This window comes from Dendrobates tinctorius, unplaced genomic scaffold (genome assembly GCF_039654945.1).
Source record: "Dendrobates tinctorius isolate UK_male_01 unplaced genomic scaffold, ASM3965494v1 ptg000127l, whole genome shotgun sequence".
Lineage (NCBI taxonomy): Eukaryota > Metazoa > Chordata > Amphibia > Anura > Dendrobatidae > Dendrobates > Dendrobates tinctorius.
The window spans coordinates 1,485,727-1,627,956 of record NW_027361795.1 but is presented as its reverse complement, the minus strand read 5'-3'; the positions used below and the strand labels follow the sequence as shown (position 1 = coordinate 1,627,956).

At 44.6% G+C, this 142,230-nt stretch overlaps 1 protein-coding gene across 1 annotated transcript; it reads right to left on the bottom strand.

Moving 5' to 3' along the window:
- Positions 1 to 35,481: 35,481 nt before the first annotated feature.
- Positions 35,482 to 121,081, bottom strand: LOC141047469 (uncharacterized). Its single transcript, XM_073542579.1, has 7 exons — positions 120,932 to 121,081; positions 120,323 to 120,417; positions 120,153 to 120,236; positions 54,347 to 54,404; positions 52,977 to 53,081; positions 39,364 to 39,394; positions 35,482 to 38,132 (listed from the first exon to the last, which is right to left on the bottom strand). Exons 1-7 carry the CDS (start codon positions 121,079 to 121,081, stop codon positions 35,482 to 35,484), a joined length of 3,174 nt encoding a protein of 1,057 aa, XP_073398680.1.
- Between the last annotated feature and the right edge of the window lie 21,149 nt (positions 121,082 to 142,230).

The window sequence follows — 142,230 nt, the reverse complement described above, 5'->3', positions numbered from 1 at the left end:
CCACATTCAAGAACTTTATTAACCCTTATTAACCCTTCAGGTGCTTCATGACAACTAAAGCAAAGTGGAAGGAAAAAATGAACATTTTACTTTTTTCACAAAAAATTTACTTTGCAACCAATTTTTTGGAAAGTGTCTGAGATATGTGGCCTCATCTTTACCTCTTGGGCATAATCTGGGCCAAAGGGATTGTGGCGATTTCACGCTCCTTTGGCAGCAGTTAGCGTTCACAGAGGCAATGTTTCTGGTCCAGGCAAGGGAAGTTTTTATTTTTTCATAAACTTCCAGATAAAGTCCAAACAAAACTACCTCATCTGAGAACAAAAGGTATATCAGAAAACAAAACAGTTCAGCAAGTCTATTATTGTCCTTGCTGATTAGTGTCCACACTTCTTTAGATTCTGGCTTCAGATGGAAGAAACACAGCAAGTCTTTCCACCACTACTCACAGACAGTAGAAGCCTTTTAAATGGGTTACAAAGCCTGGATAGGAGAATATGGGACCATCCAATAACACTCAGCTCTTTTAGAGTTCCTAAAACCCAGACCCAAAATCCGGGCCCATTAAAAGAACTCTGCACTATCTGAGCTGAAGCCTGCTTATCTGGGCTCAGATGCCCGAGACTAACCACCTCAGTGACACATATCTCCTCTATCCAGCTGCCACCTTTCAGGGTGTAAATTCTGGACATTGGGGAATTCATGAAATTTAGGCTCTGATTTAGTCACACAAATTAAATTTGTTAGAATTGAGCAAAATTTGATCCTAAAAAGCCAAGTCAGCTCCTAAATTTCCTGAATTATTTATACAGCTGAAAAGGTGATCTAATCATCAGTATGGCTCTGCTACTGGTGTTTGGGATGGACTGCTGGGAAAAACCTCAAAAGCCTTTAAGATGACCCGTGTGTACATAAATAATTTTATAGTCAGCACTTTCCCTGCTAAGCTAGTTATCTGCACTTCACTCCACTGATCCTCCCTAGTAGACACTGCAGGACTTTGAGGAGAATCCTCGTTTGAAGAGACCGCTGTGATGAGTAGAAAATTATTGGGCAAATAAGTTTGGGGCAATAAAAACGGCATTTAACACTGCATTCTCAACTAGAGCTGTCGTAGAAATGCTCCTAGAGTCTTGCTGGTGCTAAGTGGCTAGTCCCTGCATTGCATTATAAGTTGAAAACTATGATTTTTCTGATCAACTTCTTTATTTTTTCTTATCAAAAGAATAAGAAAACAGGACTAAGAAAGGAAAATAAAGCTGGTCATTGCAATTAGTTAGCTGTCAAATGAACATTGGCTTGGCAGTGTCTCTTTAAGACAATGTTATCGGCAGTCTGAAATTGGACATGTCCACAATCAGGAATAGCAGCATTTTGGACTCAGCGCATTTGCACATGCGCTCTTATGTTTTAGGCTCTGCCTGCTGTAGGGAAGAGGAAAAGTGCTCAGGTGTGAGCAGGCGATGTCTCTACGTAGGTGCAAGATTTTGCCCAGGTATCTGGATCACGCAGGAGGTGTCCTCCACATCAATCAGAGCAGGAGGACGGTGATCAGAAGCTTGGAGGAGGGATAGACGCCTATCGGACCAAACCGACAGGATTTACATGGGAGAGTATAAGAAGGTTTTGGAGAAACACAGGGGCTTATACACCCCTTTATGGAATGAAGTTCAGGCATTGATTAAGGTGTTAGTCTTAGTTCACACAAGAAAAAACTGGTAGCAGGTTTCCTTTAAAAGTGCAAGTGCCTCCTTAATGGATAACTATAGATAAAGCCACATTGAACTGTTCCTATCATTTGGTTTCTTGTTGGTGAGACCGCATATTCTTGGTACACACTGTAGAAAGCATAGTGTTTTGCGGTCTAACCCTAACACTAGGACAACTAAATAGAGAACAACGGTGAGGTGCAAAGTTGGATTTTGTACCTGTTTGATCCTTTGTAATCACCAACTGAAATTACAAGATGAATGTTGATTTTTGGAGAATGTGTAGATGTTGTTCAATCAATGGTGTTGCTTATCATAATTGTGTGCATGGCCTTATTTAGGGTTTATCTTGGTCCACTGAATGATATAAATAATTTTAAATCCTCTACATTTTTTAGATTTTTTTTATAATCAGCCATCTGCAGCTTCCATCTCAGTTATTCAGTGGGGTGAGGTCAAGGCTGAGCTGGCTTCACATTTAGTTAACTATTATGAGTCACATTATTTTGAAGTTTAGATCACAAAAAGTTTCCAAGTATTTTTAATTGAAATTTCCTAATACAATTTAGCGTGTAATCGTTTTAAAATGCTCAAAGCCCGCCCAGGCTCTGAGAAAACATAATACTCCCACACTATTATCCTCCCAGTTGAGACAAGTTTGGACTAATATTTCATCTGTTGAAAGAACATTGCTATTTTTGTGTTGTAAAAATTACTGATGGTCTTCAAAGAAGTATTCTCAGGTTATTAAAGCAAACCTGTCACCAGGTTTGACTGATATGAGATACTGCCACCATCTCTCAGGCCTGATATACAGCCATGGCCGGTTTTAGGCAAAGTGGGGCCCTATGCAAAGTTTAAAATGCGGCCCCAAATGCTAACATATACACATCACACAGAAGCATTTCGGTTGTAGTAACATGCCCTGAGTTCTGGCCGCGTGATCGACAATATTGAAGTTGTTCAACACTTGTTTCCTGGCCTCTTACCACCATCTGTGAAAGAATGATGGGGACAGAACAATCACTATTAGATCAATCTGTCCCCATACAAAATCATGTTATCAGCAGCACATCTACAGTTTACACCGGCGATGTGCTGCTGAGAACAATGATTTTTGTTCCGGCATAAACAATCCAATCACGCGATGAATATGCAGCATTTTGTCTGTTTAGTATAATACACCTCATAGTCCTCCATATATTATAATGTGCACCACAGTCCTCCATATTGTAAAATGCACACCCCATAGTCCTCCATATAATATAATATGCCCCATAGTCCTCCATATAGTATAATACACTCCTTATAGTACTCCATATATTAAAATACACTGCACAGTCCTCGACATAGTATAATACACTCCTCATAGTGCTCCATATAGTATAATGCAACACCATAGTCATCCATGTAGTCCAATTCAATTCCCATAGTATAATGCACCCCATAGTTATTCATATAGTATAATGTATTCCCCATAGTCCCTGATACAGTATAATGCAGCCCACATATAGTAACAGCCACCCCACAGAGTATAATGCAACCACCCCACAGAGTATAATGTGACCCCCCATAGAATATAATGCAGCCCCCCTCATATAGTAATGTAGCTCCTCATAGAGTATGATGCAATCACCCCTTATAGAATATAATAAATATAATACAGCCCCCATAGAATATAATGTTGCCCCGAATAGAATATATTGTATGGGGAGGTGGGCTGTATTATAATGAAGCCCCATAGTATATAACGCAGCCACATAGTATATAACACAGCCCACATAGTATATAGCACAGCCACATAGTATATAGCACAGCCCACACAGTATATAGCACAGCCCACATAGTATATAGCACAGCCCACATAGTATATAATATAGCCCATATAGTATATAGCACAGCCCACTTAGTATATAGCACAGCCATGTAGTATATAGCACAGCCCACATAATATGTAGCACAGCCACATAGTATATAGCACAGCCAAAGTAGTATATATCACAGCTGACATTGTATATAGCGCAGCCATATAGTATATAGCACAGCCAATGTAGTATATATCACAGCTCACATAGTAAATAGCACAGCCACGTAGTATATAGCACAGCCACGTAGTACATAACACAGCCCGCATAGTATATAGCACAGCCAATGTAGTATATAGCACAGCCCACGTAGTATATAGCACAGCCCACGTAGTATATAGCACAGCCACATAGTATATAGCATAGTCCACATAGTATATAGCACAGCCAATGTAGTATATAACACAGCCCACATCTACTATATAATCGTCTAATTCTGTCTGTTTGTAATGGAAATCCCGCGTCGTTGATTGGTTGCGGTCGGCCGGCCGCGACCAATCAGCGACAGGCGCAGTCCGGCCGCGAATTGGCACGGAATTCGAACGATGCACGCCACCCATGCTGTCAGGAGATCTGCGGCGCTAGCCGCTGATCTCCCGACGGTTGCCGCGGGTCACCTCCTGCCGCACGGGGGTCAGCGGCGACGCAGCCGGGAGATGACCGGCGCTAGCCTGATTGGTCGCGCCCGGCTGGGCACGACCAATCAGCGACAGGTGCAGTCCGCCCACGAATTGCCGCGGGATTTGAACCACGCTTTTCTGGTTGGTCACGCCCGGCAACCAATCAGCGATATTGGCGTGGAATTTAACCCTCAGATATTCATGTAATGGTTTATATATTTTGATAATCTGTTTAATAATTTTGGTCAGTTGTATTAAGTTCTATGAGCAATAACATTTAATGATAATGTATATATTTTACCTGGAAAAATCCTGTGTATTCATTGCATTATTCTTAAATCTTCATAAATAAACTACAATCATATTCTAGAATACCCGATGCATTAGAATCGGGTCACCATCTAGTAGTATATAGCACAGCCCTCATCTCTCCCCCCCCAGAATGGCCCCACAGTCTGTTACTCACTTATATTAAAAAAAAACACACAATCCTCGCCTCTCCAGTCTCAGCGGCTGCACTGCCGGCACAAAGTGAGTGCGCAATGACGTCATCGCGCACCAGCAGTGTCAGAGGCAGAGCGGGGAATGATGGGAGAGGGAGCATCAGCTGATGCTCTCTCCTCCATCATTGCTTTGAACTGAACCGGCAGATGCCGGTGTAGTTCAATGCGGTGGCGATGGGGGAGTCGGCGCTGGGGGCTGCCTGGTCTGCCCCTAACGCCGGCCCTGTATACAGCATTCTATAATGTTGTATATAAGCCCCCAACCCGACCTGCATGACAAGAAAAGACAGTCCTGCTTCTTTTTTTGTGTGGATGACGCATCCCTACGCCATCAACGCAGTCTCTCAGGCATCGCTCTCCTGCGCAGGCGTACTTCTCTGCCCTGACTTGGGCAGAGTAAAGTACTGCAATGTGCAGGCGCTGGGGAAGGTGACAGTCATCTGCATGACAATTCAGCAAGCATGGGCTCTGATCGGCAGTCATCACCGCCGGTCAGAAAGCTGCGGTTCTCATGCTGTCAGATGTGACCAGTGGGAAAAAGGTTATCTCCAGTCACTCGTGGCGGCTTATGAAAGTACTATACTTATCAGCCTACGCCTGCTGTCACTGATAGCAGCGAAAGCAGGCACTGCTGATGGGAATATTCATCAGCTGGGGCCTGTGCGCTATAAATAAATTTAAAAAAATTATGTGGGGTCTTTTCTATTTTTGATAGCGTTAACACAAACACTTTTAAATCACAAAATAAAATAACACATCAATCAAAATATATTCATATAGTGAATATCACAGGTGCTCTATGAAAGGGAGTGGGAACCAGTGAAATAGCAAAAGAACAGAGTAAAAAAAAACCTTGATGAAGGAATTCAGTACGAAATGCGTGTCGAGGTGTGCGCTGTGTTAGGACCGGCGGACCTTAAAGGTACAGGCCCCTTTTTATTGTTCCTACATCGCTACTTTTGCACATTAAGCACTTTATGAGCTGTATTGACCATATATATATTTTGCACGCATGCACTATAGATTGTTCCTGCACCTGCATATATTCACTTTTTCACATCTGTGATCATAAGTTATTTTTGACAGCTTTTTTAATTTTCACTACCACAGGGTTTTGTTTTGAGGCATATACTCCCTACTTTTGGATTTATTTATTTTAATGCAATGATTTGTGCATATTCCTTTTGGTTTTTACACATTCTTTTGATAATTTTTATATAATTCCCTTTTGAAGGAACTGTTTTGGGGCCTTTATGTGATCATAATTATTTATATTTCCCCTTCCCTTGGTCCACAGTTCATATTGTTGATTAATATTTTTTATTAACTTTTTTATATTTTTTTGAATAATTTTTTGTATTATTTTATGTATATTCCTAGTACGGGCACATGTTTTAATGTAGTACTACCGTTTGCCATTTTTTTGTTAAATAAAGGCAATTTTATTTGAATATCTATTGGTCTGGTATTTCCTTTAGTCCATTGATTTGGTTTTTTTTAACTCGGTTTTGTTTTAGATAGCGCAGGCAAAACTGACAGCTGCATGCTGCAACCCTCGGCTGTCAGCCTTATCATGACTGGTTATCAAAAATAGAGGAATACCACACCATTTTTTAAAATTATTTAAATAAAAACTTTTAAATAAAAGGAATGGGGTGCCCCCCATTTTTGACCACCAGCCAAGCTAAAGCAAACGACCATGGATATTGGCCGTCCCCAGCCTAAAAATAGCAGCCCGCAGCCACCCCAGAAAAGCACATCTATTAGATGTGCCAATTCTGGCACTTTGCCAAGCTCTTCCCACTTGCCCTGGTGCAGGGGCAAGTGGAATAATATTTGTGGGATTGATATCAGCTGTTTTATAGCCTCTGACATCAAGCCCACAGGTTAGTAATGGAGTGGCGCCCCCATTACTAACCCCATAGTTAGATTGTAAAAAAGCCACAAACAGAATAAAATCCTTTAATTGTAATAATGACAAACTCCTTTATTTTGAAATAAAAAGCACAGTTATACTCTCCTTTATGCCTAATCCATGGGCTTGATATTAGCTGCCTATACAAAGCTGACAATAACCCCACAGCTATTACCTCACTTGCCTCCACACCAGGGAAAGTGGAAAGAGCAAGGCTAAGCTCCAAATTTGGTGTATCTTATTGATGCACCATTTCTGGAGCGCTTGAGAGCAGATGTTTTACACACCCCATTACTAACCCTGAAATCAAAAGAAATAAACACAAACACAAAGAAAGTCAATTACTCCTTTTTACCCATTTATTGCCATAAAAAAATAACGAAGTAAGGAAATTGCATAACTCTTTGATGCTCAAGAAACAACTTGACAATAACCCTTTAAAAAAAATTTTTTCTTAAACTTTTCAAAAACTTTTCCTGAACTGTAATTCTTTTTAAATGTATTTCCTAGTTTACTGTCATAAAGATTAAAGTTGCTATTAAAAAAAACCAAAAAAAAAAACAGATCATTTTTTAGCTTTATTTTTTGGGGAGTTTCACCCATTTTTTGGCCTATGTGTCTGTATTTACCATCAATGTGGTATCCATTTTTCTGGTATTTAAAAAAAAAGATGAAGAATCACAGTGTGTGTGAGAAGGCCCATAGAATATAACTGGTACATGTTCTACCTGTGAAAAACACAGAACATGTATAATGACACTCTTCAACAATGAAATTGCAACACCTAGAAGGAAAAGTCCTATAATTATGGAAAAAATGGCTCTATAATGATGTTATTGAAATGCAAATGGTGAAAAGATGGGCACAACATTTTCTAAACCATTTGATTTATTCAGTATTGAGTATGAGCCCCATCTGCAGAAATGCAAGTATTGGCTGCTGTCAATGAGGTTAGTGGTCTGAGGGTGTGCCCTGCCACTCTGAAGGCACCTAAGTAAGCAAATCGTCAGTATCTGCTGCAGGCAGCTCCTTTTGCAATTACCGACCAATGACATCCAAGATGTGCTCAATGAGAGACAAGTCTGGAGATGCTGCAGGCTGCTCACAGTAGTTTGAGCAACATGTATCCTGGCTGTCACTGTTCCACCCCTTAGGGTGTCTGCGATGCAGTTACTGACAGCTCAGCCGTCCAATCCGTTACAGGAGCGTGCTGAAGCTGTCAGTACTTTGACTGACAGCATGGCCATTCATAGAATCATAGAATCGTAGAGTTGGAAGGGACCTCCTGGGCCATCTGGTCCAACCCCCTGCTCAAAGCAGGATTCGCTAAATCATCCCAGTCAGATGTCTGTCCAGCCTCTGTTTGAAGACTTCCATTGAAGGAGAACTCACCACTTCTCGTGGCAGCTTGTTCCACTCATTGATCACTCTGTCAAATAGTTTTTTCTAATATCTAATCTGTATCTCCTCCCATTCAATTTCATCCCATTGCTTCTAGTCTTTCCTTGTGCAAATGAGAATAAAGTTGATCCTTCTACAATGTGACAGCCCTTGAGATATTTGTAGACAGCTATTAAGTCTCCTCTCAGTCTTCTCTTTTGCAAAGTAAACATTCCCAAATCCTGCAACCTTTCCTCATAAGACAGGGTTTGCAGACCGGTCACCTTTCTGGTCGCTCATTCAATCTGGTTCAGGGGTGTGCTAAGCTGTCAGTGTGTTGATGGACAGCTCGACTAGCCAATCTGAGACTGGGAGGTGTCGGCGGTCTCCAAGTGTTGACTATCCCGGGTCATTGCCATGCCTATTTAACTGAGCAGCTTCTCACAGACCACTGCCAGACATACATTCAACAAGTGAGGTTTGTGCTCTCCTGTGCCTTGAGTTCTGTATGCTTGATCTGTTACCTGACCTTGGACTTCGTTCTGACCATCCGCCTGTTTAACCCCTTTTGATCCGATCCGTTATCCTCCCGGTACTCTGACCTCAGAACGTTACCTGACTACACTTTTGTCTCTTCCTTCTGTTTATGATGTACCCTCCTGGCTTCTGACCTTGGACTGCTTGATCACTCTGACTCATGACTTGACTGTGAGAAGTGACTAGCGTCATTGTTTTGAAAAACAGCTACTGGAACACTGATGAAATGGTTCAACTGGTTCCACGACAAATCAATGTAAAGGGCCTGTCACACTAAGAGATATCGCTAGCAATATCGCTATAACTAGTGACGTTATAGCGATATTGCTAGCGATATCGCTATGTCTGATACTTACCTACGACCGCTCCCCCGCTGGTTATCGCTGATCGCACGAGAACGTTCAGGACTGTTTCTCGTCGTCTGCTTCCTGCGGCGCTTCCTGTGGAGAGACGAGCGACGACGCGGGCGGGAGGACGCAGGATCGCCTAGTGTGACAAGTAAGTAGCGATCCCCATCCCCAGCGATGTCGCTGGTGAGATCTGCCTGAGTGGCAGCTCACTAGCGACCACTTAGCGATGTACCAGCGATCCTGACCGCGTCATATCGCTGGTCGGGATCACTGGTACATCGCTAAGTGTGACAGTACCTTTATGGTGTGCTGTTAGTTTAATTGAAAATAGACTGGAGGGGTCCAATTACCATACATTTTCCACACCACACCATAATTAAGGGAGAAGGAGTGGTCTGACCTTCACTTTTGAAGGCCTTTATATAGCATTGTCCACATGGTCTTCAGACCAGTCTCCATCTATAATTGCATCCAAGGCAAATATTGAACTTATTGCAGGAGAAGATAGACCTCCATTTCAACCTCCATTGCCTTCTTGCTTTGCTTCATGATATCCATTGCAACTGGAGGAAATATGAAAGGAACATCTATAGCTGGTCTTCTGGTTCACAGCCCAATGTTTTGCAGATGGCTTCTGATGTTTTGTGTAGACCCTGTTTGACACCTTATGCTTGGCATATAATGTCCATTGTCACTTGCAGTACAAAATGGATCAATAGTGGGACCAGTGGTATGGCCAATTCTCCAAAGTGTCCAAGGCAGCAGCCATTTTTTTCTTGTTCTACTGTGAGCACCCTGCGTGGACAAAATGTGCTACTATGTCCTGTAGCATCTCCGGGCTTTTTGCCCCGTTGAGCACATCTAGGATGTCATTGGTCTTCAATTGCAGAGGGAGCTGCCAGCAGCCAATCATCATGATTTTTATGCCCAAGTGCATAAAGTGTGACAGAACATTCCTAAGACTACCATTCCTAACCTCATTGATAGCTGCGAAGCTATGTAAGTGCATGTATTTCTTCACACATCGCTCATACTCAATATTGAATAAATCGGGATGTTCTCAAAATTTTGTTTCCATTTCTTCATTTGCATTTCATTATCATGCAATGATTCTGTGATTTTAATAATTACATGAGTTTTCATTTTTGGTGTTGTAATCACAGTGCAGCCGTGTACAGTGTTGTATCACCTGACCACTGAATACAGGAAATGTTGCTGGAATCCGAGAAAACAGAGAGAGATGCAGGAATGTTGCAGCCACCGTGCGAAGAGGATCAGGGAGGACGGAGGGGGAGGACCGGGGAGGAACAGAGGAGCCAAGGCAAGCCATGCATACAGGATCGGACCAGGGAGCCATGCATACAGGATGGGACCAGGGAGCCATATATACAGGAGGGGGAGCCACACTTACCAGGACAGGGATGGTGGGAACCACACATACCAGGACAGGGACGGGGGGAAGCCACACATACCAGGACATTGACAGGGGGAGCCACACATACCAGGACAGGGACGGAGGGAGCCACGCATACCAGGACAGGGACGGGGGGGGAGCCACACATACCAGGACAGGGACAGTGGGAGCCACACATACCAGGACAGGACGGGGGGAGCTGTTATGAAAGGGTCACCGAGGAGAAAAAAGCAAAACAAGCTAAGTCACAGAAAACCAGAGAGGTTGGTAACTATGCAGATTGCAGATCCCTGATCCTACCACACAACTAGCAGCAGTCGTGGAGCGTACCTACGATGTTCCTAGACGCTTCGTCACAGCCGGAGGATTAAATAAGCCTGAAGCATGAAAAGGGGAAAACTAACTGCCCCAGAGCAGACCCCAAAGGAAAGACAGCCCCCACACATGTATTGACGGTGAAACAAGATGAAAGCACTAACACAGGCAGGAAAATAGGCTGAGCAAACGATGGGGCCCAAACTAACTAGAAAGGAAAGGAAAGACACTGTCTGCAACCTGCAAAAAACCCTACAAAAATAATGTCCAACACTTCTGATAGCAAAATTAACCCTGAAGTCACTAGACTTCTCCCACTATATCAGCACTCTGAAATATTCTGAGACAGAGCAAAAAGAGGCCAAACTAGTAAGGGACAAAAAGCAAATTGGCAAATACAGATAAATAAGAGTGGAAATTCAGCGCAGCCCCAGCCGGGGCTGGCTGACCACACAAAAAACTGAATAGACCAACAAAATCAAGTGTGAACATTAGCAGAAAAACTTAGCTTTAGATGACTGGAACAGAGCTGAGAACCTAGACCTGACAAGCCAGATGGAATCACCAGCACCAGAATAGGGCGTCGGCTGTCTTAAATCCAGTCTGAGATTCCTGAGGTCCAATCGTCATCCTCATTATCAGGTGGCAGATCTCTACTGATTAAATCAGCCTCACTACCTCCGGTTACCACCAGAGGGAGTCTGGAAGGAGAACTCACAACTGGTGGACCAGAGAATGAACTCACAACTGGGAGCCACACATACCAGGACAGCACAGGGAGACAATGCATACCCGGCTTATACTCGAGTCATTAAGCTTACCCAGTTTTATGTGGCAAAATTAGGTGCCTCGGCTTATACTCGGGTCAGCTTATACTCGAGTATATACGGTGCACGTCTCCACTATTCCCACTCAGGCGCAGTAACAGCTGCGTCATTACTACACATGCGCGGGAATAGCGGTGACGTGTATGCCACTTGCGCAGACGCAGTTTGTGGCCGCAATTCCCATGCATGCGCATTAACAGCCATAACTGCGCGCTCTACCCACGCTGCTCCTGTCAGCACCACTAAGTGTAGACAGATGTTAATTTCACTGCACTCCCGATGTGATAGCTATATATATATATATATATATATATATATACACTGTATATATATATATATATATATATATATATATATATATATACATACACATTGTATTGGACCGGCAACACAACAAGTGTGGGGAAGGTGACTTGACGGACAGACGTGACTGGTAGAAGGAGGGGACGGTTTGTGCACTAGTGACAGAGATTGACAGGTTAGAAAGGTAACAGCAGGGAAAGACAGAAAAGGGAGTGCAGTACCGTGAAATGACCACAAGATGGCAGGGGAGAGTAGTACAGGACTTAACATCAGCTTAGGGCTTAGGAATCCGCTTAGTCATGGGGGTGGGGAGATAGGAGCCCGGGTGGGAAATTCCCCTGTGAGAGAGGGGATAAATAGAAGAAGGCGGGGCTCCTGGAGAGTTTAGTCCCGGGAGGAGCTCAGAAGAAGACGGAGAAAGTGAGAAGAGCTCGGCCAGGGGGACGGACAAAGGAAAGACAGTCAGGGGGGTGGCCCTGACCCGACGGACTGCAGGACAGGCAAGGAGAAGAGGCAGCCAGGGGGGAGACCCTGACTTAACGGACCACAGAACAGACGAGGCCCCGGGGGTACCGATTGGAAGACGACCTCGGGTGAAGCGCTGGGGTAGATTGGTCTAGGACAGCCCCCAGTGAAAGATCCGCGAGGTGCGATACTGCGACTGGAGCTGAAGAATAGGTACCCGGGCCTGGCGATACAGTGGTGTAAAGAAGCTGTGGTGCGTGTTTGGTGGTCGTCAGTAGGACGACAAATAAATCCGGAATTGTTACAAGTGGAAGCTGTCTCCGTCTCATCTTTGCCTCGTCTGGTAAGCAGTGGTCCACCCCCCTAGCCCGGCCCCCTACCACATTTGGCGTAGTCGGCAGGATCGCCGCCGCTAATACGACACCTTCCGCGGCAGGCCTGCGTATGAAGAAACTAGAAGGACTTGGACTGTTCCTCTGTGGATTTCAAGTGCCTGTGGATTACAAACACCTGTGGATTACAAATTGCTGACCTGTCAATTATAATTTGGAGACTGTGTTCCGTATCCTTGCTTGTCATCGGAGGATCCGGGGTGGTACGAAAGCCAGACAACGGGCGGAGAAGAGGAGTGACTGCGGGGCCGCGGGAGCGGCCGCTGAAGACATCGCCAGGGAGCCAACCCGCGGGATCCCCCAGCCTGGAGGCTAGCCCCGCCGGACGGCAGGGTGAAGAATGGAGGCTGCGGGAGGAGCCGTGGGATGACGTGTCAGAGGCCGCAGTGCTGGGGAAGGTGAGAGTTCCCCCGGCTCGGCCGGCGACTCCGCAAGCGGCCCCCACCACCCGGCCGCACCGCGCGGCCTCCTGTGCACCTGGAGGCTCAGCCGCGGAGGACTCGGCAGCCTCCGCCGGGCTGATCGATGCCCCTGCTCCCATCCCCGAACCACCCTGCCCGGCGGCACCATGTCCGGTGTCGCCGGTGCGGAACTGCCACGTCCCCGAACCACCCTGCCTGGCGGCGCCACGTCCGGTGTCGCCGGTGCGGAGCCAGCCCGCAGCCGACGCTGCTGCGTTCCCCCTTTCAGCAGCGGCCCCATCCATGAAGCCGGCCGCTACTCCGGCCCCGTCTGCAACTCCGGTTGCGGCCTGCTCCGTGGCCGTCCCTGGTTCGATTGCGGCACCGGCCGCGGCCTACCCGGCAGCACCCGCGGCCGCTTCTGCCTCACTTATGGTTCCAGCTGCGGCCTGCTCACCGGTACCCGGGGCCGCCTCTGCAGTCTTCCATACCGCAGCTGCGGCCTGCCCATCAAGGTCCGCGGCTGCTCCGGCCACGCTCTGGATTGCGGCTTCGGCCGGGTCATCGGGCTCCGCCGCCTCTGCGGAGCCGTCTGCTAACCACGCTAGCAGGCCCCAGCTTCACCGCTCCGCTTCTCATCGGTCCACGACCCCGGTCCCTCACCTGTGGTTGGAGCTGCAGGAGCTGGGGGCCAGACGGAGCGAAGCCACCACATCGACAGAGATGAGTGCGTCCACGCCACCAGCGGTGGTGGACTGCTGGTTCCCAAGCAGAGAACTGGCACGGAACGCGCGCCGTGGAACCACTTTCGGCCCCTTCTATCCCTTTTGACTCATCTCTCAGGAGGGAGATGGCCCCTGAGCCCTGGGCAAAAAGAACACTCAGGGCTCGGGAACAGTCAAGACATCCCGGGAACCTCACGGCTGTGGGGTTCCCCTGCTGGACTGGTGCAACATCCGCCGTCAGGAGATGGCCCAGACTGTTGGGATTTCGTTGCACCATTGTGCAGGCCTAAAGAGGACAGTTATGCATCCAAAGTTGAGGAAAAGGTTTATTGTTTTCTCCTGATACAGCGGGGATGTGGGAAAAAGTGCTAATGTTAAAGGGAGGGGGAGTCTTTCTTTTAAGAATGCTGTGCGGAAAATGCTGTGGAAAAATATGTTAATGTGTTTTGGGAAAAAAGAGAAAAAAAAAAAAAAAAAAAAAGAGAAAGGGGTACTCCGGTTGAGTAACTCCTATTGTTATTAGAATAGTGGTAATCATATATACGGTATGTTAAAGTAGATTTAATAAGTAGTGTGTTTAACAAAAAAAAAAATGTATGTTACAGGTTCTGGGTACGAGGTAGTTGTGACGAAGACGCCGACCATGACTCTTTTAATGAAGGATGAGGAGATGAGAGATATCGAACCAGACAGTGGTCCCAAGTCAGATCCCCGACACCACGGACACCCCAAAATGGAAGTAATGGTTGAAGGTAGTGGAAGGGGAGAGCAGTGGGAGGTACACGCCGTAGAGTAGTCTGGGTGGACCTCGCCAACCCGAAAGAATTTGTCACGTGGCGTGCGCGCTGGCGGGTAGCAGTAGGCTGCTCGGAGCATGGTGCTCCTGGTTTAGTTCGGTCCCCGTGGTGGGTGTGGCCCAACGACCGGTCTGGCAACAGACTGTGGATAAGATTCAGAACGACATAGGTAGGACGTACGATTGTCGGGACGACAATGGACAAAGGGTGGGGGAGTGTGGGGAAGGTGACTTGACGGACAGACGTGACTGGTAGAAGGAGGGGACGGTTTGTGCACTAGTGACAGAGATTGACAGGTTAGAAAGGTAACAGCAGGGAAAGACAGAAAAGGGAGTGCAGTACCGTGAAATGACCACAAGATGGCAGGGGAGAGTAGTACAGAACTTAACATCAGCTTAGGGCTTAGGAATCTGCTTAGTCATGGGGGGCGGGGAGAGAGGAGCCTGGGTGGGAAATTCCCCTGTGAGAGAGGGGATAAATAGAAGGAGGGGCTCCAGGAGAGTTTAGTCCCAGGAGGAGCTCAGAAGAAGACGGAGAAAGTGAGAAGAGCTTGGCCAGGGGGACGGACAAAGGAGAGATAGTCAGGGGGTGGCCCTGACCCGACGGACTGCAGGACAGGCAAGGAGAAGAGGCAGCCAGGGGGGAGACCCTGACTTAACGGACCGCAGAACAGACGAGGCCCCGGGGGGTACCGATTGGAAGACGACCTCGGGTGAAGCGCTGGGGGTAGATTGGTCTAGGACAGCCCCCAGTGAAAGATCCATGAGGTGCGTTACTGCAACTGGAGCTGAAGAATAGGTACCCGGACCTGGCGATACAGTGGTGTAAAGAAGCTGCGGTGCGTTTTTGGTGGTCGTCAGTAGGACGACAAATAAATCCGGAACTGTTACAAGTGGAAGCTGTCTCCGTCTCATCTTTGCCTCGTCTAGTAAGCAGTGGTCCACCCCCCTAGCCCGGCCCCCTACCACACAATCACAGCACATGCCTGCACCCTCTTCCATGCCTCTACCTCCTGCCTCCAGGCATCCTTATCCCCAAATGTATGCTCCTGTTTGGTTGCCTCCTGCCTGTTACTTCATCCATGATTACGGCCAAATGTCTGAGCCATCCTCAGTGCCTCATGCCCATGCCAGTAGCCAGCAATATGGGCAAATGTCTGAGCCATCCTCAGTGCCTCATGCCCGTGCCAGTAGCCAGCAATATGGGCAAATGTCTGATGCAGCCTCAGTGCCTCATGCCCGTGCCAGTAGCCAGCAATATGGGCAAATGTCTGATCCAGCCTCAGTGCCTCATGCCTGTGCCTGTAGCAAGCAATATTGGCAAATGTTTGATCCCAGCACCACCTACATCCAACATTCCGAATCAATCTCCTCCAGCATGTCTGTGGGGGATAGTAGTGGTTGTAATTTTGCTATGCCACAGCCCTACAATCTGCCATCTAGGCACCAGACCTGTGGTGAGCCAATTTGGTCAGCACAGCCGTATGCCAAGAGGTGACAACTATAGTGGTTTGCAGTCATGTCTGAGCCAGATTGTTGACTCACAACCTACTTTACTTCAGCCACAAAGTGTTTCCCAAACCTTTTTGGGTGAGTCTTTCAAAACACAACCTTATCCCCATCTACATCTGTTACACCATTAATTTTGCAAACTCAGCCTCATCAAACAACCACATGACAGCCCACAATGCCTACAGGACAAATGGCCACACAGTCCTCCAGCCCTGAACGTGGAAGCGCCGAAAATACCACAGACAAATCTTTCTCCAGTAATGGGGACTTTGTTGATTTATGAATAACCTAAATAAGTAGGATACCTTCATTATGTTGACAAACATTTTTCTTTTGTTTTGTTACACCCACGGATGAATACATGTGTTGTTCTAAAAATAAAACATTGGTTAAGTGTTAATATGTCTTGTTTATTTGAAAAACCATATGGAATTTTAAAAATATGTCCTTGATATGACCGAAAGAACAAACTTACACAACAAGTAAGCAATATACCATACCTGACCACCGTTATGTCCCACGAAGTCATCGATATCTGGCTCTGGCCCATACACACTTTACAACCAGGATGGTGCTAATATTTGTCATGATCTGCTTAGTTCATGGGATTAGGTAGTTCAGAGGTTAATCTGGACGGCCTCACTCTGAGATTCTGGGAGGCTTTTTATAGCCTCATTGTGGACTCATTCCTCGTTGCTTATACTCAGATCCTTGGCCGAGTGTTTGTGACTCTGGTGTGCTTTGTGACTGTGATACTTTATGCTTGTTTGGTTTTGACCCGGTTCTGTCCCTGTTACGAGTTCTGCCTGTTCCTTTTGTACTGCTCTGCTATTCCCGTGTATGACTCTTTTGCCTTGGACCTGACTACTCTCTGACTGCCTCCCTTGTACCGCGTTGCTATCTCTGTGTATGGCTCATTGCTTATGTTCTGACTATTCTCTGCTTGCTCCTCTGGTACCACTCTGCCCTCTCTGTGTATGACCCCCCCCCCCCACTTGTCTGACTTCAGTTCCCCTAATCTTCACTCCAGGATTCCTGTAATAGAATCCTACAGTCATCTACTGCAGCAGGACGCTAAGCCACGCCCCCTGTGGTCACATGATCGTAGGTCCTGGTACTCTATACTACCTTTAGTGTTGCATGTCCAGTGCTCAGAATTTTCCCTGCAGTTTCGGACCCCGGGCCCTCCCGTAGTCTGGGTGAGTGACCCTACTCAGCCGCGGCAGTCCGCCAGCGCTGACAGGATCCTGATAATATTAATCCGTCCCGGCTGAAAAGTAATGGGAAAGGAGGAGATGGTGGTGGCACATGCAGCTTCATTGACTAGCGGTGAGATCGCTGAAGCTGCGCCCCCTCACAGCCTGAACTGCTTATAACTATTGACCGTGGTAAAATGCCAGTGAAATTGGGCACTTCAAGGTCAGTATGTCCTAAAAAGATGATCGCAAGGTGACCCACTCTCCTTCAAGAACACAGACAATGAGTGAGGGTCTTAGGTATTGGGTGATAGTCTACAATTATCAGACAAAACACATACTTTAATACATGGCATATTTATCACACACACAGTAAACACATTATAATGATGTATTAGTTAGTATGGGGAACAATAAGGCTTTGAGACGGCCATGTATCAGTTACCCACATCAAATGTAAGCTCACAACCCACGTCAAGGGTCCTTGTTGCCTTGCGAGGCCCTAACCAAATTGTTATAAAAATTCCAAAAAATGGTATGAAAACAATAAAATTACACTTTTGGATAGAATACATATTTAAGTTTAGCATTAGTTGGGCTTCTCCATTTGCCATGGTACACTACCCTCTGGTGTCAAAAAATAATCAGCAAAAATAATCCTGACTAGAAGGGCAGAGTGAGCAACTCGGGGAGCAGGCTGTCTTTCTTCTGGTAATACCACATTAACCACTCTCCCATCATCAACATCATCCAAGGATGTTTCTTAATGTCGGCAGAAATTATGCAAAATAACAGCATCCTTTATGACTGCCTGGACACAAGATTCCAAAATCACGCTCAACTAATTGACGGGCTTTCATCAGTCGAGTGTTAAAAATTTGCCTCCGGTTGTCCAAACATCGACGTAGAAATGGTCGAACATGCCTTGAGAGCACAAAACCCTCATCAGCAACCATGATAAATGGTGCAAGTGGGCCTGACACTCCAGGAAGCACACATGGCTGGGACAGATTTAAATTAGTGTCAGCAAGTCACCGACCTAATCTTGAAGCTCTAAAGATGCGAGCATCAGAGGCACTCCTATATGCCCCAATGTCAGCAAAAATAAAACAGTAGTTGCTGTCAGCTACAGCCAGCAGCACTACGTAAAAAAAAATTTTTTGTAATTAAAATAACGAGACCCAGAGTTTGGCATCTTCTTGACATGAATGTGTTTACCATCCAGAGTACCAATGCAATTTGGGAACTCCGGTTTCTATGACACCCTGGGCAATACGCAACCAGTGTTGTGTGGTTGGCTGAGGCATGAAGCGGCTCTTCAGCTTGTGCCACATCAGATCACAGGTTGAGGGCACAATCCCAGATATGGTTGACGTGCCAAGGAGGAACTCCAAATGAAGTGAAGCATATGAGTGGCCAGTAGCCAGGAATTTGTTAACAAAACCATAGTTTGGATGTCTAAACATCACCATCAATTGTGGAATACAGTGATAAATCAAACAATTATTACATAGTGAAGGTCATACAGCACAGATCAACATCAAATATATGTATTGGATAATATAAACCACACCCATGAATGAAGCACACAGGCGTCACTTATAATGTACAGTTCACAAAGTGGGCATGTTACAAGTTTGTTTGTGGGGCCTACTATTTAATAGTTTGTAATAATACATTGGTTATCAAAGACATGTCTGGCAGTTATGATTATGGTCATTGTCGAACCTAGTGAACTGTAACATTACACAATAGAAAATTAACCACTTGACCCACAACGGTGGTTTGCATGTTAATGGGCAGAATATAATGTGTTGCGCAAAAAACTTACCTCAAGGTTACTAGCAAACGCTCCTCAGGAGAAATGTTTAGTCGCATGCAGGTGTCTTGTCTGAGAAGGAAAGGACGCAAAAACTGAAGTATGTTGTCAAATCCGGTAATGGATAGACGAGAAGAAGCAAAAAACTTCAACGGGTATCTGCGAAGTTCATTATACAAAATTAGAATGCTGTAGATAAGCCCCTGATGTCGGTGCTGGCAGCTCATATTCGAAAAAGGGGTGACAGATTCCCTTTAACAGAAATAAACACTTGAAATAGATCACTCTGTTTGTAATGACGCTATATAATAAATGAGTTTCACTTTTTGTATTGAAGAACTGAAATAAATTAACTTTTTGATGATATTCTAATTTAGTGAGAAGCACCTGTATGTCCTCCTTCCTAGTATATATACTGCAAGACAAGTGAAAATTCCAGCACCAAATCCCCTATTGTTTGGCATCACAATGTATGTTATTAGCCTGCATAAAACCACCGGTCAACAGCAGGAATGAGGGTGCACACCAGAAAAAGTTATCCTGAAAGTGAAAAAAAGTGGCACTCACCCTTCAAATAAAACGTTTGTTTATTTAATCTTGTAAAAAAGTTGCAGCGGCAGAATAGTGGAATACTTCTTGGGACCCTTCTATAAGTCCTGGAATATATGTTCCCCTTCCTGGATTCATCCAGGTATATTTGTCCCCCATCCTGGTATATATATCCCTTATCCCGGGCCCCATCCTGGTATATATATCTCCTTACTGGGCCCCATCCTGGTATATATATCCACATACTGGGCCTTATCCAGGCATATATATCCCCTATCCTGTTATATATGTCTTTCATCCTGTGCCCCATCCTGGTATATATATCCCCCATCCTGGTATATATCCACATACTTGGCCTTTTCCTTGAATGTATATCCCCCATCCTGGTTTGTATGTTCCCCATCCTGGTATATGTCTCCCATTCTGCCACTGTTTTTTAATGCACAGAAAAAAATAAACAATTATACTCATCTTTCATCCTGCTCGGCGTCCTCTTCTGAAGGTGGCAGCTACTTCAGCATGCAAACGACGGGAGCACATGACGTCACTGCCATGCGCCCTTAGTCACATGCACGCCATCAGTTGCTGGCCTCTAATTGGCCTTCAGCATGTATTGCCACACTGGGACTCTCCTGGTTTCTGCATCGCAATACGCTTCAGCTGAATGTGCATTCAAGGACACAGATCCAGTTGAATTTTGTGCTGGCGTCGGCGGGCCTCACACCTGAACAGGCCCAGCCGCCGTCTCTGCAACTACGGTCGATCGTTACACCCTGATCAGTTGTTTTCCAAGATGAATTCTTAAAGGCTTTGGTATTTGTGAATTGAAACCCATTCAGTGTAACGAATGGAAGCGGAGGCAGAGATGGTGAAGCTCACATTCGTTTTTATTTTTTAAGTGGAACCTCGGGACCACGGTCCGGGGGGCTCCGAAGGGGGCGTGACTAGTGAGCCCTGGGTTCCCGTAGTAAAGCTCCTCAGGCAGGGCCAGAATGGAATACCCGGAGGATACAGGTGCTACCTCCAGTTAGACCCCGAACACGTGGCAGCTGTCCCAGCGGGACCAAAAGGGATAACAAAACTTACAGCAGAGTCCGTAATGAGACGGGTCCTGGATCCAGGTAGTTGGTAAGGAGTCGGCTCCAGTGACCTTCACACAGTTCATGGACTCGGATGGCTGTTGGTGGAACAGGATGGCTTAGGCCCAGATGGTTGCAGATATAACCAGGTAACACAGGATACTGATATGCTGTGGAGACAGAGAGCATTAGACAAAGCACAGAGACTGTAGATGCAGTGCAGACAGGTTAGCATGAGAACCGGATGTAGCAATGATAGATACTCGTTGCTCCGGCGCTCTCCCTATGGAGGAGAGGCCAGAAATAGCAGCCAGTGCGCTGCTATTGGTTAATTGCACTTTTTGAATAATGCACGCCGCCCCTTTAAGAAGGCAAGAGAGCAGGCGGGCGTGCCCTAATAGCCTTAGCTACAGATCTCACAGGACGTCAGGAGGAGGAGGCAGGCCAGAACGCTGAGCAGCAGCATGAGAGGCTCGAGGTGAGTGCCCAGAACAGAGAGCAGCGGCAGGCCTGGACGCAGCGCCAGGACGGGGGCCAGGTGTAACAGTGGCAGACCTGGGCGCAGCGCCAGGACGGGGACCGGGTGTAACAGTATCCCCCTCTTTACACCCCTTCTTCTTCAAGCCTGCGTAGAACCGTTTAAGGAGAAGAGGAGCCTGGATGTTCTCCCTAGGCTCCCAAGATCTCTCCTCAGGATCAAAACCCTTCCAGTCCACCAGGTAGTAGGTCTTACCCCCTCCTTTTTTTCGGCCAGGATATGCTTTACCTCAATAACATCATCCTCCGAGACAGGGTCAGGAGTGGTACCAGGATCCTTAAAGAAGGGACTCAAAACTACTGGATTGAGGAGAGAAACATGAAAGGAGTTAGGCACACGTAGGGAAGTGGGCAACTTCAGCTTGTACGAGACTGGATTGATCTGTCTCAAGATCTGAAATGGTCCGATGAACCGGGGACCCAACTTGTAGGATGGCATCTTTAAACGGATGTACTTAGAAGAGAGCCATACCTTGTCTCCGGGGCGAAAGATAGGTGCATCCAAACGTCTCTTGTCCGCATGCCTTTTCATACACTGGGAGGCTTTCTCCAGAGCAGTTTTGGTATCCCTCCAGACCTTAGAAAAATCTTCGGAGAAAGTATCGGCAGCTGGAACGCCAGATGATCCGGAGATGGGAAGAGGTATTCCGGGTTGCAATCCGAAGACAATCTGAAAGGGAGGCTATCCAGAAGATTCACTTACTTGATTGTTGTAAGAAAATTCGGCCCAGGACAGTAAGTCTACCCAGTCGTCATGATGGGCGTTGACAAAATGACGCAGGAATCCAGCCAGGATTTGATTTGTCCTCTCCACTTGTCCATTGGACTGGGGATGGTATGCTGAGGAAAAATCCAGTTCAATCTTACCAGTTTACAAACTGCTCTCCCGAATCTTGAGGTAAACTGGACTCCTCTGTCGGACGCGATGTGGAGAGGGAAACCATGGAGATAGAAGATGTGCCAGATGAACAGATCCGCCTACTCAGGAGCAGTTGGAAGACCGGGTAGCGGAATGAAGTGAGCCATTTTAGAGAAGCGATCCACCACTACCCATACCACAGAACAGCCAGATGAGATCGGAAGATGTGTGATGAAGTCCATCTCGATATGTTGCCAGGGAGCAGACGGAATTGGAAGAGGCTGAAGCCTACCTGCGGGTAGGTGCTTGGCCGTCTTGTTACGAGCACGGGAAGGACAGGCTGTGACGTACTCCAGAATGTCCTTAGCCATGGCAGGCCACCAGTAGTACCGGGAGATGAGTTGCAGAGTCTTTCTCTGGCCGGCGTGACCAGCCAACTTGGACGAGTGACCCCACCAAAGGACACGAGTACGTTCAGAAGCTGACACGAAAGTCTTCCCGGGGGGAAGCCGGGCAAGATCAGAAGCGACCGCGACTAACCTTGAGGGTTCAATGGTGTGCTGCGGTTCATCTTCTTGATCAGGAGGTAGAAAGGCTCTGGAAAGTGCGTCTGCTTTGACATTTTTGTCAGCTGGGCGAAAATGAAGAACAAAATTAAATCGAGCAAAAAACAAAGCCCAGCGGGCTTGACGAGGGTAGTGGTGGATCGCTTCTCTAAAATGGCTCACTTCATTCCGCTACCCGGTCTTCCAACTGCTCCTGAGTTGGCGGATCTGTTCATCCGGCACATCTTCTATCTCCATGGTTTCTTCTAGAAGGAGCTCTTCATCAGGTAGTCGTATACACCGATCACAAAAACCTTGCTTACCTTTGCGCAGTTTGGAGGTAAGCAAGGTTTTTGTGATTGGTGTATACGATACCTGATGAAGAGCTCCTTCTAGAAGATGCCTCCAGTCCTGCAGAGCCAATTTGATAGCCAACAATTCCCGATCTCCAACAGAATATTTCCTCTCTGCGGAAGAAAAAACCTTGGAAAAAAAAAACACAGGAATGCATTCGCCCGGAGGACGATTTCTGGGTTAGTACAGCTCCCGCACCTACTGAAGAGGCATCGACCTCAAGAAAAAATTGTTCATTGGAGTTAGGACAATGAAGAACAGGTGCGACAGCAAAGGCCTTTTTGAGAGAAACAAAAGCCTTCTCAGCCTCAGGAGGCCAATCCTTCGGATTTGTACCTTTCCGGGTTAGAGCTGAGATGGGCGCCACTCGAGTGGAGAAGTTAGGAATGAATTGTCTGTAGTAGTTGGCAAAGCCCAGAAATCGCTGTATGGCCTTCAACCCAGACGGACGAGGTCACTTGAGTACAGCCGATAACTTCTCTGGATCCATTTTTAATCCTGTGGAGGAAACAATGTAACCGAGGAAAGGCAAAGAGGATTGTTCAAAGAGGCACTTTTCAAACTTGGCATACAGTCTGTTCTCCCTGAGCCTCTGTAAGACCAGGCGATGCGAGACCAAGTCAGTAGAAAAAATCAGAATGTCGTCTAGGTAGACAACACAGCTGTAAAACAGATACCCAACCTTTTACAAAAGGCCCTCCAAAACGTGGAATCAAACTGCACTCCCCTGTCTGAAACCATACTCACAGGCACACCATGCAGCCATACCACATGTTCAACAATTTATCTAACGTCTCTGCATTAGGCAGACCTGTCAAAGGTATAAAATGCACCTGCTTACTAAATCTGTCCACCACCACCCAAATGACCGATTTACCACTAGAAGGAGGAAGATCGGTGTTAAAATTCATGGACAGATGAGTCCATGGTCTATCTGGAATTGGCAAAGGCACCAATTCCCCGGCCGGCCGGTAATGGGAACTTTTAGCACGAGCACATACATCACAGGACGACATGAACTTAACCACATCTGAAGTCAATGAGGACCACCAAAACAACCTAGAAACAGCTTTACAGGTAGCCAAGATTCGAGGATGTCCACTCAGGGCAGAATCATGAAACTCCCGAAGTATCCTGAGATGAAATTGAATGGGCACAAAGAGCTTATTAATCGGCAATGACGGAGGGGCAAGAGACTGAGCCTCATGAATCTGCCGCTGCAACACCGAGGACACCCCAGCCACAACCACACCATGCTGAAGAATGGAGGAAGGAGGTCCAGGAGGTGTTATCGGGTCCAGACTACGGGATAAGGCATCAGCCTTGACATTTTTAGAACCGGGCTGAAAGGTAATAAAGAATTGAAACCTTGAGAAAAAAAGTAACCATCTCGCCTGTGTCGGTGTCAACCTCTTGGCAGACTCTATGTAAGCCAGATTCTTATGATCTGTAATAACAGTGATTCGATGGACCACCCCCTCCAAAAAATGCCTCCATTCTTCAAATTCCAGTTTAATGGCCAATAACTCTCTGTTACCTACATCATAATTCTTTTCTGCAGAAGAGAATTTCTTCGAGAAGAAGGCACAAGGTCTTAAACTGGTTAAAGTGTCAGGGCCCTGGGACAATACAGCCCCACCCCCACTTCCGAGGCATCCACTTCTACAATAAATGGTTCAAATTGATCCGGTTGAATCAATGCAGGGGCAGACATGAAACACTTCTTTAATGCCGAAAATGCCGCTGCGGCTGGAGCAGGCCAATTCTTGATATCAGACCCCTTTCGGGTCAAATTATTGAGTGGCTTAACAATTTGAGAAAAACCCCTTATAAATTTCCTATAATTATTAGCGAACCCCAAGAAATGCTGAAGACCTTTAAGATCCCTGCGTTGAACCCAGTCCACAATGGCCTGAACCTTTCTAGGGTCCATATGAAATCCCTCAGCCAACAAGACGAACCCCAGAAAGGACAACTCCTGGATCAAAAACAAACATTTCTCTGGTTTAGCAAAGAGAAGTCTCTGGAGAACTGCACACAGGTGACCTATGTGAGCCTGCTTCTCCACAGAGTACACCAGAATATCATCAAGATACACTACCATAAAGCACCCAATAAAGTCAGAAAAGACATCGTTGATAAAATTTTGGAAAACAGCCGGAGCATTAGTCAACCCAAAGGGCATAACCACATTTTTGAACAGTCCCTCAGAGGGGAGAAACGCAGTTTTTCACTCATTGCCCTCCCATATACGGATGAGATTGTATGCCCTCTGAAGATCCAGTTTAGAAAACCACTTACCCCTTCCCACTTATCCCTGATTTACACAACCAACTGTTTGGGGCTAAGTATTTCTCACAGTGATCTTATTCAACTCTCGAAATCGAGGCATGGGCGCAAACCGGGCCTTGGGAAATTTTTGCATCAGGAACAAGATCAATGGTACAATCAAATGGGCGGTGTGTTGGTAAAACCTCAGCCTCGTTTTCGGAGAACACATCCGTAAAGTCCTTCAGGTCCTCCGGAATACCCTCCAGACTGACGGATGACAAAGACATAGTAGTAAGACAACCTTCAGAACAGTTAGGTCCACACTTCACAATATCCCGGGACACCCAGTCAATAACTGGGTTATGAAATTGCAACCAAGGAAACCCCAACACCAGGCCAGCTGGGAGATTATGCAAGACAAAACATGAAAAACGCTCCTGGTGTTGGGCCCCCACCTTGAGGGTGAACTCTTTAGAGATGAAAAACCTGCCCTTGGTGAGGGGTGTAGAGTCAATGGCCACGATTTTAATGGGAGTTCCCAACTTAACTGTCCCTAACTTACAGCTGGCCACCAGTTTAGAGTCAATTAGGTTCATGGATGACCCACAGTCCACAAAGGCCAAAGTGGGAGTGAAGCAGTTCTCAACACTAAGTTTCACTTTTAACAGTGCTTAAAGGAATGAGGAAAAAGGTACCTGTGAGCCTGGGTAACCTCCTCGTAGGTACCCATATTTAAGAATTTTCCCGACAACTTGGGAGTAGGCTGTCAGAAGGGACAGTCCTTCTTCCAATGTCCTGGAGCACTGCAGTAAACACAAAGTTTGCCTTCCCGTCGATGTCTCCTCTGCTTTTCCTTGAAGGTGATGGCCCCTACTTCCATGGGCTCTGCAGGATGTGAAGGTTCCGGTTTAACCGGAAGGAAAGGGGATTCCCGTTGCATGACTCTTCTCTCCCATATCCTCCGAACCATGCGAACAGCATGAGTCATGGCCTCTTCCAGAGAGCTGGGAGGAGGATGAAGAGCCAGGGCATCCTTTAAATGATCAGACAGTCCCCTCCAGAACTGATATCTGAGTGCCGAGTGGTTCCAGGACACCTCTGGGGACCATCTCCGAAATTCCGAACAGTAGCATTCGGCAGAGAGCTTTCCTTGTGATGGATCCATAATAGTGTCCTCTGCCCATCTGACTCGGTCTGGTTCATCATAGATGAGGCCCAGAGCCTCAAAAAACTTATCGACAGACATTCTCTCAGGGGCGGTCGGGGGTAAGGAAAAAGCCCAAGACTGTGGACCCTCCCTCAGTAAAGATATAAATATCCCCACTCGCTGACTCTCATCCCCTGTAGATCTGGGTCTAAGGGAAAATAATAATTTGCAACCCTCCCTGAATGTGTGGAGCTTGTCCTTCTCGCCAGAAAAGGTGTCAGGGAGTTTCACCGAAGGTTCAGGAGAGTGCAAAGACACGTCAGTCACCTCATCAGACTTACTGACAGAGGAGGTCCCCCGGGTTAACTTAACTGTCTCAGCCATCTCCCTCTGCACCTGCTTCTGAGAAGTTACCAAGGTTCTGTGCTCCACAGATAACTCCTGCATCATCTGAGTAAGGTTGGCAACTTGGTCCGCCAAAGTACCGAGCAGATCCATACCAGAAGAGAAAAAAAAAGGACCAAAATCCCCTTTAAAATGTAGTGGGTCAGTGATAATGTAATGCAACGGTGAAGCAGTTGCGCACAGCCACCACCAGGGGGCGCTGTTATGGAAAAAGGGTTGCACTTATTGTGTAGCACCTCGGTGCAGAAGTGCAGGCTGCCACCAGGAGGAGGAAGAGTTGTCAGACAGGCCTGAGTCAGAAATAAACAGAAAGACGAAGTACCAGAGGTCACAGCAATGCACGATGTCAGGGACGAGCCAAAAGTCAGGGCCAGATGTGAGCGCGGTATAAGAAACGTGAGACGGAAAGAGGAGTCGAGGTACAAGCCAGTACTCTGCCTACTCCCCAATTGCTATGATCGGGTTCGATCGCAGAATTTAGGGGGTTAAAGTGCAAGAAGCTCCTGGCACTGAATGCCAGGTTTCAGCTGTCAGAATCAGCTGACACCTGGCGGCGATCACGCGCGCTCAGCCTCTGTGCATGCAAAATCGCCGGGACGTATCCATATGTCCAAGGCCATTAAGTACCAGGTCTTGGGGATGTATGGATACGTCTCGGGTGGTAAAGTTGTTAGGACACTCACTGGTTTATTATGGGTGCTGCATAAGCCAGTGCAGAGTTATAAGGGTTCAGCTTGCTTGTCAGGACAAATAGCACTGTAGCTCCACTCTTCAGGCCTACCGAACACTGAATATCTCAAAAGGCCGACTATTTAAATTCCAGACCACACCTTGGGTGGAGATAAGGGGGAAAACCTCCCACCCCCTCTATGGTTGTCCACAAAAAACAAGCCCTTAAAATGGTCAATTAACCCCTCTCAACGCATAGTTTGTTAAATTGTTAGAGCAAACTTCTGGGTTTCAAATTACTGAAGCTAATAGCCTCAGCGAAATATCCCCTGAAGCACTTTGCCATTTACTTTCTCACAATATCTATAATGCAATTTGCCTAAAACACAAAGGCAATGTGTCATCTTTAACTTTTAGGCCCTTTAAAGATCACTTCATCTTCACTTAACTGTTCACAACGACAGTAATTTTGATCAGGGTTGCCCAAACCCTGACATATCCCTGTAGATAAAATGGCTAGATTAAACGATACATAATCTTTTTTTTTCTTGCTATAAGGCTAGGGTCACATGACAGCTAGAGTTGAGCGATACCATCCGATACTTCAAAGTATCGTATCGGATGGTATCGGCCGATCTTTAAAAAAAGTATCGGTATCGCCGATTCCGATACCGGAAGTCCCATTCAAGTCTATGGGACTTCCGGTATCGGAATAAGAAAAACCCTTTCCTGCCCTTGTACAGCCTCTCTGGGGTCTGTACGGGCCTTTCGGGGGGCTGTGCCGGCCTGCCAGGGGGTCTGTGCAGGCTCCGGTGGTCTGTGCCGGCCTGCCGGTGGTCTGTGCAGGCTCCGGGGGGCTGTGCCGGCCTGCCGGGGGGCTGTGCCGGCCTGCCAGGGGGTCTGTGCAGGCTCCGGTGGTCTGTGCCGGCCTGCCGGTGGTCTGTGCAGGCTCCGGGGGGCTGTGCCGGCCTGCCGGGGGGCTGTGCCGGCCTGCCGGGGGGCTGTGCCGGCCTGCCGGTGGTCTGTGCAGGCTCCGGGGGTCTGTGCAGGCATCGTCCGATGGGACTACAAGTCCCATCTGGCGATGCCTGCTACCATGACAGTGATTGACACATTAGCCAATGATGGGACAGTAGTAGTCCCATCATCCGGCTAATGTGTTAAATGTAAAAAAAAAAAAAAAAAAAAATTACATGCTACATTCATACTACATACTACATACATGCTACATTCATACTACATACTACATACATGCTACATTCATACTACATGCAACATACATACTACATATATACTACATGCATGCTACATATATACTACATGCATGCTACATACATACTACATGATACATACTACATATATACTACATGCATGCTACATACATACTACATATATACTACATGCATGCTACATACATACTACATGCTACATGCATGCTACATACATACTACATGCATGCTACATACATACTACATACATGCTACATACATACTACATATATACTACATGCATGCTACATATATACTACATGCATGCTACATACATACTACATATATACTACATGCATGCTACATACATACTACATGCATGCTACATATATACTACATACATGCTACATATATACTACATACATACTACATATATACTACATGCATGCTACATACATACTACATATATACTACATGCATGCTACATACATACTACATGCTACATGCATGCTACATACATACTACATACATGCTACATATATACTACATACATACTACATATATACTACATACATACCACATACATACTACATGCATGCTACATATATACTACATGCATGCTACATACATACTACATATATACTACATGCATGCTACATACATACTACATGCTACATGCATGCTACATACATACTACATGCTACATACCACATATATACTACATACATACAATACATTCATACAATACATACATAGACATACAGTACATATAACATAGAGTAACATACTTACCAATACTTGTCACATTGTTCCCCGAAGCCATTGTCGTCTACGGAATAAATATTAACATAACAAACCACAAAAATACTCACCCACGATCCGAAGCAGTCCACGAGTGTGTCCCACGACGATCTTGGGTAGAGAACTGCAGCATCAGCTGATGCTGCCGTTCTCTACGGGCTGCAGGAATCCAATGACGGAAGGTAGGTATCCTTCCGCACTGTATTCCTCCGCCACTTAAAAAAAAAAAAAGTCCCTAGTCTCACTTTATGCCATTGCTGTGTGGGAATTTCCCACACAGCAATGGCATAAAGTGAGACTAGGGACTTTTTTTTTTTTTTAAGTGGCGGAGGAATACAGTGCGGAAGGATACCTACCTTCCGTCATTGGATTCCTGCAGCCCGTAGAGAACGGCAGCATCATCTGATGCTGCAGTTCTCTACCCAAGATCGTCGTGGGACACACTCGTGGACTGCTTCGGATCGTGGGTGAGTATTTTTGTGGTTTGTTATGTTAATATTTATTCCGGAAAGACAATGGCTTCGGGGAACAATGTGACAAGTATTGGTAAGTATGTTACTCTATGTTATATGTACTGTATGTCTATGTATGTATTGTATGAATGTATTGTATGTATGTAGTATATATGTGGTATGTATGTAGCATGTAGTATGTATGTAGCATGCATGTAGCATGTAGTATGTATGTAGCATGCATGTAGTATATATGTAGCATGTATGTAGTATGTATGTGGTATGTATGTAGCATGTAGTATATATGTAGCATGCATGTAGTATGTATGTAGTATGTATGTAGCATGTATGTAGTATATATGTAGTATGTATGTAGTATATATGTAGCATGTATGTAGTATATATGTAGTATGTATGTAGTATATATGTAGCATGCATGTAGTATATATGTAGTATGTATGTAGTATATATGTAGCATGCATGTAGTATATATGTAGTATGTATGTAGTATATATGTAGCATGTATGTAGTATGTATGTAGCATGCATGTAGCATGTAGTATGTATGTAGCATGCATGTAGTATATATGTAGTATGTATGTAGCATGCATGTAGTATATATGTAGCATGCATGTAGTATGTATGTGGTATGTATGTAGCATGTAGTATATATGTAGCATGCATGTAGTATGTATGTAGTATGTATGTAGTATGTATGTAGCATGCAGTATGTATGTAGTATGTATGTAGTATATATGTAGTATGTATGTAGCATGCATGTAGTATGTATGTAGTATGTATGTAGTATGTATGTAGTATATATGTAGTATGTATGTAGCATGTAGTATGTATGTAGTATTTTTTTTTTTTTTTTTTTTTTAACATTTAACACATTAGCCGGATGATGGGACTACTACTGTCCCATCATTGGCTAATGTGTCAATCACTGTCATGGTAGCAGGCATCGCCCGATGGGACTTGTAGTCCCATCGGACGATGCTTGCACAGACCCCCGGACATCAGCACAGCCCCCCGGCAGGCCGGCACAGCCCCCCGGCAGGCCGGTACAGACCCCCACAGGGTGCACAGCCCCCCGGCAGGCCGGCACAGCCCCCCGGCAGGCCGGCAGAGACCCCGGGCAGTCCACACAGCCCCCCGGCAGGCCGGCACAGCCCCCCGGCAGGCCGGCAGAGACCCCCGGAAGGCCCGAAATGACGGCGCATCATGATGCGCACACACCGCGCATCATGATGACGTCAGGCCGTCAATCAACTGAACTTCCGATTCCGATGCCGAATTCCGATATTGAAAAAATATCGGAAGTCGGTATCGGAATTCCGATACAGCAAGTATCGGCCGATACCCGATACTTGCGGTATCGGAATGCTCAACACTAATGACAGCATAAAAAGTTGTCCAATTGTCATCCAGAAAAGTGATACAATATTTCCTCACTTGTCATCTGTGTGTGCATTCCGTTTTTTTTACAGTAGCAGCTTTTAATCATTTACAGGACCATTTACAGTTTACATTGTACGGTGGTGTCTGATTTTTTTCTCGCACCCATAGAATTGAATGGGTGAGTCCCATCTGATTTACGAGTGAAATTGCAGCATGCAGATTCTGTAAGTGAAAAAATCAGTCACCTGCACCGCTCAAATAAATAACATGAGTTGGTGAGCTATCCATTAACAAATCGGATAGCGCTCACCCGATTTATACGCTTGTGTGCATGAGCCCTAAAGAAAGTAGCGGGGGGAGGGGGCTGCGAAAATAAAATTCTATCCACAGAGTGGCACCCTACCAAAGCCCAGCTCTCAAAATTATTTCCTATTGCTGATTCTATTAATGATTCACAAGAAAAAAATGTGGACAATCCCTGGATTGTAAACATGTTCTCTGGAATGTGTAGCTGTGACCATTCACAGTATAATGTGATGCCTCATAGCAGGAGCAAGTTTGCTGCATAACAGGTTTCCTATGCCACTGCTATTTTTTTGCATGCAAATATTTTTTTTCCGCTTTATTAACACTAAAAGTTTGTAATAGACTCCATGTTCCCCCGTCAGTCTTTATGCTATGAATGCATTGCCGGGTGCTGGCAGTGGCTGCGGGCTGTGGGACATACCTTACCATTTATGGTTCTTGGCGATGACAGACCAGATTTGGATCTCCCAGACTTTTACCTAATACAGGAAATCTCAGCTGCTCTCTTCAAATTCAGGGATTACATAATAACTGCTGCAAGCAGTGACAATATACTTACTAAGTGCTGGACGGAGATTATTCTACATACAGCTAGGCAGAAATAATCCTGCTTCATCTTACGGAGATGGGTCAACCCTTAAATTATAGGTTAGTCATCATTGTACACACAGATCCCTGTGTGCTTTGCACCGGGGTCTTAGTATCGATAATAAACATAATTATCATCTTATCATCATCATAATGAACAAATTAACCTCTTCCTGAATAGAGAAGTAGGCCTTTTGATAGCAAAAGGGCACCTGTCATGTTATTGATCCCTATTAAACTGCCCCGCGTGGCCACATAGATTAGGTGACTTTCATCACATACATGTCTTTCTAAAACTAAACATCCGAGTCTACAATTAAAAAACATTTTTAATGTTTACTTGCCTCTCCTGCTTCCAGTCATATGGGTGATGCTTCCAATCACAGTCCTCTGAACACTATTCACACCTTCCTCATTTTGATTGACAGGCTGGACAGCCCTTACGTCACAGTGATTTCCATGGAAATCCAGCGCCTGCGCACCGACAGCCAGCTGTCCGAGCATGTGCATTGAAGAAGGGTGTACATCCCCAGCTTCATTTGTCACCTGCACATGCTCCTGAAGCTGCTGGTCACCGCATGCTTCGTGCATGTAGGGAGCGCGCGTGGCAGGGACAAGAATGGCACGGTGTGAACGACACACGCTCACAGCATGCATAAAGACCATGACAACAAGCATCTTCGGGAGCATGTGCAGATGACATATGAAGCTGGAGACGTACACCCTTCTTCATTGTGCCAGGGAGCTGGCTGTTAGTGCGCAGGCTAGATTTCCACAGACATCGGTGTGACGTCTTGTCTGTCCAGCCATTAAAGTAGAACTCCCATCAACATTTTTACCCTCTTAATTTATTGCAATTATCCTGTTATATAGCACTCCATAGATGGACAGAAACCACTGTTTGAGGACAAGAAAGGGTTTGGAAGGGAAAGAGCACTATTTGACTTTTAGATTACAGTTATGGCTGTAATAGATTGCAGATGCCTTGTTGTTTTCTCAGTGTCCTCAAGATGACAAAACAATAAAAAACCCACAACTGACTACTTGTCACTGACGTGGTTAGTGAAACCACTGTGCCAAGGACTGTGGAGAGCCTGGGGGGCCTAACTAAGTGAGCACCAGACTGTTCACTAGAGCCTCTGATGGTGAGATTAGACTTGCCTCCCAATGACCACCAGGTGCCAATCCACGACAGACCAACGGTCGCACAGCAGCTGGACCCAGAAGGACAGACTGGATGGAGCAGCAGGCAGAGCTTTTATCAGAGTGCAGCTGACCAAGTTTGTAACTGAGTGCAGCAGGCAGGATTTGCATCCAGATTTGCTACTGAGTGCAGCAAACAGGATTGCACTATAGCATTGGAATTTTCAGGCATGGTACATTCGCCCATTTGTACTGTATTTTAGTATTGTTATTACATAAAAGCGCGGTGTGTAAGATTTCACTTATGATTATTATCTGAAATAAGAAAAGCTTATACTCAGCTCTAGCACTGGTGACTAGAGATGGGCGAACCCAAAAAGTAAAGTTCGGCGTCCATACCAAACACCTACTGTTCAGGTACGGACGCCAAACACGTGTTACTGTTCGGGTTCGGCTGCCCGAACACCGGGTGTTTGTCACACTGTCATGTGTATAAAGTAGATATGACAGGCTCAAACCCCAACTTAGGTGCTCTGGGAAAAAACAAGACTAAAGTATAGGAGTAACCCCGGCACACTAATAACATGAAAGTAAAGTCTTCTCAATGACAGTCTTTAATTGTTGTGATTTTATTGATTGTGAAAAAAAAGGGTGGTGTTACAATCCAAAAAAGGGTGGTGTTACAATCCAACGTTTCAGCTCTACATCTCGAGCTTTCATCAGGGATATGACTACAATATATACAATAAAAGAACAAAAATCAATAAATAAACTTTATAAAGTATTATAAAACCAAAAATCTAGTGATAGGTGATACATAAGGTGGGGACAGTGTCAAACATCCTTTGTGAAGGTGTGTATGGATCTATAATGATGTGAGGCCAGTGAGTATGTATTGTGGTGTGATACGGTGAACATGTGAGAGGTTGAAAAGAGGAATAGAGTGAAGGTGTAAGGAGTTGAAAAGCATGAATGTGTAGGTAGTGTTGAGAAAGGGCATTAGGGGACAGTGAAGTGGAGTGGGAATAAAGGTGAGGTCATCTAAGGAGGCAGTGTGTAAGGGGTGCTCTTGGAAATGTTAAGGCATAAGGGATAAATACCTAGATCCTTGGTTTTGAGGTGTGTGTATAAGTGGTATAGGTTTGCCTTTGTAATCCAGCTGCTGGAACGGTACCTATAGTAACCACTGAGAAAGGGTATAGGTTAAGGAATAGCGAGGTATATAGAAAGAAAAGATATAAAAGAAAGTTTTAGGGGTCACATACCGATGTGTAGGGTCAGCACGTGACTCCCGTCCTAAGGACAAAAAAGCAGGTCAATAAGCTGAGATGGAGAAAGGAAACCCAGTCTATGAAGACTGTAGGGCACCATTACCTTGTGTCCTAAATCTAGTCAGGTGTGGAGGAGGCCAGAAGTGCATGTGGCTTAGTGCAGTGATGTTAAATACTGTCAAGCACTTCCTGATTGGGTGGGGAAGGGGCGGGAATGGGGGGGAAGGGCCATCGCCATCTTAGTGAGGTCAAAAATGTCTGAATGAATGTACTGAGCATGTGCAGGGCAGGGATAGAGAATGAGCATGTTTTGACTTGACAGGAAGTGATGGTGGCAGTCGCCATCTTGGTGAGGTCAAAAAATGTCTGAATGAATGTACTGAGCATGTGCAGGGCGGGGATAGAGAATGAACATGTTTTGACTTGACAGGAAGTGATGTTGGCAGTCGCCATCTTGGTGAGGTCAAAATTGTCAGAATGAATGTACTGAGCAGGTGCGAGCCATCCAGGAAGTGAAGTAAAAAAGGGAGGGTTGTGAGGAAATGTCACATGCATACAGGCGGCCATTTTAACGGTGGGACTGTGCTGAATTCATGCACGGTGATAATTTCAGTGCTGGTTGTGCCTATCAGGTTTCAGAGAAACTTCCATTTCCTGCCTAAAAACAAAGAAAGGTAATTAGAGCAAGGTTTACATACAAAGAGTAAAATGGCGTTCATATTAACACACTTATGTCAGAAATATCTCCTATAAACCAAAAAACGTTGTGTAGGAAAAGAACTTATTTGGTAGTGATTTTAAACTCCTGATGAAAAACAAAACTAATTCACTATGAAGTGGAATTTAGAAGGGATTAATACATTTCAGATTCTCTATTGAGACCGTGTGGATGGAGGGTATTTAGGTGATATATCCAATACGCTTCACGCTCTTTGAGCGTTTGGATTCTATTACCCCCTCGTCTGGGTACAGGGATTTGTTCGATAACCTGAAATTTCAGTTGGCTTACAGAGTGTCTATTTTCCACAAAATGGGCAGGAATTGGTAAAAGTGTGTTCTCACACCGGATGGTTGATTTATGTTTGGAAATGCGGTCTTTCACATGCTGGGTGGTTTCCCCAACGTATCCTAGGCCGCATGGGCATTTGATTAAATAGACGACAAAATTTGAGTTGCATGTAAAATAGCCATTGATCTTGTACCGTTTGCCGGACCTCTGATGGGTGAATGAATCGCCTTTACTAACATTCGTGCATTGTGCGCAACCCAAACAAGGGAAGGTTCCGTTGCGCACCGTGCTAAATGTCTTCTGCCTGAATGTCTTGAATTGGGAGCCCACGTCGGCTCTAACCAAAGTGTTTTTTAGGTTCTGAGCCCGCTTATGGCAGATGAGAGGAGGATTTTGGAAATTTTCAATCCCCGGGTAAGCCTTTTCTAGTAGGGGCCAGTGTTCAAGGACTGCTTTTTTGATCAGCGGAGAGAACGGGTGATAGGTGTTGATGAACTTAACCCTATTCTCTACATCACAGTCACGTTGGGTAATTCTGGTTTGTTGTTCAGCGTTAATTTTGGGGTATCCTCTTGTTTGAAACTTTTCAGTCATCTCGTCATGTCTCATTTGCCTGATATCAGGTGTTGAGACTATGCGGTCAATTCTGTCATGTTGGGATTTAGGTAGAGCTATCTTCACGTGTCTTGGGTGACAACTGGACCAGTGTAGTAGACTATTACGGTCTGTAGGTTTGACGTAAAGGTCACTTGTAAGGGTGCCAGAGTCAGTTTTAGAGATCATGGTGTCAAGGAAACTGACAGACTGTGTGTTGGAATGTGAGGTAAAGGTTAGGTTCGGTATACTCTGGTTGAGGTCATGTACAAAATCTGTGAGGCTATTGGTGTCACCTGTCCATACACAAAAGATGTCGTCTATGTATCTGAGCCAGGTAAGAGCATGTTTTCTATATAGATGATGTGTGTAGACAAAGTCAGCCTCAAATTTACACATGAAGATGTTAGCGTACGGGGGGGCTACATTCGCCCCCATCGCGGTACCCCGTGCCTGAAGGTAGAATTGGTCCTCAAAGAGGAAATAGTTGTTGTTGAGGACCAATTTGAGTGTATCGGTACAGAACAATTTCTGGGGTTCGCTAAGAGAGGATTGTAAATCTAGGAACCATCTGACAGCCTCGATGCCAAGATCGTGATCTATACTAGTATATAGGCTGTTGACGTCTAGGCTGGCTAATAAACAAAAGGAAGGAATGTCATGGAGGGTTCTAACGTGGTTCAGAAAATCACCGGTGTCTTTGAGATAAGATGGAATTTTTGGTACTAGTGGAGTGAGGATCTTTTCCAAGGTTATTGACAGGGGTGAGAGGATAGAGTCGGTAGATGCCACTATGGGTCTACCGGGGGGCTTTTCCAAATTTTTATGTATTTTGGGGAGTATATAAATGACTGGAGTTATGGGACTTTGTTTGTGCAAATACTCTGCCAGTTTAGAATCAATTGTACCCAAATTTAAGTGGAAGTTGATCAAATTGTCTATCTTTCTCTCTATGGAGTAGATAGGATTCGTGGGGATGGTTCTGTATGTCGTGACGTCAGAGAGTTGTCTCTGGATTTCAGACAGATAGTATTTCTTATCCAGTACTACAATGGAGCCACCTTTATCAGCAGGCTTTATGACAATGTCCTTGTTGTTTTTAAGACTTTTCAGTGCTAATGATTCTTCTCTATTAAGGTTATGCTTAAGGTGGTATTTACCATGTTTGATTTCATCTATATACTTATCCACAGAAGCATTAACAAGTGAAATATACGTCTCGACAGGATGATAGAGGCGAGGTGGTTGAAACGTGCTCGGGATCTTGAGTCCGAGATCTTTGAGAATAAACGTCTCTTGGGTGCTGGTTCCCGAGGAGAAAGGTACCTGGTTGGTGTTTATGTCTCCGCCATCTTTGTCAAAATGTACCTTAAGTCTCAAAGAGCGGTAAAAACGATTTAACTCTTGGTGTACGAGGAACGGATCAAAGGAGGGAGTGGGACAGAATGAGAGGCCCCTCTGGAGAACTCGGATCTCGGCAGGTGAGAGACAATAGGTAGAGATGTTGAAGACAAGATTGTTCTTACCTGAGATCGAGTATTGGGACGTGTATCCCTCTGGGGGTCCTCGCCTGTTTTTTCTTCTTCCTCCTCGTCTGAAACTGTGTTTGGAGGTGCCGGGGGTTTCTTGCGCGGGTCGAAAAAAGACTTGGGCGGTTTCCCACCGCGTCCTCCTATGCCGCCTCGTCCAACTTGACCACCATCCGAACCTGAAGAACCTGATGAGCCATATCGGTTTCTGTAGGGGGGGACCATCTGGAAGTGTGGTATACCGCCATCTATAGACCTGGTTTTTGAGATAGTCGTCCTGGTCTCTCAGAAACTTGTTCTTTTTTCGTGTTTTCAGTTCATTGGTGTAGTCTTGTAGAGTTTTGTTGGCTCTTGCCTTAAGGCTAGCGAGATCTGTTGGAGAAAGGGTGTTAGTCAACTGATTTTCGATAGCAGCAACCTGATCTTTCACCTTCTGTATATTCTCCTGGAGAAATTTGATGGTCAACACCATTAAATCTATAGAGCACTTATTTAGAATATTTTCAAAAAGTTGACAATATTCCTCATTGTCACTGAAGAGGGTTGGTCGTAACGAGACCCTGAGTCCCCTCGGAATCCGCTGTGCCTTCGTGTATTGAGCTAAAGTATACTCATGCAATTCAAAAGATGAAAGTTTCTTCAATTCCTTTTCATAATCCCTCGATTTCACCTCACGGGTAGGGATATTCAGGAAATTGTCAGTTTCTATGACCGTAGAAAGAATACTAGATCTTTCTTCTTCGTTGAAGGAGAAGACACCGAAGGAGGCCATGAAAAATTGAGAAAATATGGTTTAGAGGGGGAGACAACTGTCTAAAATAGATCAAATATAAAGTAGATATGACAGGCTCAAACCCCAACTTAGGTGCTCTGGGAAAAAACAAGACTAAAGTATAGGAGTAACCCCGGCACACTAATAACATGAAAGTAAAGTCTTCTCAACGACAGTCTTTAATTGTTGTGATTTTATTGATTGTGAAAAAAAAAGGGTGGTGTTACAATCCAAAAAAGGGTGGTGTTACAATCCAACGTTTCAGCTCTACATCTCGAGCTTTCATCAGGGATATGACTACAATATATACAATAAAAGAACAAAAATCAATAAATAAACTTTATAAAGTATTATAAAACCAAAAATCTAGTGATAGGTGATACATAAGGTGGGGACAGTGTCAAACATCCTTTGTGAAGGTGTGTATGGATCTATAATGATGTGAGGCCAGTGAGTATGTATTGTGGTGTGATACGGTGAACATGTGAGAGGTTGAAAAGAGGAATAGAGTGAAGGTGTAAGGAGTTGAAAAGCATGAATGTGTAGGTAGTGTTGAGAAAGGGCATTAGGGGACAGTGAAGTGGAGTGGGAATAAAGGTGAGGTCATCTAAGGAGGCAGTGTGTAAGGGGTGCTCTTGGAAATGTTAAGGCATAAGGGATAAATACCTAGATCCTTGGTTTTGAGGTGTGTGTATAAGTGGTATAGGTTTGCCTTTGTAATCCAGCTGCTGGAACGGTACCTATAGTAACCACTGAGAAAGGGTATAGGTTAAGAAATAGCAAGGTATATAGAAAGAAAAGATATAAAAGAAAGTTTTAGGGGTCACATACCGATGTGTAGGGTCAGCACGTGACTCCCGTCCTAAGGACAAAAAAGCAGGTCAATAAGCTGAGATGGAGAAAGGAAACCCAGTCTATGAAGACTGTAGGGCACCATTACCTTGTGTCCTAAATCTAGTCAGGTGTGGAGGAGGCCAGAAGTGCATGTGGCTTAGTGCAGTGATGTTAAATACTGTCAAGCACTTCCTGATTGGGTGGGGAAGGGGCGGGAATGGGGGGAAGGGCCATCGCCATCTTAGTGAGGTCAAAAATGTCTGAATGAATGTACTGAGCATGTGCAGGGCAGGGATAGAGAATGAGCATGTTTTGACTTGACAGGAAGTGATGGTGGCAGTCGCCATCTTGGTGAGGTCAAAAAATGTCAGAATGAATGTACTGAGCATGTGCAGGGCGGGGATAGAGAATGAACATGTTTTGACTTGACAGGAAGTGATGTTGGCAGTCGCCATCTTGGTGAGGTCAAAATTGTCAGAATGAATGTACTGAGCAGGTGCGAGCCATCCAGGAAGTGAAGTAAAAAAGGGAGGGTTGTGAGGAAATGTCACATGCATACAGGCGGCCATTTTAACGGTGGGACTGTGCTGAATTCATGCACGGTGATAATTTCAGTGCTGGTTGTGCCTATCAGGTTTCAGAGAAACTTCCTTTTCCTGCCTAAAAACAAAGAAAGGTAATTAGAGCAAGGTTTTTTGGTTTATAGGAGATATTTCTGACATAAGTGTGTTAATATGAACGCCATTTTACTCTTTGTATGTAAACCTTGCTCTAATTACCTTTCTTTGTTTTTAGGCAGGAAAAGGAAGTTTCTCTGAAACCTGATAGGCACAACCAGCACTGAAATTATCACCGTGCATGAATTCAGCACAGTCCCACCGTTAAAATGGCCGCCTGTATGCATGTGACATTTCCTCACAACCCTCCCTTTTCCTCAACCTCTCACATGTTCACCGTATCACACCACAATACATACTCACTGGCCTCACATCATTATAGATCCATACACACCTTCACAAAGGATGTTTGACACTGTCCCCACCTTATGTATCACCTATCACTAGATTTTTGGTTTTATAATACTTTATAAAGTTTATTTATTGATTTTTGTTCTTTTATTGTATATATTGTAGTCATATCCCTGATGAAAGCTCGAGATGTAGAGCTGAAACGTTGGATTGTAACACCACCCTTTTTTGGATTGTAACACCACCCTTTTTTGGATTGTAACACCACCCTTTTTTTTCACAATCAATAAAATCACAACAATTAAAGACTGTCGTTGAGAAGACTTTACTTTCATGTTATTAGTGTGCCGGGGTTACTCCTATACTGTCATGTGTATGACAGCGCGGCAATCACTGCTTCTAATCAGTGGAGCCGCATTTCCCACGCTGTCCAATGACATTGTGAGCACGCAGCTTTGATTGCAGATATACAGTTCACCTCCGGTCAATGGTGTCAGCTGATGGGACTACAGCTCCCATCAGCCGACATCTGCTGCTGCTAATATTAATTAGAGAGTATTCTTCTTCCAGCCCCTGCCCTGTATATAAATAATTAAAAAAAACAACTTTGTGGGTTCTCCTGTAGTTTTGGTAACCAGCCAGCCAAAATTCACCGCTGGGGGCTGCAAACCTCAGCTGTCAGCTTCAGCAAGGCTGGTTATCAAGATTACAGGGGTCCCAATGCCATATTTTTTAATTATTTCAATAATTTGAAAAAACTGTGTTGGGTCCCTCCATTTTTGACAACCAGCTTAGTTAAAAAACCTTCAAGAAACTAAATAACAGATACAATATACTCCACCAACAAACCCACATGGTAACATAGCAAAATGAGTTACACATGAATATGTGAAGCTGTGCCACCTAGTGGGGGGACTATCATATTGGACACATCAATATATAGAAAGATAATTGCCGAAGGCATCAAAAAAGATGTACTAGTCCAAAGTATCAAAAATAGTGAACTTTATTAATTAAAATTAATCAAAAACAACACGGGGAAAGATAAATTAAGGAAACACAATTGGTGAAAAATCCATATGTGGTACACAACGCTGCTCTGAATAGGGCACACACACCCTGATAAACAGCTAAACATGGAGAAAATAATAAATATATCTCTAAATCTTCATTATAAAATGATGGGCACAATCATATAGGCAATTATCATAAGTAGATAAATCCGTTAACCCTACAGTGCTTAAAGTGCAAAGTGCGCTATTGTAAACATATTGTTGCATATTCAATTAGAATATAATGCATACATCCAGATAGGGTTACAGAGAAGATCATACTTATAATGTCATAGACATAATAATTAGGACAAAGTTATACCATAACATATAAATTCAGAGTGCACAGCTCCAGGAAAGCGGTCCAGAGAGGAGTGTGTGCCCACCCCGACTTGCACAGAAAATCCAAAGAAAAAAAATACACAAAAATTGAGCTTATTTAAAGTTGGTATACATGCAACATATTAACCAGACAGCTGGGGGCTGGTATTCTCAGGCTAGTAAGGGGCCATGGATATTGGCCCCCCCCAGACTAAAAACAGCAGCCCACAGCCTCCCAGAAAAGGCGCATTTATAAGATGCCTATCCATTACTAATCCTATAGTTATATGGTAAAAAAACACCCAGAATAAAGTCTTTTATTTGAAATAAAACCAAACACACTTTTACCTTTTTATTTAAAAATAACAAACTTAGTTATACTCACCTAATGCCCATTCCAACAAAGACAACGTCTCCTGTAATAAAACAAAAATAAAAAACTGCCATATCCCTCACTTGTCCATCGTTCTATCCCATGCCGTATTCCATGCCTGGAGGATTTTTTCATCTTGGATGGTGCAAAGATGCGACCGTCTCGGCTGAGAACCACTGGTGACTGAACAGCCTCAGTGACTAGTGGTGACATCATTGAGGTTACCACAGGTCACTGAGGCTGCATTCCCAGCTAGGTTGAACTGCGGTGCCCACGGTGAGATCCACGCTAGCACCATGAAAGACTCACTGATAGGGCTGGCTGATCGACCGTTCGGCCATGTCGCTGGGAGACTGAGAAGTGGATCCTGACTTGTCACCTGGAGCGTGGTTTTAGCTTGATAGCTAACAGGAGGCCTTCCACGTCAGTGCAGATACCTTGGGGGGAATCCAACATTAGTCATCCCCCCAAAGCTATTTTTTCCTTTAACAGGAGTCACAGGAACAGGAACATGTTTCATCAGTAATCTGTTCAGTTTCTCGCACAGAGCACACTCTGAACTTCAGGATGTCATTGGATTGTTCTAGTCCAGTCAGCTCCCTGCTCCCACTGAAAAAACACCATGAGGTCTGCAATAGAGTCTATTCAAGAGGCAACAGTGACTTCTTGTGGCCAGAGTCCGATACTATAGCATTGTCTATTCATTACCATCTCACGTCCATAAGATAGTTTTAATTGTGTAATAGCACCCAAATTAAAAGATATGAATGTGTCATTGCTGTAATCGTACTGACCCAAGGCATAAAGCTGCCTTATCAATTTTACCATTCACAGAATGTCATAAAAAACCCTCAAAACAAGTCCTGAATTGCTGGTTTTTGTTCATTCTTCCTCCCCAAAATTAAAATGTTACGCAATAAAAAAAAGTCATGTGCCCGGAAATGGTACCAATAAAAACATCAACTAATTCCGCAAAAAACAAGCCATTATATGACTGTCGGATGAAATATGGAAAAATTATAGCTCTCAAAATATGGTGATGCTTGCAATAAAAAACGTTTTTCAGTGTGTGACAGCAGCCAAATATAAAAAACTGATATAAATATGCTATTGCTGTATTTGCACCGACCCAAAGAATAAAGTCATCTAATCACTTATACCGCATGAAGAGCGGCATAAAAAATAAATAAAACCAATTCTTCATCTGCTGTTGATTTGTTCACTCTGCCTCCCAAAAGATCGCAGTAAGGCTCAGTGCATATTTATCCTGCACTCTATTTTGAGCACTTACATAGGGGTTTTCGTGTGAACATGTGAAAGACCTGATTCAGATGGAAGTTTCCCTGTAATGAGACAGATGGTGGCACTGTCGACGCCGTCTGGCCTATGATCCGGCATTGTCTGTCTTTTTAGGCATGCATAAAAGCACGGTCCGCCACAGTTTTGTGTATTTCTGAAAAGAAGAACACCACTGAGCAGAGGCCAGATGGAGTCCAGAGTAACTCATCTGCCTCATTATAGCGAATGGATCCCTCGGGGGTTTCATCTGAATCATGTCACTTGGAGATTTTGATGGAAACCCTGATGTAACTGCTTAGCGTAGAGCGCCGGATAAATGTGATCCCAAATGTTATGTAAAATGTTCCCAACAAAAGCTGCTAATCAATTCACAAAAAAAGCAAGTACCCACTCAGGTCCATCATCTGATAATGGAAATATAGGGGGCTTCCATGCTCCTGGAAGTACAAAGGGTCTGGAAAAGCAAAATGGCTCCTCACCCCCCCCAATTGAAATTCAGCAAATTCTGAACTCCGAAATCCAAATTCACCCCTTTCTGAGCCCCAGTGTCCCTAAACCAGTGTCCCTAAGAGTGCTGGAAAGGTGTACTTCATCTGCCTGGGAATTGACTGAGCCCCTCAACTGGAGGACGCAGCACCAAGCAGGTATCCGTGTACACAAGAACTGTGAGTAAAGCTTTGGAACTGCACCTCATGGTGTCCCTTGAATTCTTGCCTCAGCACTCACTCAGCACTGCTACATTCACCATCAGCAAATATAACATCTTGCAGAACAACTACTGCCCTGGGACAATAGCTCTGCCTGTAAAGAGCTATTCCAACTCTGCTGCATCACACCATCAGTCCCAGAGGATCTGCACTGCAGCACTGGTCACTTCTGACCAGAAACCACAGGTGGCTTCTCGAACACTTTACTGTAAACTCTTTACTTCCCCTGTAAATATCCCCTTTTATTGGACGCCCAGGGCCACGGACCAGTTCATCGCCGCTGTGACACTGCCCCTTTAAGAAGCGGCCTGTTACTGAGTACCCCACGGCCCTGGCAGGCACTCCATTAACCAAAATTGCACATGCGAGAATAGGACGCTCTAAGAAACAGGGTATGCAATGTATAGGTTAATTAAAAGATATAATGTAAGTTAACTCTTTACCCATATTGCACATTCCCAAATGGCCTCAAGAAAATTATATAGGCATCCTCTTTTGTGATATATATACTTATAGGATGCCTAATTATAATTTTGGAACGCACGCTATGATAACTTCCGGGTGTATAATCCGCATAGACACACTCATATTTCTATATACCAGTCAATAATCAGTAAATTATAATAAATAAACAGCAGTGAGCTTAAGTAATAAACATACTAACACTTCAAGTATAGCAAATGGAACCTGATCGTCATAAAAAGGCGCCTGAAACCTGTGGTCATTGGAAAGTAAAGAGGCCCATGACCGGAAATTCCGGTATTGTCACGCGGGGCTTAGGTCAACTAAGGCAGAAATACCCGGGGCCCCTGTGATGTCCCTTTAACTAGGGGAAACCCTGTCTGACCCTCAACCCAGGGTTTTTGCTGATGGTGCAAATGCCTGAGCCTCCACCCTTTCCTTATCTCCTGCTCAGCCCTAAGCTTAACCCTCCACCCTCCACCCAGTGAGGAGACAAACCACCAAAGCCCCAAACAATAAAGACAGACAGGGAGAACTTAAACTGCACCGCGCCGCATACACACAGGACTATACAGTAATGTGAACAGGGCACAACAAAACACAAATATGGGAAGGCGAGAAGGTAACAATGGATCATACGACACCAGATATGAATCTCTCTCTCTCTCTCCAACACCTCCACTCCAGACCGGAACCACTTGGTATGACACACAAGCTATAATCGGCGACGCCCATAGGCCAGCACGACTATTTAAAGACCGTGGGCGTGACCAAACATCCAACCTGATCTTCAGCTAGATTAACCCCCGATAGCCTGAGAAACTCAAGCCGGCGCCACTGAGGCTATAGTGGACGGAGGTGGAACTACCTCTGCCTGCCGGACGCTGTGGTGTGAATAGCGTCCGACATGACAGTACCCCGTCTTCTACGAGGGACCCCAGGGCCCTCAAGACTCATAGGACCCGGCTTGTCCGGATGACGACGGTGAAAAGAACTGACCAGCTGATCTGCATGTATGTCCGAGGCTGGTACCCAAGACCTCTCCTCCGGACCATACCCCCGCCAGTGTACCAAATACTGAAGAGTACGGCGCACTACTCGAGAGTCCACTACCTTGGAGACCTCAAACTCTAAATCGCCATCCACCATGACTGGAGGTGGCATCGGCGTCGTGTCCACAGAGCCTACCACCTTTTTCAATAAAGCCCTGTGAAACACGTTGTGTATCTTGTATACTGCAGGGAGTTCCAACCGATAAGCAACTGGGTTAATGATGGCAGCAATCTTAAAAGGCCCAATAAACCTTGGACCCAATTTTAAAGATGGAATTTTGAGTTTTATATTTTTAGTCGCTAACCACACCCATTCACCCACACACAGGTCCGGACCTGGCACGCGTCTACTGTCAGCCACCCGTTTGTACCTCGCACTCATGCTCAACAATCGCTGTCTCACCCTCCTCCAGACCGATGATAATTGAGCTCCTAGCTGGTCCTCCTCCGGGACGCCCCCCGAGTCACCCTGACGTAAGGTACAAAATTGAGGATGTTGACCATAAACACAAAAGAACGGAGACTCTCCCGATGACTCTTGACGGTGATTATTTAACGCGAACTCGGCCAGAGGAAGGAAAGTAGACCACTCCTCTTGGTTGTCGGACACAAAGCATCGTAAATACTGCTCCAGATTTTGGTTCATGCGCTCAGTTTGACCATTTGACTGTGGATGAAACGCCGATGAATGTGACAACTTGATCCCCAAACGTGAGCAAAAAGCTTTCCAAAACCTCGCAACAAATTGAGTTCCCCTATCAGATACTATGTCCGACGGAACTCCGTGGAGTCTGACCACCTCCTGCACAAACACCTGAGCCAACGTCTTCGCATTGGGCAAGGAGGGCAATGAGACAAAATGTGCCATCTTTGAAAATCGGTCAACCACCACCAGGATGACCGTGTTCCCCGCCGAGACTGGCAAGTCAGTGATAAAATCCATGGAGATTTCTGTCCATGGCCTATTAGGTACCCCCAGAGGCTGTAGCGTGCCAGCAGGACGGGCTCGGGGCGACTTGGCCCTGGCACACGTGATGCAAGCTGCCACGTACGAGACCACGTCCTGCCGGATTTTGGGCCACCAGAAATGACGCGATACCAGCTCCAAGGTGCCCTTAACCCCTGGATGACCAGCCAGTACTGAGTCATGATGTTCCCTCAACACCTTAAGACGAAGATGAAGGGGTACAAATGATTTGCTGGCGGGAAGTCCTGGCGGTACCTCCTCTTGGGCCTCGGCAATCTCCGCCTCTACCTCAGTCGTGAGAGCCGAAACCACTACACCTTCCTGGAGGATGGGTACCGGCTCTTCCCGAGGTTCTCCCCCCGGAAAACACCTGGACATAGCATCCGCCTTGGTGTTTTTAGCCCCGGGACGGTAAGTCACCAGAAAATTGAAACGTGTAAAAAACAATGCCCAGCGAGCCTGCCTAGGAGACAGACGCTTGGCCGACTCCAGATAGAGCAGGTTCTTATGGTCGGTGATAACTGTGACCTGGTGAGCCGCCCCCTCCAAGAAGTGTCGCCATTCCTCAAAAGCCAATTTGATGGCCAACAACTCCCTGTTGCCGATATCATAATTCCGTTCGGCCGGCGACAGCTTCTTGGAGAAGTAGGCGCATGGATGCATATCGCTCAAAGATGAGCCCTGTGACAGTACTGCCCCCACTCCCACCTCAGACGCATCAACCTCCACCACAAAAGGTTTAGACACGTCCGGTTGCACCAGAATGGGGGCTGAAGCAAAACTGTTCTTCAGACGCTCAAATGCACGTATCGCCACCTCAGACCAGCTAGTCAGATCTGTACCTTTTTTTGTCATGTCCGTGAGCGGTTTGGCTATAGTAGAAAAGTGTTTTATAAATTTCCTATAATAATTAGCAAACCCAAGGAACCGCTGGAGCGCTTTCAGATTATCAGGCCTTTCCCATTGTAGCACCGCTTGCACCTTAGCGGTGTCCATTTTAAACCCTGCGGCGGACACAATATATCCCAAAAAAGGCAACTCCTGAACAAAAAATAAGCATTTTTCCAGCTTAGCATAGAGCTTATTCTCACGGAGCAACTGTAACACCTGCCTGACATGCTCTAAATGAATGTCCCGGTCGCTCGAATAAATGAGGATATCATCCAGGTATACAATCACAAATTTCCCCAGGACATGAGCAAACACGTCATTAATAAAATGTTGGAAAACAGCAGGCGCGGTTGTCAACCCAAATGGCATAACCAGGCTCTCAAAATGACCCTCAGGAGTGTTAAAGGCCGTCTTCCACTCATCCCCCTGATGGGCCCTTATGAGGTTATACGCCCCCCTGAGGTCAAGCTTGGAAAACCACTTTGCCCCGCCACCTGGTTGAACAAATCAGGGATCAAAGGCATCGGGTATGGATCACGGATCGTAATCTGGTTTAACTCCCGGAAATCCAGACACGGCCGTAACCCCCCATCTTTCTTCTTAATGAAGAAAAACCCCGCTGCTACAGGCGAGGACGAAGGCCGGATGTGTCCTATGCTCAGACTCTCCGCGATGTAGTCTTTCAAAGCTTGTCTCTCTGGACCAGAAATGTTAAACATCCTGGCCTTAGGTAATTTGGCCCCGGGTTTTAACTTAATCGCACAGTCATAGGCTCTATGTGGAGGCAGTTCTGAGCAACCCTTCTCAGAGAAAACATCCGCGAAATCCTGCAAAGCCTCCGGAAGGCTGGGCATCACGGCGGACACACATGTGGCCAAGCAATTGTCCTGGCAAAAACCACTCCATTGGACTATGTCCTGAGTTTTCCAATCAATCACCGGGTTGTGCCTGGACAACCATGGAAAACCCAAGACCATTTGTGCTGGGAGATTACGGAGGATCCTACATGTAACCCACTCCGAATGTAGGACCCCAATGTGGAGTTTCACCTCAGCCACAAACTCCGTAATCTCCCCCTGAGGGAGGGGAGCGGCATTAATGGTAACCACCTGAATAGGATGAGGGAGTTTTTCGATCTTAAACCCGGCAGTGCGTGCAAACTCCTCATCTATGAGATTGGTGGCGGAACCGCTATCCACAAACACTGATATTGGTAGCTCTCTGCCCGCGATAATAACCTTGGCAGGGAGCATACATTGAGATACCATCATGGAGGATATGCATACGCTCAGTTGGGTCTCCTCCATACCCACTGAGCTTAGTAGTTTTCCGCCGGTGTGACCTTCTTCGGTAGCACAGGACAAGCGTTAACATAATGATTCCTTTTACCACAGTAAAAACATGCTCCGGGCTTCGTGAACCCAGGGACGCGACGCTTAACCTGTGACACCCCCGCAACTTGCATAGGCTCAGTGGGCTCACCTGCAACAACCACACTTGCACCCCTGCTTTCCCCCAGGGGTAGCGTCTCCTGTGCCCCCTGACGCAAACGGCGATCAATGCGTATAACCAAACTCATGGCAGACTCCAACGATGCAGGAGTCTCATACATCAGGAGGGCCTGTTTAACTCTTCCTGAAACCCCCTGAATAAACTGACTCCGCAGCGCTGGGTCGTTCCACTGTGTGTCTACTGCCCAACGGCGAAATTCGGAGCAATAGTCTTCCGCCATACGTTCCCCCTGACGGAGGGTGCGGATTTTAGATTCTGCTAGAGCTAATCTGTCGGGATCATCATAAATGAGCCCGAGTGCAGAAAAAACATTATCGACAGAATGAAATGTAGCAGAGTCAGCTGGTAAGGAAAATGCCCATGCTTGGGGGTCCCCACTCAGTAATGATAACACCAGGCCCACCCGCTGAGCCTCATTACCTGAGGAGACCGGGCGCATGCGGAAGTATAACTTGCAGGCCTCCCGAAATATGACAAATTTGCTGCTTTCCCCTGAGAATCGTTCTGGCAGCGGGATCTTCGGCTCTGCACCGACACCTGCCGATGCCGTTTGCACCTTCGCTACTACCAGGCCCTGCTGCTGAACTGCCCCTTTCAACTCGGAGACCTGTAAGGACAGCGCCGCCAACTGGCGGGTTATGGAATCCATGGGATCCATGGACTCCTGAAAAATGTGGGCCGATTATAATGTCATGCGGGGCTTAGGTCAACTAAGGCAGAAATACCCGGGGCCCCTGTGATGTCCCTTTAACTAGGGGAAACCCTGTCTGACCCTCAACCCAGGGTTTTTGCTGATGGTGCAAATACCTGAGCCTCCACCCTTTCCTTATCTCCTGCTCAGCCCTAAGCTTAACCCTCCACCCTCCACCCAGTGAGGAGACAAACCACCAAAGCCCCAAACAATAAAGACAGACAGGGAGAACTTAAACTGCACCGCGCCGCATACACACAGGACTATACAGTAATGTGAACATGGCACAAAAAACACAAATATGGGAAGGCGAGAAGGTAACAATGGATCATATGACACCAGATATGAATCTCTCTCTCTCTCTCCAACACCTCCACTCCAGACCGGAACCACTTGGTATGACACACAAGCTATAATCGGCGACGCCCATAGGCCAGCACGACTATTTAAAGACCGTGGGCGTGACCAAACATCCAACCTGATCTTCAGCTAGATTAACCCCCGATAGCCTGAGAAACTCAAGCCGGCGCCACTGAGGCTATAGTGGACGGAGGTGGAACTACATCTGCCTGCCGGACGCTGTGGTGTGAATAGCGTCCGACATGACAGGTATTTGGAACGCAAACCGGAAGAATGAAGAAATGAAAACAGCGGCGCATATCCGGAGTGTGGAATGCAGTAAATGAGGGTGAATTACATTACAACCACATGTAAAATTATGAATTAAATAAATGCATACAAGTAATGTAGAGCTATTCAACATGCAAAAAAGGGGGGAGGAGTAAAAAGAAAAATTATATATGAAAAATAATCCTATGCAAAGGTGACACAACAAATAGGATTTATGGGTAAGAGTTAATAGGCTTAGTCTGGTGGGAACAGTTTATAAGGAAAAGATTCAAATGAAACAACCATAATTAATTGGGTCATTGAGACCATGAGGTGTCACAGTATTCAGATGGAATATCCGCTTAGCTTCCTTCTGAAATAGCAAACAATCCCAATTGTCCCCTCTCACTGGTCTGGACACACTTTCTCTACTGCCATGAATTTAAGGTTGTTGGATTGAACATTATGATGGTTATTAATGTGATGGGAGACCGAAGTGTCTCTATTGTGTTCAACATCCCCAATGTGTTCACCAATTCTCGGATAGTCTTACCGACATATTTTAAACCGCAAGAGCAAGTGATTGTGACGCTTCGGGGGTTTTGGCAGCGTCCGAGAGTGGACCCTCTGGGTCGCGGAACTGAGGCCCCCGGGGCGAGCGCACCAGGTGGAACCGACCCCTATACAGGGACCGTTTGGGGCAGGCCCGTGGGGGATCAGGCACCGCGACAGCTGAAACCAAGAGGAGCAGCTCAAAGGACCGGAGTGACCACCGGCAGGACTGGGAGACCGCACCGAGACCAAGGTGCGAGACGAGGAGACGTACAAAGCAACAGTAACCGAGAAGATAGGGAAGACAGGAGGACAACAGGCTAGGAAACTGGACAGGAAGGGAACCAGACACAGGGAGTGGGTCAGAACTGATGACTAGGAGAAACGGACCAACAGGGCGGTGGGCGGGCAGGGCAACCAGGAGAGGCAGAGACGAAAAGGCTAGGAAGAGTATAAGACAGGAGGAAAACCTATAGGAACCCTATGGGCGGCCAAATCAAAGTATGGACTTCACACAATAACCAGGCGTCATCCCCTTATGGGAGACGCCTGATATATCCCCTGCTGGCAGGTGATTGGCTAACCGCTAATCAGCCGCCACCCACCGCAGGGTTAACCATCACTTCGGCGCGGGCCCGCGGCCTAGTGTGCATGTGAAGGTGGGGAGCTGCCCGGCGGCCAGGAAGAGGAGAAGCACGTGAGCAGGAGGAAGGAGGGAGCGCGCGCGCCGCCGGGTGAGTGAGAGCTGCGGGGGGAGCCGGTGCCCATGGGACGGCGGCGGCCACGCCCGCCGTTGTCACAGTACCCCCCTCCTTACATCTCCCCCTTCTGAAGTCAGCCAAAAACTTTTTCAGAATTTGCGGGGCATTTATATTCTCCCGGGGCTCCCAGGACCTCTCCTCGGGACCAAATCCCTTCCAATCGATAAGAAAGAGGGTCCTTCCTCTGACCTTATTCATGGCCAAAATGTCCTTAACTTCAAAGACGTTATCATCCCCAATTGGCTGAGGGGACGAGATACGAGCAGGACAGAACCGGTTAAGGATGACAGGTTTAAGGAGCGAGACATGGAAGTCGTTAGGAACTCGGAGTGAAGCCGGCAATCTTAATTTGTAAGCAGCATTGTTAATGCGTCCAAGTACCTCAAAAGGCCCAATATAACGGGGACTCAACTTGTATGAGGGAACTTTTAGACGGATGTGTTTAGTCGAAAGCCAGACTTTGTCACCAGGATGCTATGGTGGAAGATCCCTTCGTCTTTTGTCCGCATGTTTTTTCATCCGGGTACAGGACTTCACGAGGGCTTCTTTGGTCTCCTTCCAAATTTGCACGAAGTCAGCGGCGAGAGCATCTGCCGCGGGCACCCCCGAAGACGTGGAGATGGGCAGCGGGATGCCAGGGTTTTGGCCTGAGACCACAAAAAATGGTGACTTGGAGGAGGACTCATTAGGATGATTATTGTGGGCAAATTCCGCCCAAGGGAGGAGCGAGACCCAGTTGTCCTGGTGGGTGTTGGAAAAGTGGCGCAGGAAGGTCTTCAGAACTTGATTGACTCGTTCCACTTGCCCGTTGGTCTGTGGGTGGTAGGCGGAGGAGAAATCCAAAGACGTACCCATGTGCTAAAAGAGAGATCTCCAGAATCGGGAGGTAAATTGAACTCCCCGATCAGACACGATCTGTTGAGGGAGTCCATGCAGCTTGAAGATCTGATGGATAAAGATTTCGGCCAACTTAGGAGCCGAAGACAAGCCGGGTAACGGGATGAAATGGGCCATTTTGGAGAAGCGATCTATTACCACTAGGATAGTAGTGTACCCAGAAGAGGAAGGCAGGTCTGTCACAAAATCCATGGCAATTTGCTGCCAAGGGGCCTCTGAAACAGGTAGCGGATGAAGGAGGCCGGAGGGCAGATCCCTAGGCACCTTGTTCTGTGCACAGGTAGTACAGGATGCTACATAATCCAACACGTCCTGGCGAAGAGAGGGCCACCAATAGTAGCGGGAGAGAAGCAAGCAGGTCTCCTTGGTCCCGACGTGTCCTGCGATTTTGGACGAGTGCCCCCAGCGTAGCACCCCCAGTCTTTTGCCCTGTGGAACGAAGGTCCTGCCTGGTGGTAGGGTAGAGAGGCTCACGGGACACACGGTAATAACTTACCGCAGGCTCGATGATATAAGATGGAACCTCCTCCGTTTCTGGTGTCTGCAACGACCTAGAGAGCGCATCCGCCTTGGCGTTCTTGTTCCCGGGTCGAAAATGGAGCTTAAAATCAAAGCGCGAGAAGTATAGGGACCAACAGGCTTGCCAGGCGTTGAGTCTTTGGGCAGACTGAAGATAGGCTAAGTTTTTGTGGTCAGTGAATATAGTAAAGGGGTGAACTGCCCCCTCAAGCAGGTACCGCCATTCCTCCAGAGCCATCTTTATAGCGAGCAACTCCCGGTCTCCAATAGAGTAGTTGCATTCGGCAAAAAAAAAAAAACCCACAGGGAACCAGATGTCCGGATGAGGCCCACTGGGAAAGTACTGCCCCAGCCCCTGTGGAGGAGGCATCGACCTCAAGAATGAAGGGCCTACTGGCTACAGGGCGATGTAAGATTGGTGCTGAAGAAAAGGAGTGCTTCAGGGCAAGAAAGGCCTCCTCAGCCTCGGGAGGCCAGGTGTTTGATTTGGTTCCTTTTCGGGTCAAGAGCGTGAGGGGCTTAGTCACCGAGGAGAAATGAGGAACGAACTGTCGGTAATAATTCGCAAATCCCAGGAAGCGCTGAATTTCCTTCAAGCCAGCAGGACGAGGCCATTTGAGGACAGCAGAGAGTTTCTCGGGATCCATCTTCAGCCCAGAATCCGTGATGATGTAAAGGAAAGGCAACGAGGTTTGTTCAAACAGGCATTTCTCCAATTTTGCATAGAGCCGGTTCTCCCGAAGACGTTGCAGGACCAGGCGAACGCTTCTTCTATGCGAGGAAAGATCGGGTGAAAAGACGAGAATGTCATCCAAGTATACCACCACGCAGGAGTATAATAAATCCTGAAAAACCTCGTTGACGAATTCCTGGAACACTGCCGGGGAGTTGCAGAGTCCAAACGGCATGACCAAATTTTCATAATGGCCATCCCGAGTATTGAAAGCCGTCTTCCACTCGTTCCCAGCGCGGATTCGGATCAAATTATAGGCTCCTCGTAGGTCCAGTTTGGTAAAGACCCGGGCTCCTCTCAGCCGGTCAAAGAGCTCTGGGATCAGCGGAAGAGGATACCGATTTTTAACGGTAATATTATTCAGGCCTCAATAGTCAATGCATGGCCTGAGGGATCCGTCTTTCTTCCGAACAAAGAAAAAACCCACGCTTGCAGGAGATGAAGATTTCCGAATAAAACCCTTGGCCAAGTTTTCATGTATATACTCTGACATGGCCGAGGTTTCTGCTGGAGACAAAGGGTACGTTCTCCCCCTGGGGGGGTGGCTCCTGGAATCAACTCGATGGGACAGTCAAAGAACCGGTGTGGTGGCAAAGAATCCGCCTCCTTCTTACTGAAGACGTCGGCATACGGGTGATATGGTGCCGGGAGTCCCGGAAGATCGGCTGGTTCCTGTGGCAGATGAGAACGGGCCACTGACAACAGACAGCGTTCCTGGCAATTATGGCCCCAGCGCAAAATCTCCCCAGAGCGCCAATCCAGGACCGGTTCATGCAATCTGAGCCAGGGTAATCCAAGGAGGACAGCGTGGGACAAATTGGGCAGCACGTAGAAAACTATCTTCTCCAGATGAAGAGCTCCCACTTGAAACTCAACTTCGGCAGTAACCATGGTGATGAGCTCAGGAAGTGGTCTGCCATCCACAGACGCAATCGCACGTGGGTTCTCCAAGGTAACCACAGGAATCTGGAACTTGTTAACCTCCTCAAGCCGAATGAAATTGCCAGCCGCACCCGAGTCCACATACGCCTCCACAGATCTACGCTCCCGACCTAGAATAATTAAAGCCGAAATGGTAAGGGGCAGAGAGGAATTAGAGTCACCTAGGGAAGCCTCTCTTACCTGGCCAAGGTGGAGGCGTTTCCCGGTCTCACAGGACAGGTGCGCAAAAAATGATTGGCACCGCCAATAGCTTTGGATCTCCGCTATACCTGGGGGGCTTTCCCTGGCGATGTGGCGGTTGATATGCCGGATCCTGGGGTTGGACAGAGGCAGCCGCCGAGGACTGTAGAGAAAGTAAACAGTCAACGACAGACGCCATGTAATTTAGGATGTGGGACTGGGCGTCGCGCTGCTGCGCGAGCTCCTGCTGGATGCCGGCTAACATGGGAGCGTGCCCTGGATCGGTGGTTTGAAGGGCGGATAGCTGGGTGTCCATGGACTTCATAAAGGACATTATCCGGGTCTGGTTCTCCCGCAGGAAAAGTAACTCTTTTTGCGTAGCGGCCGTGGCTCCAACGGGGTCCAGCGCCTGGTTATACTGTGACGCTTCGGGGGTTTTGGCAGCGTCCGAGAGTGGACCCTCTGGGTCGCGGAACTGAGGCCCCCGGGGCGAGCGCACCAGGTGGAACCGACCCCTATACAGGGACCGTTTGGGGCAGGCCTGTGGGGGATCAGACACCGCGACAGCTGAAACCAAGAGGGGCAGCTCAAAGGACCAGAGTGACCACCGGCAGGACTGGGAGACCGCACCGAGACCAAGGTGCGAGACGAGGAGACGTACAAAGCAACAGTAACCGAGAAGATAGGGAAGACAGGAGGACAACAGGCTAGAAAACTGGACAGGAAGGGAACCAGACACAGGGAGTGGGTCAGAACTGATGACTAGGAGAAACGGACCAGCAGGGCAGTGGGCGGGCAGGGCAACCAGGAGAGGCAGAGACGACAAGGCTAGGAAGAGTATAAGACAGGAGGAAAACCTATAGGAACCCTATGGGCGGCCAAATCAAAGTATGGACTTCACACAATAACCAGTAGCACTAAGGGCGTCATCCCCTTATGAGAGACGCCTGATATATCCCCTGCTGGCAGGTGATTGGCTAACCGCTAATCGACCGCCACCCACCGCAGGGTTAACCATCACGACGGGTGCGCGCCCGCGCCCTAGTGTGCATGTGAAGGCGGGGAGCTGCCCGGCGGCCAGGAAGAGGAGAAGCACGTGAGCAGGAGGAAGGAGGGAGCGCGCGTGCCGCCGGGTGAGTGAGTGCTGCGGGGGGAGCCGGTGCCCGTGGGACGGTGGCGGCCACGGCCGCCGTTGTCACAGTGATCTTATAAATGACGCCCTTAGTGCTACAATTGGTAAAATGATTGATCCAATATCTTTTGCCAGTCACATTACTCACAAAGCTGTTGCCTATATCAATATGTGAACACACTGTACAGTGACCACATCTGTAACAGCCTTTTATGTTACTGTTAAGCCAAGTCTTTGCAATGGGCCTGCTAAAGTGACTGTGTACCAGTCTGTCATTCAAAGACCTTGCTTTTTTGTTTGTGATCTTTGGCTCATCACTGAGGTTAAGAGCCAGAGAGAACCAGCACCGCCCCCCTATGCACACAGCCAGGAAGTATGCAGCAAGCAGGCAGAAGGCAAGAGGCATACAGCATGGAGCCAGTGGCAGACAGAACTCACAGCATGGCCCGGAGTAGTGAGTTAGGCTGGTGGGGGATGGAAGGCCATGCAGTGATGCCGGCAGGGTTGTTACAGTACCCCCTCCTTTACGGCCCCTCTTCTTCAAACCTGCCAGAATGACCTGCCGAAGGAGTATGGGACCACACACAGTCCAGGCCATCACAACATCCTTCTGGTAAAGTGAAGTAGGCATGCAATCAGGAATCACAGAATGCCAAGTCTCTTGGTGCCCGGCGAGGTTAACCTCCACAATGACCTGGGCCTCTTCCTCCAGATTGGTGGAAAGCAGAAATGAGCAAATTTCTGTCTTAGTATCTTCAACAACCGGCCATATGGAAGATGAAGGCATACATTCAGGAAGCATCTTCAGCCCATTACCCTGGAAAAACTAGACCATCTCTTCCAGGTTAGAGGATGAGTAAACCTATGTTTTGGTAACTTCAGCCACTGGCCACATGGAAGCTGAAGGCATACATTCAGGAAGCATCTTCAGCCCATTACCCTGAAAAAATCGGACCACCTCTTCCTGGTTAGAGGATGAGTAAACCTCTGTCTTGGTAACTTCACTCACTGGCCACATGGAAGCTAAAGGCATACATTCAGGAAGCATCTTCAGCCTGTTACCCTGAAAAAAACAGACCACCTCTTCCAGGTTAGAGCATGAGTAAACCTCTGTCTTGGTATCTTCACCCACTGGCCACATAGAAGCTGAAGGCATACACTCAGGATCTATCTTCAGCCCGTTACCCAGAGGAAGACAATCAAGAGGCAGGGATGCTCCTGGGAACAGAACACTGGTATTGTTGGAGCTGTGTAGAGAGCCATGTACAATGTACTCATTGTTTGCATTAATTTTTTGCACTTATATCATTTTTTGCAGGATGCAGTCGGGCCTCTTTTTGTTTGCTTGGTCTATTGGGGCGTCTGTCACTGTGTGTTGCATATTTTAGTGCTGTAGCAGCCCGCCTGATAATACTATGGGCATTTCACACAAAACTCCAAAAATGGGCCGGACAAAAGTATTTGCACCCTCAGCCTAATACTTGGTTGCACAACCTTTAGCCAAAATAACTGCGACCAACCGCTTCCGGTAACCATCAATGAGTTTCTTACAATGCTCTGCTGGAATTTTAGACCATTCTTCTTTGGCAAACTACTCCAGGTCCCTGATATTTGAAGGGTGCCTTCTCCAAAGTGCCATTTTTAGATCTCTCCACAGGTGTTCTATGGGATTCAGGTCTGGACTCATTGCTGGCCACCTTAGAAGTCTCCAGTGCTTTCTCTCAAACCATTTTCTAGTGCTTTTTGAAGTGTGTTTTGGGTTATTGTCCTGCTGGAAGACCCATGACCTCTGAGGTAGACCCAGCTTTCTCACACTGGGCCCTAAATTATGCTGCAAAATTTGTTGGTAGTCTTCTGACTTCATAATGCCATGCACACGGTCAAGCAGTCCAGTGCCAGAGGCAGCAAAGCAACCCCAAAACATCAGGGAACCTCCGCCATGTTTGACTGTAGGGACCGTGTACTTTTCTTTGAATGCCTCTTTTTTCTCCTGTAAACTCTATGTTGATGCTTTTGCCCTAAAAGCTCTACTTTTGTCTCATCTGACCAAAGAACATTCTTCCAAAATGTTTTAGGCTTTTTCAGGTAAGTTTTGGCAAACTCCAGCCTGGCTTTTTTATGTCTCGGGGTAAGAAGTGGAGTCTTCCTGGGTCTCCTACCATACAGTCCCTTTTCATTCAGATGCCGACGGATAGTACGGGTTGACACCGTTGTACCCTCGGACTGCAGGGCAGCTTGAACTTGTTTGGATGTTAGTGGAGGTTCTTTATCCAACATCCGCACAATCTTGCGTTGAAATCTCTTGTCAATTTTTCTTTTCCGTCCACATCTAGGGAGGTTAGCCACAGTGCCATGGGCTTTAAACTTCTTGATGACACTGCGCACGGTAGACACAGGAACATTCAGGTCTTTGGAGATGGACTTGTAGCCTTGAGATTGCTCATGCTTCCTCACAATTTGGTTTCTCAAGTCCTCAGACAGTTCTTTGGTCTTCTTTCTTTTCTCCATGCTCAATGTGGTACACACAAGGACACAGGACAGAGGTTGAGTCAACTTTAATCCATGTCAACTGGCTGCAAGTGTGATTTAGTTATTGCCAACACCTGTTAGGTGCCACAGGTAAGTAACAGGTGCTGTTAATTACACAAATTAGAGAAGCATCACATGATTTTTCGCACAGTGCCAATACTTTTGTCCACCCTCTTTTTTATGTTTGGTGTGGAATTATATCCAATTTGGCTTTAGGACAATTCTTTTTGTGTTTCTTCATTTAAGACAAATTAAATGAAGATAATAATACCAAAGAATTTGTGTTTGCAATCATTTTCAGGAAGAAACTGAGTATTATCTGACAGAATTGCAGGGGTGTCAATACTTTTGGCCATGACTGTATATGTGTGACTGACGTCCTCTGCAATCCCTATCAGGATCAGGAGAACGACCTGAGCACGTGACTCCCGACCTCCAATGGGAGATCGTCTCGTGAGCATGCTCAGAGGAGCGGCAGAGGGACTTAGCCTCAGGAGTAACTTGCTGCGAAGCAGTATGTGAGGCTTTGGACTCCTGCTGTGTAGCCGCAGGAATCCGACGCCTAACGTTACCCCCCCTCCTAGGCCCCCCTCCTGGCAAGATTTTTTGCCACGTACCACCTTATGACCCACAAAGGCGTAGGCCTCAGGCTCGTCCGCAGACCAGCCTGATGCCCCGGCAGATGACTTGAAAAACCGGGACATGTGAATTGGTCTGAGAGAAGGCACGTGGAAGGCGTCGGGAATGGCTAAGTCGCCAGAAGCCGAAGTTTGAGTGGGGCGCCGAAGTGTGTTGGCAGGCGTCTTCATTCTCATTACAGAGATTTGAGTGACATGCGAGGTGCGACCCAAACTGTCGCCGACCTCTATTGCCCGGTCTGCTACCGGCAAGGGACACCGTAACCCAGCCGACCTCTGTTTAGAGGATCTACGTCGAGCACAGGAGGCGCATGCCTGAATATATTTTTTAGTGTCCTGAGCCCTGTGCGGCTACCAATAAGAGCTAGCCAGGAGTTTTGTGGTATGTTTGTAACCAAAGTGACCACCCACTCTGGACGCGTGTGCCCACGCGAGAACCTTGGACCGCAGGTGAGGTGGAACAAAGGTTTTGCTCGGCGGTAGTGGTTCAAGGACGACAGGAGCCATGAACTTCAGATTCCCAGTGAGGGGTGCGGAATGATCCGCGGGCACCTCCACAGAGGCTACTTGAACACTGCCCCCCATGCACCTTCCCACACAGTCCTTGCTCCTACCCAATATACTCCCCGAGGACCACTCAATATGGGGAGAATGGCAACGTAACCAGGGGAGTCCGAGAAGCACCTGGTCAATGCCCTTAGGCATGATGAGCAGGGACAACGTCTCGCGATGAGACTGGGAGATTGAGAACCCCAGGGGTGCTGTCTGGTGGGTAATCTCAGACGGTAAGGTAGATCCGTTAACCAACCTAACGGTCACGGGGTGAGGAAGTGGCACCAGTGGAATGGCGTGCTTTTGGGCAAATGCTGAGGACATAAAGTTTCCCTCTGCCCCAGAGTCCACTGTGACCTCTACCTCCCAGGAGGAAGCCCCGCTATCTAACGTCCCTCGGATACTGGTTTGGAGAACGGTTTCATATTAGGTAGATCTCCACCAACTGCCACCGGAGGTGAACGTTTTTTCGACCGCTGCGGACACCTATTAGCCAGGTGGTCCGACTGTCGACACAGGTAGCAGCAAGTGGGAACCTGTGCCGGATGTGGTTTCGGACCGGTACGGGACATGTCCATGGGTTCAGGAGGTAAAACCTCCAGATCAGGAGGCTCCAGCAATTCGGAGAAGCCAGGAGTCGACCTAAACTTCTGTCTGGATTGAGTACGCTCCAGCCCGCGCTCCGTAAAATGGAGGTCTATACGGGTGGAGATCGCTATCAACTCTTCCAGGCTGATGGGAACCTCCCTGGTGGATAAGACATCTTTGACATGCTCAGCCAGCCCTCTCCAGAACACAGGGATGAGTGCTCTATCAGGCCACTTGAGCTCGGAAGCCAGTGTTCGGAAACGAACGGCATACTGACTGACCGACTGAGTTCCCTGCGTAAGCGCAAGTAACTGGAGAGAGGTATCGTGAGTGACCCGTGCGCCCAAAAAGACCTGCTTTAGAGATGTTAAGAACTGAGCAGCGGTCCGAACTTCTGGGTCACCACGTTCCCACAGTGGCGTGGCCCACTCCAATGCCCTGCCCGACAGAAGGGAAGCGAGGAACCCCACCTTAGCCCGTTCTGTAGGGAAACTTGCAGCCAGTAACTCAAGCTGAATAGAGCACTGGCTCACGAAACCCCTACAAGAGGCGCTATCACCAGAAAATTTATTGGGCAACGGGAGGCGGGTAACTGTCGGCCCAGGCGTGGACGTGGACACACGTGAGACAACCTCTGCGACTGCCTGAGCAGCAGCCTCAGTAAACTTCACAGCGGAGGCAGCACTCTCAACAGTAGCCAACCTGCACCCCTGCTGCTGAATGTATCGCTGAAGCTGCTGCATGTCTGCCATTATTAGCCAGACCCTTGCACTAGTATAATCTTAGGAATGGCAGAACGCACTAAAATAAATAATAAAGTGCGTTCGCCGCTCGGGGTCCACCGTGCAGTAGGTGTTAAAACCGCTGCTAAACAATGGCAGGCGCGCTATATGGCGGTATAATGCGCTTGGGTTCAACGTCACCTGATGAGTGCGGAGCAGACTCTGATCCTTGGGGGTTCTAGTTTCCAAAATGGGGTCACTTGTGGGGAGTGTCCACTGTGTTGGCACATCAAAGGATCTCCAAACGTGACATGTCGTCCGATCTGAATTCCAGCCAATTTTGCATTGAAAAAGTCAATCGGCGCTCCTTCCCTTCTGAGCTCTGCCATGCGCCGAAACAGTGGTTCCCCTCCACATATCAGGTATCAGTGAACTCAGGAAAAATTGCACAATAACTTTTGCAGTCCAATTTCTCCCGTTACCCTTGGTAGAAAAGAAAAATTGGACCTGAAGTAATTTTTTTATGAAAATTTTTTTTATGAAAAATTTAAATGTTCAATTTTTTTTTTTAAACATTCAAAAAATTCCTATGAAGCACCTGAAGGGTTAGTAAGCGTCTTGAAAGTGGTTTTGAGTACCGTAAAGGGTGCAGTTTTTAGAATGGTATCACTTTTGGGTATTTCCTGTCATATAGACCCCTCATAGTGACTTCAAATGTGATGTGGTCCCTAAAAAAAATGGTGTTGCAAAAAATGAGAAATCACAGGTCTACTTTTAACCCATATAACTTCCTAACAAAAAAATTTTGGTTCCAAAATTGTGCTGATGTAAAGTGAACATGTGGGAAATGTTACTTATTAAGTTTTTTCTGTGCCATATCTCTGTGATTAAAGGGCATAAAAATACAAAGTTTTAAAATTGCAAAATTTTCAAAATTTTCACCAAATTTCCGCATTTTTCACAAATAAACACAAGTTATATGAATGAAATTTTACCACTAACATGAAGTACAATATGTCACAAGAAAACAGTCTCAGAATCACCGGGATCCATGGAAGCATTCCACAGTTATTACCTCATAAAGGGACAGTGTACAGAATTGTAAAAATTAGCCTAGTCATTAACGTGCAAACCATCCTTGGAGGTAAAGGGGTTAATTTTCAACAGGTTTATTGAAACAAGCTTCATAAACCAGTCCAAACAAAAGAAATAAACATATTCAGTTTTTTTTACATAAGCCAAACAGCGCTCACTAGATTTGGGCCTTTTATGGCTGATTAATCCCTCAGCACATAACATTCTGAAGCAAAACTTCAAGGTTTATATTACTAAAGCTAATAACATCAGTGAAACATATCTCCCCTCCAGCACATTTCCAGTGACCCTCTTACACTGGGTGTTGATATGTAGACTGTTATATGGAGTAATCCAATTCTAATTTCTTTAAAATAATCAATGGACAGATAGCGATATGTCTTTAGACTTATATAAATACAGTATATATGAGATTTAAATATTCATGGCTGAGGTACAGTAGCATAGCTACCAGGAGGTCAGAGGGTGCAGTCGCCCCGGGTCCCATGCTCAGAGGGGCCCACCAGGAGCTAAGCTACCCTTAACTATATCGGCCTGCTGTGCACCTCGATATATTTAAGCTCTGCGGCAGAGCAGGGACACAATTTCCCTGCCCTACCACAGTCTGTTCTGTAGAGGAGCATGTGCCCTCTAGGACGCTGGATGCCAGCATTGTACCTGTATGGTGCCTCCGGCATACTTCAGACACACCCACATTGCACGCTGTGTGGATGTGTCTGCTGAAAAGATGTCAGGACTCAAATTCTTCTCTTGCTAGACTATCTTCAAAAAGATACCCGTATTCTTAAGGTTAAAAATAGTGTTGACTACTGGGTTGCCACTCTGGTAGATACAGGGTATAAGATTAAATTTAGCAAGATGCTTTACCCTTGGAAAAGGATGCGCGCATGCTGGAGTATCAAAACATAGACAGTCTTAAGAATGATTTTTCCCAAGACAGCAGTAAGGCACACAGTGTGCATCACAGTTCTAGACTTCCAACCCCGAGAACGTCAAGGTGTCATCACCGAAACATCAGTAACAACAGTGTAAGTGACAAAACAATTTCTGTGTAATTTCACACTTTAGACAAGCCCATGTACCAGGAGAACAGAGTGCAAGTCTGAATCTGACACGTTGTGAACAACTGGAGAGGATGGTGCAGGAGTATCTTGAGCACAATATAAATGTCATCAGGGAGAATACTGACCCTTTTGCATTTTGGTTTTCAAAAATGGAAGAGTGGCCTAAGCTCACCTGTCACACCTTGGAGGTTTTGTCATGCTCGGCAGCAAGGGTTCTCTCAGAACATGTCTTCAGAGCTGCTGGTGGTGTCCTGATGGATAAGCGAATCCGGTTGTCCCCTCAAAGTATAGACTGCCTAACAAGTCATGGATCTTCAATGACTTTTGCACCCCAGTTTCAGACTGGGCAGACTAGGAGATGGTGTTTTTTGTGTCATGCATTGATTTTGCGTTATTGCAGTCTGTGCCACCTTTGCCATGGCTTCTGTGCCTGCTGTTTCTACAGCTGCTAATATTACAAACAATATTTGGAAATGCGGAGACTCCAAGTTGTGTCTCCATCTGGTGGGTTGCCTGTAGTGGAAGGGGTTTGAGAGGGCCATCTGTGGAAATTGATGCCACTTTAGAGGTGTATGACAATAATGTCACCTCACTCGGAGATTTAGATGAAAACCCCAAAATAAGTGCTCAGCACAGAGTGCAAGATAAAAGTGATCCTAAATGTTCTCAATAAAAGCTTTAACTCAATCCACAAAAAAACAAGTTGCCGCTCAGGTCTGTCATCTGTCAATGGAAATATAGGGGGCTTCCACGTTACTAGTAGTACGAAGCCTCAGGAAAAAAAGAAATGGCTCCTTTGCCCCCTAAAGAAATTCAGCAAATTCTGCACTTGCAAATCCAAATGTCCCCCTCCCGTCTAAGCCCCAGTGTATGTAAACCACATTTAGCGCCCACATGTTTGGCATTTACGTAGTGATGAGAACCCGTCTTATTTACGGGTGCGTGTCTCCAGAAGCATGAGCTGGTCACTACAATGTATTGGTCACAACAACAATTATCACTCAGCCACATCCACTTCTGCTTGTTTGTGGAAAACACCTATGGAGTCAAAATCCTCACTATACCTGTAGATAAATTCCAAAAAGAGTAAAATTTCCAAAGTGAGGTCACTTGAGGAGGGATTCTGCTTTTCTAGCACTTAGGGGCTCTGTATATGTAGTCCGCAAACTATTCTAGGAAAATCTGTGCTCCAGATGGCAAATAGTGCTCCGTCCCCCCAGAGTCTAGCCAAATGGCTAAGCAGAACTATAAAATCATAAACAGGGTATTTCTACTTTCAGCAGAAATTGTAGGACAAACTTTGGTGCCTTTTTTAGCCATTTCCCAGTATAAAAATGTCCAATCTGAAGCTAACACTGAATCTTGGTGGTAAAAATTTAATTATTTTTTCTTTACTGTCCAATGGTAAAAAATTCTGTGACACACCTGTGGTGTTAATATGATCACTGCACCCCTAGATTAATTAATTGAGAGTTGTAGTTTGCAAAATGAAGTTACTTACCGGGGCTTCTGCTGTTCAGGCATGTCAGGGGCTCTGCCAATGTGACCCTCAAACCAGTGCAGCAAAATCTACATTGTAATATAGCACTCCATCCCTTCTGAGTTTTGCACTGACCTTGAAAAGTAGTTTTTGACCACATATGGGGTATTGGTGTACTCAGGAGAAATTGTATAACATACTGCATAGTGCAATATTTCCTGTTGCCCTTATGAAAATGCAAAATTTGGGGCTAAAAACAATTTTTGTAGAAAAAAATATTTTTTTTATTTTTACGGTTCAAATTTATTATCTTCTGTAAAGCAGCTGTGAGATCAAGGAGCTCAATACACATCTAGATAAGTTCCCTGATGGGTCTATTTTCCAAAATGGTGTCACTTGTGGGTGCTTTCCACTGTTTAGGCACATCAGGGGCTCTCCAAACGCGAAATGCCGTCCACTAATTATTCCAGCAAATTTTGCATTGAAAACATCAAATCCAGACCAGATCAGACTTCTCCTTGTTTGAGATAAAAGTTTAGAGGGACGGCCAGGACTAGATAAATTTGCAGTGGTATGATACTCTTTCCATTTCAATATGATCGCTTGCACAGTGCTCATTGGGATGTTTAAAGTTTTGGAAATCATTTTTTATCCAAATCCAGCTTTAAACATCTCCACAACAGTATCACGGACCTGCCTGTTGTGTTACTTGGTCATCATGATGCTCTCTGTGCTTCAAACAGTACCCTGAGACTATCACAGAGCAGGTGCATTTATACGGAGACTTGATTACACACAGGTGGATTATATTTATCATCATTAGTCATTTAGGACAACATTGGACCATTCAGAGATCCACAGTGAACTTCTGGAGTGAGTTTGCTGCACTGATAGTAAAGGGGCCGAATAATATTGCACGCCCCACTTTTCAGTTTTTGACTTTCTGATTTGGCTTTTATCCTAAATCATATTACAAGACTCGTTAAAGGGTTGATTGTGACTTGTAGGATAGCTACTACCAACAGGAGATGCTATAGAGTTCAAGTCCTCTTCCTCTCTGAAGAGGCAATTTGCATATTATTTTCCCAGAGGCGAATAAGCCTCCTTACCTTGACAAGCCAGAGCTGGCTCCACAAGGAGAAACCTTACCCCTTAGACTTTCCACAAAAATTAAAAATAACAAATAAACTTTGTTCAACTTCACAATTGTGTTCCACTTGTTGATTCTTCACCAAAAATTTACATTTGGTATCTTTATGTTTGAAGCATTATATGTGGGAAAAGGTTGAAAAGTTCCAGGGGGCCGAATACTTTTGCAAGGCACTGTAATTGTATGGTCTACTTTCTCCTGTTTCCCTTGTTAAACTAAAAAAATTGGGGTCTAAAGGAAAGTTTTTGTGAAAAAAAGTTAAATGTCTATTTTTTCCTTCCATATTCCATTAATTCCTGTGAAGCACCCAAAGGGTTAATAATCTTCTTGAATGTGGTTTTGAGCACCTAGAGGGGTGGTTTTTTAGAATGGTGTCACTTTTGGGTATTTTCTGTCATACACGCCGCTCAAAGTAACTTTAAATGTGATGTAGTACCTAAAAAAATGTTTTTGTATATTTTGTTGTAAAAATGAGAAATCGCTGGCCAACTTTTAACCCTTGTAACTTTTTAACAAGAAAAATTGTTTAAAAATTGTGCTGATGTAAAGTAGACATGTGGGAAATGTTTTTTTATTAACTCTTTTGTGTTACATGACTCTGATTTAAGAGCATAAAAATTAAATTTTGAAAATTTCTACATTTTCACATTTTTTGCCAGCTTTCTGAATTTTTAAAAAATAAACAGAAGTCATAGCAAATAAATTTTATCACTAATGTACAATATGTCATGGAAAAAAAGTCTCAGAATCAGTGGGATCCATTGAAGCATTCCAGAGTTATGACCTCACAAAGTTACAGTGGTCACAAATGTAATAAAATTGCTGGTAAGGAAGGTGAAAACACGCTTTGGGGTGAAGAGGTTAAAAGGGCATACAGTAAAAGAAAAATCACAGACACACAATATTCAAAATACAGTGTACATCACCACAAATATGGCAGAAGGGAATAAAATACTGAACTTCAGTGAGTGAGCTTGTTTTACCACGCCAAAGTGACAGGGTGGGTACGCCCTTACTTACGTAACGCTCACTAATATACAAATTAGGCACACTGAATGCAGTTTTATGGTAAAACAATAACGTAACAATTTATTAAGATTACATCAGGATAATGCTGAATTATGGAATGGCAGATATAATATTACCCTGTTTTGTTAATTCATTTCATTTTACAATTAATATGAATTACAGTACATAGAGAAATAAGCATCAATACATTACCAAGTATGGTAACATCACTTCTCCACTGGAGGGACCATAGTGTTAGCGAGAGGGATATACTCTGGTCTTGTCATCACAGAAACTGTGCGCCCACGATACCTTCTGGAATGTCCCTACCTCGCTGACACAGGGTCCCCTTTTTTATACACAGCTTCCACATCCTCCCCTATCACATCTGTGCCGTATGTTTAGGCCTGTTGTGAATGGGTCACCGAGGAGAAAAAAACAAAACAAGCTAAGTCCCGGAAACCAGAGAGGTTGGTAACTATGCAGATTGCAGATCCCTGATCCTAACCACACAACTAGCAGCAGCCGTGGAGCGTACCTACTATGGTCCTAGACGCTTCGTCACAGCCGGAGGACTAAATAAGCCTAAAGCAAGAAAAGGGGAAAACTAACTGCCCCAGAGCAGACCCCAAAGGAATAGACAGCCCCCACACATGTATTGACGGTGAAACAACATGAAAGCACAAACACAGGCAGTAAAATAGGCTGAGCAAACGATGGGGCCCAAACTAACTAGAAAGGATAGGAAAGGAAAGACATTGTCACTAGACTTCTCCCACTATATCAGCACTGAAATATTCTGAGACAGAGCAAAAAGAGGCCAATCTAATAAGGGACAAAAAGCAAATTGGCAAATACAGATAAATAAGAGTGGAAATTTAGCGCAGCCCCAGCCGGGGCTGGCTGACCACACAAAAAACTGAATAGACCAACAAAATCAAGTGAGAACATTAGCAGAAAAACTTAGTTTTAGATGACTGGAACAGAGCTGAAAACCAAGACCTGACAAGCCAGAAGGAATCACCAACACCAGACTAGGGTGTCGGCTGTCTTAAATCCAGTCTGACATTCCTGAGGTCCAATCGTTATCCTCATTATCAGGTGGCAGATCACTACTGATTAAATCAGCCTCACTACCTCCAGTTACCACCAGAGGGAGCTGGAAGGAGAACTCACAACTGGTGGACCGGAAAATGAACTCACAACAGTACCCCCCCTTGAGGAGGGGTCACCAAACCCTCATCCACGCCACCAGGCCGATCAGGATGGGCCCGGTGAAAAGCATGAACCAATCTATTGGCATGAATATCAGAGGCAGAGACCCAAGAATTATCCTCCTGGCCATAACCCTTCCATTTGACCAAATACTGGAGTCTCTGTCTAACCAAACGAAAATCCAAAATTTTCTCTACCTCATATTCCATATTGCCTTCAACCAACACAGGGTCAGGAGGTGCTGCCATAGGAACCACTGGCTCAACAAACCTCTTCAACAGAGAATTGTGAAATACGTTATGGATCTTGAATGTAACTGGAAGAGCCAATCGAAAAGAAGCAGGATTAAGAATCTCCAAAATCTTATAAGGTCCAATAAATCTTGGCTTAAATTTAGGAGATGCAACCTTCATAGGAATATTCTTAGACGACAACCAAACCATATCACCCACTTTAAACCGGGGACCAATGGTCCTATGCCGGTTGGAAAATCGCTGGGCCTTTTTCTGAGAGAGTGACAACTTATCCACCACTTGGTCCCATATCTGCTGCATTCTCTCAACCACAGTGTCCACACCTGGGCAAGACGAAGATTCCACTTGCCCTGAAGAGAATCGAGGATGAAACCCAAAATTACAAAAAAGGGTGACAGTGGCAGAACTAGCTCTATTATTCAGTGCGAATTCGGCCAAGGGCAAAAATGAGACCCAATCTTCCTGATCAGCAGATATAAAACATCTTAAATAAGACTCCAAGGTCTGGTTTGTTCTCTCAGTCTGTCCATTGGTCTGGGGATGAAACGCGGAGGAGAAGGATAACTGAATTCCCAGAATGGAACAAAGGGCTTTCCAGAATCTGGAAACAAACTGGACTCCTCTGTCGGACACAATGTTCTCAGGAATCCCATGTAACCGAACCACCTGTTGTAAAAACAAGGGCACCAACTCAGCGGAAGATGGCAATTTTGGGAGTGGTACAACATGGACCATCTTTGAAAATCTATCACAAATCACCCAGATAACAGTCATTCTCTGAGAGACAGGAAGATCAGAAATAAAATCCATTGAGATATGGGTCCATGGTCTCTTGGGTACCGGCAGGGGCATCAGCAACCCACTAGAACGAGAACAGGGTTTAGACCGAGAACAAGTCCCACAGGACTGTACAAAATTCCTAACGTCACAAGATAAGGCAGGCCACCAAAAAGACCGACTCACCAAATCTCTGGTACCAAAAATACCTGGATGACCAGCCAATGCGAGCAATGAATTTCAGACATCACTCTCTTTCTCCACTGGTCAGGAACATACAATTTTCCCATAGGGCAACACTCAGGTTTATCCTCCTGAAATTCCTCCAGGGCACGTCTCAAATCGGGCGAAATGGCAGAAAGAACTACCCCCTCACCTAGGATGGTAGTAGGCTTGGTCGCATTAAGAGAATCGGCAAATAAACTCCTAGAAAGGGTGTCTGCCTTAACATTCTTAGTGGCCGGAAGAAAAGAGACCACAAAATTAAAATGCGTGAAAAACAAGGCCCATCTAGCCTGCCTAGGATTCAAGCATTTGGCCGACTCCAGATAAAGCAAATTTTTGTGATCGGTGAGGACCACAACTTGATGTCTAGCTCCCTCCAACCAATGTCTCCACTCCTCACATGCCCATTTCATGGCCAACAATTCCCGATTTCCCACGTCATAGTTGCGTTCAGATGGGGAGAACTTTCAAGAAAAGAAGGCACAGGGATTCATCTTAGAAGTCACAGGGTCTTTTTGGGACAAAACAGCTCCTGCACCAATCTCAGAAGCATCTACCTCCACCTGAAATGGAAGTGAGACATCAGGTTGCCGTAAAACTGGAGCTGAAGTAAATCTCCGCTTAAGCTCCTGAAATGCTGAGACAGCCTCAGGAGACCAATTCAGCACATCAGCGCCCTTCTTGGTCAGATCAGTCAGTGGTTTGACAATACCAGAAAAATTACCAATAAATTTACGATAGAAATTGGCAAAACCCAAAAACTTCTGGAGGGCCTTCAAAGAAGTAGGCTGAACCCAATCAAAAATGGCCTGTAACTTGGCCGGATCCATTTCAATAGTCGATGGAGACAAGATAAATCCCAAAAATGAAATCCTCTGTACACCAAAGAGGCATTTCGATCCCTTAACAAACAGGGAATTCTCCCTCAAAATCCGGAACACAGTCTGGACGTGTTCCACATGAGAATCCCAATCACTAGAAAAGATCAAAATATCATCCAGATAGATGATCAAAAACGTATCCACAAAGTCACGGAAAATATCATTCATAAAGGACTGGAAGACAGAAAAGGCATTAGTGAGCCCAAAAGGTATCACCAGGTACTCGAAATGTCCCTCCGGAGTATTAAACGCCGTCTTCCATTCATCCCCGTGCTTGATGCGAATAAGATTATACGCCCCCCTGAGGTCAAGCTTAGTAAACCAGCAGGCACTCTTAACTCTGGAGAATAAATCAGACATCAGAGGTAACGAGTACTGATATTTAACAGTCATCTTGTTAAGGGAACGATAATCAATACACGGTCTTAATGAACCACCTTTCTTGGCCACAAAAAAAAACCCAGCACCTAAAGGTGACAAGGATGGTCTAATATGACCCTTCTCCAACGACTCCTTAATATAGGACCGCATAGCATCATGCTCGGGTACTGATAAGTTGAAAAGCCGACCCTTGGGAAATTTACTCCCAGGCATCAACTCAATTGCACAGTCATAACTCCTATGAGGAGGCAAAGACGCAGACTTACTCTCACTAAATACATCAGAAAAATCGGCTAGATAATCAGGAATATCATGAGACTGAGGAGAGGTGGAGAAAACACGAGTGTCCCTAAGAACACTCTGACAACCCCAACTCACCACAGACCCAGACTTCCAATCCAAAGCTGGATTATGAGTTTGCAACCAGGGAAAACCCAGAACATTAGTATCATGCAAATTATGCAGCACCAAAAATTTACAATTTTCTTGGTGGTCTGGGGCAACTCGCATTATCACCTGGGTCCAAAACTGAGGTTTATTCTCCGCCAAAGGAGTAGCATCACTACCCCTCAAAGGAATTGGCGTTTGCAGAGGCATCATGGAAAAACCACAATGTTTAGCAAAGTCCAAATCCATCAGATTCAACGCTGCTCCTGAATCCACGAAAGCCTTAGTAGAAAACGTGGATAAGGAGCAGATCAGAGTAATTGCCAAAAGGAACTTAGGTTGTACACTGCCCACAGCAAATGTGTGTGGAAAATGTTTCTCTCGTTTAGGGCAGACAGAAATAGTATGAGAGGCGTCTCCACAGAAAAAACACAGCTTATTACGCCTTCTAAACTCCTGATGTTGCGCCCTAGACAAAACCCCATCACATTGCATAGGTTAAGACGTTTGTTCAAAAGAAGGCAGCGCCTCCCGTGTAGACTTACGTTCACGTAAACGCTGATCAACTTGAATGGCTAATGACATAGAATCATCCAGACCAGAGGGAACAGGAAATCCCACCATAACATCTTTTACGGTCTCTGATAAACCCTTCCGAAAGAGAGCTGCCAATGCACTATCATTCCATGAAGTAAGGACCGCCCAATTTCGGAATTTTTGACAGTACAACTCTGCAGAATCCTGACCCTGGTTTAATGCCAACAAGGTTCTCTCAGCTTGATCAACAGCATTAGGTTCATCATACAACTACCCCAAGGCCTGAAAAAATGCATCCACATTAGTCAGAACAGGATTTTCAGGTGTCAGAGAAAAAGCCCAATCCTGGGGATCGCCGCACAGCAAGGAGATGACAATTTTAACCTGCTGCACAGAGCTCCCCGATGAGTTAGGCTTCAAGGCAAGAAATAATTTACAATTATTCTTAAAATTCAGAAATTTAGACCGATCCCCAGAAAACACATCAGGAGTGGGGATCTTAGTTTCAGCAGCATGTGACTGAATGAGGTAGGTGGAAATTCCCTGTACTTCAGCAGCAAGTTGCTCCACACGATCAGACAATTGCTTAATCTCCATTAGGAAAAAAAAATCCTCCTACGGCCCCAGAAAAAAAAAAAGAGGAAAAAAAAAAAAAAAAAAAATTCTGACACTTTTTTTTTCTTTCTTTAACAACTTTTTCCTGCTTTTGAGTACCCTAGAATCTGTGGTATGGCTGGTGATTCTGTTGTGAATGGGTCACCGTAGAGAAAAAACAAAACAAGCTAAGTCACAGAAAACCAGAGAGGTTGGTAACTATGCAGATTGCAGATCCCTGATCCTAACCAGACAACTAGCAGCAGCCGTGGAGCGTACCTATGATGGTCCTAGACGCTTTGCCACAGCCGGAGGACTAAATAAGCCTGAAGCAAGAAAAGGGGAAAACTAACTGCCCCAGAGCAAACCCCAAAGGAAAGACAGCCCCCTCACATGTATTGACGGTGAAACAAGATGAAAGCACAAACACTGGCAGGAAAATAGGCTGAGAAAATGATGGGGCCCAAACGAACTAGAAAGGATAGGAAAGGAAATACACTGTCTGCAATCTGCAAAAAACCCTACAAAAATAAAGTCCAACACTTCTGATTGCAAAATAAACCCTGAAGTCACTAGACTTCTCCCACTATATCAGCACTCTGAAATATTCTGAGACAGAGCAAAAAGAGGCCAATCTAATAAGGGACAAAAAGCAAATTGGCAAATACAGATAAGTAAGAGTGGAAATTTAGCGCAGCCCCAGCCGGGGCTGGCTGACCACACAAAAAACTGAATAGACCAACAAAATCAAGTGAGAACATTAGCAGAAAACCTTAGCTTTAGATGACTGGAACAGAGCTGAAAACCAAGACCTGACAAGCCAGAAGGAATCACCAGCACCAGACTAGGGCGTCGGCTGTCTTAAATCCAGTCTGACATTCCTGAGGTCCAATCGTCATCCTCATTATCAGGTGGCAGATCACTACTGATTAAATCAGCCTCACTACCTCCAGTTACCACCAGAGGGAGCCAGGAAGGAGAACTCACAACTGGTGGACCGGAAAATGAACTCACAACACTTGCATTTGCGCAATAGGTTGTTTTCTAACAATAGCACAATGCTTCAAGGTTGTTTGCTACTGATTACAACCCAAGATTTGTTTGCCACTGGCATGTCTTCTAACAATAGCACAATGCTTCAAGGTTGTTTGTTACTGATTACAACCCAAGATTTATTTGCCACTGGCATGTCTTCTAACAATTGCAGAATGCTTCAAGGTTGTTTGTTACTGTTCAAAGTTCCCCCATGTGTTGCTTGTCACAAAGTTAACTCTTCATGATCATAGCATAACGCTCTAAGATGGTAGCATATGGGCAGCATGACTTCCATAATCACCTATTCTGAAAACTGGATACCTATCATAATCCAGGCACACACTCATACTTGTCTCATTTGTATCACAGAGCTACTCAAAAAACAATATACATGTCTCGTCCTATACCAGTCTTCTTATTCAGATGAAAACATATACAGCCATATATCTTTTCAACTCTGGGTATAAATCCTTATTAAGTATCCTCAATATTTAGTAACAAAGTTCATTTATGTTGAATAAAGCATGAATTAAAAAATTCTCATAAATTCATGCTAAAATAACGCTGAAAAATCAGCAAAGATGCCAGGACATAAAAGCTGGGATATAACCCAGATTGGTTACCCATTCAGACTCAATGTGAAATAGTAATTTCCATTCAACTCGATCACAAATAAATATCCCCTCTTCTGCATTTAGCTTATTCAACAAACAGTAAACATGCAAATCTATACACTGTGCCCAATGATTTCCTAGTGTCCATAATTAGGTGGACAAGGCCAACACAACCATTAGTCTGAGATTGGTACAGTGGGGGAAAAAAAGTATTTAGTCAGTCAGCAATAGTGCAAGTTCCACCACTTAAAAAGATGAGAGGCGTCTGTAATTTACATCATAGGTAGACCTCAACTATGGGAGACAAACTGAGAAAAAAAAATCCAGAAAATCACATTGTCTGTTTTTTTTTCATTTTATTTGCATATTATGGTGGAAAATAAGTATTTGGTCAGATACAAAATTTCATCTCAATACTTTGTGATATATCCTTTGTTGGCAATGACAGAGGTCAAACGTTTTCTGTAAGTCTTCACAAGGTTGCCACACACTGTTGTTGGTATGTTGGCCCATTCCTCCATGCAGATCTCCTCTAGAGCAGTGATGTTTTTGGCTTTTCGCTTGGCAACACGGACTTTCAACTCCCTCCAAAGGTTTTCTATAGGGTTGAGATCTGGAGACTGGCTAGGCCACTCCAGGACCTTGAAATGCTTCTTACGAAGCCACTCCTTCGTTGCCCTGGCGGTGTGCTTTGGATCATTGTCATGTTGAAAGACCCAGCCACGTTTCATCTTCAATGCCCTTGCTGATGGAAGGAGGTTTGCACTCAAAATCTCACGATACATGGCCCCATTCATTCTTTCATGTACCCGGATCAGTCGTCCTGGCCCCTTTGCAGAGAAACAGCCCCAAAGCATGATGTTTCCACCACCATGCTTTACAGTAGGTATGGTGTTTGATGGATGCAACTCAGTATTCTTTTTCCTCCAAACACGACAAGTTGTGTTTCTACCAAACAGTTCCAGTTTGGTTTCATCAGACCATAGGACATTCTCCCAAAACTCCTCTGGATCATCCAAATGCTCTCTAGCAAACTTCAGACGGGCCCGGACATGTACAGGCTTAAGCAGTGGGACACGTCTGGCACTGCAGGATCTGAGTCCATGGTGGCGTAGTGTGTTACTTATGGTAGGCCTTGTTACATTGGTCCCAGCTCTCTGCAGTTCATTCACTAGGTCCCCCCGCGTGGTTCTCGGATTTTTGCTCACCGTTCTTGTGATCATTCTGACCCCACGGGGTGAGATTTTGCGTGGAGCACCAGATCGAGGGAGATTATCAGTGGTCTTGTATGTCTTCCATTTTCTAATTATTGCTCCCACAGTTGATTTCTTCACTCCAAGCTGGTTGGCTATTGCAGATTCAGTCTTCCCAGCCTGGTGCAGGGCTACAATTTTGTTTCTGGTGTCCTTTGACAGCTCTTTGGTCTTCACCATAGTGGAGTTTGGAGTCAGACTGTTTGAGGGTGTGCACAGGTGTCTTTTTATACTGATAACAAGTTTAAACAGGTGCCATTACTACAGGTAATGAGTGGAGGAAAGAGGAGACTCTTAAAGAAGAAGTTACAGGTCTGTGAGAGCCAGAAATCTTGATTGCTTGTTTCTGACCAAATACATATTTTACACCATAATATGCAAATAAAATGAAAAAAAAACAGACAATGTGATTTTCTGGATTTTTTTTTCTCAGTTTGTCTCCCATAGTTGAGGTCTACCTATGATGTAAATTACAGACGCCTCTCATCTTTTTAAGTGGTGGAACTTGCACTATTGCTGACTGACTAAATACTTTTTTCCCCACTGTATAAAGAACATGATACTTAACTGCCGTGAGTAGAGTTCCCACAACCAGACGTGTTTCTGGCTGGAGTTCTCAGGGTTCATCAGGGGACCACAAGAGGGTAACAAAGTTCCTCATAGAAGGCTAAAGTGAAAATGCTGTGTGCCACATCTCAACTACCAGGTGATGCCATCAGACTCACATGTGGTTACTTCAGGTTTCAAAGTGAAGCTCCAAAGTGGTCACTTCCGGTTTCGAGTTGAGGTTTGGAGCATCCTAAGCGCTATGTGGAACGTAGACTGTGTTTCAACAAGTCACGCACCGGAAGTGACATCACCAAGTAAAGAAAGTGAAGCCCAGATGCATTCCACTTATAGGAAACCAATCCAAATGTCAGATTGCAGGGCGGCATCTATTAGGATAGACTGATAATGGTCTATTTCTACAAAGGAACAGTAACCAACAAAAATAAAGGTACAATCCTTGCAATACCCTCCCAAGATACACAGACATTCTAAGAGTAAGTATCAATAAAGCATTGTGTTCCACATTAGATATTATAATCAAACACCAAAGAAGATAAGGAGGAGTATACTTAGAAGATGAACCCATCACGCTTGATACATATTTACAAACCGTGGCTAACTTTGAGCCTATGCCGCCAAATAACAATGGCTGGACCTATACAAGTACTTATATTTTGGTCGGATGAAGCTTAAGAAGCCAAGTTATATATTTAGTCCTTTTGGACAATGGGACTCTAACCAATATATCTAAAATTTATCCAACGTGTCTCTCGTATTTTTGGGCAGATCAAACTTGAAAACCTATGTTGCTCATTTAGTGCTTTTGGACTAAGGGACCCTAACCAATATATCCAACGTGTCGTTCGTTTAATTATTTTTTTATTCCAATTCCCTTGAATAACTGAGGGCTGTATTGTTTCAATGACACGGAAGGAAATACTTCCACTATCACCTCATGTTTAGAATTCACATGACATGCGAGTGGAGTGTCCCCTGCCATACCTAATATCTCCACGATGTTCACTAATTCAGACACGTAGTTCCTATTTTGTTTTCCCCACTTAGTCCATGGGGCAAGTGCATGTACAAAGGTAAACCACTCCACGGGTTTGCAATTACTAAAACATTTCATGTTGTAAATTCTCTTAGTAGAGGCACTTGAAAAGGTTTTTGATGGAGAAACAAACTGACAAAAACTGCAGTGACCACATATGAACGTCCCCAATGATCTCTTTTATGGCCTAGTCCCTTCCTTCTTGGTGGAATCCAAATGACTGTGAACCACACAGTCTTTGATCGATTTTCCCTTCCTATACATCACTGTTTGTTCAAAGGAAATAAAATTGTAGATAACCGGGTCAGCTCTCAAAATTCCCCAATTTCTTTTTAAGACGTCCATGGGATCCTTGACCGGTACTTAGTCATCCTTAAAACCCATCCTTCGTGATAATATATATGAATCTAATGAAAATGTAGAGTCCCTGTGGGTAGAGATAAGAGGAGGGGGGAAAAATAATAAATTACTGATAGGGGTTTGTTATAAGTCTCCAAAAATAATGGAAGCAACAGAGAATATCCTCATAAAGCAAATAGATGAAGCTGCGACTCAAGGAGAAATCATTATTATGGGGGACTTCAACTACCCTGAAATACATTGGGGAACCGAAACCTGCAGTTCCAGCAAAGGTAATAGGTTTTTGACAACTATGAGAGACAATTATGGGTCGCCCTCCCAGGGCTATGGGGTATTCGGTACCGAGCCGGTGTCAGCGGCGACCCGGTCCGTGGCCCTGGGCGCCCAAGTAATGGGGGAATTTGTATTGTAGTTAGTTTGAATGAATAGTTCGTGACGCCATCTGTGGTGTTCGGCAAGTGAGGTGTTAAGCCGACGCTGCTTGCAGATCCTCTGGGGCTGGTGGTGTATGGCAGCCAAGATGGTGAAGCTCCCCACAGGTGGAGCTGTAGCCCCAGGGCAGTGTAGGTGTAATGGATGAGGAGAGGCGCAGGCAGGGTAGGAGCTGGTACCCAGATGTAGTGGTACTGAGGATGTAAGCACGATAATTAATGGAGGACACCAAGGCTTGTAATTCCAAAGCTTTACTAACAGTCTGTAGTGCACACAGGTGCCTGCCTCCGAGCCGTGTCCTCCGGGTCAGAGACTCAGTCAACCTCCAGGCAAGATGGTAGGCTCCCCTCCAACACTCCGCCAACATGTACCTTTCTGAACGTCTCCTCTATAGCGCCTTAAAGTGTGAAGATCTCCTAGTACCGAGTTACACTGGAGTTCCTCTCATCAGATGTTCCCAAGAACTCGACTTGTACGGCAGACAGCTGTAGCCTGCTTCGGGGACTCCCTTCTCCTGAGTCCCGGCTCTCTATCCAAATGCTGTTGTGCCCCAAGTCTTAGATGGGAGTAGTGCATTTACAACCAACTACTCCACCGGTGTCTGCTGCAGAACCATAAGTGCCCATACAACGTCGGGGACCGGGCCCCGGCCTTGCGCTTAGAACCTATAGGCAGGGTGCTTCCTTCCAACCCACATCCTCTCTGTTCTATTCTCCTTCGTTTCGTACTATTCTCTCTTTCTTATGGATGCTTAGGTTACAGATCAGTGTCCTTCTTCCTTCCTTTCCCGTGCCACCTGACTCAGGTCACTGAGGCAGCTGCAGCACTCCTTCCTCCATCCCTTCTTCCAGGGATCCCCACTCCTCTCCGAGTGGCTCTCCTCCGACTTCCCTCCTGGACTCCCCTAAGGGACTACTCTCGCAGACTGACTCCTAATTCTAAACCTTCCCGGTCTTTTATGTATTCTAACTCCACCCACCTCCCAGCGCTTTCAGTGTTCCAAGCAGGGAACCACCAAAGGTGCTCTGCTACTCTCTAAGCACTGAGCCGCAATGTGGTTGTGCAGAACTACCCTGGTGTGTGGGGTGCGAGTGTTGGCGTGTGGAAAGGAGTTCCCACCTTACCTGGATGGTGGGACACTACACCTTAGGAGAAGGTGCAGTACCTCTGTGGTGACTGAGCCTCAGGGGCGCCATATAACCCTCCGTTAAACACAGTACGTCTGCGGGCTGCAAGGTAAACAAAGAGCACAACACAGGAACATACAAAATTTTTTCAATGCTGGATAAACATTTCTTATACTAAACTTCCCAATATGAGAGGCACTATTTCTTGAACGTTGCAAACAATTCTTAATTATCTATCTAAAATTCTAAGTTCAAAAGGTGCAAAATCTTTTAATACTATGCGTACTTCAAAGTTCTATCAACTATTACTCTTTATCACTTCAGTATTCTCTATCAACACATTTTCTTCATTATCTTTACTTTTTCACATTGTCTACTTTTCTGTCATCAGCTCAAAGTGACATTCATCATCTACATTTTCAATTTTCTCTTCTTTATTCCAATTTCTCATTCCTCTATCAAAATATTTCTTAATTCTGTATTAAATCTATTTACCCTCATAAAACACATTATTAAATACTTTAAATCAAACATCAATAATTCTTGTAAACGCTGGACACCGCTCCCAGCCGGGATCTCTTGGAGTGTCCTTTGATTGGAGTCTTGCTCCAACCGAGGTAGATGGTATCTTCAAAAAGTGTCTTTATGTAAAACCAAGAGAGGGCACCTAAAGAGGTGCAACTATTTACAATTGCAGTTCTGGATCATACAGCATCCATGATCTCCTCAGTTCAAATGTAGAAATGCTGCCAATAAAACTGGGCAACACTGGAAAAACAACTAAACCATGATGCAAAAACAAAAAGGCACAACGGTGTAAAATACCCTCCTGGGTAACGAGAGTTATTAGTGCTGATCTCCTCCTGGGGTTCTGGAAGCTGGTGAACCGCTACCAGGTGAAATACTCTGGGTGTCTTCATCCTGCTTCTGGTTGTTTGCTAAGCGCATGTATTCTGCTTCCCAAAGGGAGAGATGAGGGCTGGTCGGGGTAATGGAAAGGGCCATGGAAATGTCTACTGCCTGCAGGGACGGCATATCCGCTACCACCGATGGCACTTCTGCCACCGTTGGTGACTCGGCCGGTGCTGTTGCTGGTTCCTCAGAATCCGATTCTTCTGTGTCCATCGGGACCTCAGCTTGTGGCACCGCAGTCGGGGGTCGCCGGCGGAGGTCAATTGGGCCGTTCACACCTGGCGCTCCCAGCCGTGGTTCTGGCTCCGGTACCTGGTGGTGGAGAGCGGCTGCCGCAACTCCCGGAGTTGTCGATGGGATGGACAGCAGCTGAATTCAGGCAGGGACAAGACCGGTCTCGGCCGGGGTCGTCGGTGGAGGTCGGTGCAACCGCGCCCGGTCCAGGGGGTGACGCGGTCCCGGTCCTCCGTTCTGCTCCAGGGCCCTCATATATCTCCTCCGGACGGGACTCATCCAATGACAATATTGGTTATGAGGTGGTGGTGGCCGCTGCTGAGGGTGTATCAGAGGTCGCAGCCTCCGCAAGGGCGGCCTGGGAGCAAGGGGCTTCTCCTCCCCCCGTTCTTCTGTCTTCTCTTCTCTTTCCATCATGGCGTTCTGGCGTTCTTCCTCCTGCCTCGGCCCCTTTCCCGCCACTGGCTTCTTCGGCCCCTCCTTCCGGGGGTGGCGTCTTCTTCCAGCGCCTCCATACCAAGCCAGTATACAAACCCCTCGGGGGTGGGCCATGTTGCTGTCACATAGTAATTCAGGCAGGGGAGGCCCAAGACTCTTCTCGGTCTTTTCCTAGGACCTCCCATCTCTTCACGCCCTTCTTCTCCACACCAGCGGCCATTTTCAATGTTCATGTCACAGTCTATTAAATTGGGTCTTCTGCACCTTTTCAAAAGTTCTAAGTCCAACAAATCTTAGGCACACAGAACCCGATGGCATCGGGTCTCGTCATCCTGTTCGTGACGCCAAGTTGGGTCGCCCTCCCAGGGCTATGGGGTACTCGGTACCGAGCAGGTGTCAGCGGGATGTGTCACAGCAGTGGCGACCCGGTCTGTGGCCCTGGGCGCCCAAGTAATGGGGGAATTTGTATTGTAGTTAGTTTGAATGAATAGTTTGTGACGCCACCTGTGGTGTTCGGCAAGTGAGGTGTTAAGCCGACGCTGCTTGCAGATCCTCTGGGGCTGGTGGTGTATGGCAGCCAAGATGGTGAAGCTCCCCACAGGTGGAGCTGTAGCCCCAGGGCAGTGTAGGAGTAATGGATGAGGAGAGGCGCAGACAGGGTAGGAGCTGGTACCCAGATGTAGTGGTACTGAGGATGTAAGAGCGATAATGAATGGAGGACACCGAGGCTTGTAGTTCCAAAGCTTTACTAACAGTCTGTAGTGCACACAGGTGACTGCCTCCGGGCCGTGTCCTCCGGGTCAGAGACTCAGTCAACCTCCAGGCAAGATGGTAGGTTCCCCTCCAACACTCCGCCAACATGTACCTTTCTGAACGTCTCCTCTATAGCGCCTTAAAGTGTGAAGATCTCCTAGTACCGAGTTACACTGGAGTTCCTCTCATCAGGTGTTCCCAAGAACTCTACTTGTATGGCAGACAGCTGTAGCCTGCATCGGGGACTCCCTTCTCCTGAGTCCCGGCTCTGTATCCAATTGCTGTTGTGCCCCAAGTCTTAGATGGGAGTAGTGCATTTACAGCCAACTACTCCACCGGTGTCTGCTGCAGAACCATAAGTGTCCATACAACCTCGGGGACCGGGCCCTGGCCTTGCGCTTAGAACCTATAGGCAGGTTGCTTCCTTCCAACCCACGTCCTCTCTGTTCTATTCTCCTTCGTTCCGTACTATTCTCTCTTTCTTATGGATGCTTAGGTTACAGATCAGTGTCCTTCCTTTCCCGTGCCAGCTGGCTCAGGTCACTGAGGCAGCTGCAGCACTCCTTCCTCCATCCCTTCTTCCAGGGATCCCCACTCCTCTCCGAGTGGCTCTCCTCCGACTTCCCTCCTGGACTCCCCTAAGGGACTGCTCTCGCAGACTGACTCCTAATTCTAAACCTTCTCGATCTTTTATGTATTCTAACTCCACCCACCTCCCAGCACTTCCAGTGTTCCAAGCAGGGAACCACCAAAGGTGCCCTGCTACTCTCTAAGCACTGAGCCGCAATGTGGTTGTGCAGAACTACCCTGGTGTGTGGGGTGCGAGTGTTGGAGTGTGGAAAGGAGTTCCCAACTTACCTGGATGGTGGGGCACTACACCTTAGGAGAAGGTGCAGTACCTCTGTGGCGACTGAGCCTCAGGGGCGCCACAATTACCTTTCACAACTGGTTCAGGACCCAACAAGAGGGGGGGCACTGCTAGACCTAATATTAACCAACAGGCCAGACCGCATATCAAATGTAAGGGTTGGGGGTCACTTGGGTAATAGTGATCACAAATTAATAAGTTTTCATGTATCCTTTAATAAGATGTGTAGTAGAGGGGTTACAAGGACACTAAACTTCAGGAAGGCAAATTTCCAACGGATGAGAGATGATCTTGGTGCAATTAACTGGGACGATATCCTGAGACATAAAAATACACAAAGAAAATGGGAGACATTTATTAGCATCCTGAATAGCACCTGTGCACAATATATACCATATGGGAATAAACATGTTAGAAATAGGAGGAAACCACTATGGCTAAATAGAGCTGTAAGGGGTGCAATAAGAGATAAAAATAAAGCATTTAGAGAATTAAAGCAAGTAGGTAAAGATGAGGCATTAAATAAATACAGAAAATTAAATAAATTCTGTAAAAAGCAACTCAAGACTGCAAAGATTGAGACAGAGAGACTAATTGTCAGAGAAAGTAAAAATAATCACAAAATATTCTTTAATTACATAAATAGTAAGAAGCTAAAAAAATGATAGTGTTGGACCCCTTAAAAATAGTCTGGGTGGATGAGGATGAGGAAAAAGCCAATATGCTAAATGACTTTTTTTTCAACAGTATTTAAACAAGAAAATCCCATGACGGATAACATAATCAGGGATAAAAATTCTCCATTAAATGTCACCTGCTTAACCCAGCAGGAAGTACGGTGGCATCTAAAAATCACTAAAATTGACAAATCCCTGGGCCCGGATGGGATACACCCCAGAGTACTGCAGGAATTAAGCACAGTCATAGATAGACCATTATTTTTAATCTTTAAAGATTCCATAATAACAGAGTCTGTACCACAGGACTGGTGTATGGAAAATGTGGTGCCAATATTCAAAAAGGGGACAAAAACTGAACTTGGAAATTATAGGCCAGTAAGTTTAACATCAACTGCGGTTAAAATCCTGGAGGGTTTTCTAAGAGATACTATACTGGAGTATCTGGAGAAGAATAACCTCATGACCCAATATCAACATGGGTCTACAAGGGACCGTTCCTGTCAGACTAATCTGATAAGCTTTTATGAAGAGGTAAGTTCTGGACTGGACCAAGGGAATGCAGTGGACGTGGTATACATGGACTTTTCAAAAGCTTTTGATACGGTGCCACACAAAAGGTTGATACATAAAATGAGAACAATGGGGATAGGGGAAAATATGTATAGGTGTGTTAAGAGCTGGCTCAGGGATAGGAAACAAAGGGTGGTTATTAATGGAGCACACTCAGACTGGGTCACGGTTAGCAGTGGGGTACCACAGGGGTCAGTTTTGGGCCCGCTTCTTTTTAACATATTTATTAATGACTTTGTAGGGGGCATAGAGAGTAGAATTTCAATATTTGCATATGACACTAAACTCTGCAGGGTAATCAATACAGAGGAGGACAATTTTATATTACAGGAGGATTTATGTAAACTAGAAGTTTGGGCTGATAAATGGCAAATGAGCTTTAATGGGGATAAATGTAAGGTCATGCACTTGGGTAGAATGAACAAGATGTATAATTATGTGCTTAATTATAAAACACTGGGCAAAACTGTCACTGAAAAAGGACTGGGTGTATGGGTGGATGACAAACTCACATTTAGTGGCCAGTGTCAGGCAGCTGCTTCAAAGGCAAATAAAATAATGGGATGCATTAAAAGAGGCATAGATGCTCATGAGGAGAACATAATTTTACCTCTATATAAGTCACTAGTGCGACCACACTTAGAATACTGTGTACAGTTCTGGTCTCCGGTGTATAAGAAAGACATAGCTGAACTGGAGCGGGTGCAGAGAAGAGTGACTAAGGTTATTAGGGAACTAGGGGGTCTGCAATACCAAGACAGGTTATTACACTTGGGGTTATTTAGTTTGGAAAATCGAAGGCTTAGGGGACAGTACAAAGACCTTTCTAATGATCTTTTTACTCTTAGACCTGTGACGGGGACAAGGGGGCATCCTCTACGTCTGGAGGAAAGAAGGTTTAAGCATACTCACAGACACGGATTCTTTACTGTAAGAGCAGTGAGACTATGGAACTCTCTGCCATATGATGTTGTAATGAGTGATTCCCTAATAAAATTTAAGAAGGGACTGGATGCCTTTCTTGAAAAGTATAATATTACAGGGTATATACACTAGTTTCCTTAATATTGCGTTGATCCAGGGAGCTAGTCAGATTGCCGTATGTGGAGTCGGGAAGGAATTTTTTTCCCCAATGTGAAGCTTACTGTTTGCCACATGGTTTTTTTTTGCCTTCCTCTGGATCAACATGTTAGGGCAAGTTAGGATAGGATATGGGTTGAACTAGATGGACTTAAAGTCTTCCTTCAACCTTAATAACTATGTTATTATGTTCATATGTTGAACAGTGGGCAAGAATGATCTGACACATATCAACATATTTGTCCTTGTCCATCACTACAATGCTGCCACCTTTATCTGATGGTTTCAACACAATACTCTTGTTCTCATTAAGATAATTAAGGGCTCTCCTCTTTATGCAGGACAGATTAGGTTGCATAGATTCATATCTAGGGTCAATATTCCATATCCCCTCAATTGGAGAAAGATTTCAATACTTCCGAGCTCACTGTTAGGGGGCATCCTTGTACTCTTGGGTTTTAAATCTGAGAAGGGGACATTCCCCAATCCCTCATTGTCCTTCCTCTAGCAACTCTGTCAGTAACCTCACATCCGGAAGGTCATCCAGGGATATACCCAACTGCTGACATCTCACTTTATCGTTTTTTTGTGAAAAATCTTTTCTATTTGAGATTCCTGGCGAACAGGTTAATGTCCTTGATCCACTCAAAGGCGTCAAATCTAGCTGTAGGAACAAACAATAATCCTTGAATCAGGACAGATATTTCTGGGTCCGAAAGTATATGTGATAACAGATTAATAATTTGATTGCCCCTCCATGTACATGAGTTCTTATACATTCTCATTTGTGGTTTTGCTGGGTCGTACGATCCCGTAACTTGTAGAGGACTATCCCTCGGGTCTCTAAAAAAGAGGAAGAGAAGGCAGTTGGTGAAGCAGTTAACAGTAGGTAAAGTTTGAATTCTTGGATGAGATTTGGACATTATCCTGTCATCTCCGTATACTAGTCTTCTTTTGAAGTAGCCCAGTCCGTCGCCGCCCTCTCTGTTTTTGATGCATCCTAAATGAAGAGTATTTAGAGCTAGTCTCTATGTCAGAAGATTCAGGGTCCGATGAGGAGATATCCGTAGAAGAGTTCACACACTCTATTAGAAATGAATATGCTCGATTCGCCTTAAATTCAGAACAGTCCCTTATATATTGTTAGGGTCGGCGGAACGCACCAGATATAAATAATAGGAGGTGCGTTCGCCGCCCGGGGTCCACAGTGCGGTAGATGGTAAGACCGCTGCTGGACAATGGCAGGTGCACAAGAAGGTGAAGTACTGTGCTCGGGTTAACGTCACCCGAACGCTAAGAGCGGCTCTGTTCAGACACAGAGTCGCTTGGCAGAAATAAATATAAAGCCGCTGGCCCTGTTAGCTTAACAGGAAGCTCAGCGGGTGGCGTTGCAGCCGCAACCGCCAATAGACGCTGCTACCGCAGCGCGGCAATAACTAAAGCTGCAGGCGTCGGTACCGGAGAACCAGGCACCAACGGACGCTAGTGTAGGTGCGGAGAGCACAGTGGCGTTTAGCTTGCCACAACCTGGAGCTGACTAACCCAACACACAGTCACCAATCATATTATCCAAGGGAAGGGGTTTCATAATAAGTCAGTCAACCGTCCATGCATCCATCACCATTCACACGCAGCATAATATGCTACACTAGCGCATGGCCGAGCCGCCATGCGGGCTTTTTGTAGCCATGCACTTCCGGGACCTTCCATTACCCTGGGAAGGACCAATCAGATCCGACACAGGACCTGAACATGTGACCCCCTGCTCTCCACTGAGAGGTCACCTTGCGGGCATGCCCAGTAGCACGGCATGAGGACTTAGCCTCTGGATCGGTTCCCTGCTGAGCAGGTTGCGCTACCATTGCTGCACCAGAGGTGGCAGCAACATCCAGACTGTCAGAGCAAGTCTGAGCAGCACGCCTGGCTCGCCGTGATTGCTGAGCAGCAGCCGGAGTGGTCGGAGGAGAATGAGAGACCGCTGGATGTCTGGCTCTGGATTCCTGCTGTGCAGTGTCAGGAATCCGACGCCTAACATATATTGCTTATGTTTCCTTCCTTTAATGGTCAATTTGTAATGTTCTAATGCAATTTTCAAGGTTTCCTCCCTACTATTGAATGCTGGGGATAGCTTGTCTTTCAGTGCATCTTCTGTCAATTTTCAGACTATAATACACACTTTTATTCTTCCAAAAGTTTGGGGGAAAATGCCGGGTGCGTCTTTTAGTCCAGATGTACTTGCTGTGGCTGTGGATGGGTGAGTGGGGGAGCGGCAGATGAGCGGGTCATAGGAGACGGCTGCTGCAGCTAACATGTGTGCCCACTGTTAAAGAGAATGGAATATTCACTGCTCCCCACGCCCATATTCCCTCCCACATCTCTGCACTGAAGCCGATGCCGAGAGGTGGGAGGGACTATGGGTGTGGGGAGCAGAGAATATTCATTTCTCTTTAATGGCGGAAGTGTGTTAGCAACAGCTGCCCGCTCCTGCAGTGGCTGGTCAATCACGTGTGTTCAATATTAAAGAGAATGAATATACACTGCTCCCCATGCACATGGAAATGGAGAGCAGTGAATATTCATTCTCTTTAGTAGCGGCACACTTGATTGCCTAGCTGTGCGGCAAACAGTGTGCCTGCTATTAAAGATGAATATTCACTGCTCCACATGCCACAGTCCAGGTCGTGGAAGCAGCATGCATTCTGGCAGATGTCCTTGAGTTGTAAGCAGCGCATTACGTCACTGCCATGCGGTGCTTACAAGCATAAATCAGCTGCTGGCATTACAACAGGATGCTATGATGGACCACAGGGAAGGTAAGTAGAATGGTTTATGGTTTATTTTAATGTTTTTCTATTGGGGGCTATGCATACCAGGATGGGGATGCGGGCCATGCATGCCAAGATTGGTAACAGGGGAGTACGCATACCAAGATAGGGATGAGTGGGCCATGCATACGAGGATAGGAATGAGGGTGCCATTCATACTAGGATAGGGATGAGGGGACCATGTATCCCAGGATAGGAATGAGGGGACCATTTATCCCAGGATAGTAATGAGAGGACCATGTATACCAGGATAGAAATGAGGGGACCATGTATACCAGGGTGGGGGCCATTTATAACATGATGGTGATGAGGGGGCCATATATAATAGGATCAGGATGAGGGGACCATGTATACCAGTATGGGAATGAGGGACCATGTATACCAGGATGGTGATGAGGGGGCCATGTATAAAAGGATGGTGATGACAGGCCCAAGTATACCAGTATTGTGATGAGGGGGCCATGTATACCAAGGATAGGGATGAGGGGGTCATGTATACCTGGTTTGGGGACATATATATACCAGGATGGGGGATATTAGCACAGAATTGGGGGACATTACCCCTGTAGCAGTGTCAGCAGCAGATCCCTTCCCTCATAACAGTGCATCATGACCACATTTTTTGCTTCAATTTTTTTCTATTTTCCTTCTGTAAAACCTTGGTGCATCTTATGGTCCAATGCATCTCATAGTACAAAAAATATGGTAATTGTCCAAGCACTGCATCGACCGGGACTGGGAAGATTTAATGTTTTCTTTAAATGCACCAAGGAGTTCAGAAAAGTTTAGTTTAACAGAGGTACAAGCCGCAGAGATATCATAAAAAGCAGAAAAATGCATCTTCTTTCTTCATCAGATGTATTCCACAAGGAACAAGGAAAAAATAAAAAATACCCGTCGCTAAAATCCATTTTCTCTCTTCATCAGACACAATCCACAAGGAACAATGAAAAATATGAAAAAATACCCGATGCTAAAATCCATCTTCTTTCTACATCAGATGTAATCCTCAAGGATCAACGGAAAAAGAAAAAAATACCTGTCGCTAAAATCCATCTTCTTTCTTCAACAGATATAATCCACAAGGAGCAACAAAAAAACAAAAAATACTCGAAGCTAAAATCCATCTTCTTTTTCATCAGATGCAATCCACAAGGAACAACGAAAATAACAAAAAAATTCCAGACGCTAAAGTCCATCTTCTTTCTTCATCAGATGCAATCCACATGGAAAAATGAAAAACCAAAATATACCCGTCGCTAAAATCCATCTTCTTTCTTCATCAGATGCAATCCACAAGGAACAACGAAAAAATAAAAAACACCTGTCGCTAAAATCCATCTTCTTTCTTCATCAGATGTAATCCAGAAGGAGTAATATAGAAAAAAGAAAAAAAACCATCACTAAAATTCATCTTCTTTCTTCATCAGATTTAGTCCACAAGGAGCAGCGAAAAAAACCCAAAAAAATACCCTACGCTAAAATCTATCTTCTTTCTTCATCAGATGTAATCCACAAGGAACAAAGAAAAAACAAAAAATATCCGTCGCTAAAATCCATCTTCTTTCATCATCAGATGTAATCCACAAGGAACAAAAAAGAAAAAATACTCTTTGCTAAAATCCATCTTCTTTCTTCATCAGATATATTCCAAAATAAACAAGGAAAAAAAGGAAAAATATCGGACGCTAAAATCCATCTTCTTTCTTCATCAGATGTAATCCAAAAGGAAAAATGAAAAAAGAAAAAATACCTGTTGCTAAAATCCATCTTCTTCATCAGATGCAATCCACGAGGAACAACGCAAAGAATGAAAACATACCCGACGCTAAAATCCATCTTCTTCATCAGATGTAATCCACAAGGAACAACAAAAAAGAAAAAATACCCGAGGCTAAAATCCTTTTTCTTTCTTCATCAGATGCAATCCACAAGGAACAACGAAAAAAACGAAAATATTCCTGACTCTAAAGTCCATCTTCTATATTCATCAGATGCAATCCACATGGAAAAATGAAAAAAAAAAAATACCCATCGCTAAAATCCATCTTCTTTCTTCATCACATGTAATCCACAAGGAACAACGAAAAAAGAAAAAATGCCCATCGCTAAAATACATCTTTTCTTCATCAGATGCAATCCACAAGAAACAACGAAAAGAAAAAAAAATCCCAACGATAAAATCTATCTTCTTTCTTCATCAGATGTAATCCAAAATGAACACCGTAAAAAAAAAAAAATATCGGACGCTAAAATCCATCTTCTTTCTTCATCAGATGTAATCCACAAGGAACAAAAAAGAAAAAATACTCTTCGTTAAAATCCATCTTTTTTCTTTATCAGATGTATTCCAAAATAAACAACGAAAAAAAGAAAAAATACCAGATGCTAAAATCCATCTTTCTTTCTTCATCAGATGTAATCCACAAGGAACAACAAAAAGGAAAAAATACCCGAAGGTAAAATCCATCTTTCTTCATCAGATGCAATCCACAAGGAACAATGGAAAAAGAAAAAATACCTGTTGCTAAAATCCATCTTCTTTCTTCATCAGATGCAATCCCCAAGGAACAACAGAAAAAGAAAAAATACCCGAAGCTAAAATCCATCTTCTTTTTTCATCAGGTGCAATCCACAAGGAACAACAAAAATAACAAAAAAATTCCCGACGCTACAGTCCATCTTCTTTCTTCATCAGATGCAATCCACATGGAAAAATGAAAAACCAAAATATGCCCGTCGCTAAAATCCATCTTCTTTCTTCATCAGATGTAATCCACAAGGAACAATGAAAAAATAAAAAACACCTGTTGCTAAAATCCATCTTCTTTCTTCATCAGATGTAATCCACAAGGAACAAAAAAGAAAAAATACTCTTCGTTAAAATCCATCTTTTTTCTTCATCAGATGTATTCCAAAATAAACAACGAAAAAAAGAAAAAATACCGGACGCTAAAATCCATCTTCTTTCTTCATCAGATGTAATCCAAAAGGAAAAACGAAAAAAGAAAAAAATACCTGTTGCTAAAATCCATCTTCTTCATCAGATGCAATCCTTGAGGAACAACGCAAAAAATGAAAAAATACCCGACGCTAAAATCCATCTTTCTTTCTTCATCAGATGTAATCCACAAGGAACAACAAAAAAGAAAAAATACCCGAAGCTAAAATCCATCTTTCTTCATCAGATGCAATCCACAAGGAACAACGAAAAAAGAAAAAATACCCGTTGCTAAAATCCATCTTCTTTCTTCATCAGATGCAATCCCCAAGGAACAACAGAAAAAGAAAAAATGCCCAAAGCTAAAATCCATCTTCTTTTTTCATCAGATGCAATCCACAAGGAACAACGAAAATAACAAAAAAATTCCCGACGCTAAAGTCCATCTTCTTTCTTCATCAGATGCAATGCACATGGAAAAATGAAAAACCAAAATAACCCCGTCGCTAAAATCCATCTTCTTTCTTCATCAGATGCAATCCACAAGGAACAATGAAAAAATAAAAAACACCTGTCGCTAAAATCTATCTTCTTTCTTCATCAGATGTAATCCAGAAGGAGTAACAAAGAAAAAAAGAAAAAAACCATCACTAAAATTCATCTTCTTTCTTCATCAGATTTAATCCACAAGGAGCAACGAAAAAAACCCCAAAAATACCCTTCGCTAAAATCTATCTTCTTTCTTCATCAGATGTAATCCACAAGGAACAAAGAAAAAACAAAAAATATCAGTCGCTAAAATCCATCTTCTTTCTTCATCAGATGTAATCCACAAGGAACAAAAAAGAAAAAATACTCTTTGCTAAAATCCATCTTCTTTCTTCATCAGAAGAAAAACAAGGAAAAAAAGGAAAAATATCGGACGCTAAAATCCATCTTCTTTCTTCATCAGATGTAATCCAAAAGGAAAAATGAAAAAAGAAAAAATACCTGTTGCTAAAATCCATCTTCTTCATCAGATGCAATCCACGAGGAACAACGCAAAGAATGATAACATACCCGACGCTAAAATCCATCTTCTTCATCAGATGTAATCCACAAGGAACAACAAAAAAGAAAAAATACCCGAAGCTATAATCCTTTTTCTTTCTTCATCAGATGCAATCCACAAGTAACAACGAAAAAAACGAAAATATTCCCGACTCTAAAGTCCATCTTCTTTATTCATCAGATGCAATCCACATGGAAAAATGAAAAAAGAAAAAATACCCATCGCTAAAATCAATCTTCTTTCTTCATCACATGTAATCCACAAGGAACAACGAAAAAAGAAAAAATGCCCATTGCTAAAATACATCCTTTTTCTTCAGCAGATGCAATCCACAAGAAACAACGAAAAGAAAAAAAAATCCCAACGATAAAATCTATCTTCTTTCTTCATCAGATGTAATCCAAAATGAACAACGTAAAAAAGAAAAAATATCGGACGCTAAAATCCATCTTCTTTCTTCATCACATGTAATCCAAAAGGAAAAATGAAAAAAGAAAAAATACCCATTGCTAAAATACATCTTCTTCATCAGATGCAATCCACAAGGAACATCGAAAAAAAACAAAAAAATACCCGACGCTAAAATCCTTCTTTCTTTCTTCATCAGATGTAATCCACATGGAACAATGAAAAAGGAAAAAATTCCCATAGCTAAAATCCATCTTTTTTCTTCATCAGATGCAATCCACAAGGAACAACGAAAAAAATGAAAAAATACCCGATGCTAAAATCCATCTTCTTTTTTCATAAGATTCATTCCGCAAGGAACAACAAAAAAATCAAAAATATTCCCGACGCCAAAGTCCATCTTCTTTCTTCATCAGATGTAATCCACAAGGAACAACAAACAAGAAAAAATACCCGTCGCTAAAATCCATCTTCTTTCTTAATCAGATGTAATCCATAAGGAATAACATAGCAAAAAAATAAATATATTTTTCGCTAAAATTCATCTTCTTTCTTCATCAGATGTAATCCACAAGGAACAGCGAAAAAAGAAAAAATGCCCAAAGTTAAAATCCATCTTTTGTTCTTCATGAGATGCAATCCACAAGTAACAACGAAAAAAACCCAAAAAATACCAGACGCTAAAATTCATCTTCTTTCTTCATCAAATATAATCCACAAGGAACAACAAAAAAAGAAAAAATACCCAAAGCGAAAATCCATCTTCTTTTTTCATCAGATGCAATCCACAATGAACAACGAAATAAACAAAAAAATTCCCAATGCTAAAGTCCATTTAGAATCATAGAATCGTAGAGTTGGAAGTGACCTCCTGGGCCATTTGGTCCAACCCCCTGCTCAAAGCAGGATTCGCTAAATCATCCCAATCATCCCATTTTTTTCTTCATCAGATGCAATCCACATGGAAAAACGAAAAACCAAAATATACCCGTCGCTAAAATACATCTTCATCAGTTGTAATCCACAAATAACAACGAAAAAAACCCAAAAAATACCCGACCCTAAAGTCTATCTTCTTTCTTCATCAGATGTAATCCACAAGGAACAACGAAAAACCAAAAAATACCCGTCACTAAAATCCATCTTCTTTCTTCATCAGATGTAATCCACAAGGAACAAAAAAGAAAAATACTCTTCACTAAAATCCATCTTCTTTCTTCATCAGATGTAATCCAAAATGAACAACGAAAAAAATGAAAAAATACCAGATGCTAAAATCCATCTTTCTTTCTTCATCAGATGTAATCCACAAGGAACAACAAAAAGGAAAAAATACCCGAAGGTAAAATCCATCTTCTTTCTTCATCAGATGCAATCCACAAGGAACAACGAAAAAAACGAAAATATTCCCGACGCTAAAGTCCATCTTCTTTTTTCATCAGATACAATCCACATGGAAAAATGAAAAAAGAAAAAATACCCGTCACTAAAATCCATCTTCTTTCTTCATCAGATGTAATCCACAAGGAACAACGAAAAAAGAAAAAATGCCCATAGCTAAGATCCATCTTTTTTCTTCATCAGATGCAATCCACAAGTAACAGCGAAAAAAAAAAAATTCCCAACGATCAAATCTATCTTCTTTCTTCATCAGATGTAATCCATAAGGAACAACGAAAAAAGAAAAAATGCCCATCACTACAATCCTTCTTCTTTCTTCAACAGATATAATCCAAAATGAACAACGTAAAAAAGAAAAAATATCAGACGCTAAAATCCATCTTCTTTCTTCATCAGATGTAATCCAAAAGGAAAAATGAAAAAAGAAAAAATACCCGTTGCTAAAATTTATCTTCTTCATCAGATGCAATCCACAAGGAACAACGAAATAAACCAAAAAATACCCGACTCTAAAATCCATCTTTCTTTCTTCGTCAGATGTAATCCACAAGGAACAATGAAAAAAGAAAAAGTTCCCATAGCTAAAATCCATCCTTTTGCTTCATCAGATGCAATCCACAAGAAACAACGAAAAAAAAAAAAAATACCTGGCGATAAAATCTATCTTCTTTCTTCATCAGATGTAATCCACAATGAACAACGAAAAAAGAAAAATGCCCGTCACTAAAATCCATTTTCTTTCTTCATGAAATGTAATCCACAAGGAGCAAAAAAGAAAAAATATCGTTCACTAAAATCCATCTTCTTTCTTCATCAAATGTAATCGAAAATGAACCACTGAAAAAAGAAAAAATATCGGACTCTAAAATCCATCTTTTTTTCTTCATCACATGTAATTCAAATGGAAAAATGAAAAAAGAAAAGAAACCCGTTTCTAAAATCCATCTTCTTCATCAGATGCAATCCACAATGAACGACGAAAAAAGAAAAAATACCCGTCACTAAAATCCATCTTTTTTCTTCATCAGATGTAATCCACAAGGAAAAGCAAAAAAGAAAAAGTACCAGAAGCTAAAATCCATCTTCTTTCTTCATCAGATGCAATCCACAAGGAACAAAGAAAAAAGCGAAAATATTCCCGACGCTAAAGTCCATCTTCTTTGTTCATCAGATACAATCCACATGGAAAAGCGAAAAAAGAAAAAATACCCGTCGCTAAAATCCATCTTCTTTCTTCATCAGATGTAATCCACAAGGAACAATGAAAAAAGAAAAAATACCCGTAGCTAAAATCCATCTTCTTTCTTCATCAGATGTATTCCACAAGGAGTAACATAGAAAAAAGAAAAAATATTCATCGCTAAAATCCATCTTCTTTCTTCATCAGATGCAATCCACAAAGAACAACGAAAAACCAAGAAATACCAGTCGCTAAAATCTATCTTCTTTCTTCATCAGATGTAATCCACAAGGAACAAAGAAAAAACAAAAAATATCCGTCGCTAAAATCCATCTTCTTTCATTATCAGATGTAATCCACAAGGAACAAAAAAGAAAAAATACTCTTTGCTAAAATCCATCTTCTTTCTTCATCAGATATATTCCAAAATAAACAAGGAAAAAAAGGAAAAATATCGGACGCTAAAATCCATCTTCTTTCTTCATCAGATGTAATCCAAAAGGAAAAATGAAAAAAGAAAAAATACCTGTTGCTAAAATCCATCTTCTTCATCAGATGCAATCCACGAGGAACAACGCAAAGAATGAAAACATACCCGACGCTAAAATCCATCTTCTTCATCTGATGTAATCCACAAGGAACAACAAAAAAGAAAAAATACCCGAGGCTAAAATCCTTTTTCTTTCTTCATCAGATGCAATCCACAAGGAACAACGAAAAAAACGAAAATATTCCCGACTCTAAAGTCCATCTTCTATATTCATCAGATGCAATCCACATGGAAAAATGAAAAAAAAAAAATACCCATCGCTAAAATCCATCTTCTTTCTTCATCACATGTAATCCACAAGGAACAACGAAAAAAGAAAAAATGCCCATCGCTAAAATACATCTTTTCTTCATCAGATGCAATCCACAAGAAACAACGAAAAGAAAAAAAAATCCCAACGATAAAATCTATCTTCTTTCTTCATCAGATGTAATCCAAAATGAACACCGTAAAAAAAAAAAAATATCGGACGCTAAAATCCATCTTCTTTCTTCATCAGATGTAATCCACAAGGAACAAAAAAGAAAAAATACTCTTCGTTAAAATCCATCTTTTTTCTTTATCAGATGTATTCCAAAATAAACAACGAAAAAAAGAAAAAATACCAGATGCTAAAATCCATCTTTCTTTCTTCATCAGATGTAATCCACAAGGAACAACAAAAAGGAAAAAATACCCGAAGGTAAAATCCATCTTTCTTCATCAGATGCAATCCACAAGGAACAATGGAAAAAGAAAAAATACCTGTTGCTAAAATCCATCTTCTTTCTTCATCAGATGCAATCCCCAAGGAACAACAGAAAAAGAAAAAATACCCGAAGCTAAAATCCATCTTCTTTTTTCATCAGGTGCAATCCACAAGGAACAACAAAAATAACAAAAAAATTCCCGACGCTACAGTCCATCTTCTTTCTTCATCAGATGCAATCCACATGGAAAAATGAAAAACCAAAATATGCCCGTCGCTAAAATCCATCTTCTTTCTTCATCAGATGTAATCCACAAGGAACAATGAAAAAATAAAAAACACCTGTTGCTAAAATCCATCTTCTTTCTTCATCAGATGTAATCCACAAGGAACAAAAAAGAAAAAATACTCTTCGTTAAAATCCATCTTTTTTCTTCATCAGATGTATTCCAAAATAAACAACGAAAAAAAGAAAAAATACCGGACGCTAAAATCCATCTTCTTTCTTCATCAGATGTAATCCAAAAGGAAAAACGAAAAAAGAAAAAAATACCTGTTGCTAAAATCCATCTTCTTCATCAGATGCAATCCTTGAGGAACAACGCAAAAAATGAAAAAATACCCGACGCTAAAATCCATCTTTCTTTCTTCATCAGATGTAATCCACAAGGAACAACAAAAAAGAAAAAATACCCGAAGCTAAAATCCATCTTTCTTCATCAGATGCAATCCACAAGGAACAACGAAAAAAGAAAAAATACCCGTTGCTAAAATCCATCTTCTTTCTTCATCAGATGCAATCCCCAAGGAACAACAGAAAAAGAAAAAATGCCCAAAGCTAAAATCCATCTTCTTTTTTCATCAGATGCAATCCACAAGGAACAACGAAAATAACAAAAAAATTCCCGACGCTAAAGTCCATCTTCTTTCTTCATCAGATGCAATGCACATGGAAAAATGAAAAACCAAAATAACCCCGTCGCTAAAATCCATCTTCTTTCTTCATCAGATGCAATCCACAAGGAACAATGAAAAAATAAAAAACACCTGTCGCTAAAATCTATCTTCTTTCTTCATCAGATGTAATCCAGAAGGAGTAACAAAGAAAAAAAGAAAAAAACCATCACTAAAATTCATCTTCTTTCTTCATCAGATTTAATCCACAAGGAGCAACGAAAAAAACCCCAAAAATACCCTTCGCTAAAATCTATCTTCTTTCTTCATCAGATGTAATCCACAAGGAACAAAGAAAAAACAAAAAATATCAGTCGCTAAAATCCATCTTCTTTCTTCATCAGATGTAATCCACAAGGAACAAAAAAGAAAAAATACTCTTTGCTAAAATCCATCTTCTTTCTTCATCAGAAGAAAAACAAGGAAAAAAAGGAAAAATATCGGACGCTAAAATCCATCTTCTTTCTTCATCAGATGTAATCCAAAAGGAAAAATGAAAAAAGAAAAAATACCTGTTGCTAAAATCCATCTTCTTCATCAGATGCAATCCACGAGGAACAACGCAAAGAATGATAACATACCCGACGCTAAAATCCATCTTCTTCATCAGATGTAATCCACAAGGAACAACAAAAAAGAAAAAATACCCGAAGCTATAATCCTTTTTCTTTCTTCATCAGATGCAATCCACAAGTAACAACGAAAAAAACGAAAATATTCCCGACTCTAAAGTCCATCTTCTTTATTCATCAGATGCAATCCACATGGAAAAATGAAAAAAGAAAAAATACCCATCGCTAAAATCAATCTTCTTTCTTCATCACATGTAATCCACAAGGAACAACGAAAAAAGAAAAAATGCCCATTGCTAAAATACATCCTTTTTCTTCAGCAGATGCAATCCACAAGAAACAACGAAAAGAAAAAAAAATCCCAACGATAAAATCTATCTTCTTTCTTCATCAGATGTAATCCAAAATGAACAACGTAAAAAAGAAAAAATATCGGACGCTAAAATCCATCTTCTTTCTTCATCACATGTAATCCAAAAGGAAAAATGAAAAAAGAAAAAATACCCATTGCTAAAATACATCTTCTTCATCAGATGCAATCCACAAGGAACATCGAAAAAAAACAAAAAAATACCCGACGCTAAAATCCTTCTTTCTTTCTTCATCAGATGTAATCCACATGGAACAATGAAAAAGGAAAAAATTCCCATAGCTAAAATCCATCTTTTTTCTTCATCAGATGCAATCCACAAGGAACAACGAAAAAAATGAAAAAATACCCGATGCTAAAATCCATCTTCTTTTTTCATAAGATTCATTCCGCAAGGAACAACAAAAAAATCAAAAATATTCCCGACGCCAAAGTCCATCTTCTTTCTTCATCAGATGTAATCCACAAGGAACAACAAACAAGAAAAAATACCCGTCGCTAAAATCCATCTTCTTTCTTAATCAGATGTAATCCATAAGGAATAACATAGCAAAAAAATAAATATATTTTTCGCTAAAATTCATCTTCTTTCTTCATCAGATGTAATCCACAAGGAACAGCGAAAAAAGAAAAAATGCCCAAAGTTAAAATCCATCTTTTGTTCTTCATGAGATGCAATCCACAAGTAACAACGAAAAAAACCCAAAAAATACCAGACGCTAAAATTCATCTTCTTTCTTCATCAAATATAATCCACAAGGAACAACAAAAAAAGAAAAAATACCCAAAGCGAAAATCCATCTTCTTTTTTCATCAGATGCAATCCACAATGAACAACGAAATAAACAAAAAAATTCCCAATGCTAAAGTCCATTTAGAATCATAGAATCGTAGAGTTGGAAGTGACCTCCTGGGCCATTTGGTCCAACCCCCTGCTCAAAGCAGGATTCGCTAAATCATCCCAATCATCCCATTTTTTTCTTCATCAGATGCAATCCACATGGAAAAACGAAAAACCAAAATATACCCGTCGCTAAAATACATCTTCATCAGTTGTAATCCACAAATAACAACGAAAAAAACCCAAAAAATACCCGACCCTAAAGTCTATCTTCTTTCTTCATCAGATGTAATCCACAAGGAACAACGAAAAACCAAAAAATACCCGTCACTAAAATCCATCTTCTTTCTTCATCAGATGTAATCCACAAGGAACAAAAAAGAAAAATACTCTTCACTAAAATCCATCTTCTTTCTTCATCAGATGTAATCCAAAATGAACAACGAAAAAAATGAAAAAATACCAGATGCTAAAATCCATCTTTCTTTCTTCATCAGATGTAATCCACAAGGAACAACAAAAAGGAAAAAATACCCGAAGGTAAAATCCATCTTCTTTCTTCATCAGATGCAATCCACAAGGAACAACGAAAAAAACGAAAATATTCCCGACGCTAAAGTCCATCTTCTTTTTTCATCAGATACAATCCACATGGAAAAATGAAAAAAGAAAAAATACCCGTCACTAAAATCCATCTTCTTTCTTCATCAGATGTAATCCACAAGGAACAACGAAAAAAGAAAAAATGCCCATAGCTAAGATCCATCTTTTTTCTTCATCAGATGCAATCCACAAGTAACAGCGAAAAAAAAAAAATTCCCAACGATCAAATCTATCTTCTTTCTTCATCAGATGTAATCCATAAGGAACAACGAAAAAAGAAAAAATGCCCATCACTACAATCCTTCTTCTTTCTTCAACAGATATAATCCAAAATGAACAACGTAAAAAAGAAAAAATATCAGACGCTAAAATCCATCTTCTTTCTTCATCAGATGTAATCCAAAAGGAAAAATGAAAAAAGAAAAAATACCCGTTGCTAAAATTTATCTTCTTCATCAGATGCAATCCACAAGGAACAACGAAATAAACCAAAAAATACCCGACTCTAAAATCCATCTTTCTTTCTTCGTCAGATGTAATCCACAAGGAACAATGAAAAAAGAAAAAGTTCCCATAGCTAAAATCCATCCTTTTGCTTCATCAGATGCAATCCACAAGAAACAACGAAAAAAAAAAAAAATACCTGGCGATAAAATCTATCTTCTTTCTTCATCAGATGTAATCCACAATGAACAACGAAAAAAGAAAAATGCCCGTCACTAAAATCCATTTTCTTTCTTCATGAAATGTAATCCACAAGGAGCAAAAAAGAAAAAATATCGTTCACTAAAATCCATCTTCTTTCTTCATCAAATGTAATCGAAAATGAACCACTGAAAAAAGAAAAAATATCGGACTCTAAAATCCATCTTTTTTTCTTCATCACATGTAATTCAAATGGAAAAATGAAAAAAGAAAAGAAACCCGTTTCTAAAATCCATCTTCTTCATCAGATGCAATCCACAATGAACGACGAAAAAAGAAAAAATACCCGTCACTAAAATCCATCTTTTTTCTTCATCAGATGTAATCCACAAGGAAAAGCAAAAAAGAAAAAGTACCAGAAGCTAAAATCCATCTTCTTTCTTCATCAGATGCAATCCACAAGGAACAAAGAAAAAAGCGAAAATATTCCCGACGCTAAAGTCCATCTTCTTTGTTCATCAGATACAATCCACATGGAAAAGCGAAAAAAGAAAAAATACCCGTCGCTAAAATCCATCTTCTTTCTTCATCAGATGTAATCCACAAGGAACAATGAAAAAAGAAAAAATACCCGTAGCTAAAATCCATCTTCTTTCTTCATCAGATGTATTCCACAAGGAGTAACATAGAAAAAAGAAAAAATATTCATCGCTAAAATCCATCTTCTTTCTTCATCAGATGCAATCCACAAAGAACAACGAAAAACCAAGAAATACCAGTCGCTAAAATCATCTTCTTTCTTCATCAGATGTAATCCACAAGGAACAATGAAAAAAGAAAAAATACCCATCCATTTTCTTTCTTCATCAGATGTAATACACAAGGAAGATCGAAGAAAGAAAAAATACCCAAAGCTAAAATCCATCTTTTTTCTTCATCAGATGCAATCTACAAGTAACAACGATAAAAAAAATCCCTGATGCTAAAATCTATCTTCTTTCTTCATCAAATGTAATCCACAAGGAACAACGAAAAAATAAAAAATACCTGTCGCTTAAATCCATCTTCTTTCTTCATCAGATGTAATCCACAAGAAACAACAAAAAAAGAAAAAATTCCCATCGCTAAAATCCATCTTTTCTTCATCAGATGTAATCCACAAGGAGCAATGAAAAAAAATTACCCGTCGCTAAAATCCATCTTCTTTTCTCATCAGATGTAATCCACAAGGAACAACGAAAAAGGAAAAAATATCCGATGCTAAAATCCATCTTCTTTCTTCATGAGAAGTAATCCACAAGGAACAGCGAAAAAGGAAAAAATACCCGAGGCTAAAATCCATCTTCTTTCTTCATCAGATGAAATCTACAAGAAACAATGAAAAAAACGAAAAAATACCCGTTGCTAAAATCCACCTTCTTTCTTCATCAGATGTAATCCACAAGCAAAAACAAAAAATAAGAAATACCCAAAGCTAAAATCCATCTTCTTTCTTCATCAGATGCAATCCACAAGGATCAACGAAAAAAACGAAAATATTCCCGACGCTAAAGTCCATCTTCTTTGTTCATCAGATACAATCCACATGGAAAAACGAAAAAAGAAAAAATACTCGTCGCTAAAATCCATCTTCTTTCTTCATCAGATGTAATCCACCAGGATCAACGAATGAAAAAAAAATACCCGTAGCTAAAATCCATCTTCTTTCTTCATCAGATGTATTCCACAAGGAGCAACACAGAAAAAAGAAAAAATATTCATCGCTAAAATCCATCTTCTTTATTCATCAGATGCAATCCACATAGAACAACAAAAAACCAAGAAATACTAGTCGCTAAAATCATCTTCTTTCTTCATCAGATGTAATCCACAAGGAACAACGAAAAAAGAAAAAATACCCGTCGCTAAAATCCATCTTCTTTCTTCATCAGATGTAATGCACAAGGAAGATCGAAGAAAGAAAAAATACCCAAAGCTAAAATCCATCTTTTTTCTTCATCAGATGCAATTTACAAGTAACAACGATAAAAAAAAAACCCTGATGCTAAAATCTATCTTCTTTCTTCATCAAATGTAATCCACAAGGAGCATTGAAAAAAAATACCTGTCGCTAGAGTTGATCGACTTTTGTTTTTTTAGGGTCGAGTTTCGTTTCGTGAAACCCGACTTTTCCAAAAGTCGGGTTGAGCAAGATCGTCCGATTATAGGGAAAAGTCGGGGTCGTCCCGAAACACGAAACCCAATGTAAGTCAATGGGGAATAAAAGTCGGCAGTGAGAGGAGGACAGGAAACACACCAACAGTGCCCATTTGAATGCCAAAAGCATCAATTCTTCTTACTTAAGCTTGTCAACCTTAATTAACTTCATAATACAAGTTACGCACTGAAAAATGGGGGTTATTTGGCTACAGACTGTGGGGGGGGAGGGCTGGCTCCTTTTCATGTGCCCTGGGCGAAAGAGCGCCACTTTAACACATACCACAACTCATCATGCTCCGAAACGGCAGAGAAATAGCGGTATAGTACAATGAAAAATACTTCACTTTTTACATCTCATGACGAGGCCCATCTATTTCTCCATACAGAATCATTGGTCCCATATAATGTTTGAAACAGTATATGATGAGCTCCACATAATGCTACAGTATATGTTGGTCCCCATGGATGAAGCTCCACTGTCTTATGGGCCCAAATAATGCTCCAAACATAATGGGCCCCATTTCTAATGCTCTAGTGTATAATGGGCCCTGTAAATGCTGCTCCAGTGTCTGATGTCCACCTTTGGAATGTTCCAGTGTATGGTGGGCCCCATCTATCATTCTCCAGAGTATAGTGCTCCCCAAAAATTGCTGTCCCAACATTGAAAACAATCAAATAAGTCTCCTCGCTAGGGAATCCCTGTACTTGTCTGGACTCCTCGTCGTCCCCATCTTCCATCTCACTGCACAGTATTTCAACTTTGCAAGTGCTGTGATCCTGAGCAAGCAGGGGGGGCCCACTCGTTGGCGACGGCACTGGCACAGGGCCCCTAATAGTACGGTGGTGTGTCTGATGGCGGGTGGGCCGAACCTGCACTTTCATCTGCAGCTTCCTCTTTGTCACCGTGTAAGATGGAACTGTATATGGGAAGGGTAACCTGAGTTTCATCAGGGTCAGATTCAGGCCGTGTAGCGTGCGAGGGGAATGTAGTGGTCTGGGTCAATGTACCAGCAGATTCATCAAGCAGTGGCTGGGCATCAGTGCACTTGTGTCGCCCCCAGGAGGGTCGAACGCCTACAGCCAACTGTTTCCTATACCGTGGGCTAGGCAGCACTGTCCCACCACCGCTGTCCCCTGTGGACCCTGCATCCACCACATTAACCCAGTGCGCAGTGATGGACATGTAACGGCCCTGGCCATGCCGACTGGACCATGCATCAGTTGTGAGGTGCACCTTTCCGCTCACTGACTGCTTGAGTGCATGGACAATGCGGTCTTTCACATGATGGTGGAGGGCTGGGATGGCTTTGCGAGAGAAGTGGCGACTGGGTAGGTCATAGCGTGGTACTGCATAGGCCATGAGTTCGCGGAAAGCTGCGCTTTCCACCAACCGAAAGGGCATCATCTCAAATGAGATTAGTTTGGCAATGTGGGCGTTCAAACCCAGTGTACGCGGATGAGAGACTGAGTACTTTCTTGACCTACTCATAGTGTCTGGGAGGGTGAGCTGGACTTGAGAGCTGCATATGGTGGAAGTAGCGGCGGACAGGGCGGACTGAGAGAGGGTTGATGATGGTGATGGAGTTGGTGTTCTTTCTGATGGCCTAGAATCAGTCTTTCGTTGATATAACAGTGGGATTCCCTGACTGCTGTGGCCTTGCAACGACACCTCAACATTTGCTGCTGTGCTAACCGGTGGGCTTACAGTGGGGGAAACAATGTAGCGTTGCTGACTACCTTCGTTGTGATCAGTTGCACATGTGGCACTTGAGGTTTGGTGTTGTGTCCACGCTTGCAAGTGCATGCTGGTTAAATGTCTAAGCATGCAACTGGTATTCAAATTTTTCAGATTTTTCCCTCGGCTAAAGGTCTTTGCGCACTTCTTACAGATAACCTTGGCCTGATCATGAGGATTTTGTTCAAAAAAGTGCCACACTGCACTCTTCCTACTTTGGCAGACATTTTGCGGCCTAGCACGCTGTGATGTTTTGACCCTCTGGACAAGCTGTCCAGCTACTCTTTTGATTTTTGGAACCTGTCTTTGGAGTGCTCCGGGCCTGCCAGATAACAGCTGTTGCGATGTCGATGTCTGCTGTGGATGCTCCTCATCTGAGCTATTGGAAGCAGCACCCTCTTCCCCCAATGGATGCCAATCTGGGTCAACAACTGGGTCATCCATCACCTCCTCTTCAATGTCATGTGCACCTTCCTCTGTGTCACCGTGTATGGTGGTATAGTGTGCGGGAAGGGGCACCTGAGTCTCATCAGGGTCAGAATCTGGCTCTGTACACTGCGAGGACAATGTAGTGCTCTGAGTGAATGTACCAGCAGAATCATCCATCAGCGGCTGTGCATCAGTGCACTCCATGTCAGATTCATCTTGGCCTGGGTAATTCACCATTTGACTTGATAATCCAGGCATGGTATGTGAAAACAGCTCCATGGAGTAATCAGTAGTATGGCCTGCGTAATCCTTCAATCTTGGTTGGGGTGAAGGACACAAGGAAAGGTGTGGTTCATGAACATGAGCCTCCAATGACGACTCAGTGCTTTTACTTTTTACAACTGAAGAAGAGGAGGCGATAGAGCTGGAGGCTGAGTCAGCAATGTAAGACAAAACTTTTTCCTGATGCTCTGGCTTTAAAAGCGGTTTGCCAACTCCTAGAAAACTAAGCCTTCGAAGCCTTATGGAGCCAGACGATGACGCAGGCTCAACACCTCCTGCATTCGGTCCTATTTTGCTCTTGCCACTACCATCAGATCCACCACCAACACCATCATTACCAGCTGCCAACCCCCGCCCAATTCCACGGCCTCTTCCACCAGCCTTCCTCATTTTTGGTAGAAATGTAGACAAAATCCAACAAACTATATAGTAATGTAAAACAAGGTACAAGGTGTCTATAGGACAGGGGAGATTTTGAATTTCTGCTCACACTAGTGGACACTGGACACTTTTGGATTGTGTGAGGCCCACTGAATATCTGAGCGCTATGTCACAGGCTCGATGGCACAGCTGTGACCAAAGTGACTAGAGGATAAGAGAGATTTTGAAATTCTGCTCACACTAGTGGACACTGGACACTTTTGGATTGTGTGAGGCCCACTGAATATCTGAGCGCTATGTCACAGGCTCGATGGCACAGCTGTAACCAAAGTGACTAGAGGATAAGTGAGATTTTGAATTTCTGCTCACACTAGTGGACACTGGACACTTTTGGATTGTGTGAGGCCCACTGAATATCTGAGCGCTATGTCACAGGCTCGATGGCACAGCTGTGACCAAAGTGACTAGAGGATAAGTGAGATTTTGAATTTCTGCTCACACTAGTGGACACTGGACACTTTTGGATTGTGTGAGGCCCACTGAATATCTGAGCTCTATGTCACAGGCTCGATGGCACAGCTGTGACCAAAGTGACTAGAGGATAAGTGAGATTTTGAATTTCTGCTCACACTAGTGGACACTGGACACTTTTGGATTGTGTGAGGCCCACTGAATATCTGAGCGCTATGTCACAGGCTCGATGGCACAGCTGTGACCAAAGTGACTGGAGGATAAGTGAGATTTTGAATTTCTGCTCACACTAGTGAACACTGGACACTTTTGGATTGTGTGAGGCCCACTGAATATCTGAGCGCTATGTCACAGGCTCGATGGCACAGTTTTGACCAAAGTGACTAGAGGATAAGTGAGATTTTGAATTTCTGCAGACACTGGACACTTTTGGATTGTGTGAGGCCCACTGAATATCTGAGCGCTATGTCAGAGGCTCGATGGCACAGCTGTGACCAAAGTGACTAGAGGATAAGTGAGATTTTGAATTTCTGCTCACACTAGTGGACACTGGACACTTTTGGATTGCGTGAGGCCCACTGAATATCTGAGCGCTATGTCACAGGCTTGATGGCACAGCTGTGACCAAAGTGACTAGAGGATAAGGGAGATTTTGAATTTCTGCAGACACTTGTGGACACTGGACACTTTTGGATTGTGTGAGGCCCACTGAATATCTGAGTGCTATGTCACAGGCTCGATGGCACAGCTGTGACCAAAGTGACTAGAGGATAAGTGAGATTTTGAATTTCTGCTCACACTAGTGGACACTGGACACTTTTGGATTGTGTGAGGCCCACTGAATATCTGAGCGCTATGTCACAGGCTCGATGGCACAGCTGTGACTAAAGTGACTAGAGGATAAGGGAGATTTTGAATTTCTGCAGACACTTGTGGACACTGGACACTTTTGGATTGTGTGAGGCCCACTGAATATCTGAGCGCTATGTCACAGGCTCGATGGCACAGCTTTGACCAAAGTGACTAGAGGATAAGTGAGATTTTGAATTTCTGCAGACACTTGTGGACACTGGACACTTTTGGATTGTGTGAGGCCCACTGAATATCTGAGCGCTATGTCACAGGCTCGATGGCACAGCTGTGACCAAAGTGACTAGAGGATAAGTGAGATTTTGAATTTCTGCTCACACTAGTGGACACTGGACACTTTTGGATTGTGTGAGGCCCACTGAATATCTGAGCGCTATGTCACAGGCTCGATGGCACAGCTGTGACCAAAGTGACTAGAGGATAAGGGAGATTTTGAATTTCTGCAGACACTTGTGGACACTGGACACTTTTGGATTGTGTGAGGCCCACTGAATATCTGAGCGCTATGTCACAGGCTCGATGGCACAGCTGTGACCAAAGTGACTAGAGGATAAGGGAGATTTTGAATTTCTGCAGACACTTGTGGACACAGGACACTTTTGGATTGTGTGAGGCCCACTGAATATCACAGCGCTATGTCACAGGCAGAAATTGGCTAGTGTATCACAAACTACAAGGTGTATGTAGAATTGGGCAGAGTAGGAATCTCCCTAGAGTGCAGGTCTGTAAGAACGGAACATGTCCTCGACTTATTCTCACAGAGTGACACAGATAGCTTCACTGTGGCTGTGATAACAGCCGTTACACGGTACTGTGTGAGGAGCGTACACCGCTGTATGGTGTGAAAAAAATGCACGCTCAGTATCTCAGCAGGACAAAAAAAAAAATTGGGATTGCTTTTAAAAAAGCAGTTTGCGGAGCAGTGGGTAAACAGCAATGCAGGAATGTCAGGAAGCCTTAGAAGGCAGCCCAACATCCAACACCACTGATACACCACTATTTAGCCTCCCCTTGCACTGCACACACAGTGACTGGTGTGTTGTACAGGCAAAATCGCTAGCAGCAGAAGCAGTTTTTTTTTCTTCTCAGCAGGACAAAAAAAAAAAATTGGGATTGCTTTTAAAAAAGCAGTTTGCGGAGCAGTGGGTAAACAGCAATGCAGGAATGTCAGGAAGCCTTAGAAGGCAGCCCAACAACCAACACCACTGATACACCACTATATAGCCTCCCCTTGCACTGCACACACAGTGACTGGTGTGTTGTACAGGCAAAATCGCTAGCAGCAGAAGCAGTTTTTGGTGTCTTCTTCCCTGCCTAACGCTCTCCCTACAAAATCATCATCAGCAGCAGCTCTCTCTATTCTGAGATCAGCATGAGTAACATGGCGGTCGGCGTGCACGCCCTTTTATACCCCCTGTGACGCCCCCCAAAGCAAGCAAATCACTTGCATGCCCTTCTGAAAGATGGTGGTGACCCGTGCCTATGTCATCACGTTGCCCACAGTGTCCGTGGATCCTGATTGGCTGAAAAAGAGCGCAAAACAAACTTTTGAAACGCGATTTTGGCGCGTAAGTCGCCGACCTCGTGGCCGACCTCATCCTAGGGTCGGGTTTCGTTTCATGAAACCCGACTTTGCCAAAAGTCGGCGACTTTTGAAATTTTTCGACCCGTTTCGCTCAACGCTACCTGTCGCTAAGAGAAAGGGAGGCAGGAATGGCAGGCGCACGGTCTGCACACTGAGCTCGCAGTGCTGGGGAGATGGCGGGGGCTCTGTATTGCCACTGTGGGGACGTGAGCAGAGCAGGGCGGAGGGTTTTCTGCGCTGATACGTACGTGCACCCCTCCTGCCGCTGAATGGTGCAGTCCATCGATCAGCAGTACCTCCGATCCATTCTGTGCAGTGAAGGTACCGTGTGCAGTCACCCATGGGGCGCTGAACCGGGTGCCCAGCACGGTGATCTGATGTAAGGGGGCTGCCATGGAGACAGCTAGGAGATGCACTGGTTTAACCCCAAAATGTCACCCCCATTTTTGGCCTTGACAACCAATATTTGGGGTGAGCGTGCCGATCATATTTTTCATTTCAGATTGATTCATTTATAACAATGTATATTTCAGTGTAAAAAAAAATCTTTCTCTGCCAATCACTTTAAAGAGGGTTTTAAGTCATAGGTAAATACACTCTCAAAACTTCCCACCTCTTTGGCTACTATGCTCCTTTCCCACCAGTCTCAGATAACATCTCAACATGGACATTGACTGCTGCAGCCAATCACTGGCAGTATCCTGTGACATGTTCATGTTAATCCCAAAGAATTCAGGTTACCCCTAAATAACATTTCTGGAGCTATGGAGATATGGATCATCTTATGGAGATCATTATACAAATTATATGGGGTCCATTATTCTTTATGAAGCAATATATGGGGTTCATTATACTGTATGGAGCAATACATGGGGCTCATACTGTATGGGGCTGATTAAACTGTATGGAGCAATATATGGGGTCCATTATTCTGTATGGGGCTCATTCTGTATGGAACACTATGTGGTGTCCATTATACTGTATGGAGGACTATACTAAAGGCAAAAATCACAAATAAAAAGTAAAAAATAAACTGCAAATAATGCATGAAGGTAATAATAATAATAAGGGTATTGAGTAAACATAATTTAGATCAAAATAATGTACAAGCCATCCCGCCATGTCACGGCATGGAGGACTATACTGTCTGAGTGATTGTAGAATTTACAATAGGTATCACTCACGTAATGTAAGAAGTAAATGAAATCTGTATCCGTATCTGTGTATCATGATTTGTGGTGTGTGTTAAAGGGGCCCACTGAGACTCTTTTGCCCGGGGCTCATGAAAACCTGGAGCTGGCCCTGGATGCGCGTGCACATACCATAGCGCGTACCCCTCTGAGGCTCTGACGCGGCGCCGGTCGAGCCCCTGGCTGGCTCTGGATCCGTCTCCACTGACTGATGACTCACCCAGTACCTTGCCGCATGACGTTGCTGTTCTTGATGGGCAGTGACATGCCCCGCACTCTGCTTTCCGGATCTGTAGCTGGCTGGCTAATAGCATAGCAGCATGTGAGACACAGGCAAGAGGACGCCGCCGAGCTCTGCTCTCCCTGCTGCTCCTGCTCCTACTCTGCTCACCTTTCTCTGTGTGTACTGCCCTCCGGTCCGGTGAGTAGAGTAGTAGAGTGGGTCTGTGTCCAGTGTCCTCCTCCTGTCAGTCTGACTCCGTGATCCGGACTCCTGACTCCAGTCCTCAGAGTCAGGCAGCTCTGCTCTGCCGACTCCCGACTCCCACTGTGCTGCAGTGCCAGCCTGGCTGTGTGGTGGTGTATGTGCTCTCTGCCGGGCTCCCTGTGTCTGACTCCTGCCCTGCGGCCTGCCCTGTGTAGAACTGGCTAGCCTGGCGTGTTGAGCTGCTCTGCTGTCTCTGCACCCTCCCTGATGGGGCCCCAATGAGAGGAAAAATAGGTTTCTGGGGCCCCACGCCATGGTGGTCGCCTATGCTGTGCAATAGTATCTCACCATCCTCCCTGGAAGTGGGGTGGCTGCATTATACTGTATCGAGGACTATGGGGAATACATTATACTATATGAAGATCTATGGGGTGCATTATACTATGCGAAGTGAATTGTAATACATGGATGACTGGCGGTGTAGTATAATGTATGGAGGACTGAGGAGTGTGTTATACTATATGGAGGACTATGATGCAGCAACACAGATCACAATCTCTGCCACTGCCTCCTATATAAGATAAACACACCACACTCTTATATGGCCTAATTGTCATGATCCATGCTGGATCATGACTGATAAGAAGCACAGGTAACCTTTTTTTTCTGTGCTTAAGTGTGGTTTTTGCCCCCGGTGGCCATTAGGATTATTGTACTGTGGTGTCGTTTGTTCTAAGTTTGCCCCGGTGGTGGTGAGCGTCATTGCACTCTGTTTCTTTAGTTAAGTGCACATGTTTATAATGCAGGTGTGATTGCTGGCTCTGCTATAAAAGAGTCACAGGTGTTGCAATCAGCGTTGGTGATAGTGTTCATTTCAATGATCCTTGGTGGAGGAAGGAGCTGGAGAGCTTTCCTTGCAGCACTGTCTTAGCCCTGGTGTGGAAGGAGTCATAGGGGATTTCCTTGTAGCTCTGACAGAGCTTGGTGGCAGCGATTTGGGAGGAGAGCTGCATTCTGGTAGTGGACTCTGTTGACAGGAGCAAGTGCAACAGAGTAAAGCTAAGTTGTGTTTCCCTGTTTGTGTTTTTCCTTCGTGTGTATTAGTACAGCGGTGGGGCCAGTGCCTGCGCCACCCAGCTCCCTAGCAAGGGATAGGTGTAGGGTGTGCTAGGGCGACAGGTATCCTGAGCAGCGCCTGGTGCAGAACCGGCATAGGGAACGTTAGGAGCGTTAGGGACACTGACTCAGGGGAGTGCAGGAGGTCTCCACGCCCCTTTCCCTATCGCAGGGCCCACCATTGTAACTGTTTCCCTACCCCTTGTCTTGTCATTTTAGTACCGGCCTGCGAGCCGTGTCACACAGGACAGTATCACGTGCCGCTTCCTGTTGTTTTAGTTACCGGCCTGCTGGTCGCATCACACAGGACGGGTCATCGTTACACTAATATGTCATATGAGGCCTGTATACTGACCATACAGACTGCACTATCATCCTCCTGTATGTCGTACATAGGCAGAGAGTGCGGTCTGTACAGTATCTAAGAGGGCGGCAGTCTGTATGTCTTATAGGGGACCTAATAAGAGGCCGACAGTCTGTATGTCTTATAGGAGGCCTAATAGGAGGCTGACAGTCTATATGTCTCATAGGAGGCCTAATTCTAGGCCGACAGCCTGTGTATCATATACCAGGCTAATATGCTGTACATACTGCAATATCGGCATCCTATATACTGTACATACCACACTCTAAGCCTCTTATAGAAAGTATCTGTTATAGGAGACTGACAGTGCGGTCTGTATGTGCTATAGGATGCCAAGAGTACAGTTTGTACAATATATAGGAGGCTGAGAGTGTGGTCTGTACGATATATAGGAGGCTGAGAGTGTGGTCTGTATAATATATAGGAGGCTGAGAGTACAGTCTGTACGATATATAGGAGGCTGAGAGTGCAGTCTGTACGATATATAGGAGGCTGAGAGTGCAGTCTGTACGATATATAGGAGGCTGAGAGTGCGGTCTGTACGATATATAGGAGGCTGAGAGTGCAGTCTGTACGATATATAGGAGGCTGAGAGCACGATCTGTACGATATGTAGGAGGCTGAGAGTGTGGTCTGTATGATATATAGGAGGCTGAGAGTGCGGTCTGTACGATATATAGGAGGCTGAGAGTGCAGTCTGTACGATATATAGGAGGCTGAGAGTGCGGTCTGTACGATATATAGGAGGCTGAGAGTGCGGTCTGTGCGATATATAGGAGGCTGAGAGTGCGATCTGTACGATATATAGGAGGCTGAGAGTGCAGTCTGTATGATATACAGGAGGCTGAGAGTACGGTCTGTACGATATATAGGAGGCTGAGAGTGCAGTCTGCATGATATACAGGAGGCTGAGAGTGCGGTCTGTACGATATATAGGAGGCTGAGAGTGCAGTCTGTATGATATACAGGAGGCTGAGAGTGCGGTCTGTACGATATATAGGAGGCTGAGAGTGCGGTCTGTATGATATATAGGAGGCTGAGAGTGCGGTCTGTACGATATATAGGAGGCTGAGAGTGCGGTCTGTACGATATATAGGAGGCTGAGAGTGCGGTCTGTGCGATATATAGGAGGCTGAGAGAGCGGTCTGTACGATATATAGGAGTCTGAGAGTGCGGTCTGTACGATATATATAGGAAGCTGAGAGTGTGATCTGTATGATATATAGGAGGCTGAGAGCGCGGTCTGTACGATATATAGGAGGCTGAGAGTGCGGCCTGTACGATATATAGGAGGCTGAGAGTGCGGTCTGTATGATATATAGGAGGCTGAGAGTGCGGTCTGTACGATATATAGGAGGCTGAGCGTGCAATCTGTGCGATATATAGGAAGCTGAGAGTGCGTTCTGTATGATATATAGGATGGTGAGAGTGCGATCTGTACGATATATAGGAGGGTGAGAGTGTGATCTATATGATATATAGGAGGATGAGAGTGCGGTCTGTATGATATATAGGAGGGTAAGAGTGCGATCTGTATGATATATAGGAGGCTGAGAGTGTGGTCTGTACGATATATAGGAGGGTGAGAGTGCGATCTGTATGATATATTGGAGGCTGAGAGTGCGGTCTGTACGATATATAGGAGGGTGAGAGTGCGATCTGTATGATATATAGTAGGCTGAGAGTGCGGTCTGTATGATATATACAGTAATATGTTAAAGTTTGGGCACCCCTCTTAATGTTAACCATTTTTCTTTATAACAATTTTGTTTTTTGCAACAGCTGTTTCAGTTTCATATATCTAATAATTGATGGACTCAGTTATATTTCTGGATTCAAATGAGGTTTATTGTACTAACAGAAAATGTGCAATCTGCATTTAAACAAAATTTGACCGGTGCAAAAGTATGGGCACCTCAACATAAAAGTGACATTAATATTTCGTAGATCCTCCTTTTGCAAAAATAACAGCCTCTAGTCGCTTCCTGTAGCTATTAATGAGTTCCTGGATCCTGGATGAAGGTATTTGTGACCATTCCTGTTTACAAAACAATTCCAGTTCAGCTAAGTTTGATGGTCGCCGAGCATGGACAGCCCGTTTCAAATCATCCCACAGATGTTCAATGATATTCAGGTCTGGGGACTGGGATGGCCATTCCAGAACATTATAATTGTTCCTCTGCATGAATGCCTGAGTAGATTTGGAGCAGTGTTTTGGATTATTGTCTTGCTGAAATATCCATCCCCTGCGTAACTTCAACTTCGTCACTGATTCTTGCACATTATTGTCAAGAATCTGCTGATACTGAGTTGAATCCATGCGACCCTCAACTTTAACAAGATTCCTGGTGCCGGCATTGGCCACACAGCCCCAAAGCATGATGGAACATCCACCAAATTTTACTGTGGGTAGCAAGTGTTTTTCTTGGAATGCTGTGTTTTTTAGCCTCCATGCATAACGCCTTTTTGTATGACCAAACAACTCAATCTTTGTTTCATCAGTCCACAGGACCTTCTTCCAAAATGTAACTGGCTTGTCCAAATGTGCTTTTGCATACCTCAGGTGACTCTGTTTGTGGCGTGCTTGCAGAAACTGCTTCTTTCGCATCACTCTCCCATACAGCTTCTCCTTGTGCAAAGTGCGCTGTATTGTTGACCGATGCACAGTGACACCATCTGCAGCAAGATGATGCTGCAGGTCTTTGGAGGTGGTCTGTGGATTGTCCTTGACTGTTCTCACCATTCTTCTTCTCTCCCTTTCTGATATTTTTCTTGGCCTGCCACTTCTGGGCTTAACAAGAACTGCACCTGTGTTCTTCCATTTCCTTACTATGTTCCTCACAGTGGAAACTGACAGGTTAAATCTCTGAGACAACTTTTTGTATCCTTCCCCTGAAAAGCTATGTTGAATAATCTTTGTTTTCAGATCATTTGAGAGTTGTTTTGAGGATCCCATGATGCCACTCTTCATAGGAGAATCAAATAGGAGAACTACTTTCAAGTGGCCACCTTAAATACCTTTTCTCATGATTTGATACACCTGGCTATGAAGTTCAAAGCTCAATGAGGTTACAAAACCAATTTAGTGCTTCAGGAAGTCAGTAAAAAGTAGTTAGGAGTGTTCAAATCAAGAAAATGATAAGGGTGCGCATACTTTTGCACCGGTCAAATTTTGTTTAAATGCAGATTGCACATTTTCTGTTAGTGCAATAAACCTCATTTGAATCCAGAAATATAACTGAGTCCATCAGTTATTAGATATATGAAACTGAAATAGCTGTTGCAAAAACAAAAATTGTTATAAAGTAGAAAGGTTAACATTAATAGGGGTGCCCAAACTTTAACATATGACTGTAGGAGGCTGAGAGTGTGGTCTGTATGATATATAGGAGGCTGAGAGTGCGGTCTGTACGATATATAGGAGGCTGAGAGTGCGGTCTGTATGATATATAGGAGGCTGAGAGTGCGGTCTGTATGATATATAGGAGGCTGAGAGTGCGGTCTGTGCGATATATATAGGAGGCTGAGAGTGCGGTCTGTACGATATATAGGAGGCTGAGAGTGCGATCTGTACGATTTATATAGGAGGCTGAGAGTGCGGTCTGTACGATATATAGGAGGCTGAGAGTGCGATCTGTACGATATATAGGAGGCTGAGAGTGCAGTCTGTATGATATATAGGAGGCTGAGATTGCGGTCTGTACGATATATAGGACGCTGAGAGTGCGGTCTGTATGATATATAGGAGGCTGAGAGTGCGGTCTGTACGATATATAGGAGGCTGAGAGTGCGGTCTGTACGATATATAGGAGGCTGAGAGTGCGGTCTGTACGATATATAGGAGGCTGAGAGTGCGGTCTGTACGATATATAGGAGGCTGAGAGTGCGGTCTGTGCGATATATAGGAGGCTGAGAGTGCAGTCTGTATGATATATAGGAGGCTGAGAGTGCGATCTGTATGATATATAGGAGGCTGAGAGTGCGATCTGTATGATATATAGGAGGCTGAGAGTGCGGTCAGTACGATATATAGGAGGCTGAGAGTGCGGTCTGTACGATATATAGGAGGCTGAGAGTGCGATCTGTACGATATATAGGAAGCTGAGATTGCGGTCTGTACGACATATAGGAGGCTGAGAGCGCGGTCTGTACGATATATAGGAGGCTGAGAGTGCGGTCTGTATGATATATAGGAGGCTGAGAGTGCGATCTGTACGATATATAGGAGGCTGAGAGTGCGGTCTGTACGACATATAGGAGGCTGAGAGCGCGGTCTGTACGATATATAGGAGGCTGAGAGTGTGGTCTGTGCGATATATAGGAGGCTGAGAGTGCGGTCTGTGCGATATATATAGGAGGCTGAGAGTGCGGTCTGTACGATATATAGGAGGCTGAGAGTGCGATCTGTACGATTTATATAGGAGGCTGAGAGTGCGGTCTGTACGATATATAGGAGGCTGAGAGTGCGATCTGTACGATATATAGGAGGCTGAGAGTGCAGTCTGTATGATATATAGGAGGCTGAGATTGCGGTCTGTACGATATATAGGAGGCTGAGAGTGTGGTCTGTATGATATATAGGAGGCTGAGAGTGCGGTCTGTACGATATATAGGAGGCTGAGAGTGCGATCTGTATGATATATAGGAGGCTGAGAGTGCGATCTGTACGATATATAGGAGGCTGAGAGTGCGGTCTGTACGATATATAGGAGGCTGAGAGTGCGGTCTGTATGATATATAGGAGGCTGAGAGTGCGATCTGTACGATATATAGGAGGCTGAGAGTGCGGTCTGTACGATATATAGGAGGCTGAGAGTGCGGTCTGTATGATATATAGGAGGCTGAGAGTGCGGTCTGTATGATATATAGGAGGCTGAGAGTGTGGTCTGTGCGATATATAGGAGGCTGAGAGTGCGGTCTGTATGATATATAGGAGGCTGAGAGTGTGGTCTGTACGATATATAGGAGGCTGAGAGTGCGGTCTGTATGATATATAGGAGGCTGAGAGTGTGGTCTGTATGATATATAGGAGGCTGAGAGTGCGGTCTGTACGATATATAGGAGGCTGAGAGTGCGATCTGTATGATATATAGGAGGCTGAGAGTGCGATCTGTATGATATATAGGAGGCTGAGAGTGCGGTCTGTACAATATATAGGAGGCTGAGAGTGCGGTCTGTATGATATATAGGAGGCTGAGAGTGCGATCTGTACGATATATAGGAGGCTGAGAGTACGGTCTGTATGATATATAGGAGGCTGAGAGTGCGGTCTGTACGATATATAGGAGGCTGAGAGTGCGGTCTATAAGATATATAGGAGGCTGAGAGTGCGGTCTGTACGATATATAGGAGGCTGAGAGTGCGGTCTGTACGATATATAGGAGGCTGAGAGTGCGGTCTGTATGATATATAGGAGGCTGAGAGTGCGATCTGTACGATATATAGGAGGCTGAGAGTACGGTCTGTACGATATATAGGAGGCTGAGAGTGCGGTCTGTATGATATATAGGAGGCTGAGAGTGCGGTCTGTACGATATATAGGAGGCTGAGAGTGCGGTCTGTACGATATATAGGAGGCTGAGAGTGCGGTCTGTATGATATATAGGAGGCTGAGAGTGCGGTCTGTACAATATATAGGAGGCTGAGAGTGCGGTCTGTATGATATATAGGAGGCTGAGAGTGCGGTCTGTACAATATATAGGAGGCTGAGAGTGCGGTCTGTACGATATATAGGAGGCTGAGAGTGCAGTCTGTACAATATATAGGAGGCTGAGAGCGTTCTCTTTTGCACACTGTACAGCTTGCTAAAAGGCACACGTTTTAGTGGGAGAGGCCAAAAAATGAACACGTAATAAAACCATTTATGGTAGCCATAGGGTGGGCCCCTAGAGTCAATACCCCTGGTGGGCCCTAGGCATCCCAGTCCGACCCTGACCATAGCAGTGGTGCGGTCTTCCTCTTTTGTATGTAGCTACTTTTGATTATCTAAATCTCTACCTCTCTTTACAAAGCAATGAAACATCCTAGATGCCTGCAGCTGCCACTAGAGGGCGCTCACTACTCATGGATTTATACAACTTGAATACAATAAGCACTCCATCTAGTGGAGACAAGAAGAATTTTATAATTTACATCTCCCATGGTAAGTGTTGGAGACCCAGCGGATCTTCTAACTGGCTGAACCACTAAGAAAGGCAGAACTGCAGAGAATTATTCATAAAATGGTGAATCCACAAAGCAATGACTATAAAACAATTAAATAATAGCCTTACAGTTCCAATTGCTGCTGTTAACCCCTTAAATGCTTCTGTTAATCTCTGATTGCAAGATGCAGATGGGCTGCCATGACAGCAAGGAGCTTGCTAAAGTCCTCTATGGTTGTGATGTCCATACTGCTGTGAAGACAAGAATTGATCTTAGCTATATACTGCAGTGGGGCTGTATGGTATTATATAGAACTAGCTGTCAGATGATTGCAGGTTCAAATTTCCTAGCAGGCATAAAAAAGACTAAACATTTTTTAGATATATAATTAATAAAACATACAGCACGGTGGCTCAGTGGATAGCACTGCAGCCTTGCAGCGCTGGAGTCCTGGGTTCCAAGGACAACATCTGGAAGGAGTTTGTGTGGGTTTCCTCTGGGTACTCCGGTTTCCTCCCACATTCCAAAGACATACTGATAGGGAATTTAGATTGTGAGCCCCATTGGGGACAGTGATGATAATGTGTGCAAACTGAAAAGCGCTGCGGAATATGTTAGCGCTATATAAAAATAAAGATTATTTATACAGTAAATAAATTCAAGTCGCTTTCCTTTTCCCTAATCAAAAATAGACATTAAATATATATATTTGGTAACCATCCATCAAAATATAACAAGTAAGTGTCACAGGGATACCGGGACAGAGGAGAGCGGCTCCTGGTTACCCAAACTCCTGCACTGGTAGCTGCTTCACCATCATACTAAACAGTGCAGGTGTTCTTTGCTCCGGCATTGCTAGGGTTAATCAGTTTAGTTGATCTCCTGGAGATCTCCATCATGGATTGCCTCAGCTGTTCTGTGTTGGACACTCCCCTAGGGTATATATGCTTGCCACTGGCATTTGGGAATTGCCAGTGATAGTTCATTCTGCCTGGATTGGAGTTGGAGGAGTTGTTTGGTGTCTGGAGTTGGCATTTCAAGAGTTGTTCTTGTGATTTCTGTGTGGAGTTTGTTTGCATGTTCATCCTCATCCATTTGGTTTCACCTCCCTTACTCTCCCCTGTGTTCCACTCTGTTGTTTGGTGAGTGTATCTTGTATGATTGTAGTTTTCATAGATCCCTGTCAGTCTTCCCTTGTCTCTCTGGTTAGTGGAATCCTATACACTTCAGCCTCCCTCCCTGTGTGTGGGGGAGGAACAGATAAGGCTAAGTCAAGAGCATAGCAAGGTACGTGACCCCGGCGTCTACAGGGATAGGGAAGGAGCACCTTTCGGCAAGAATTTTAGCAGCAGTACTGTGACAGTAAGTATGGTGACCTGGAGAATCATATTGCCAGGTCCATTCTACTGCACAGTACACCATCAAAACAAAATCCAAAAGACTACGGCAATCCATAACACTATACGCTAAAGTGAATAGTATAATTCAAAGCTACAATTGGTAGTGACAAGTGTCTTACAGATCAGGTGCCCTGTACGTTACAATGACTGGTATGAACGGGGTATGGCGTCTTGTCTCTCTGAGCTGGATCTCGCGTCTTCCGGTGACTGCGTTATGGGCTCCAGGTGGAAAGAAGGGGGTCCTGTGTTGGGCGCCGTGGAAGCTGACCGGGGTAGTATATGGCCATGTGCACACGATGCAGATATGCAGCGTTTCCGCAGCGGATTTTACCGCGCAGAAACGTTGCATATCCACATTGTGATGTACAGTACCTTTAAAATGAATGGAAAAAAAAAAACGCTGTGCAGACGCTGCGGATTTTTCCGTGCGGTTTTCCTGCGGTACAAAATCCGCAGCATGTTACTTCTTTTGTGCGGTTTTCTATCTCCCCTGTCACCAAATCCGCAGGGGGAAAACCGCAATGGAAAACCGCACAAAAACCGCATGAAAACCGCGTGAAAAATGGAGGAAAAATGCAGGTCATTTGACCTGCGGTTTTCTTCCATTCTGCACGGAAAAATCCGCAGGGCTCAAAACTCCTTCTGCACTCAGCCTTCATCTGCCAAATTGTCACATGTCAACACTAACCTGGAGCGGTGACTGTGGTGTGTATGACCTGTGCTGGTTACATCGAGGATCTCCTTCTTGACTAATGCTCTGCACTAGAGCACTCAGCATTCTAGATTACAAGTTCTATTATGACATAACGGAACTGATGACATCATTGTGGTTGACACTGATCTGGGGGCACTCTGGCTTGCACTGAAGGAATACAAGCTACTACTGCTATGGGGGCTTGGTGAAAGGAACTATTCTGAGGATACAGTGACTGGAGACATTAAAAAATTATTTACAAGAAGCAAAGCTTCTTCCCTCCTCTGCTGGTGCGGCTGCTCTTCACCGACACAGGAGTATTGCCAGTGCACGGCGCCTTCAGGACTCATGAAGTATTCAGTGAAGGCTTCTCTCACAATCACACCGTTGTTGGATGGCCTTCCCTGACAGACGTTGGTCATTGGATTAATTACTGGCTGCTGGTACTCCACATCTATGTCAGTGCTGTACTCACCAGCATAGTTGTGGAGTACACAGCATGCCTTAATCACAGCGTCAACGGTGTCAGTGTCCAACTGCATGGGTGTGAGAAAGATCCTCCACTGACTACACATGATCCCGAAGGTGCATTCCACATATCTGCGTGCACGACTAAGCCGATAATTAAAAATCCTCCGCCGGGCATTCAGTCCCCTCTGTGGGTATGGGCGCAGCAGGGTGATCATTAAGGGAAACGCCTCATCCGATACCATCACAAAGGGCACTGGATCTGTGGAACCCGGCAAAGGTCTTGGGGCTGGGAGCGTTCCGCCATCTCGAAGAATTTGCTGACCAATCTGTGAAGTTTGGAACACCCGAGAATCCCCAGTACTACCATAGGCACCAACGTCGATGGCAACAAATTTGTAATGTGCATCAGCCACCGCCATCAGGACCACAGAAAAATACTTCCTATAATTAAAGAAGCGTGATCCTGATCGTGGTGGCTTCTGCACTCTTATATGTTTACCATAATCTGCACCTATGCAGTTTGGGAAATTGGCCACAGACTGAAAGCCTGCTGCAACCTGCAGCCAAGTCTCCTCGGTTGGGGAAGGCATCACCATGGGCTGCAACTTCTGCTAGATCACGTTACATGTGCACCTCACAATTTGAGAGATGGTGGATTTACCAACTCTAAATTGGAGGTGTAGGGATGTATAGCTCTCTCCTGTGGCCAAAAATCTGATAATGAAAAAAAAAAGATTATTAGAAATGATTGCCGCTATAAGATGCGGACACCGCCATTCATGGTTTTGTACAACATTCAGAAATGATGTCATAAACTCCCAAGTCCAACAATACCAATAATAATTGTGGTTGTACTTAAATGGAGGGGGCCCAGTCTAGTAATATGGGTTCGCCGCAGCAGGTGCAAAAGACGTCTCTCATTATGACCTGTTTGCGCCAATTGGCAGCTGAGCTGGGGAGAGAGCATCTTCAGCACCTGCCGCCAGGGAACAGCACTGTTGCGCTTTTCCAGCAGCGCCAAATTTGTGTCACAGAGAGTACATCCATGTGTGTTTTGTGGACCGTGCTCCCATTAAAAAAAAAACACAAAAACAAGGCCCACGTACACACGTTCCATGACACCACGCTGACATGTGGATAGACCCAATCATTGAATTGGGTGTACGTGTGGCAGTGTCTCCAGGACATGTGAAAAGTGTGACCACATGTACCAGAGACAGTGACAGGTGAAAAGGCCTTATGACGCAAAAAAAAAGCCAAAAATGAAACAATATACTTACTGCAAGGTGAGGAGCAGCCTTTCCTCAGCAGAGATGGACTTCCTCATCACTGTGTCCATTTACGTAAGCTCTTCTCCCATTATGCTCAGAAGCCGGTCAGATGCCGGGATGGTGAGCCGGCAAAAGGACACAAACTTCTCGGGATATCTGTAAAAAAATAGTAACATCAGATACAGATTTCTTACTGACAAACTTTTTACATAACGAAATCTCTTCACATATGGTTAACTTACCTTCTCAAATCTTGGTATAGCACACGAAAATGACCCTTTCCTGTACGTTCTGACACAATGGGGTGGACCCACATTCTTCTGGTTCTCTTTCTGGCCTGCAAGTAAGATAAAAAAATATGGGTTAAGGTCCCGTTACACTCAGCGGCGCTCCAGCACTCACGAGAACGATGTGACCTAAAGATGGCTGGTACGTCGCTACATGGTCACTAGTAAGCTGTCAAACAGGCAGATCTATTCAATTACACAGCAACAATACGGCGAGCCGTAACAACCTCAGCGGTCATTGGGACCTTGTCACTCAGCAGCTATTATGACGACTCCCGCCCACAGCCCTGAATTCTGCGTCACCATCGCAGTCGCTCATTGGCAGCAAACATAGCGATGCATGCGGCCAGCGGGACACCAGTGATCCAAAAATGGACAGGACATTCAAGCACGATCAGCGATATCCAGCAGGGGGCGGTCGCCCATATCTGTCACATGTAGCAAGATTGCTGGAGAGGTCGCTGTTGCGTCACAACAGCTGTGATGTTTCAGCGATCTGGCTAGCCATCTCACTATGTATTATGAGGACTCAAAAACAATATTTTTACACATAGTGCTGCTTACCTGGAGTCTTTGCTGATTGAGATAATCGAGCAATACTCCCAAAGACTGGAGGTGTTGTGGCCTGCGTAGCCATACATTAGTTTCACCATGTTCTTCGCCATGCTGTGTGCTTCGTTGTTCACTACGCTCATTTTCACGGTTACCGCTCATGATGACGAAGGTGTGCAGATTCCAAAATGGAGATTGATGAGAAAAGGTTGGACTAGGAAATGACATCACATTTTTTTTTCTTTTTTGAAGTTTCTTCTCTTTATTTATTGCTTACAAAAAAGGCAGACAAATCAGGCTGAAAAATGCAAGCAAAACCGCACAAAAAATGCATGAAATCAGCATAGAAACTGCATGAAAAAGTGACTGAAAACCGCATTCAAAAAACCGCACAAAAACCGCATAAAAACTGCATAAAAACCGCAAAACTACCCCCCTGCGGTTTCTGGCAGGAGATGCAGTTTTTGAGTAGAAAACGCTGCACAAAAATATGCAACGTGTGCACATAGCCTAATAGAGAAGAAAGGAGGAGAGGGTTAGGGAGTTTAGAAGTCGGAAACTGAAGAGGGAAATACTATGGGAAGTATAGACAGACATTTACATATTGGTTTCTTCCATTAAAAGTACAACATAGAATAAAAATATAAAGGGAAGACACAATGTATCTCTACCCCTGATACTATGAGCCTCAGTGTCACAACACGTCACATACAACAATGGGGGACGCTTTTCCTTACTCTGATGGACGGCGCACTTTCTCCTCACTATCGCTTCTGCTGCTGGAGAAATAGAAGAAATAATAAATACCAATAGTAATCAGGAACAAATCCTGGTCCCATACGGACAATAACCATAATGTGTGACACGTCTGATACACGTCACTACATGATCTAGGTAGGTGTCACTTTCACATGCACTTGTGCGGGGACAGATCTTCTGTCTGTGTAACTAGCAGGATGGACCATTACATATTTTTGCATCTAGAACACAACAATTAAGACATAACGGAAGAGGTTAAAGTACCTACATGGATGTGACTTTGCTCCTGCTCGTTTTTCGGAAGCATTTAGGGATCCACCATTCACCATTGTGTCTTAAAAAAATCCAAACAAACAAATTGAGATACAGACAGTTCACAATCTAATTCTGAGGAGATATACAGCGATATTGTCCTGTGTACTGTCCGGTGCTTATGTCACTGTATAATGTCAGCGTTTAGAAGTCCGAGGTTCCATTACAGTAAATGCCGCCATATTTGCTCTTTTTTACTACTGCATTAGCGCTGTGTTGGCCCATGCTGAGATACGTAGGAAATATCAGAAAATATCATCTATATAGATTGTCTCCTAAGTGACTTAAATTGAACTTGTCAGTAGGAGAAACCCTCCTAGGCCATCTATAAGGGCATGTAGGTCATAGGAAGATGAATAAAATGATACCTTCATATCTGCGACCTGACGTCTTATTCCAGAGGAATCCACATTTTTCTTAATATTTAAATTAGTTGTTAAAATCTATGGGCCGGACAGAGATCTCCTGGAGAATCTGCCTCCAGAGCTTATTTTAAATAAAAGGGGGGGGTTACCAATGTGAGACATGTAGATCAGGACAGCAGACGGTCAGTCGTTACATGTCTCACACTGGCATTGGTCTCCTGTTCTCAGTGCCCCATGGCCACATTGGAGCAGTAGCACTGGTGAGACAAGACCAGGGGCTATAGCCCTGGTGTAGGGGACCCCCAAGTCCATAAGCCCCCAATAAGTCTCTGATAGCCAGGTATATGCATATGTCCTCTCCTCCTCAGTCTCTACCCAGTGATAACAAGACTTTCATTATTAGTAATAAATATCTACAATCATATGCAGCCTATAATATGTCACTGTCTCTCTACTTACAGTCTGACGTTCTCTGTGCTGTACTCTTCCTCTCTTATTCCTTCCATTTTCTCATCACCGATCACTTCTCCTTCCTCTTCATCACTACTGGACACATAACACAGACTATAAGCAGTAACTCTCATAAATGACTATTCTTCTAATCGCTCTTTTATAGGGCGTTTCAGAGTGGGTTCATACAATACAATCATGGTGGGTTTTCTATAGTGTTTTATTTTACAAAGCTAACATGTATAAGATTTTTCTGCCAAATTTAGAATGTTACAGGACAGCGCACAGTACTGCACAGCTCCAGCAGATGGCGCTTTTAAGCCTAAGAACATTGTGTGCTGTGCAGTAAATAGCGATACAGGTCAGCGCAATAATGACATCACGCTGGTCTGTGTCCGCAGGCAGTAGGAGTTAGGGCAGGAAACAAAGCACTACAGCAGCCTCTCCTTCTCTGGCTAAAGAGGGCTGCACACCTACAAGCCTAAGTCAGTCATCGTGGGCTTCAGGTGATTAATGGGGACATTCAGGCATGGAATAGAAATAAATGGCATAACTAAAGGGGCTATAAATGCCAAACTGGCAGACAAATCATCGCCTCCATAGGGCCCACTTCCCATTTATTATTGCCTTTTTATTGCTCTTCTGTGCCAGTTGGGTGCAGTTTTTTTCTTTGTGGAGCCATATACCCAGCCGAGTTTTAGATCTCTGCTGAAGAGCATACATGGTGGGGTGCAGTATTTAAAGGGTTAATTGGTAATGCCTGGCCTATGGTGAAGAAAAGGCAGATAAAGCATGCAATGGATGAAAAAAAAGAAGCCCTGAGAACCGGATGGCAGGCAGCGGGGGCGGCCAGATAAGTGAGCGGTGAGGCGACTATTAGGTTTTTGGGTTTTTTACCATTTCCCAGCCCTTTACAGTTCACTATAACGGCGGCCAGGCTTTTTATTTTTGTGACATTTGCTAATCAAATCACAAAGTTCCAAAGTGGAACTGCCGATTTTAGGAAATTCAACTTTAACTTAATCTTCTGTGGATCGAACCGCTCATTTCTAGTGCTACAAGGTACAGTTATTACCCAGCACTTACAGACATCATCATCGCTGTCCCCATTGGGGCTCACAATCTAAATTCCCTATCAGTATGTGTTCAGAGTGTGGGAGGAAACCGGAGAACCGAGAGGAAACCCATCCATCCCCAAAAACAATGCATCTTGAACAGTAAATTATTACTGCTCCCTGTATGACCCTCTGTTCATTATCCCCTTTCTCACCAATTGACATTCATTGACCCTTTTACAGGGGCAGAACTACAGCGGTGTCAGCCATAGGGACGGCACAGGACGGGGGACAGCAAGTTGTCCTGAGAGGTGGGAGAGAGACCTGTTCAGGAGAGAGCTGCATGAGTCTCTTCTGCTCCGCACTGATCAGTGCTGGATGCTGGAGGGGACCTGCAAAGGCCCTAATTACCTCTAGGACCCTCCATGATGTCACATGCCTGTGAGGAGTCTCATAGAGTGGAGGGATAGAAATAGGTAACAGCTCTATAGATGGTACTGAACTACACATGTAGAAAGGATCTGACATCATTGGTCTTTTGTTTTTTGCTCCTCTGTCAGTTATCATTATGTATATGCAGCCGTCTTTTATACCAAGTGACTCAGAGCGCCATAACTATAAGTACATAATGTTGTTCCATCTATATTGCATGCACATAATCAGCCGTTATACCTGTGGTCTCGCCACTCTCCACTTAGGCTACTTTCACACATCAGTTTTTTGCCGTCAGGCAGGATCCGGCTATTTTTAGAAAAAACGGATCCGGCATAAATTTTGGAGAACTGTAGAAACGGATCCGTTTTTTTGCTGGATCCGTCTAGCAGGTTATATCTGTTCCTGGGGGCTGGCCAATTGGATCTGAGCATGCGCAGACTTAAAAAAACCGGATCCGGTGGCTGGATCCGTCTTTTTCTGGATCCGGCGCATTCCGGCGCCCATAGACTTTCATTGTAGCAAAAAGCTGGAAGCGCCGGATCCGGCGCTTCCAGCTTTTTCGCCGGAGACAAAAAACGTTACAGTAGCCGTTTTTTCCAGACGCCGGAATGAGACAAGTTGCCGGATCCGGCAAAAAACGGATGAAACGCAATGCCATCCGGCACGATCCGGCGCTAATGCAAGTCAATGGGGAAAAACTGGATCCGGCATTGCATTTTGCCGGATCCGGTTTTACAAAAAAAAGCCAGATCGCGCCTGAAGGCAAAAAACTGATGTGTGAAAGAGGCCTTACCTACTCACACTACAGTTATCACACTCCACGGCTTTTCCTTCTTCTCGATCCTCACTCCACTCTTCCACACTATTGGACACATAAAATAAGTCATATAAATCATATATACTGTAATCTACTTTTACATCTCAGGACACAGGTTTATATGAAGACTGAGGTAGGATATGCTTTATCATTAACCCATTCTCTGTATGGAGCGGGCTCTAAAGCAGAGTATACTCTACACAGTCCTGGTGATGACTCTGTTACATAGCTAGCACCCAACAGTGACTCATGAAATTGGAGCTAGCCCCGATCGCATTAGTTTAACACTTCAAATGCTGCTGTGAAGCTTGACAGCAGAATAGAAAGAGAATTTAACACGCAGCTGTCTGGCCATCGGCCCCCACGCAGTATGATTGTGGATTGCTGATTGGTTTCCATTGCAGTTTGGGGTCCACTGGAGGCCTCCCTGTCTGCCATGTGTGACCCAAAGCCCAGCCTAAATCTTCTTCAACCTGTACCCAAAACAAGTCAGTCATCAGTTTCTATTAAACTTCTACAATCATATGCAGCCAATAATATCTGTATATCTCACTATCTCTCTATGTACAGTCTGATATTCTCCTCATTGCCATCTTCCTCTCATCACTATCGCTTTATTATCAGTGTTCACTTCTACTTTCTCTTCATCCATACTCAGTAGTGTAACTACCGGTGGGGCAGAGGGGGTGGTTGCCCCAGGTCCCACAATCAGAGGTCCCACATGGAGTTACCAGTACTCTTAACGAATCAGCATGCGCACACACCCATACAGATAAGCTTTGTGGTAGAGCAGGGAAACATGATCTTTCATGTCTCTATAGGCCTGCGGTCTACAGTACGGTAGGATGACACAGTAGCCTAGGGGACTCTAACGTCCTGTGCGTGCACCGGCGCGCTGAGATACAATGCCTTGATCTGCTGGATCTTGGATTTGGTGAATATATGATGTTTTTTTAATTTTGCCTAAAACTTTTGATATGACTGTGGGGGCATCATACAGCATAGAGGGGACCTGAATACAGTGGGAAGGGGGGCCCTAATACTTGTAGGGGTTACCATGTGGGCTCTCAAAGTGTGGGGGTCATTATACAACATGGGAGCTAATATGGAAGGCCATCATACAATATTGGGGCTCGTTTTGGAGCCATGATATAGTATTGGGCTTAATGTGGGGCTATCATACAGTGTGGGGCTAATGTGGAGGCCATTATACAGTATGGTGGCTAATGTGGGGAAGATCATATAGCATGGGGCCTATGTGTGGGCCATCATATAGTATGGGGGCTAATGCAGGGTCATCATACCGTGCAGGAGATAATGTGGGTGTCATCATACATTGTAGGTACTACTGTGGGGACCTTTATAAAGAGTGAAAGCTAATGTGGAAACCCTCATACAGTGTGCGTGCCCTCAAAGTGTGGGGACTACTGATGGGTCTAACATGAAGTGCGGGGGCCATTATACAATGTGGGAGCTAATGTGAGGGACATTATAAGCTTAAAGATTACTGTGGTGTGACCTCACACAGTGTGGGAACTACTGTGGAGGCCTTCATAAAGTGTGCGAGCCCTCAAAGTCTGGAGACTCTTCTGGGGGCCATCATATAGTGTTGGGACTACTGAAGGGGCCATCATACAGTGTGGGTGCCATTATACTCTGTGAAAGCTAATGTGTGGGCCATTACTCAGTTTGGGGACTACTATAAGGGCCATCATACAGTGTAGGAGCCTTTAATGTATAGGGACTACTGAGGGTTACTCATACAGTGTGAAGCTACTGCTATGGCCATTATAAACTGTTGGACCTATTGTGGGGGCCATTATAAAGTTTGGGGGTTACAGTGGGGGTTATTCTACTGTGTTTTGGCGGAGTAGCGAGGGCATCATACATATGTATAAGGGAGCTGTGGGCCCATCATACCATGTACAGGGGAGTTGCGGTGCCATTATACTGTGTACAGGAGAGCTGTGGGCTCATTATACTGTGTATAGTGGAGTCGAGGGTCCATCATACTGTGTATGGGAGAGCTGTGGTGGCATATTATTGTGTATAGAGGAGCTGTTGGCCCATTATATTGTGTATAGGGTAGCTGTGAGCCTACAATACTGTGTATAGGGGAGGTGTACATGAGGGGACTCAGGGGACATTATTAACTGTTAAGTGGGTACCTATGCATTATTGTTGTATGAGCACTAGGCATTAGGACTGTTAAAGGTGCCCATGGAGGCATTATTACATTCAAGGGCATTAATCATTTTAGGGATTTTCCAGACATTAATATTGTCAATGATGACATCATACTGATCTGTATCCGCAGTCAGGCCATAAGACAGAGCACTGCAATAGCCTTCTCTTTTCCTGGAAGAGGGGCGGAGAGGTTGCACAAATACAATACATAAGTCAGTCATTGCGAGTCTGATGATTATAGGGTTAATGCAGGATGTTTTTCTTTACTGTGTGCTTAAAATCTAACAAGAAAGTAGTTGCTAACTACCTGCCTGTTCTACCCTGTGCCGGCACAGAACTGTCACTGACCACTCCCGCCAGCGATTCAGCAGCTTCCTGTCATCATAGCAGCTCTTCCTCTTCTGGGCTGTACTGTTCATAGGGTGTGACTGCTGGTGTCATGCTGATTGACAGCCAGCTTTCTGCAGTTAGGGTTTCAGCTGTCAATCAGCATGATGTCAGCAGTTAAGCCCCATTGACAGAGCAGAATGGAAAAGAAGTTGACGTCGACGCTCTAAGGCAGCTCTTTGCCGGTGGAGATTGGGGCTGGGCACAACAGACAGGTATGTAGAACCTACCTGCCTGTTAGTTTTTAGGCACACAGTAAAAAAAAAAAGAAGGTCCAGATGCACAGTTTAAGTGGGGGCACTTTGGCACTGGCTAGAAATAAATGACATATTTAAAGATGCAATAAATGGCAAAATAGTACCAAGTTCAGCGCCTCCGTAGTGCCCATTTGCCACTCATTGTTCATTTTTTAGTTTTCTTATGTGCCCTTTGGATGCTATAGAAGCAATACATTGGAAATTGGCATCCAGTGGGCACTGAACATAGTGATACTAACAGGAAACAGGCACAGAGACATTGAATTCAGTAGCCATTTTTCATTTATTGTCTCTTTTATGTCCTTCTCTTCTACCTCCTTTCTGATCAACTGGCATATAGGGACCCCCTTATGACAACCAAGTGCATGGTGTGGGGTAATAATTGTGTACAGGATCCCAATGTGTTATGACACAGGAGGGCATTAAATAAGCTATGGATTAACCCTTGAAACTTGATACTATTCTGCCTCTTTTCTGAACAAAAAAAGTGTTATAAATTCTTTTAAAGTTAGCTTCTCATACAGATGAAATAAATATTTATTCATTTTTTCCAGGATTTCCAGTCCTGGTCTATGCAGCAATGGAGGTACTAGTAACTTACTTGACCGATTCTACGCTCGCCCAGGCTGTTTTTCGGAGTCTCTTTGGCCTATAAAAAATTGCAGCTTTGGTTACCATCATCTATATAGTGTGTCTCGTTAATAAATGCAATGACAAATGGTAGCATTCAGGGGCCTAACTATATAGGGTAATTAGGAAAGAAAGTTTTATGGCATCCGATGGTGTCATCTATTTTTACTTGTTTAAGTAGGATTTGGACAAGTGCGCGGAGGCTGGGGTCAGATGAACATTTACATATAGGTACAGGGAGAGCAGAGGTAGCAGTAGCATTGGGGCACCCTCATCTGCCACATATATATTCATCACTGTTACAAATGGTTTATGGTAGTTGAGGGCAGGGCTGTGCAGTCAGTAACCCAAACCTCCGACTCTGACTTCTCAATTTCCCTGACTCTTGACAACGAATTCGACTCCACAGCCCTGCCTCACTACTGAGCATGTGCATAAAGTGCAGAACAGATTCATCTCAACTAAAGCTGAGATCCTTAGATCAGGAACAGAACAGACATTTATAGAACATTTCATAATTTTAATAAATTCTTATGAAAAACTGTACCCATTTTATTATATATTTGAGGAGTCTGTCCATTTTATACCAACTCTACAAATCCACCTCCGACTTCCGCAGCTCTGGTTGAGGAGCCCTGTTACATATTTTGTATTAGGACCCAAGATGTTCTAGTTACACCTCTGATTGTATTTACGTCTCATAGTGAAAAATAACTGAGGATTTCAAACACTGAAAGTCGTGTACCATGATGACCCCAATTACTTACGGCAGGGACCCTTCACTGGCCCATGCAATCATTACATCATATACAGAGCACCTGAAATAAAAACATATAGCTCTGGTAAGAAGAACTGAGGCTTAGGAAGCCTACGGATAAAGTTATCTGACTATATGCAGCTGCTATATATATATGTGTGTAACTTTATTGCGGAGACTCGGATGTTCTGGGAGTGGTGGTGAGTACATTATAATCTCACTATCTCTACTTACAATCTGATGTACTTATTGCTGTTGTCTGTTCTGGTGTCTATCAAATACATATCATCATCATCTTCCTCATCTTCCTCACTGTTGGACATATAGACTCTATTTAGCAATTCTCATAAACTACCATTGTTTTAATCACTCATTTTATATGATACATTTTTCTAAAAAATTCCACATTTCTATCCATCATCAGTGTTGCCCTCCAGTTGCCAATGATTAGTAGAATGAAGGATGCATTTATGGTGGACTGTGTATGGAAGACATAAATGGTTTCATAAAACATGGCATGATCCATGAAAACTCTTAGGCCACATTCATACATTCAGTTTTTGGTCAGTATTTTACATCAGTACATGTAAGCCAAATCTAGGAGTGGGTGATAAATACTGTACAGAAGTGGAGACGTGTTTATATTACACTTTCCTGATTGTTTCACTCCTTACAAAAACTGATGTAAAATACGGAACGTGTGAATGTGGGCTTAGAAAAAATCTCGGTGTTACTCACAGCAACCAATCAGGTCATCTCTCTCATTTTAAGGGAATCTGAGATTGTGAAATCTGGATTGTGATTGGCCGTGATGGGTCACACTGACATTTTATTTTAGAAGAGTTTTTATACATGAGTGCCCGTGTCTGCTGATGGTGGCACAGTGACATTGTAGGTGTGTGAAATGCTCATGAATTTCCTACACTTATATTACCCTGATTATTACACCTACTTACTCAATTCTCTCCAGTAAAGGGAAGCGGGACGCTTCTGTAACTTTATGATCCCTGTAATAGAACATACAGCTTTGATTAACACCTTGGCTAATATGAATCCTATATAAATCTACATATCCTGTCTGTCAGATAACAGCATGGACATCACCTCCGGAATCTATATAGATCTACGTTCTCATAGATTGTACTGCACAGTATGATTATGCTATAATCTAGGGCTCCAAGGCAATATTGGGTTGACCAGTAGTCCGGGTAAATTTGCAGCAATACCATAATTCGCTCATGATCTCATTGTTATTCTATGAAGGAAAGGGATGAGCCACAGTATGAAGAATTCAGCGAGATCTACATTCTCTATTAATGGAAGCAATCTTATCCTCCATATGGAAACAATCCATGACTGAAAGCGGTAATGCCATGATACCGTCATTATGGAGTCCTCCCCTTATTGATACACATACAGTGGGGCAAAAAAGTATTTAGTCAGTCAGCAATAGTGCAAGTTCCACCACTTAAAAAGATGAGAGGCGTCTGTAATTTACATCATAGGTAGACCTCAACTATGGGAGACAAACTGAGAAAAAAAAATCCAGAAAATCACATTGTCTGTTTTTGTTTCATTTTATTTGCATATTATGGTGGAAAATAAGTATTTGGTCAGAAACAAAATTTCATCTCAATACTTTGTGATATATCCTTTGTTGGCAATGACAGAGGTCAAACGTTTTCTGTAAGTCTTCACAAGGTTGCCACACACTGTTGTTGGTATGTTGGCCCATTCCTCCATGCAGATCTCCTCTAGAGCAGTGATGTTTTTGGCTTTTCGCTTGGCAACACGGACTTTCAACTCCCTCCAAAGGTTTTCTATAGGGTTGAGATCTGGAGACTGGCTAGGCCACTCCAGGACCTTGAAATGCTTCTTACGAAGCCACTCCTTCGTTGCCCTGGCGGTGTGCTTTGGATCATTGTCATGTTGAAAGACCCAGCCACGTTTCATCTTCAATGCCCTTGCTGATGGAAGGAGGTTTGCACTCAAAATCTCACGATACATGGCCCCATTCATTCTTTCATGTACCCGGATCAGTCGTCCTGGCCCCTTTGCAGAGAAACAGCCCCAAAGCATGATGTTTCCACCACCATGCTTTACAGTAGGTATGGTGTTTGATGGATGCAACTCAGTATTCTTTTTCCTCCAAACACGACAAGTTGTGTTTCTACCAAACAGTTCCAGTTTGGTTTCATCAGACCATAGGACATTCTCCCAAAACTCCTCTGGATCATCCAAATGCTCTCTAGCAAACTTCAGACGGGCCTGGACATGTACAGGCTTAAGCAGTGGGACACGTCTGGCACTGCAGGATCTGAGTCCATGGTGGCGTAGTGTGTTACTTATGGTAGGCCTTGTTACATTGGTCCCAGCTCTCTGCAGTTCATTCACTAGGTCCCCCCCACGTGGTTCTGGGATTTTTGCTCACCGTTCTTGTGATCATTCTGACCCCACGGGGTGGGAATTTGCGTGGAGCACCAGATCGAGGGAGATTATCAGTGGTCTTGTATGTCTTCCATTTTCTAATTATTGCTCCCACAGTTGATTTCTTCACTCCAAGCTGGTTGGCTATTGCAGATTCAGTCTTCCCAGCCTGGTGCAGGGCTACAATTTTGTTTCTGGTGTCCTTTGACAGTTCTTTGGTCTTCACCATAGTGGAGTTTGGAGTCAGACTGTTTGAGGGTGTGCACAGGTGTCTTTTTATACTGATAACAAGTTTAAACAGGTGCCATTACTACAGGTAATGAGTGGAGGAAAGAGGAGACTCTTAAAGAAGATGTTACAGGTCTGTGAGAGCCAGAAATCTTGATTGCTTGTTTCTGACCAAATACTTATTTTCCACCATAATATGCAAATAAAATGAAACAAAAACAGACAATGTGATTTTCTGGAATTTTTTTTCTCAGTTTGTCTCCCATATCTGAGGTCTACCTATGATGTAAATTACAGACGCCTCCCATCTTTTTAAGTGGTGGAACTTGCACTATTGCTGACTGACTAAATACTTTTTTGCCCCACTGTACTACTCCTATATGAATGTGGTAGGAAGATGTCCTAAGATAAATACTGGAATACGTGCTTCGCCTTCTTCACTCTCTGTAGCCATCTATTAAAGAAAAAGTCAAGGAAATACTCTTATATTATACCTACACATTTACCAAAATGATAGGAAGATAAATGATACTATGGCGCCTTAATATAACCAGTGCAGACATCTCTGTGTATTAGGGAGAATATGGGAGAATCAATAATCCCAGTTATATCAGATACACACTTCTCATCTGAATATTCCTCCTCCTCGCCTGCTAACTTCATCCTATTGATGAGTAAGGAAGACAGTGAGAATTTATTTTATCTGCTCCATAGCTGATAACAGCAGATCATAAATGGTCACTAGACAGTTTATTGATCAGATATAGACAGTAGTTATAGAACAGACACCAATTTATTACATACTTATCAATATTACAGTAGACAAAATTGGGTCACTTAATCCAGTAATGTCTCCAGACACCGGCATGGCCATCCCTCCAAATATAACCCCAAACTCCCACTTTTGAGTGCAGTTTGCCCCTTTTATATCTCTTTCTTTTGCAAATTATTATTCTTCTGGTGGATCTCACTTGGCCCCACATCTCAGCTAGGCCGTACCCATGTTTTTAAAATTGTCATGGTTGGCGTAGAAAAGCCAAAAGTTGAAAAACCGTGTTAGGAACTTTGTGTTCCATAAAATTGCACAAGTTTTATATGTCAGAAAACTGGGAGAGTGTAAGATGAATTTTCCCCTTCGGCTAAGATGGATGAGGTTACAGTCACACATCTGTGGGAATATAATCGTATGTATGTGAGGCTGTTGTGCTCGGGTCAGGAGACCCGCAGACGTTCCGTGCATCAAGGTCCGTATATCAGGATCCTGACAGCGCCGGCATGCAGCCTCCGCTGAGCAGGGACTCACCAGTGCTGTAGGGGTCCCGGGGACAGTAACAGCGGGAGAATCCAGACGCACAGGACCTGCGGACACTGAAGCTAGCAAGCTGGCACAGGACCTATGGTCAGGTGACTGCAAGGGGGCGGGGGTTAGTGTCCTACCTTCAGATTTGACAGAACACCATACAACAACTCAGAGTCAGGCAAAACGGAGGTCACAACAGTACGGGCAAACGAGGCACAGGAGGGACAAACAGACGGGTAGTCAGACAAAGCCAAAGGTCATACACAAGAGGGTGATGTGGTACCAAGGGGACTAGTAGAGAGAAGTCGGGTCACAAGCAGAGAGTCATACACGAGAGGTAGTGCAGTACAAGAGGGACAGGCACAACTCGTAACAGGGAGAGAACCGGATCAAAACCACACAAGCAAGTAAGATATCAGGCACAAGGCACACGTACGCACAAGGTCAACTAACTCAGCCGAGGGCAGGAGTATAACTGACACCAGATCTAGGTCCAGTGAGCATTAAATAGCCTCTTTCTGCCAGAGAGAGGCAGCACAATTAACCCATAGTCTAACAAGGACGGGCCAAAGCGAAATCCCATCCTGGATCATGACAGTACCCTTCTCTCAATGGGGGGCCACTGGACCCCCAGGTCTCTCAGGGTACTTGGCGTGAAAGGCACGGATCAACCGATCCGCATGAACCGATCGAGGAGGAACCCACGAGCATTCTTCAGGACCATAGCCCTTCCAATGTATCAGATATTGAAGGGCACAACGGACCAACCTGGAGTCGACAATTCGTTCCACCTCGTACTCCGACTGCCCGTCTACCAAAACCGGTGGCGGGGAAGCTGATGATCCCTCCCCACCGGACCTCACAGGTTTCAAAAGGGCCTTATGGAAAACATTAGGGATCCATAGAAAAGCCACCCGGTTATCTGCTTCGGTAATTTCATAGGGACCTATAAACTTGGGTCCAAGCTTCGCAGAGGGGACCTTGAGCCTTATATTCTTGGTGTATAACCATACCTTATCCCCGATCTGAAACACAGGACCCACGGATCGTTTTTTGCCTGCAAAAATTTTAAATCTATCCTGGGCCTTCGTAATGTTATTCTGGACCTCCCGCCATACCTCCCCCAACCGCTGGATCGTCTCATCCACCCCAGGACACCCAGAATTCAAATGGAAAAATTCTCCAAAATGAGGATGAAACCCATAATTGCAGAAAAATGGAGATGTACCCATAGACTGGTTAATGCGGTTGTTAAATGCAAACTCAGCCAACGGTAACACAGAACACCAATCATCCTGTCGGGCTGAGGTCAAGCAATGCAGAATTTGCTCCAGAGACTGATTGGTCCGCTCAGTCTGCCCATTAGTCTCTGGATGGTGGGCGGATGAAAAGGACAGACCAATACCTAACCTCTTACAAAAAGCTCTCCAAAATCTGGAAGCAAATTGCACTCCCCTATCAGACACCACATTCAAGGGTACCCCATGCAACCGAACCACATGCTCAACAAACAATCTGGACAATGTTTCTGCATTAGGTAGAGCTGCCAAAGGTACAAAATGTGCCTGCTTACTAAACCTGTCCACTACAACCCAGACAACGGTATTACCCTTGGAGGGGGGAAGGTTGTTGATGAAATCCATGGACAGATGAGTCCATGGTCTCTCAGGAATTGGCAGTGGTACCAATTCTCTGGCCGGCCGGTTGTGGGGAGTTTTAGCACGGGCACAAACCTCACACGCAGACACATACTCCCCAACATCAGAGGCTAAAGAAGACCACCAGAATATTCTAGCAATGGCCTTCCGGGTGGCCGAGATCCCTGGATGTCCACCCAGAACTGAGTCATGGAACTCCTGGAGGACCTTGAGACGAAACTGAGCTGGCACAAAAAGTTTATCCACCGGCTTAGCTGGAGGTGCAAGAGACTGGGCTTCTTGAATCTCCCGTTCCAACACATTAGAAACACCTGCCACCACCACCCCAGGCTGAAGAATGGAGGATGGAGGTTCCGGGGGGGACACCGGATCTAGACTGCGTGACAACACATCCACTCTGACATTCTTGGATCATGGCCGAAAAGTGATCGCGAAGTTGAATCGGGAAAAAAAAAGTGACCATCTAGTCTGTCTGGGAGTCAACCTTTTAGCTGACTCAGTGTAAGCTAGTTTTTTGTGGTCTGTGATTACAGTTATAGGATGGACAGCCCCCTCCAAAAAATGCCTCCATTCTTCAAAGGCCAATTTTACGGCCAGAAGTTCCCGATTCCCCACATCATAGTTTCTCTCCGCAGGGGAGAATTTCTTTGAGAAAAAGGCGCAAGGTCTTAAATTGGTCAAAGTGGCGGGTCCCTGGGACAATACCGCCTCCACCTCTGAGGCGTCTACCTCAACAATAAATGGTTCAGACGGGTCCGGATGAATAAGAACTGGGGCAGACATGAAACATTTTTTCAAAAACTGAAATGCCGCTATCGCTGCGGTTGACCAATTCTTGATATCAGCCCCCTTTTGAGTCATGTCTGTGAGGGGTTTAACCACCTGTGAGAACCCCCTTATAAATTTACGATAGTAATTGGCGAATCCTAGGAAACGCTGCAGGGCTTTCAAATCACAAGGTTGAACGCACTCGACAATGGCCTGCACCTTATTAGGATCCATGCGATATCCTTTAGCAGACACGAAGAACCCCAGAAAGGACAGTTCCTGAACAAAAAATAAACAATTTTCAAGTTTAGCAAAAAGACAGTTCTCCCGGAGCCTTTGGAGAACTGCCCGAAAATGACCAATGTGAGCCTGTTTATCAGGAGAGTAGATTAAAATGTCATCCAAATACACCACCATAAAACGTCCAATCAAATCAGAGAACACATGATTTATGAAATTTTGGAAGACCGCTGGAGCATTGGTCAGGCCGAAAGGCATGACCTAATTTTCAAACAACCCTTCAGTAGTGAAAAAAGCGGTTTTCCACTCATCTCCGTCCCGGACTCGGATAAGGTTATACGCTCCCCGTAGATCTAATTTCAAAAACCACTTAGCTCCGGGCAACTGATAGCATAAATCAGGAATAAGTGGAAGGGGATACATATTCCTCACAGTTATTTTATTTAACTCACGAGAATCGAGGCATGGGCATAAACCACCGTCTTTTTTCTTTACAAAAAAGAACCCCGCTGCCACAGGAGAAACAGAAGGACGAATATGTCCCTTACGGAGACTCTCAGAAATATATTCCTTCTTCGCAGCCCGTTCCGGACCCGAGAGGTTATACAAACGGGCTTTGGGCAATTTAGCATCAGGAACTAGGTCAATGGCACAATCAAATGGGCGGTGTGGTGGTAAAACCTCAGCCTCTTTTTCGGAGAAAACGTCCGTATGGTCTATCAGGCACTCCGGAATACCTTCCAGACCCACGGACGACACAGACACAGAAACAAGACATTTCTCAGAGCAATAGGGACACCATTTAACAATGTCCCGAGATTCCCAATTAATCACAGGACTATGCAAATGTAACCAGGGGAACCCCAACACCAGTCCCGCAGGCAGGTTGTTCATTACAAAACATGAAATACGTTCCTGGTGCAAGGAACTCACTTTAAGGAGAAACTCTTCAGTATGAAACATAATGTCATTCTTAACCAGTGGTGTTTTGTCCATGGCAACAATGTGAATAGGAGTCTCCAACCTAACTGTCCCTAACTTACACCTGGACACTAATTCAGAGTCAATAAAGTTCAATAACGATCCGCAATCCACGAAGGCAGAAGTGGATGTAGAGACACTCCCACAACAAAGTTCCTCTTGCAACAACATTTTAGAGAAGGCAGAAAAGGGTACCTGAGAGCCTGGGTGACCTCCACGATAATCACCTGGACTCAGTCGCTTGTTGGTTAGTGGACGGGAGGGGCAATCCTTTTTCCAATGTCCAGAATCGCCACTGTGAAAACAGCATTTTCCCACGCGCCGTTGTCTCCTTTCATTCTCTTTGAGGTCGATGGTTCCCATCTCCATGGTTTCCAATGTAGGACTGGCTCCCCTTCCTTGGGAGAATAATGATGTCTCTGTTTGCATCACTCCCCTCGCCCGTAACCTGTGATCCATTCGGACGGCCTGCGTAATAGCCTCCTCCAGGGAATCAGGCAGGGGGTGGAGAGCCAAGGCGTCTTTCAGATGCTCAGACAGGCCTCTACGGAACAACCCCCGGAGGGCGGCATCATTCCAGCAGACCTCAGCAGCCCAGAGTCTGAATTCGGAGCAAAACCACTCGGCTGAGTGCTTCCCCTGGTAAACACTCATCAGCATGTCCTCAGCCATACGCATCCGTTCAGGCTCTTCATAAATATGCCCCAGGGCCTCAAAAAATGCATACACAGTCATACGCTCAGGGGCTGTGGTAGGAAGGGAGAAAGCCCAAGCTTGGGGGGCTCCCCTTAACAGACATAATGACCCCCACTCTCTGACTTTCATCCTCAGAAGAGTGTGGAGTAAAGGAAAAAGAAAGCTTACAGCCCTCCTTGAAAACTCTGAATTCATTTTTATCTCCAGAAAAGGTATCTGGTAATTTCACTGGAGACTCAGGGGAAACTAATGTAATATCCCGAGCCCCTGATGAAAAAACCCCCTGCACAGTGTCAGCGATCAGCTGCTGAGACTGAGCCAGGACTCGCTGTTCTCCAAGGAGTTTCTGAGACATCTGGGTTAGGTGTTTAACTCTCTCAGAAAGAGCGTTCATAGGATCCATCACAACACACAGGTGAATGGAAGCAGAGAAAAAAAATGGTATCGGTCAGTTATAATATCAGGATCCTGACAGCGCCGGCATGCAGCCTCCGCTGAGCAGGGACTCACCAGTGCTGTAGGGGTCCCATGGACAGTAACAGCTGGAGAGTCCAGATGCACAGGACCTGTGGACACTGAAGCTAGCAAGCTGGCACAGGACCTATGGTCAGGTGACTGCAAGGGGGCGGGGCATAGCATCCTGCTTTCACATATGACAGAACACCATACAACAACTCAGAGTCAGGCAAAACGGAGGTCACAACAGTATGGGCAAACGAGGCACAGGAGAGACAAACAGACGGGTAGTCAGACAAAGCCAAAGGTCATACACAAGAGGGCGACGTGGTACCAAGGGGACGAGTAGAGAGAAGTCGGGTCACAAGCAGAGAGTCATACACGAGAGGTAGTGCAGTACAAGAGGGACAGGCACTACTCGTAACAGGGACAGAACCGGATCAAAACCACACAAGCAAGCAAGATATCAGGCACAAGGCACATGTACGCACAAGGTCAACTAAGTCAGCCGAGGGCAGGAGTATAACTGACACCGGTCTAGGTCCAGTGAGCATTAAATAGCCTCCTTCTGCCAGAGAGAGGCAGCACAATTAACCCATAGTCTAACCAGGACGGGCCAAAGCGAAATCCCGTCCTGGATCATGACACCGTACTTGTACAGTGATACACAGTTGTGTCAATGTAGCCTAACAGAGAAAACAGAAGACACCACACAATGGTTTTATCTAAGCTGGGCTCGGAGCTCTATCTTGTGTTCAGATATACTGTAGCAGTAATTCTGGGCTGTAGATGTAGCTGCAATTCTGTGACTGAATTTGCTGTGTTACTATAAATCTGCCACATCTCAGCTTGGCCTTAGGCTAATGCTCGATGGCAACACAGAGTCACCGGTCATTCTCCTTACTCACATGGAGCTTCAATGTTTCCCTATGAGAAGAGAAGTTGCAGGAGTTTATGGGGGACATGGAAGGTGACTCTCCACCATCAAGTGACCCCAGTCTATCAGAGAAATTGTAGATTTAGGAGAAAGTGAATTTACCTTACTTTTCTCATCACAAACTCGCTCACCAACAGCAAAACCCTAAAATAAAAAAAGAATTACGGCAAACATTGCATTTCAAGTTCAGCAAATAAATTTCCTGTTTTGATCTTTCTGAAGAACTGAAGGGGGTAAGGGTCTGTATACTTAAAGGAGAAACTATCAGAACATAATTATGGATTGAAAAAGTCATGACAGTACCCCCCTCTCAACAGGGGGGCCTGTGGACCCCCAGGCTTGCCCGGGTACCTAGCATGGAAAGCCCGAACCAGGCGATCCGCATGCATCAACCGGGCTGGCACCCATGACCTGTCCTCCAGCCCATACCCCTTCCAATGAACTAGGTACTGTACTGTACTGTACTGTACTGACCGCCGTACCAACCTAGAATCTACGATATGACCAACCTCATATTCCACATGTCCCTCATCCGAAACCGGAGGAGCAGGGGACTCGGATTCTCCCCTGACTGCTTCAAAAGGCATCAGTAGAGATCTATGGAAGACGTTAGGGATCTTGAAAGAGGGTGGAAGGCACAGCCTGTACTCTACTGGGTTGATCTTTTCCACAATCTTGTACGGGCCAATGAATTTGGGGCCCAACTTGGCTGACGGAATCTTTAATTTAATGTTTCGCGTGGAGAGCCAAACTTTCTCTCCAACCTGAAACATGGGACCAGGTGTTTGTTTCCTGTCCGTGAAAAACGTATACCTGCCTTGAGACCTAGATATACGCTGCTGGACTTCTGCCCATGTATCTTTTAACCGCTGAACAGAGTCCTCAGCCCCGGGACACCCCGAATCCAGACGAGAAAACTCACCAAAATGAGGACTGAACCCATAGTTGATCAAGAAAGGGGACATACAAGTGGATTGACTTACCCAATTATTTTAGGCAAATTCAGCCAACGGCAGTATATCACACCAGTCATTCTGTCTAGCAGAAGTCAGACATCTGAGGATCTGTTCCAGAGACTGATTAGTGCTTTTCGTCTGACCATTACTCTCAGGATGGTATGCGGACGAAAAGGACAGAGATTTCCCTAATTTTTGCAGAAAGCACGCCAAAACATAGCCACAAACTGCACACCACGATCAGACACCACATTCAGGGGTACCCCGTGCAAGCGGACCACATGCTGCACAAACAATCTGGATAAGGTCTCAGCTGAAGGTAATGCGGACAGGGGAACAAAATGAGCCTGCTTTGAAAATCTGTCCACCACTACCCATACCACCGTATTACCCTTGGAAGAGGGAAGATTGGTAATAAAATCCATGGACAGGTGGGTCCATGGTCTTTCGGGAACTTCCAAGGGCATCAGCTCCCCAGCCGGCCGGCTATGGGAGCTTTTAGAATGAGCGCAAACCCCACAACCAGAAATGAATTTCTTTATATCAGAACCAAGGGTAGGCCACCAGAAGATCCTAGCCACTGCCAGTCGCGTGGCTGATATACCAGGGTGAGCACACAACTTGGATTCGTGGAACTCTTGCAAGAGTTTAAGGCGAAGTTGCTCTGGGACAAACAACTTGCCCCCTGGCTTGGCCGCAGGAGCCAGCGACTGGGCCCCTTCAATTTCCCGTTCCAATTCAGACGAGATCCCTGCTAACACCACCCCAGGGTGCCAAATGGAGGACGGTGGCTCAGGGGCAGACACAGGGTGAAAACTACGAGATAAGGCGTCAGCCTTGACATTCTTTGACCCTAGACGGAATGTAATAGTAAACTGGAAACAAGAAAAAAAAGTGACCAACGGGCCAGTCTGGGCGTTAATCTTTTAGCAGACTCAATGTATGACAAATTTTTGTGATCAGTGATCACAGTAACCGGGTGACTGGCCCCCTCCAAAAAGTGCCTCCACTCCTCAAACGCCAACTTGACCGCAAGAAGCTCTCTATTGCCTACATCATAATTTCTTTCAGCAGCAGAGAACTTCCTGGAAAAGAAAGCACATGGCCTGAGGCTGGTTAGAGTGGCAGGCCCTTGGGACAACACTGCCCCCACCCCCACCTCGGAGGCATCCACCTCCACCACAAATGGTTTGGACGGATCTGGCGGCACCAACACAGGAGCAGACATAAAACATTTTTTCAGCATCGCAAAGGCCTCTTTTGCGAGTGAGGACCAATTTCTCACATCCGCACCTTTGCATGTTAGGTCCGTGAGAGGTTTGACCACCTACGAAAACTCCCGGATAAATTTGCGGTAATAATTGGCGAATAGAGTTGAGCGACTTTTGTTTTTTTATGGTCGAGTTTCGTTTCGTGAAACCCGACTTTTCCAAAAGTCGGGTCGAGCAAGATCGGCCGATTATAGGGAAAAGTCGGGGTCGTCCCGAAACACGAAACCCAATGTAAGTCAATGGGGAATAAAAGTCGGCAGTGAGAGGAGGACAGGAAACACACCTACAGTGCTCATTTGAATGCCAAAAGCATCAATTCTTCTTACTTAAGCTGGTCAACCTTAATTAACTTCATAATACAAGTTACGCACTGAAAAATGGGGGTTATTTGGCTAAAGTTGTGGGGGGTAGGGCTGGCTCCTGGTTTTCATGTGCCCTGGGCGAAAGAGCGCCCCTTTAACACATACCACAACTCATCATGCTCCGATACGGCAGAGAAATAGCGGTATAGTACAATGAAAAATACTTCACTTTTTACATCTCATGTCGAGGCCCATCTATTTCTCCATACAGAATCATTGGTCCCCTATAATGTTTGAAACAGTATATGATGCGCTCCACATAATGTTCCAGTATATGTTGGTCCCCATGGATGAAGCTCCACTGTCTTATGGGCCCAAATAATGCTCCAAACATAATGGGCCCCATTTCTAAGGCTCTAGTGTATAATGGGCCCTGTAAATGCTGCTCCAGTGTCTGATGTCCACCTTTGGAATGTTCCAGTGTATGGTGGGCCCCATCTATCATTCTCCAGAGTATAGTGCTCCCCAAAAATTGTTGTCCCAACATTGAAAACAATCAAATAAGTCTCCTCGCTAGGGAATCCCTGTACTAGTCTGGACTCCTCGTCGTCCCCATCTTCCATCTCACTGCACAGTATTTCAACCTTGCAAGTGCTGTGATCCTGAGCAAGCAGGGGGGC

Coding starts and splice junctions, on each gene's coding strand:
- LOC141047469 (XM_073542579.1), bottom strand. CDS start 121,081: ATGAGCGGTAACCGTGAAAATGAGCGTAGTGAACAACGAAGCACACAG. Junction 120,418..120,931: donor TCAATCAGCAAAGACTCCAG/GTAAGCAGCACT, acceptor TCTTACTTGCAG/GCCAGAAAGAGAACCAGAAG. Junction 39,395..52,976: donor CTTATATCATCGAGCCTGCG/GTAAGTTATTAC, acceptor TTTTGTCCTTAG/GACGGGAGTCACGTGCTGAC.